The sequence below is a fragment of the Zonotrichia leucophrys genome, chromosome 1, assembly GCF_028769735.1.
Source record: "Zonotrichia leucophrys gambelii isolate GWCS_2022_RI chromosome 1, RI_Zleu_2.0, whole genome shotgun sequence".
NCBI lineage: Eukaryota > Metazoa > Chordata > Aves > Passeriformes > Passerellidae > Zonotrichia > Zonotrichia leucophrys.
The window spans coordinates 31,147,420-31,290,289 of NC_088169.1; the positions used below are offsets into that span (position 1 = coordinate 31,147,420).

A 142,870-nucleotide genomic window follows, 5' to 3' on the forward strand; every position below is an offset into this window, starting at 1 on the left:
GACCTCTAGTAGTATTCTCATAGAAGCCAAAGAATATAACTTAGGGAATTATTTAAAGCTGTATATGAAAATGCCCTGGAGTATTTTGGGTATAACAAGCTGTAGGCTGCAAGAATTTTTCCATATTTAGATTTGAAATGGAGGGATGTTGTAACTTGATAGTAGAAGTTATGATGCAGATTGCTCTTGAAAAAAGAGACAGGCCTCAAGTTAGCTTTGAGGTAACAGTTTAAAAAAATCTTGCTGAAGAAGACCCACCGTGCCTCAGTCCTAAATACACTCCAAGTAGCAGGGGAAAGCCTCTCTCCTTTTGAGCCCTTCATATCTAACTTTAATAACTCTTGTCAGGTTTTGCAATGAGATCCTTCTCCTAAAAGGCAGGCTGGAAAAGGGCAATAACTGTTAAAATTTTGCTGTTGATGAACTGTGGTGTGTGGTGAGCTCTTTCCTCAAGCAGAGAATGGGCTTTCCCCTAGATGTGGAAGAGCAGAGCTGACCTTGCTGTTTCCTCCTCTCGCTGTCCATTAGCTGTAGCACCCAAGTGCTTTGACGACCTCCAGCCGTCTGTGTGTCCTCGCTGCCAGAATGTCTGGACGTGGAAAGAAGCGAGCAGTGGCTGGCGGCCCTAGAAGCGCATCCAAGAAGAGCAGATCAGCCAGGGCAGGTCTGCAGTTCCCTGTGGGCCGTGTCTCCAGGTTCCTGCGGAGCGGGAATTATGCCCACAGGATTGGCTCTGGCGCTGCCGTCTACCTGGCTGCAGTGATGGAGTACCTGGCTGCAGAGGTCCTGGAGCTGGCAGGGAATGCTGCACATGAAAACAGGAAGACAAGGATCCTGCCCAGGCACATTCTGCTGGCTGTGAGAAATGATGATGAGCTGAACAAGCTCTTTGCCTGTGTGACCATTCCTCAAGGCGGGGTTATGCCAAATATCCTTGCTCAGCTCCTTCCGAAGAAAACTACTGGAAATGTTGCTTCTCAAAAATATGGTGGTAGCCAGTGAAACTTGCTTTTCCTGGTCTGGTCTGTGCACTTATGGATGCTGGGACTCAATAGCACTAATTTGTATGTGTTTACTTCTTTGTCAAGTACTTTGCCTGATAATTTTAAGGCATTTTTAAAATGTGTAATAAAGTTTCTAGAATGCATCACTGGTCTCCTTTTTTCTCATGGATGGAAAAACAGAAAATGAAATTTTAAAAAATAGCCTAGCATAGCACCTGAGTAACTTTGTAAAAAGTCCAGTACATGCTTACTTTTGAAAACATGTTGCAGGTAAGTGTTGTGAAGCAGGGAAAGGAGTCAAGACACATGCTGCTGTTCCTGTGAACTTTTCTTCCATCTAGCACAGATTCATTGTGCAATTAGTTCAGTGTCTCAGAGGATAAGTCTGCTTTAGAGGTTAGTAACCCTGTGTCTTTAAAGTCTTATTGCTGATAAAACTGTAGTGAGCATCTGCTCCATCATTACAGTAAGTCTCTATCAGGGCAAAGCATGCAGAATGTGGTGGAGCCATGTCTTCTCTCTTAGCACAGATGACAAATTCAGTGGTTTTTTCCATTGTACAAAGTTATCAAGAACTTGAGAAGGGGTCTACTCCCTCTTCTTCCCTCCAAGTCTGTCAGTTTTCCTCTATGGATTGATAATTTTTTTTTTTAAATAGTCATTTTTGGATCCTTAAAAAATAAAATCCTTCTATATTCAGGGGCATTTAATTTACTTTGGCTGTAATTAACAAGCAACAGTTCCTCTTAAAGGAGACTTACTGTGGTATCTGCTTTATAGCATATTCTTCCTCACAGCATACTCACTGCCTTTTTCCTCTGTATCAGGATGCTCTCTGCTGGGGCAGCAGACAGAGAAAAGGGTCAAGCAGAAGTTGTTGACAGAAATAGTTCTGAAGTGGTGAAAAACTGCGAGATTTGAGAATGGAGATGAAAATGCTGTAAAAATAGACTAAGAGATACATGAATGAAAGAGCAGCAGGAGTGTCAGCATTAAGTGAATGTAAATTTTGTGTGAGGTAGCATTTCACAATAGAATAAAGCAAAGAGTAATTCCCTTTTAGGCAGGAAGAGCTGGGTGATACTCTTTTGTTTATACTATAAAATTTGTCAAGCAATAAGAATGTCAGGATACTTTCTGGCTGTTCTGGCTCTGTGTTTACACCTGCTGTCCTGTTACTTACACAACAGCACTACTGATATTTTTTAGACATATTCTTTCTTCCACAACACCTCTTAAAAGTTAATGCAGCTCATTAAGCTTTGAACCAGCCCTGGCAGGGGCCACCAACAGATCAAATGTTCTGCTGCTGAAGAGGAAATAAACACAGTTATGGCTCTTCACAGCTGCCTTACAACCTATCAACAGTGAAATTATAGATCCTCAGAAACCTGGGGCTAGAACAATGAGAAAAGTTGGTTTGTTGAAAAGGGGTTTTTTTCTTACAGGTGTTGCCACTCTGAGAAGGAAAAATTGCAGAACTCAGTTTTGGCACCTGGTTTTGCAAAACATATGCCGAGGAGTACTTTGACATTTTCTGGAGTAGTACTAATTACACTGATAAATAATAATGCATTAATGTAATCAGAAAACTTGTTTTCTTTAATGATAAAGTATCTTATTTGATTATGAGGTAAACTCTCAACAAATATTACTTGTTTGTTATGGTCATCTATGTCTTTATTTGTTCTAAACATAGGTATTTGGAACAATAAACACAGTAAGCACCTTGGAAAGTTGGGGTTGTATCCAGATTGATTAATAGGCACTCTGGATGATTTTGAACAGAAATGCACAGAGTATCATAGCAAAATCTTGAGGCTAAGTAGCCATGCCCTTTTTTTCACAAAGAGGGAAGATAGAAAATTGTTATCTTAGTAGTGAAGATGCTTAGCTTCATATCCACAAGTAGGCCCCTGTTCAATAAAGTGCTTGGTAAGTATGGAAATCATACCCCTAGGCTCTTCTAATGAAATTGTGATAAAAACTTTCTTTAATACAGTATAGAAGAGCCTCTTCAAACCTCAAATACAATAGCAATAATTTTGCTTGTTCTCTTGATCACCAGAGTGCTCATTTACTTTGATGAAACAAGACATTAATTGTATTGTACTTTTGCACATGACTAGTTCTCATGTCTAATTCTATAGGTTAAACTTAGCTCAGTCACCTGTAGCTGAGGCTGGTCTGTGACATGGTTACAAATCAAAGCAAAAAAACCCATTCAAAACACAGCTCCTCTGGCATTTCTGTTGTTACTGATGCTGCAAAACACATTTATCTTGATGTGGTGTTACTTCCTAACTCAGTTATGCCATGGCTCCAGGGTGTCAAGGAAAATAGATGTCTTCAATAACACCTATTAGACAATGTGTGTACATGGTGCTCCACAATTCAATGAAGTGGTGAGCAGATGGAAGCATGGGGGTGAAATGATGCCCAGAAAAGCTCTTCTGCTTTTACCTGTCTAGAAGACTGAATGCTGTTGACAGATGTTTTGGCTGTGCAGGGTGCTTATAGTTCACTCTGCACTGATATTTGTGTGTTTATAAGCTTGATATCTTCTGTCACCTTCACTTTCTCTGTAAGGAGAGAAAATATCCCGAGTTATGGCCTCAGAGAGTCTTGTCTTGGTGAGCACAAGGGATGCACAAGGTCTGAACCCATTCACTACCCGAGCTGGTCAAGCCCAGTGCACCCTGGAGAGGGGTAGGGCCCAGAGTGCCTCTGCTTCGAACATCCCAGATTTGATGCTGGCCTTGTCCTCTGCTGACCAATCCCAATATTGCAATTCCTAAACTCCGTTGTCCCCTTGGAAGTCAAATGCTGCTCTTTTGAAAGAGTAATAATTTGTGTTATAGTCTGAGATTGTCCATAGTCTGTGGAACTATGCAGACTATACAGAGCTGTGCAAATGAAGGAAATTATGTCATATAAGACTACTGATAATCAGAGGCTGGTTTTGGTGGTTTTCATGTAGCAGAGTCTCTGGTGTTCCTCCTGGAGAGGCCCTGCTGCCCAGCAGGGTAGGTGGCTGTGGCACATCAGTTCACACCAGGGTCGTGAGAGGAAATATGACCTTGCTGCTATGCTGAATGAGGCTCCTGACATTTGCTTCCTTTTGGATGGATCACACATGATTGCCTCTGAGTGCTCTGAGGTCAGTTCATGCATGTTCTACATTTTAGCATTATCTGCTGGAAGTTCTAGTCCCTGTTTAGGTATTTTTCTGGTGGATGTTTAGACAGCTGTACTCCAGAAGTCTGTATTTATGTTAGGCATCTTTCAGTGCCATGATCCAGCAGGTACTATCTGAATGGCAGTGTAGTAATCCCTGGGTGAAAAAGCTTTGTAGTAAATATATCCAGAATTCTTTTCTCTCAAGTTTGCATTATGTTCTCATTCAGACTTCCTCCATTGATCTTTCAGCAGGTTGAAGGCTAATAGGGAGATGGTGTTTGGTGTACAAGCTTCTTTGCCCTGGAGAAATGTCAAAACTTTAGGTGGTGAATCATAACCTGCTATAAGATCAGTCACATTTTTGGTTTTGTACACTGGAAAAAGTCAATCCAGAAATGACTGAAGGAGACTTAGTAGCTCCTTCTAGTTGTTCAGAGCAGAAATCTATCAGAGCAATAAAGACAGTTTATGCAGTCCAGCTCAGTCAGAGATATGTTTCTACCCTGTTTAATAAGGTAGAGGAATGGCAATTGCAATGTGGGAGTTGTCTGGAGCAGGTAAGTAAGTTTTAAGACTGATTGCCCTATAAGCAACTAGTAGACATCCTGGGATCACTGATTGACTCTAAAATCCCAGCAAATAAGTAAACACAGGCATTGATGAATGCTGACAGGAATGGTGAGTTTAAAATTAGGCATTGTATCATTCCTCACGTCACACTTTCCTTCTTGCAAATCAACCCCACTTCATTCAGAGTTTGAACTTTCCTTGACCTCCGCCTTTCCTGTTTGCTGGTTGTTCCCCTCTTTCTTCTCATGTATTACTCTGTACATGAACCCTTACCTACATTCATCAATGCAACCCCTGCCATGTAACAATCTCTACAGTTTCTTATTAATTTCACATTGCATTTTGTGTTGTCTTCAATATTATATTTGACTGTCTACAGTTACCCATCCCCTTTGCTGCAAAGCTGCCACTGATTATTCTCCACTATGTGCAATCACTTCCTTTCATCCTCAGTGAGCTGTACATGTCTTTTTCCATATGTATCTTTGCTAGGGTCATTCTGAATGCTGACTCTGTCCTGCAGCACTGCCATCCCTCACAGCTTGCAGTCACCTCTAGATTTACTAAGTGAGCTCTTCCCTGTGGGAGCTGAGCAGGGAGTGAGGCTGTCCAAGGCACAGCATCACGAAGGGAGCAGAGAGAGGGAACTAAACCACCGAGAAGGTTTTCCTCTTGTGCTTCGTGCTCTGTCCCTGGTGAGCAGCACGTCGTGAGGCCAGGCACCACTTGCTCCCCCACAGCCGAGTGCATTTCCAGGTGCATTTCCTTGCTGTGTGCTCTGCTGAGTGCTGCCTGGCTGAGCCCAGCTCCTGCAGGCCAGGCTTTTAAGGTCCTAGGCCAGCCTGAAGTGATTTTTGAGTCAAGTTAGGTGGCACGAAGATATGCACTCCTGAATATTCCTGCCTTTCCAAGAGTCCACCGAGCTTTTCTTAGCCACGTGTTCTAAGCTGTGGCAAAAGGAGTTAAGCACTACAAAAAAATTTCCCCTTTGCAGCTGAAATGTTGCTTCTGAGTGTGTGTCCCTCCTTGCTGCCTTTTATGATAAGAGGATGGATGGATTTCCCAATTTACTCTTCTAAACACACTCAGTACTTTGAATATCTAGATTTGTCTCTTCTCTGCCTGACAGTGAGAACTGAGCTTTCACCTCTTGCAGAAATATGTCTGTGCTTCTAATTGTTGTCACCTGTGTCTGCACTCCTGAATTTCTGCTGTGAGTTTTGCAGTGGGATATTCAGAAAGAGTTCCAGGCCAGAGATGACCTTTGCATTTCTATATTATTAATTTCTCCTGTTTTGCAGGTGAAAATTTGAATTGCTCCAGGGAGCAAAGATTTCCACTGAGCAGTGAACAAGAGCTCTTCTGTGCTTCTTACAGAGGAGCCACAGTTACTACAGACTGAGGAACCTAAGATAGGTTCTCACCTGCAAATTACCACCTATTTATCAACCTAATTTAAGTTTCAAGGCTCAAACAGATGTTATTCTTGAAACCTATTGTGGGTGAAGGAGCCTATTGCTGACTGCAGGAGCACAGCATTGGTTGCCTATGGTACAGTACTGCTTCAGTTTCACCTCAGCCATCTTGTTTACTTTTCCCAGCAAGATGGGGAGAGAATTGAAAGGGTAAAAGTGAGCAAAGCAGTGAGCCGAGATAAAGACAGTTTAATAGGTAAAGCAAATCAGAACAAGGAATTCATTCAGTGCTTTACATCAGCAGGCAGGTGTCGAGCTATCTCCAGGAAAGCCAAGCTCCATCCATGACTGTGACTTGGGAAGACCAACACCATCACTCTGAAGATGTCTGTCCCTTTCTCCTCCCCAGCTTTTATGGCAGAGCATGACAGCATACAGTGGGAGAAATCCCTTTGGCACTTGTGTCAGCTCTCCCAGCTCTGTCACCCCCCAACTCCTTGTGCACCCCCAGCTGCCTCACTGGTGGGGTGGGAAACAGGAATGAGATTGTACAAGCCCTGCTGAGCAAAAGCTAAAATATCCCTGTGTTATCAACATTGTTTTGGTCACAGATCTAAAACAGAGCGCCATAAAAGCTGCTATGAAGACAATTAACTCTATCCCAGCCAGTACAAATACTTATATAGAACTGAGCAAAATCTGATACTTTTCAGCTTTGGCCTCAGATGAAACAAGCCAGAAGTGCCATTGCAGTGCTTTTGTAATCATTATCTCTTATTTATTTGCATTGCCAGAGTGCATCCCTACCACTTGTATTTGGCTTAGTTGTTCCTTCCAGAAGAACATCCTAACTGCTTCCAGACATCTGAGAAGCCAGAGGAGCCAGCATCCCTTTGGTAGTCTTCCCAAATGCTAATAATTTCCTAAGGATTTGACAATACACTGAACAACATCTGTCTCCTTGATGACCCTCCTGTGCACTGGAGGGTCTATTGGGTTCCCCTGAAGGCATCCCTCCTCCAGACTGAGCCAGCCCAGTTACCCTTGCATCTCCTCAGGGGCAAGTGATAGAGTTCTCATCCCCTTGAAGCCCCTCACTCCACTTTTTCCATGGCCTTCCTGTATTCTGAGCCTTCAAACTGAATACTCTGCCTCAGATGCAGTCAACAATTCCCAAAAAACCCATTCCTTCCCTCTAACTGCCGGCCAAACTTCTGTTAACACAGCCCAAACTGGGAACTTATCCAGATGAAACCCCACAAAATGACAAAACACAGGTATCTTGGGGTTTGTTTTCAAAGACAAAGGTGTCTCCAAATCTCGTTCACATGCAGCTGTGCCAGCAGTACTGGAACAGTACTATACCATAATAGCCAAAGAGAAGGAAGGGTAGCAAAGGGCTTGAGGAAATCAATGCTATGATCAGGAGTTGCAGCCTCATTTGTATCCCCAGCCCCTCAATTTTACTCTTTTCTTCCTAAGGAAGTAACTGCTTAATACTTAAAGTTTTGTGCCCATAAATGTCTCCACGTACCAAAACACTCCATACAGTGCAAGCACAATCAGCTGCACTACATTTTCAAATGCATGATTTCAGAAAAAAAGGGCAGATGTTCAGAATATTTCTCAAAAGCGCCTCATTTGGGCTTTATGATAGCCAGTAAGGCAAGGCTGAAAAAAATACATCATCTGATCAAATAACATCTGTATGTAGCTGCAGTACTTGTTCCTCTTCCTTCAAAGTGCATTGGATTCATCAATTATCACACTTGAGCACTTAGTTACTCAAAATAAATCATTAAAATGTCCATGAGGATTTTACTATAGTGTTGTTCAGGATGCCTATTCTGAAATAATGGAGAAATGTATTATCTAGTCAAAAGGACAAGCTTATCATTTATGACCCTATTAAAGAAGATGTTATAAAATTCACTGTTGCATTTGAAAATTGTCGATATTGAGATGATGGATTTTCTTTGATTACAGCTGGCAGCAAGCAGTGCTAGACTATAGCCAAGGAAGCCTAGTATGGGATTCAATAAAAAAAAGGACAACAAAAAGAATTACTGATTGCAAATTTATTACATGGAACAGCAAATTCCAGACAACTGAGTCACAAAATAGACAACCAGTGCAATGGGAAGTCTCTTTCCTTTATGTAAACCAAGTCATTGAGCTGGTAAATGAATCCATGAACTTCACATTCCACGATATTCTGAAAGAAATTAACACAGTATCAGATTTTATGTTGAGATGTTGATCTGAATATGACTTACTACTCAGTTCTGTACATCTGGTTCTTTTCAAAGTTAGGAATTAAATAGCTTCAGATTCTAAAACGAGAAGATTCTGATATTTAAAGGTCTAGAAAAGCACCGAGATCTGTTATTTGTACTCAAACATGAATCCTTTCTTCTCACACAGTTCTCTTTGTACCATGTTTTAACCATGCTGACCTTATTTTAGGGTATGGGAGCATGGCAAAGAAAACCATCCCTCTGTCAAGGGGGTGCCCTCTAAGTCTCTGAGCATGGAAAAACCCTATGTTTCTGTTAACACAGCTCTTAGTGGCCATGTGAAATGTTTGTTTCTAGGTTTGTAATGCTTCTCAGTACCTTCTTTTCTCATGAGGGTCACCATTGGTGAAATATCAGAAGAAATTCTTGACACTTTTGGTTGCCTACTTACCACTGCCTTCAATAGTTCTTCCATTTCGAGGCTGTAAAACATAATAATTAGATGATTGTAAAGAAGCAATGGATTACAGACTTAGAAGCACACCAAAATACCTCCCCATCATGCAGACAGGCTACTACATAAAACTGCAGTGAGATTTTTCTTTAAAACAACATGTCAAATACCAGAGGGATCCATGCAGGATGAGTTATGCTTTTGAATATGAGAAATTTTCATTCAGACTCTGCCCAAAAAGCTAAACATTCTGGCTTTAATTATTCTCATTCAGGATCTGGGTTTAAATTCATAGGTGTAGTAAAGGCACATGCCTAAGAAAGAGCATGTAAATACCAGCACTGAAAGAACCTAGATGAACATACTAGAAACAATAAATAACTTGAAATTAAGCATAAATGACAGCGGAATTGGTACTGTGGTTACCTGACATGACCTACTTTACAGTATTTTAAATTTTTTTAAAATGTGTTGAAGATATTCCTAAAAATTAGTTTGGTATTAATCAGAGTGTATCCAAACCAGCACACTGGCCATCAGACCATGTCATAGCTCAGGAAGCCAGTGGGTGAAAGGTGTCAGAGAAATTATGATAATTTTGCTTTGGTTTTTCCCCATTATGCAGTGTGACTTTGCTTCCTGGGCAGACCTTTCAGACCAGGTGAGCACTCAGCTCAGTTTGATCTAATTTATTTAGCATCAGTGCACCTTGACAGTCTCACAGATACAAGCCACATGGATGATTTGGCTCAAGATAAAACATTTGCAGAGGCATATCTTCAAACAAAAAGAAGTGTTTAATCTACCAGTACCCCAGATCTCATTATCTTGTCATCTTTTAGTCAAACCAGAGCTTTTTGAGTAAATGGCTCCCTAAGCTTTCAAGCATAGGGATATTTGGCCTCTATTCAAAACAACTGCAGCTAGAATTTGTGAAACAGCTGCTCATCTATGAACATATAACAATGTCTGAGATTTACAATCTTTAAAATAAAGAGATTCAGATACCCTGAAAAGGAAGAAAGGCCGTCCCAGAGTTCCATGACTATCCTATAAAATCAAAGACAAACGATAACAAAATACTTTAAACTCAATTCCATAGATCTATTGCCAAATTTTACTATTCTATCAGAATATTGGTAATTTGGAGCCTTTTCCAGCAGCATGCAAACAAGATGTTGATAGTCCCCAATGCCCATTCATCTGGAATGCTGATTAAAAGTTATTGCCTGAAGGACATGGTGTCTAATGTAAATAAACTAGATTAACATAATTAAAGATTCACAGGGTTTAGAAGAAATATAAAAGAAAGCTTTAAACATAGGGTATGAGCAGGGTCAGCACAGATCACTTCCCAACCACTGGAAAAACCCAGGCTGACTTTAAAAGAAACAAGGAAAAGGACATACTTCCCTATCCACTGCTACTGCCACTGCTTGTCTTCATATTTACATACCTTCTTTGCAAGGTTTGCAGAAGCAATCTGTGATTCCTGCAAGTGGACACTGTAGGTTAATCAAGGTGCTGGCACGTTTTGGTTTGTTACAGTGACCCTCTGTTACTGATGAGCTTGGAACACTCCGTGTGAGAAGAGAGAACCTTACACTTACCACAGAGAGATGTAAGAACAGCAGCAAATGGATCTTTTAAAAGACTGATGTGAAGTCTTGCCTGGAAGTTACTCAGTTCATTTCCATCATTCAACAGGCTTCCCCTGCTGTACAGCAAAGTGCAACTGTGCTCTGGGGGGTGAGGCAGAGCTCAGCCTGGAGCTCCACTCCTCAGGCTCGAATTGTACTGATAGCTCTTATCTTGTTAAAATGGGGCTGCCCTTCACCTTTCAGACTGCCCTTGGTTTTAACCCAGGAAAGATTGCTGGGTTAAAGCCCTCCCCTGCACTCTTTATTCTTCAGAAAATTGCTCATTTTTCTACTCAGTCTTACTTCAAGGAATAGAAGCTTTCCCCATGACTTTATGTGAGCAAAGTTCACCATTTGATGCAGTCCTAAACCTGCAGCCTGGTTTGGGACCCTCCTGCCCATGACACAGCAGCCAGGCTGCATGCTCCCAGCCAGCCAGGAATGGGATGGCTGTGTGCCATCAGTCACCCATCATGAGTGGGTTTGGTTACCTGGAGTGGGCTTGAGGAACAAACACGTGTCATGGGCAAGAATGTGACAGGGGAGAACGCAGGAAAGCATGTGGGTGGGAAACTGCGGAGAAGGAGTTTTAAAAGACAAAATACACAAGCAAGCAAAAGGGAATCATGGTTCAGGATATGAGAAGAGGATTTCTTTGGTTCAAGCTGCAAGACAACAATTTATAGAGCAACCAACATCAACTTACAGGGCTATGAAATACTAGGCAAATACAAAATGCTTGCTCAATCAAGGTGCTTTGAAGGATGCAAAGGAGGCTACTACAGAGTGACAATATGAGTGCTACCTTTGTTCTGATTTGATTATTACACACCAAGCAATGATAGAGACTGGCTCATGACTCAGCCTGCAGTTTCAACTACCCTAATTTATAACAGGTGAGAGATTACTATGTGGAAGAAATATGGTAAAAACTGAGCTTTTAAATATCTTTGGGCTGGAAATCTCAAATACACAGAAAAGTGATGGGACACTGATGTTAAATATTCTTAGTTCTCACAAAACATTTTAAGTTCCCCAGGCAGGGTTCGAGGCCCATTCATACCCAAATTGCCATGGACTTTGCCTTTCACAGTGCTGAGGCCTCATTCCTTCTCTTAAGACACCATCAACCTTCTCTATAGGATCTGTAACTCTGACTGAATAACTTTTTTTTATTCACAGAAATATAGAATAATGTAGAAAGTTAAATTCAGCTGACATTAGTAGAATTTCACGGCTGTTTCATTGGGTTCACTACATACAGACTCATGTTTGTAGTGTCTTCTGAAGATGCCTTGTGGGCTAAGAAAGTAGGATTTCATGTAATATGAGATTTGATCAGCTGGATAATACTTCACATAATTCTTTATCCATATTTCACATATTTACTTTATCTGCTGTTTTACTCAGACCACACCTAGAAATCATATTGCAGGTGTGTAACTCATATTTTTTGAAAGGATATTGTATGAGATTCAGCTTCCAATCTTGAGAACACATAATTTTTTGCAAAGTTAGTAATTAAAATAGTAACTAGGAATAAGACTCTGTTCAAAGTTAGCAGATGATTCTGGACGTTCCCTCATTGGCTAAGCTGTGGAAGTAAAAGGGTCAATAGTGAACTCAAACATTTATTAGACTTTATGACTAGAATGCTATCATTTTTTATACAATCAGCTTCAGTATTGTAGACCTTAGTGACTGCTTCAGGAAAGCATGCTTGGAATTGACACTAATGACACTGGCAAGAACAGATATTGAAATACATTTCGAAATACTTTCTATTGTTGTTTTAAAGGATCTACTCCTGTTTTGAAACAGCAGAGGACTCAGCCTCCGCAAGTAAATTGGCCTTTTTAGCATATACCCGAGGGTTGAGTGAATTTTAGAGAAAAGGTTCTTAATGAAATGGTGCTAATAAAAAAGTGATATAAATCAGAACTGATACTGAGTCCTTATACGACTGCACCAACAAAAAAGAGCTATATTCAATAACTCCTCAACTTAATCTCCTTACTCTGAAACAGAAACACTAAAAAACCCCAAACACAAACAGAGTATTAAAATCAGTAAAGCAACTCATACACCTCCATGTTCAGCATAATCTAAGGTTTGCTATTGATCCAATGTTATGTATATTTTTAGTGTATTTAACCCTGTGTTATTCAAAACTGAGGATAAGATACTGCCTCTGACTGTAAGTGAATGTTTTGGTTCTTCAGCTCTGAATTGGTGAAAAAAACAGCAGTTTCATATAAATAATTTAAAGTAACTAAGAATTACATGCAAACTACTAACAAAAAGAAAATCTTTTATGTACCCTCCTACATCTCTTAAACCATTGCAGTATTAGATTATACATTATTGTTTGGGGAGAAATGACAGAAAGTTGGTTGTGGAGTGGTTGCTTTCTAAGTTTAAGAAGGGGGTGCTTTGAAACAAAGCAAGCAATTACATCTCACCTCATTTTTATGCATGCTGTTGAATATGGAATAACAGAGATCCAAAACAGTGCTCGAGATCTGAAAAAAAAACCAACAATACTTTAATACATTTACTGGGAGAACACGGTGTACATGGTTTGATTAAAAACAGGCTTGATTCTGATCCCAGATCAATTTAGATTGAGCACAGTTCACCAAAAACACTCAGAGCAGGGCAAAACTTACTGATGCTATTATGAGATGAAAAATTGCTGTTTTATTTGAGGAGAATACGCACAATACAACTGCTGTCAATACAGTCTGGTGCTATAAAGAGATCAAAATCAGCCTCTTATATTTAAAATGCATTTTCTATGCTAACAGTTCTAGGGGTAGCTTTGGTTTTTGGCATGTTTAATCTATGCTGATTTTTAACTACAAGCCTTTTGGTCAATCAGTACTATAGTCTTTAATCATATACTGAAATACACTGTCCTATACTCATTGTCACTGGACAGGGATTTGCTTATGCATGCAATCACATTAGATGAGAACTACAGGTTCAAACAAAGTGAGGTGTAAGACACCTGAGAAACAGGCTCTGGAAACTATTTTCTACAAGTTTTGGTTCACAAAACTGTAACATTTCAGAAAGAAAAAAAATCAGAACAAAATATTCAGAATTTCCAAGTACTTCCCGATCCTGCAAATATTTTTCTCCCTGCTTTGAAAATGACCCTTGGGCTCATTAAATGCAATGCAGCTGATCTTCCACTTTGAAGTGCTTGTAAGCCTTGGGCAGCAGAAATTATCTGTGAAAACTTCCCCTTGCTCTGCTCTCCTCTGAGCACCTCAGAAAAACACCATCCTCTCACAAAGCACCAAGCCAGGACCAAACAGGACCTTTAAATCTTGCAGGAACTGTCTGGCACTTGCTTCAGTGTTAGCTACTATTGGCATAATAGTGGCATGGCAAGAATGGGGAAAAAAAAGTGCTTTTCTTGAGGTCTGCATTAGCTTCACAAGGAGGAGAGCACACATACCAACACACTTGCCCTGCTCTCCAGAGCTGCTGGCTCTGTGGCAGACATCGATGCTCCAGGTTATACAGGACAATTAGTATGTCTGGAAGAGAGAGTCTCAGCAGATCAAACACATCACAGGAGTCAAGTTACCTGGGGTTGATCGGACATTTCCATCCACTGACTGAAACACAGCGCCAGTTGCTTTAAAAAGAAAAGAACAGACATTAACAGTGTGTCCATCATGCCTTCGGACCTTTTCGCTCGGGAAGTCGGGGCTGGTTTGTTATTAGCCTGTCCGTCTTTGGCTGACCCAGGTGTCCTATTCTGCACCGTGCTGCACTCTACACCCCTGCCCACACCTGTTCCACCAGGGCGCCAGCCTCCCTCCTCTCTTTACCAAGCCCCAGGGTATTCAATAAGGTATTCAATAAGGTATTCAATAAGGTATTCAATAAGGTATTCAATAAGGTATTCAATAAGGTATTCAATAAGGTATTCAATAAGGTATTCAATAAGGTATTCAATAAGGTATTGCCAGTCCGTTGCCGATTCCCTACCACAGAGCCCCGTTTCCCACCTTCCCCGTCTCTTCCCTACCTCAGCCCGGCGCATCGCTGTCGGACGCCAGTGCCGGACGTACCTGGTTCGGGGGCAGCTCCACAGCGTCCCGGTGGCGAGAGAAAGGCTGCGGGAAGCCTGCGGGAGGGACACGGCCGCGTTGGGATGCGCGGAGCCCAGGCAGGACGTGGCTCCTCGAGAGGAGCCGATGCTGTCCAGGCTCTCCCGCGTTCCCGGGACGTACCTGAGCCCCGCGGCAGGGCGCAGAGGCAGCAGGCGGCCAGCAGCCAGGGCAGGGCGGGCGGCGGGGGCATGGCCGGGCGGGGATGGAGCGATGGAGGCGATGGGCGAGCGGACCGGCGCCTTTATGGGGCCTCGCCGAGCCCCATATGGAGCCGCCGAGCCAATGGGCGCCGGGGCGGTCCCAGGCACCGCTCCCACTGTCGCTGCCGGTGCCGCTCCCGGTGTCGCTCCCGGTGCCGGACCGGCACTGCCGCCCCCGCCGCTCGGAGAAACCCCCCCAGCATTAGGGACCCCGCTCTCCACCCCCTAAAACCCTCCGTCAAAACTGCTTCTCTAGAAGAAGTGACCGAGAGGAAAGAGTGAGGGATAAGAAGATGCTGTGCCCGGTCAAGTGACAGAGCAACAGAAAATACAGTTTTGTAGTAGGGCTTGCTGAGTGTTTGGAAATTATTTCTCTTCATGGCAGCTTGGGAAATAAAGTTTGCCTTCTCATTAGAAGGGTTGTGAACTTTCATATTGAACAAGTTCCATTTTACTACATTTACCTTCACACGAAATAAGGAAAGCCATCCACCTTTTAATTCATTTCATAGCGGGTATGGCTGTAAAAAAGATACAGATCTACTACCAACAGAAAGTTATTCTCCTTCCTTCCTGACTTAATCATTGGGTTTGATTATGGAAAACTCTTCCTGGTTTTGTCTGTGCAAGTTCTAAGAGCAATGCTTTCTAAATCAGATCACAGATTTAGAAAGGCAGAGCCCTCCCAAACTCTTTTATTTAATAGACTTTGGGCCAGCTGAAGCAAATATATATTCAGTTGTCTGACTTCTAACACAGCAGGGTTGGAACTACATGATCCCTTCCAACCTAACTATTCTATGATTCTATGGATTAGACCTGCTTGGGAGGCAATGGCTCCAGTGTGGGATATGAGACACAAAAAGCAGCAGAAGGCATTATTGTCACAGCACCCCACCTCATCTCATAATGTCCCTCAATGGCTGTGCTGCACACTAAAAGGATGATGGCAGGACTGGTCCTGGTGGGAGCATCTCAGAACAGCCAGGGAGGAGACACAGCTGCTTTCTCACAAAGGAAAGGGGAGCCAGACTGACAGATTTTGTCAGCTACACAGCTGTGTGTCCTGAACACCTAAAGAGGCGCAGGAGCAGCTGAGTGACCCCAGCACCATTAGTTCACCCTTTTTTCCTTCCCCTGGGAAGGATGGCTGTCTTTGCCTCATCACAGCCTTTTGGGGGCAATAATCTGAGTGGGGAGATGTGAGGAGAGGTCAGAATTTGCTGGAGCAGACACACTTGTCAGATTCTCACTGTCTTAAGTGGAATGGGAGATTCAAGACAGGATAGAATTCAAGGAGATTAGTCCCTCTGACTGTATTATTTTTATCCTCTGTGGGAGCTGAAGCAGACTTGCAGCAAGTTTTGTGATGATGGTTTCTCACAGCAAATCTGCCCAAGATTTCATTAACAAGAAGATGCAGCATTCCAGGAAGCCCATAGCTCCTTTTTGCAGAGACCCTGCGTTCTACACAAGTCCATGAAATCCTGGAGTGAAAGCATTCTCTGAATTTGTTAAATTTGCTCATAAAAGGAGGATGGTGTTTTATTTTTGTGGCAGGGAGAAGGAGGTTTATGTTTGGTGTAATTTATTTAAGCCAATATAATCACAGAAATGTGAGAGCAGAGCCCCACTAAGTGTGAGCTGGATTCATCAGAGGGAGACAGTAAAATGAGAGAAGGTAAAGATACTCTGAAAGATTGCACATTTTCATATTAAATATGTTCTTCCTGTCTTTCAACACTTTAACCAAACTGAAAATTATTGTGAACCAGCAGTGTTTCTCTTGCCCTGCTTATCACAGATCTTGCATCCAAATCACTCTGTGCCTTCTTTCAGCAAATTTTGCCTACAGTGAAGCCCATGGAGCTATTATTTTGCATCAAGTGAGGCTTAATACTTGAAGATGAGATAAAATTAACTCATTCAAACTCCACTAAAAAAAAAAATCACAACTTATCTCCTAACTGAAAATTGTATTTTATCACAGCTATGCAGTATGAGAGAAGAATGGGGAAAGTGTTGAAAACTAAAATTTCAAATATATGAGGATGTTATATTGTGAACACATTCAGCTTCCTTAAATCAGAACTCTCTTTGCTACTGGATGTTTCATTTCAAAAGTGTAAGCCCATTGCTATATCAATACCAAGCCATATTAATGAGCCATACTTTCACTGCATAAATAAAATTCCTCTTTTAATGTCTTGGGCTCTCTGCCCAAGAGAGAAAAATAGGGTGGCTTTCAGTGTCCTCAGTGATTCACAAGGGAGTTGAAATGAAGCTTTAGGAGGGGGTTGATGAGAAACAAGAACATTTTTTATTGTGAGTAAGGAGTCTTGGCCTATATTTAGCAACAGCAATATGATGACATAATTTTAGAATAAAACATGCTATGATTGATAAATGAAAAAGAAGAAAATTTGGCATCAATGAGCAAAAAAGGGTGAAGGGCTGGTTTCCTTTTTGTAAATGATTTCTGCAATGAAATCAGTAGCTATTGCAGACAGCAAGGACAGAGTGCACAATGTCACGATTGAGCAGCTCTTGAGTGCTTCCCAGCTCATCCAAGCTGCTTCTGCTGGCTCATGCCTTTCCCCCTCCACAGCTCAGCAGTACTTTGTACAAAGCCTTATCCCGCTCTCAGGGCTTTCAATACCTCACCCACGACCTGTTTGGAAAGATGAGGAAAGCTGCAGAAAAGGGAGGGTGTTTATTAGGCAAAGCTGCCGCAGAGCCAGCAGACATCTGCCATTACTCATCTTCTATTACATATGACAGTGCTGCCTACTTATGTTGAATACAAGGCTGTGTTTGATGTGGTTTTGGTTAATACTCATTTACCTTTCCAGCACAGACAAGTGGTCCAAACTGTGGGAGCTTGTCTCATTCTTGTTTTCACATGGGCAAGGCTCTATTGGCACTCAGACCTGTGTGCCCAAACTTTGCTTTACCAGCACATATCACACTTTTGTAAAACTGACATCTGCTAAGGGTGCTGATTTGGTTGTCAGAATGTCAACTAAGTACAGTACGATCAAGTAGGTACAATCTTATGCTTTTGTTTGTGGTTGGGTTGTTATACTTTACAGCTTTGAAGCCACATTCAAAAAGTTGAGTAGGCCAGCAAGTAAATATTTCAAGGGGATCAGTTAAAAGCATGTCCCACTGGGCAGGGGTTCAAAGAGTTCAGAACATCAAAATGGAGGACAGATGCCAATGGTGAAGCTAGGCAACTAGACCAGAAATGTGTATATTTGCATTCTTTTGTATAGTTTATTGGCTAATTTTTGGAGAAATGTGATTTTATGTCTGCTAAACTCTGCCAGAGAAGTGTAAATTCCTCTGAAATGGAGCAATTTGCATCTACCATGTTGTGCTCTATGGAAACAGTGCTGTAGCAATGGGCTGTATTTGGCAACAGTGGGATAAAGGATCAGTGTAATTTCTAGATTTTGAGACATTTGAAAAGATCTTTAACCTGGAGCTCTGACTTGGCTTAATTTTATTTGGTGTTGCCCCAGCTGGACAGGGAAGCAGTATGTTCTTCTGCTTAGGCAACTGGAGAGATAACTCAATCAATATCTGCAGTTTAGCTTTCACCAAGGATTTGTCCAGAATGAATCATTCCTGGCATCTTAGGCCTGCCATAAATTTCCAGGTGGTCTCTGAGTCAAATGCTGGAATGGCTGACACATACTTCACACCACCAGCTGAACAAATTTGATTTTAATAGCTGAATTATAAAGCTGACACTCATTCATCCATGCCTCCTAAATCTGAATTATTTAATCTGTAGTTCTAATTCTCTTTGGGTATAGCTGTATGTAAATCATAATTTTGTGTTTATAGAGGATCACCACAGTCTATTGATACCTTACACTGATTAATAGAATAAAAGATTTAGATTAACATGTATACCATACATCTCAAATTTCTGGCAAATACCCAAATCCTACACCTTCATTGCTATATAAGAAGAAAGTAGCTGAAAATAAGTGTTTTTCTCACCAAGAACTGACTACAGGGAGAGTCAATCCCAGACAATTTTTACTACCTGACCATGCTCCCTTGAAGATCATTCACTCTAAACCCACCAGCCAGAGAGAAGAAATCACCAAACTCTGTTAATCCATTTCAGTGTCATATGAGCCATCAACCCTGTGCTGGTGATATGATCCATCATCTGCCTGACTTTATCATGAAACACAAAAACCAGCTCATCTGGGAAGCTGAGTGCTTCAATAATTGGAGTTCAGGCCTTGGACACTCCAATTTATGTGTCCCTTATCGTTGAGTGAGGAGCAAAGAGTTTAACCCAAAACTGCTTCCCTTAGCCATACCTACCAGCACTTAATCCTGTCAGACATCTGAGTTGAGTGCTATTCAAAATGAGTCAGTACTCAAACACTGTAACATACAGTTATTGCTGAAGGTATCTGTATTTTTCTTCTTAAGTAATTTGACTTACTTAATATGACAGCATTCTGTTTTAAGCAAACTATATCTTTACAAAGTATTGCTGGTATTCAAAATCAAGTGATTGCTTCTTTGACAAATTAAATGTCATTTGTATGAACTGTTGCATGCCATCTGGCTCCTGACTTCAGCTGTAAGACTTAAGCTAACTTTTATGCTGTCCTTTGGCCAAAGCAGTTATGCCTTGACACTCAATGGCCCTTTTTTTTTAAATCTCATTAGATTGTATCACTCCACAAAAGCTTTACTGTAGCAAAATGCAAAACTTTTCAGCTGTTAGAGCATTTTTTGGCCTGAAAATATTGGAATTGTAAGTTTAATGGAAATGGCCACTCCTGGGTCTAGCAATCAGACCAGACTCTAAACTAACAATAAACTAAGAGCCATTAACACTAACTCTGCTACTTGGATTAGGGTCCAAACCAGTCTGTCAGTAGTGATGCCTTGTCCATAGCCTCTACTGAGAATTGCTCAGAAGCTGTTTCTCTCCGCACCTGAGTCCTAGAGCTCTTCGTGCACAGAACACATACATCTTTTCTCTATGGCAAAAGATCTGCCTTGTCTGCCTGTAAGCAGCTGTCCAGAAGAACCACAGGCAAAAAAAAGGCAGGTTTTCCTTTGAATGAACCATTTTACAGTTGAATCTCTTTTAAAAGCCTTTAATCTTCTTCTCAAATGAATTTGAGTGGATTTTTAAAAAATTATCTTTTCCCAAAGGTCTGTTTGCAGAAGCACTGTGGCATTTGTTATAGATGCAGAATTAATTTGTATCCATTAACAGCCTATTTACATATTATCTTCTTGAGTTTAGTTGCTCCATGTGGGTTTAACCTTGAATTAAGAAATTCCCCTCCTGCTTGGGGGAGGGCCCCATGAATGAGCCATTCTGCTTGCTTCATGTCTGCTCTGGGATCTGTGTGTTTCTCAGCCCTTTCCAGCCCAGCAGGGGCCAAAGTTCCAGTCCAAGATCTAGACACACCATTAAACATAATTGTGTAGAAAAAGACCTGCCATAATATGATGCATCAGCTAGACAAGACAAGACAAATGAGGGAAAATGATAGTGTGGTGGCAGGAATACAGACATTTGGAATTCTTATCCTCCATCTGTATTTACTTTATCTTTTTAATTAGTATTTCTTGACAGCAAAATATTGTGTGGGGGAATGCTTTTGTGGACCACCCTCAACAAAATAGTAAGACAGGAAGTTGAGTGTCAACAAAGCACATGAGTGGAACACCAGAAACTGGCTGAGAAGATGTTTGCCCAAACTGGTGCTGCTTATAGAGGAAGACCATCACCAGGATTTAACAGTAACCAGGAAATTGAAATCTTTAGAAACAAACTGAACTTGAAGAGAACTGCAAAAGATGGACCCAAATTTGCAACAGAGTGTAGTTCCCTGGTGATGGTAACAGAGCAGGGTTTGACAGTGACAGGACCCCTGCTCAGCAGCAGCGCTGCAGTGCCCATGTGCATTGGGGGACACAGGAGGGTGACCCAGTGGATGTAGTGCAGATTCTGCACCTGTGCTGCAACAGAGCTAACTTGGTGGCATGAGGGCTCAGGGAGTGTTGGGAGCAGTGGGAGATTACACATAGCCAGAGCACACACTTCCCTCAAAGGAGAATTGGGGAGGAGGGGAGCCCCTTACCCTAGAGAAAGAGGTAGGCACTTGTCCCTCCCTGTGCAGAATTTGAGCATTTGGGGATTAGTTATTGTCATGGTTTGAGCCTGGCACAGAGCCAGTGCCCCCCATGAAAATGCCTCACCCTGGTGTCTGCTGTGAGATGTGACCAGGAATAAGCAAAACAGGCTCCAACTTAAACATAAAGAACACTTTATTAACTAAACTACAGGAAAATAGGGAAAGACTATAAGGAAAAGAAAAAAAAAATTGAAAACCTTACAAAAAAAAAACTTTCCTCCTCCCCACTCCCTGACTTTCCCAATCCGATACATTCTCCCAAAACACCAACTGCCCAGCCTTGGCCCCACACTTTAGTATACTCAAACTTCAGTTCATGAAGAGGAAAGGAGTCCTTCTTGTTCCATAGGCTTCTCCTGGAAACACACTGAAACCTCGTGTGCTTCCTTGTCACTTCGGCACCGCCCGGAAAAAAAAGTCCTTTTGCCGCTTGTAACATCTTCCTTCCATGCCCAGTGCTCTCACCACTGAGACATGGCCAGAGCTGCTTTTAGGGTTGACTTTCAAGGATGCCTTGTCTCACTCCAAAAAGGCACAGTCTCTGCTTTTGGGACATCTGTCCCCCCCATATTTTTCCAACCCCCTGGGGCCGGGGGGTCCTCACGAAGAACCCTCCTGGTTTTGAGGCACTGCCTCCCCCTAAAATGCAGTCTGTGTCACAGGAACAACTGAGTCCATAGCCACAAGAAAAGTCCAGCCAAAAGGCCACTCCAAATCATCTCTCCCCATCCAATCATCTCCACATTCTTCGGGCCAGGTCCTTGCCTCATCTCATCTCTCATCTCCCTTCTTATTCAGCTTCGAGGAGGATTAGCATTTTTGCAAGGCCCCAATCATGCAAGAAAGGGTTAAAAGTTTTCAGTCTCTGTCTGTCCCGGAGCGACTCCCACACACGCTGCCCACACGCTGCCGCTCCGGCCGGGCACTCTCCCTCCCCCCTTCTCCTCCTCGGCGGCTGCTATCACATTCAGACGCCGGCTCTCTCTCTCTCTCCTGGGGGGGGGGGGGGGGGGGGGGGGGGGGAGCTGGCTGCCCGAGGGCTGACTCTCTGGGATCTTCCACCCTTCCATCCTCGAAGCCCCCCCCAACCCCATCTCTGTCCAGGCCCCGGGCCTACCGCATGGCTGCCCCTCCCCCCGCCCAGCAGTAGAGGCTGGACGGGGGAAGAGATCTGACCTCTTCGAAGCGACGTCCCAAGAGACCGTGCCCAAGGACCGTACCCCTGTGTATTCTCGGAGGTGTGTCCAAACCCCACTGGCTACACCGGGTGTCAGTCTCAAACCCAAAACCTTCATTGGTTTGACCACAGCTTCCCAGAATTCCCACTCCTTCCTGGTCAAACCACGACAGTTATACAAGGGTGTTCAAAAATTTCGGGTTCAGTAACAGTTTGTGAGTGTCTAACGTTGAGGTTTATCTGCTGGTATAGCTCTTGAATATATTTTTCAAAAATTGCTGATCAATTATGTGCTGTTAATAATTCAATAAACTACTTCAGTCTTGAGTTGGTTTAAACTCTGAGCAGTTTTTCCCTGTGATAATTATGCACCTGAACGTCCCTCAATGCTAGCAACATTGTGCATGAAATGCAGTACAGCCAGTTTGCTTTTCCCCTTTATAGCAATGCACCCTGAGAATGCATCTTGGCTGTCTTCAATGGCAATTGCTGCATCATCTTCTCACTCTGAAGGCTCCAAGATAAAGAAGGAATTACTCCAAAGCCAAAACAGAAAGGGAAAAAATTAAGAGAGAATTTGAGGGAAATAATGACAAAGAGCAGAGTGGAGAGCTTATAGAAAACTACTTTCTGACTCAGCAGAGGACCACTCTGTCCCTCATGTTTTGTCAAATGCAGTCCCTGCCTCTCTCAGCCCTGCTACACAAAAATGTGGAGGCTGGAGCCTCTCTAGCATATAAGTGAAGAAGACAGACATTTTTCTGCAGTATAATTTGCTGTAAGGCATCCCACTCAGAAGTGAGCAGAGAACTTAGGGCTTTTACCTGACTTAATTGTTAAAAAAGGAGGCAAAGCCAAAACAGGCAGCTGCATCAATGGTTATATCAGGTACCTTTCTCCTCAGTACATGTCACTGGGGAGAGGTTTAGCAGAGATGACACATTGGGACCACATCTCATAATTTGTTAATATAATGAGATGCAGTGCAATAACTGGCAAATCCTGTTTGGTTTATCACTGTAAACCTCAGAGATTTATGATGGCCAGAGGTATGTGACTATCATGAAATCACTTAAAATTGGAGATTATGTTATGTTTATTTCACTAGATGAATAGTCCTGAGACAGGGGAATTAATTGCATCCAATTCCAATTTTCTTTTTCTTTCTGTTGAAAGTGTTATCATATTCCTAGTTGGTAATAGACTGTCTAAAGAAGATGGTGTTTAATGGAATAGTAATGAATGATGTAAAGTTAAAATCAATTCATCCATGATGATTTACAGTAAGATAAGTGAGTACAACATTAAAGAAGCCAATAAAGACCATGATAAAGCTTCAGAAGGCATAATAAAGTTACAAAAAACAATTTCTAGAGAGTATATTAAATATATTTCCAAAATCCAGGCTGTCATTTGAAAAATATTTTAAATGTCCTTGGTTCTACACGAGAAACATATTTGTGTATCCAGTTTCTGCTGGTTTTACATTAAAAAAACCCCACATTCACTTGATAGTGTAGTCTGGCAGGTTCTAGCAATCTGCTGAGTTATTGCCATAAAGCAGAGATGCTGCTGCAGTTCCTGGTCTTCCTTGAAACTCTGAAAGGCAGTCTTGGAGTAAGTTTTGTATCAAACACTTTTTGAAAGCAGCCATGTTTTTGCCATGGAATCAGTAATGTACTTCACTTATCCTGTTGTAAAATCCTGTTGAAGAAAAGAGATTTTTCCTGTGTGAAGGAGTTGGATAAGATGAAATCTGTGTGCAATGGCTTGAGGATAATCTCATAATGACTACAGTGTGACAATAAAATAAAAAAATAAAGAAAAAAAAAAAGAAAAGAAAAAAGAAAGAAGAAAAAGAGGAAAGAAAAAAGAGAAAAGAAAAAAGAGAAAAGAAAAAAGAGAAAAGAGAAAAGAAAAAAGAAAAAAGAAAAAAGAAAAAAGAAAAAAGAAAGAAGAAAGAAGAAAAAAGAAAAAAGAAAAAAGAAAAAAAGAAAAAAGAAAAAAGAAAAAAGAAAAAAGAAAAAAGAAAAAAATCAATCAGAGCTCCCTGCCTTCTGTTTGGAGAAAACATAGCCAAAATGAATTCTAACTCCAGCAATATCAAGAGAACAGCAGAAGCTGATATGACCCAATAACTTCTGTAACAGGAGCACATTTAGACAACAGCAGTGCAAGGCACAATGTGGCACCATGAGTTATCCAAGAGAATGAGGCTCAGTGTGTTGCTGTTGTTTATCTTTCCTGAAGGACAAAATAATCTGCCCTCCTTGCAGTTGCTGGATCAATGGCTCACTGCTCAGTGACACGGTTTCCTTAATGAAGTGAGTGCTCAGTGAAGATGTGTAAATTAAGAAATAAGGATGTCACAGCAAAGTACATGCTAACTGCTCTAGTAGAGTTTTTTTCAAACCAGGAAAGCCCACTTAAATGATGTAAAATATAAAAAGACAGAATGTCTAGAGGGAATTGGTAAGTGGGTGGATGGATGGTGGCAGCCTCCTTCTTTTCTGGGGATACAACTTAAAACAAAGATAGTGTTGCTGTGGAAATATGCCTGCCTAAGTAGTGTGATGCTTCCAAATGCAGGGCTGGGGTGTTCCTTATACTAAAAAAAGAAATAGTTGTAATGCTCAAAGATTATTGTGAGCAGAGCCTGAAGGTGAACAGAGGATCTGCCCTTCAGCAAGAGCTGACAGCCTAAGAAAAGGAAGGGTTTGGCTCTGAATGGCCAAAAAAGATTGTATTTAATAAAAGTTTATGATGTTATATGGTAAGAGAGGAATGCTTAATACAGCTGATATGGGCTACTCACAATATTTTTAAAGGAACTGAGAAAAGAATCTGTAGGATCTGTGCTACAAGATGGTGTCTTGTACCACTGAACCAATGGACTTTCATGATAATACTTAGTTCACACTTGAAAACCACATCTTGGCTTGGCTTAGTAGTTTTTTAATTTAATTTCATCATTTTGAGCTCAGAGTAGATTTTGCAATTTAGAGCAACATGACTTGAAAAAATACATCATGATACTTTCTTAAACACTACAGTCATGGATAAAAGCATTAAAAATGATGTTTTTCTTTGGTTGAAGTATAAAGCTGTCAACTTCAATATTGCCTTTATCAAATACCAATTGCAATAGTAACATGTGACTTATTAATTTGTGTGATTTGTAAGTGAGTATCTTAAAATACTTGTCAGAGACTGTGAAGGTCAATTTAATCTGTTAACCTTCTTTCATTTAAGTTGAATACCTAGCAAGAAGATGTAAAATAATTTCCCTCTTTTTAGATGAAGAAATTCCAGAGATAAAACAATGCTTTTCATGGTTGATCTATCATGGCTGGTCCTGACAGAAGGTTTGATGACGACTGGTGGTCACACAATTCCAAAACACCAACTGTTCTTTGGGTTAGCTGAATAAATGGAGAGGCTAGCTGGTAACCATCAGTTATACTTTGGGAGATGTCAAAGCTTTATATTAAATGTTGAAATCATCTTATACTCTCAATCTTTTTCTTTGTAGTGAAGCTGAAAGTAATGTCACTAAAACTTTCCATATTTATCCTACCCCTCATATTTTCAGGGTTCTTTTTGGTCATGGTTGCCCTAAGTGGTTAAACTACACTTATTTTGGAAATGGGCATTTTCAAATAACAATCTCCCATGTGTTCTCACCTAGGTAAGAATAAGTTTTTATTGTTGCAGTGCAAGACTGACTGTGCCCTAATATCTTTAGAAACATTACATTGAAGGAAATAAAATTTGCTACAGCCAGAGAATCAAGGTAAGGCTAGGTCTTGTGAGCCTGATGTTTTTTATTTCAAGGGCAAGAACCTTTAACATAAGTTTCAGTGACTGAAGAATTCATCTCACCTCAGGCTTGCAAATCCAAAGGTCATATTCTCCAAAACAATCTAACTTCTCCCTCTTTCTCCCATCCCCATTTCTGTCTACATGGTGACTAGGGAAGTTCCTTGTCTCTTTTTATCTTTTTACTATTGTAGTACGTGAATATGCACGGTAAGTTCAAGGACATATGGTAACATAGTAAACAGCTCATATTCAAAAAGGCAGCAAAAAAAAATCCCCTAAAAACACAAAGAATTTTCAACCTGTGTTTCTCTCTTCTTTTTGGGGATGAGTGTTTTTAGGATTTTTTTTTTTTTTGCTTATTGTTTGTTCGTTTGTTTGTTTTAAAGAGTCAAGGAAGCTATGGAATAGGCTCCAGACTCTGTAAAATGATGGGCTCTTAGTTTCCACTGGAAACAGTCACACATAGATAGCTCCAAAATTATTCTTGGATAAGGAGCATGCCCCCAGAGGAGCACACTCTGAGGTATGGCACAGGGGCCACACTGTGCAGGAGGACATGGGCCCTCCCTGTGCCAGAGCACAGCCTGCCTCTGCAGTGCCTTGGGCAGGGGATGTGCCAAGAGCTGTGAATTCCCACCTCTCCCAGACTTGCCCTCCTGAGTTTGGGTTGTAGCACAGTGCCTGTCGTTTTAGGATAACCCTTTTAGACTTACATCTCCTTGAATTTCTGGCACAAACACTTTTTTCTTGCCTTCACAAGAGTAGTGAAATTCCTAGTTAATTATTAAGCTATAAGGATATGGGAAACAAATGTTCAAATTCCTCCTGATAGATACCACATCTGCCACCTCCCAAGAGCCAGCCCTAAACAGCAAGTTATAAATTATTTGAAGCACTCAATGTCCCTGTGAAGGCTGTTCCACTTAGTGTAAAACATTCTAATCCTACATACATTCACTAGGAAATGGGACCCAGGTTCTGTACCTGCCTCCACCTCTCTTTTATTTTTTAATCTCATACCCCCATGATCTAAGATACCCCTCAGGCTTCCTCAAGTGCTTCTGCTTACCCCAAAACTGGTCAGTTTTCTAACCTGGGGATAATCAAGCAGAAGATAACAGCTCTCCCAACCATTGCTACAGCAGCACTATTGGCATCATATACTGCAGGAATGGTGTCTTCTGCTTACCATGCTGTCCTTAGGTGTTTTTTCAATATTTCAGAGTGTAATCTCAAACACTGGTTGAGAGAAGTATTAGTTCAGAGTGGCACAGCTGCCTCCTTGATAATCTTTTTTTTAAGAAACAATGACAAAAAAAAAAACCAAAAAAACCAAAAAAACTAAAAATCTGCCTTATTTCTTTATGTGAGCCTAGAGCAGCTCTGGTGCTCTCTGTCTGCTGTGCAATGCCACTCTTGCAGCTCCTCTCGAGTCAAGACCAGCACTGGCAGGTGCATGGGTACCTGCAGCTTACCCACACTGGAGCCTAAGTCACAATGCAACCATGAGCATTGTACCTGCAGGGTCACAGCAGCTTTGTCACCTGCAAATAGCCTGGAAATAATAATTTGTCTCTTGGAGAATGCAGCAGGTAAATTTAATGCTCAGCTGCTTGCCATTTTGACTCTGCCAGCTGAATCCAGCTGTCTGATTTGGGCTGTGGGGAAAGGGGAGGGTTAAAAGAGGGCAGCAGTCACTTTGCAATACAGTAACTTGTTTTGAACACTAAGTGATTCAGTCAATTTTCTTAATTTCACTACTTTGGAAAACACCCACAACTGGGACTTCAAATTCAATTGTTATTTCTGATTTTTGTTTAAAGGATTGACTTATCTTGCTACATTGACATGATAATTTGCTGATTGGCGGCACTCATTTTATGACCCATATAATTAATTTTGAATAATTAGGTTCAATTTTAATTGACATTGATTTGATAATTAAGCAAAGAACTACTCTAGTCCAGTCCTAGCAGAACATTTGGTTCTTTGCTATTATTAAACTTCACAAATCTGTTCTCATTTTTCAGACTACCAACTCAGACTAAATATCTGAAGAGTTTAAGAAAAATTAGATGGTTCAGCTAATGACCTACTTACCTCAATCTAAACTGTTTGTCTCCTTCTTAAAGGGCAACCAAATGGTGTAATGATATGCAAAATTTAAGAATTCCAAGGCACACAACATGAGGTAAAACTTGCTTTTAACCCAAAATAAAAAGTTAACTTAATCTTTGAATGAACACATCTCATTTGCTGCTTACCCATCTGATTTTACCCCTGCTACAGCCAGTATGATTTCACTGATATTAGCCCTAAGTCCCCCCAGTCCATCCACACACCTCAATCTTTTCTATGCAAGGAAACACATGCTACTTTTGATATATTATATTTATGCTGTATTAGTAAATCCTGCATCTGTATGAGGCTGTACCTCCCTGAATTCATTGATTCATTGGCCTGCCTTTTTGTTTTGTTTTGTTGGGGTTTTTTTGTTGTTTCCACAGTGTCTCTTAATAATGTAGAGGCCAGAAAGTATTCTATATGTTCTATCTTGTGTCAACCCAAACCACATTTAAATAAGCTCCCTTAAGTTCCAGAAAGAGACAGAATCTGGTGATAAAGATCACACCCTAATAAATGTATTACATACCAAAGGTGCCATGTTTGACCTGTAAATCAAGGTACTTGTACACAAGAGATCTCCTCTGGTGATCAGCCATGCCTCAGAAATGCAGTCATGAAGCAGATAGATGTTTTCACTAGTAATGCACTAGGAAAAGCATGCCTTCCTGCTGATTTAAATAAGATTTATTTAAATCCTCGTGAGTGTTTGATGCTGAGCAGGTGACTTGTCTTAAGGTCAGCTCTTATGGAAACAAAAAGGACTACCAAGACTAATCCCAGTAACTGATTAAATCCTGAAATAACAGCAAATAAATAGTATAAGTTTAACAATATGGGCAAGCCTAGGCTTCTGCTGAATAGGATGAACTTGGAAGGTCAAGGAAAATGAAAGTTCTGTCAGTGTGATTAGGTTGGATGTGTTCAAATATAAACTCCAGTATGGATGATTACTTATCTTGTCCAAGACAGGGGCTCATTTAAAAATTTTGGTATGCTTAAATGCCATTTAGAATTAACTTATACTAAGGGCAGTCAAGACAGCCTGCCACTGACAGATAACAACTTCTTAAAATGCTTGATTGAGCTACACCTGGTCTTCCCTGACTGGCCAAGCTGCAAATGTGGATCTTCTGTAAGACCCTTCCTGGAGAAGTGTGAAACCTGGAATAAAGATACACAAGAGTTATTAGGGCATACACTCCCTTTTTTAGTGGAATAAACATTGAAGATTGAACATGTTATTAACATGATTTTTTTTTTAGGTTTAGGCCAATGTCGTTACAGAAAAAATGGGTACATCACTTCCATTGGCTTTGGCATCATCTATCTGAGAAAGACACTCTAGAATATTCCAGAGAGAGCAGGGTGACTTTTCACCAGCTTAATTATGCTTCACATTGCTCTGCTCTGGTGATGTAAAAATTCTCTAGTATTAAAAAGAACCCAGACTCACACAATGATTTTGCTGCCTATTTAAAGCACTAAACCCTACTGCAGCTTAGCATTATTAGTAGCAAGAATCCTGTTGGCCTGAACTAGCAACTGTATAATCCAACAGTACAGTTGCCTATGCAACACATTCTTCAACTTCATCAGACACTTTCAGGCCCGATTACTGACAAGAAAGCTTATTAACTGGGCTTAATTTGGAAAATTGGTCTCTTTTGTGCTGGATTAATTATTATACATGTCAGTAACAACGTACTTGAAAGGTTAAAATTCCTAGGTTGAGCCTGATAATCTGGCAGGAATTGGTTCCACAGCTGGAGACTGCTTATTAATAAATCCATGTGTAGCTGCAACTGTAGTCATCACTGAAACCTGGGGAAAGGAGCAGCTTTCTAGCTTGTGCAAGACTCAGACTGGTGACAGCCACAGAGTGCCAGTGTGCTTTGCTTAAAAAGTAACTGTCACAATCGTCATTTCTACTTCACAGGCAGAGAGGAAGGGATGCACAAGGATGTGGTGTCCCAAGATGCTGATACAAACACACAGAGTCAGGCAGAGAACTGGGTTTCTGATTACTAGGTTTTGTCCACTGGTTCCCAGTGACATCTCTGTTTCTGCTGCTTCACTGGAGACCAGCAGCCATCAGTGTAGCACTGAACACATGGCTGCCAACACATTTGCATTAGTCTGTTCTACTCCATAGGCTGGCCATGGTATCTGGACCAATGACAGAATCCTTGGATTTCCTTGGTCAGGCTTCAGCAAAGTGCACCACAGTAGTCAAGTCTGAAAATGCGTGGATCAGGTCATGGTCTAAATCATGGTCTAAACAGGGACAAGTGCACTGTAAGAATGCAATATGTCCTCAAGAGGACCTGTTTGAAATAGATATTCAAAAGAGACACATCACCAGCACCTGATTTTGATGGGGTTTGTGGCTATCAGAGTCCTGTGGGTGAGGGTTTTGCTTGTCCAGTGGGCAGAGCACTGAGTGCACAGCTGTGTGCACTACACAGCGCCTCTGAGGGAAAAGGAGCCTGGGCTGGGCTGCAGCAGCATTCAGATAACACCTGCCATCGCACCACAGCTGCTCTTCACAGGGCTTTAGGGCAGCTTTCTTCTCCTGGAGCCTGCCTCCGGCCTGTGTCTGCCACGTCAGGGTGAGGGCTTGGGGAATGCCCGGCTCTGCCAGCTGCTTTTAGATTAATTGTTTCATTCCTGCCTGACCAAGGACAGCGTTCCTGCCTGACGGTGGGCTTCAGAAAATGAAACAGTTAGAGGTGTTTGGAGAAACATGAGGGACGAGGAATCACATGGAAAGGGATTCTATCGATCTCTTCAACTCCCTAACAGGAGGCTGTAGCCAGGCAAGGACCGATTTCATGTCCCAAGTAGCAAGAGACCAGAGGAAACAGCCTCAAGTTGCACCAAACGAGATCTAGGTCAGGTTTTTGGGGAAATTTCTTCATGGAAAGGTTGTCAAACATTGGCACAGGCTGCCAAGGGCAACTGTGGAATCACCTTCCTGAAGCGTTCAAAAACCACACGGATGTGACCCCCGGGGACACGGCTTAGTGGTGCCCTTGGCAGCGCTGGGGGAGCGGTTGGACTCAAAGATCCTAGAGGTCTTTTCCAACATAAATGATTCTGTAATTTCCAGATGCATATATTTTTCTTAAACACGAGCGTTAGTGACCTACGAAGATACTTTAACAGTTAAAAAACCCAAACGTAACAACCCAAACACACGTACACAAGCGCATACTCGTGAGTCCGGCTGGAAAACCCCGCTCGAGGGGATGGAGGGAAAAGGCGGGGCGGGGAGGGGAGGGCAGAGCTGCCCAGCCCGCCCTCTGTTCCTCCCTCCCTCCCGCCTTCGGGCGGCCGGGTGCGGCGCTGCGTCTTCCCGCAGCCGAACCGGGCCGTCCTCGCGGCGGCCTTCACCTTCCTCCCCTTCCCGGCGGTGGGGCTGGGGCCTGCCCGCGGCCCCGGAGGAGATGGCGGCGGCGGCGGCCGGGCCGGGCGGCGGCGGCGGCAGGGGCTGAGCGGGGCCGGGGAGGCGCCGCCGCCGCCCGCAGCCGGCCGGGGGTGATGCGCCGGCAGCCGGGGCCGCCCGAGCGGGCCGGCCGTGCCGCCGAGTGAGGCGGGAGCCCGGGGCTGCGGGCAGCGGCGCTGGAGGGCCGGTAAGCGGGGAGGGGCCGGGCAGGGCCGCGGGGGGAGGCCTGGCGGCCGCCAGCCCAGGGCAGAGGCACCTCCGGCACCCCGGCTCGGGCGGGGATGCCAGCGGGCGCTGCGGGCATGTGTTGTCCGTCTCTGCCGGGTGAGGGGAAGCCCGCCCAGCTTCCCTCCAGAATGAGAAAAGTTTATGTCGGTTCATCCCAGGTCCCTGCGCCCGGAGCCGGGCTGGGACTGAGGCTTGGCACTGCCTCGGCTCGTCCCCTGCCGGTTAGAGCACGGCCCTGTTCTTGGCGGGGAGCGCTCTGTTCTTACGGAATGAATGGAGCACCTCTGAAGCCTGCACGCTGCCGTTCCCAGCAGTAACGGGCGTGGGCTGCCCGCTGGAGCGGAGCTGCTGTCTGTCAGGCCGGGCACGGAGGGCAGGCAGGGGCCGGCCCAGCCCGGGGCCGCGGGACGGGCGCACGCCGGGCCTGCCCCGGGCCCGGGCGGGTCACGCAGCGGTGCGGCGCTGCTGCTGCCCTGCTCCGGGTACACATCCCGCTGACAGGTGAACTGCGTGCGCACGGACCCCCGGGCCCCAGCGGGAGCTGGAGGAGCCGACACGCAGGCCTGCTAGTGCCCTCGGGAGGAGGCGAGCTCTAGGAAAGAACCAGCCTGTTACGATGTATGTTAGAACATTAAGTAGCACCACGCAACCTGCCAAAGGAGCGTCTGTGATATATGTTAGTCTGAATTTTTTTTTTAAGTAGAACAAATTGGCCAGATTTTCTTACCTGTAAAATAACACAAAGGAAGCATTGATGAAAATGAAGTAGGTTGTCCCAGTTAGCTGTTGCTTGGCCTTGCTTACCAGTTCCATTTGCAGTGATGTGAGTCATCATGTGCTGATGGGCAAGCACTTGGGAGTGTGAGTGACTCCTGGCGTGTCACTGCCATCGAGGATGCGGGCAGGGACTGTCCTGCCAAGGAGCCCCTGTGCAGGCAGCATAAACTCCAGAGCCAGAGGCTGTGTGCTGAGTTTTAATGCTGCTTACATCGTTCACCCTTTGTCCCATCGTTCTCTTGAAGACAGCAGTCTTCTGCAAAGAATGAGTGTTTATTCGAGGGAGCAGGTTACCCGTGGGCCTCGGGTCAAGCCTGCAACGCTGTGTCTTGATCTTTGGTTCATGTTTGTGTTGTGTGTTGGGCTCTGTGTGTTGGTGATCCCCTTTTTTCTCATGCAAAACCCTTCATCTGGCTAATCTGTGACAGTTTGCTTTTGTGGCAGCCCTGAGAGGGAAGGACAGAGGAATGGGTGGGGACAGGAGTTTTGAGATCTGGTGCTTCTAAAAAGTGTAAATTGCAGTAAGAGGGAAAAACTAACCAGAGAGCTGTGTATTTCATTGTGAGAAAATGGACTAAACCTTCAACATATTTCTTGCATTTGTCTGCTTGTAAAGTAAAACTGTGTTTTAGACAGCCAGAAATAGAAGACTGTTTTGGAAGCTGAAGGAGCCTTTTAAAGAGAAAAACGAAAAGCTAGTACATGTATTTACTAGAAAATAAGTGCAGGAGAGGCAACAGAAATGCAGCAAGGTTAGAGATAAAAAAGGAAATGCAATTGCCCTATGTGAAAACAATAAAAATATTAAGGTAGAGATAGAGAAACAACATAGACACATTATTTTTTTTAAAGTACTGATCATTGCATTCGAGCATAATGGTTGAGTTACTTCTATCTGTAATTATGAGTCGTTCTTCTTGAGATCGGTGATGAGCTGCTGATGCAGATGTACTTTAGGATGCTGGAAGTAACAGTGTAGTAATATCATAATTTCATTATGACAGATCCTCTGACAAGACTCTCGCATTCATAAGTATTGTTGCAGATTTCATGTGCACATTAAAAAAAGAAGAGTGTACAAAACTGCTTAATGTTTTCCTCTCAGCTTCCACGTCTTGAAGGGCAAAAGTGGTGCTTCTTATGGATGGGGCTGCAGATGTGACCCCTTCCTGCTCTAAGCCTGTTTTTAAGGTGGGAATTGTACTGCTTGTGGGTGACTGGCTGAAATGCTCTCCTGCCCCTACAGCACAGGACCTGGCAGCAGGGTCCTCTCGCCACTGACTGCATTCAGGTCAGAGCACACAGCACCTGCATTTCCCATGTGATTTAACACAATTTCTTAGAAATCCAATACATGAATTACATAAGAGAATATAGATCAATAGTCTTTACTGAATGGTGTGCATCCATCACTGTTATGGAAGTGGGCAGACTAGCAGGGAGGCTATGAATGTTGGAGGCCTTTCTACCCTGCTTTATGTAGGACAAATATACTGAGCTGGGCAGAGAGGTTTGGCCCAGACTTTTCATTATACCTCTGAAAAGCCCATAGCTGATTGTTAGAGATTTTCCTCCTGCAGAGTGTTCTCTGCAGGCTTCTGTCAGTCTGCTGCATTCAGCGTTTTGGATGTTGAACAGTTCTTATGGTTTTAGCAGAGCTACCTAAAAAGTAACAAATGTCATTGCTACAGTTCTGTGTCTTGATATCAGATCTGAATTTTTGTCTTCTGTGAGAGCTGGAAATGAATGCAGTGTTCGAGAGTAAAGGTAACAAATCTCGGTGCTTAAGTGGAAGACGGTGCATTTCATGGCAGACTGAAAAATGAGGGCCTTTGAGACCTGGTGGTTTTCAGCATGAATCTTAGGGCAGGCTTGCACTAGTGCAGTGGTAGGATGGGAATAACTTCTGAACTACTTAGCTGAAAAGAGGCCAGTCTGATGGAATTCCTACGATATTTGTATTTCCCGGTCAACAGCTTTCCAGATCATGAAGAATAAACATGTTTGGAATGTTGCATGATCAGTTGTCAGCCAGGGAATTGCAGCAAAAAACAGGAGATGACAAACATTGTCTTGATGGAGGTCACAGCACCTGTAGTTGTCCAAAATATAGTTGATATCTAGGTATGGTGTTTTTAAAAGTACTTAAAAATGGATTCATGAAAGAAGAGGGGGGAAAGAAAGAAACCTTCAGAAACCTAACTGAAAAATGAGGAGATAAAAATAGGCTTCAACACTGCCATCCTAGCTATTTTTTTTCCCTTTAACTGGAGATATTCAGTTCTTTTCATCCTCTTACTCATTTTTGCATACATCACTTGGGTCCCAAGTCTGTTTTGAGCTGCTTGACTGCCTGCACAGGTTTTCAGCATATCCTGAAGATGGTTCACTGCTGTCAGCTTTAGAGAGAATTCTTCCTGGAAACATTTGCATTGCTGGAAGGCAAAAGCTAGTTGGAAAAGCATTGGCACCTGTAGCAGTAGTAGTGATGTTGCAGGTGGACATGCTGAAACAACATCAAAACCAGGCTTACTTCTGGTATTGAAATTTTATGGGAATGAAGAAAGTGGAATACTGGTATATGACTGAGAAACTTAATAAACACTTCCTTAGAAATGTTAACTAACATTTTTTTGCATTATAACTGCGAATGAGGGTATTTCTTGTATTCCTTGGCAATTCACTTAAATGCCAGTATAGAAATTGTGATCACAAACCATGCAGATGTGACTCTCATTGAAGTTGCATGTGGCTACTTTAGGACTGAGTTTGGTCCTATTGCTAGTTACAGGATTGTTGTGAGGATGTCATTGTATGAGATTTTTGTATTAGATCCTCTTTGGTTAAATGCTTGGATGTTGTGTTCCATGTGTTCTCAAAAGGAAGCATTCACTCTTTTCAGCACCTGAGTTCAGCCCCTCAGGTGTCTTATCCCTCCAGCAACAGTAGAGATAATAGTGCTATACTTTTGTAGGTTTTGGATGTGGGTTATTTTTTTATTTGCAATGGAGCTTTCACAGATACCTGGTGTCCACCCCCATGTGTATTGCCCATCAGAAGTTGGAAATTCAGCTAAAGATACAGCCTAAAATTTTCCATTTCTCTTAGTGGCTGGGCACTTCAATCTCTTTTATCATTGGTTTCCTTATATTTAATCTTACAGTCATAGAAAAAAATTTATTAGGATAGCAGTTTCAAAAATCAGGATAGAACTGTGTATTCAGTCAGTTCCTGTGGGTGGTTTCTTTGCACATTAAAACTGCTGTCTCAGTTGTTTGGGTAACCCTTCCTGCCCTCCTGAGGAGGTTCTGTCTTTGAGGCTTACCTGCAGGGATACAGCTACATGCAGTAGGCAGTGCTGCAAGGAAACTGAAAAATATTTGGTCAGCTTAAGCTTAGTGTTCCAGCTTGGTAGCTTCCAGCCTGTAATTTCTGTGGGCTGGGCAGGGGAAGAGTCCATGTTATATGTCATAAGCTGGCTTGGGATAACCAAGTATAGTGTTAATGGTACATCTACCACTGAGAGCACAGCTTTCTTCAGTCTCCCTTCCTCTCCTACAATGGGCTGTCTTGCTAAGCTGAATCAAAAAATAAACCCTTCTTTTAAAAACTGGGGGTTTTGATCTATCTCCCCAAGCAGTCAGACACAGTGCAATTCCCAGCACAAGCAGAAGGGGGGAATGTGAGCAAGGGTGAAGGAGTGAAGCCTCCCTTTGATAGCAGCCAGTGGTTACATTGTCTCAGCCTTAATGTTGCTTAAAAATACAGCTGAATGGACAAAAAGTTAAACGTGGAATCTACTGCTATGTTTTATGACACACATACATATTAAAGTTTTATTTTTGGTTATGGAAAGTACTTTTTCTAAACTAACAAAAATAATTAATGTGTCAATCTTTTCTCTTTCCAACAGGAAGTGCCAACTTTATATGGCTCACATGCATGCTGACAACATGCACCACCAGTGGCTGCTGCTAGCTGCATGCTTTTGGGTGATATTCATGTTCATGGTTGCTAGCAAGTTTATCACATTGACTTTTAAAGACCCAGATGGTAAGTTTAGCTTTAATGTTTGATGTGAAACAGAAAATTGAATAGTGCTTTACAAAAATATTCTTTTCTATGTAAGTAGCTCTTGGCGTGTTATCACTTCTTCAGTAGGACTGAGAACAGAACAACTAAATGTCTGGAAGTGACAGTGCTGATATTCAGTTCCATTTGTTGCTAGAAGTCTTCAAATCTAACATCACAGGAAATTTTTTTGGTGGTTGAGAACAGAAGGGATCGTGTTTGGCAGTACTGTCTTGGCAGGTCTGCTTTTTCAATTACATTTAGTTTCAGTATCATGATCTACTAGGGGTGGAACTTATGTGCAAAAACAACAGTGCACTATTACCTGTTTAAAGTCAGAAGAGGCTCAGAGGGCACTGAAGAGGTCATTTCACATGGTACTAATTTCTGTCTTTTTGTCACTGCTTGTCTTGTGGCTGAGGCATTATGTAAAACTTGTGGAAAGTTTTATTTCATTTGAGTGCACTTTGCCTAGCCACCTCTGGCCTGCTTCTTGCATTCAGTTTTATCCCCTGCTATTTGACTTGTAAACAGCTTATAGGCTTTTGCTCAGCTTAAGTAGCGAGGTGTTATTAAGATGATTAATAGTTATTAAGATGATGAGGAATTTAAGCCATTTGATGACACCACACAAATGTGGTGGGGAGCTGCTGGGGAGCTGCTCTTACAAAGCCACCCTACAGAGAGCTTTGGGTGAAGGTGATGATATGACTTGAAGTCTTAAGGGATTTGTTTCTGCATCTTCCTAAGACATGCAAAAATATGTGATTTTGAAGCATTGACACTTGCGCTGTGTTTTTCAATAACTGGATAATGGAAAAATACATTGGGTGTACCTTTATAAATAATATGCATCTATGTGAAGATTTATTCAGCAAGCCTTACAAAGGAGAAATGTAGACTAACTTAGCTTTCCTTGGACCCAGCTGTTCTGTCCTGGTACATCTGCAAATCAGCTAGTCTTATGTTAGTAGTTATATCTTCCAGTATTTCACTCCATGCCAAATCTTGTTTCCCAGTTCAGGTATTCTTTGGGTGTTTCTTTCCATCAGAATTTGTCAGGAAAATTAAAATGTACTTTAAAAAACCTAACTGCTAGAGCATAGCCTTTGCATTTATTTGCTTTTTATTATCTTGGCTTGCCAAGGTTTTTCTTTTTTTTTTTTCTATGCTGAATCTTCCACTTCTTTTGAGTAGTTCTCTGAGCAGATGATATATAAATTCTTAAGCTTGTCCTGCAAAGGCATGACTATAGTTAAGTGTATATATCTGTTGGAGTGTTTGTAATAAAACTGATTAAGGGAAATACTTTGACTGTACCAACAGAATTTTGGAGGAAGTCCAGACAGTCCAAACAGGATGGCAAATCCTGGAGAAGCTCTTCTAGGCTTAATAAAATATAACTTGTCAGAAATTTTTCTTATTTGGATGTGTCTTCCCAGCAGATGGAATAAAACCAGCAGATGCTCAATGAATCAATGTTCTTTTGTTTAAGCCTTTTACTGATGTCTTGGGTGCATGAGCAATAGGTACTTCTTAAGGAGCAAATTTCTGTCCATCATTCCTAGTAGCATCTACAGGCATGCTTTTGCACAATGATAGTGAAAAAATAGTTTAGCTGCTCTTTCACTGTATCAGATTACTTGTATTTTACAGAACACCATGAAGCAAGTCTGTGCACAGCAACAGTTACAATTTCTGAATGCTTGAATGCTTCCATTGCTTTCAGTTTTAACTTGCTTTTCCATGCGTGCCCTTTGTTAAAATCCAGTGTAGGCAGAGTAGAGTACTCCCTGAAGAAAAGGGCATAGGCAGTGCTCACATTTTCTCAACCATGAAACAGTAAGCCCCTGTGGATGCAGATGAGGAAACATTATTCATAGAAGAATCTATATGAAGGGAAAAGTAATCCAGTATGGATGGAAATAAGTTTTCAGGGAGAAAACATGTTCTTTTTGCTTTGTAGTTAGGGAAAGTTGCTTCAAATTATTTTTGATTTTTCTGCACTGTATAGACTAAAGCTAAAACCCTGTGCTATTTTTTGGTTTTTTTGTACCATACTAAATGCAAAAGATGAAAAGGGTTCTTCCTTTTCTTGCTTTAATTTGGTCTCAAACTATAAGCTGTCCTAAAATCACTAAAAAAGAAAAAGAGTATCAGCTGAGTTTGCTGTTGGGGGAATCTCTAAAGAAGGCCATTGGTCCAGTAAAAAAGGAAGAGGGGATCTTTATTTTTGATTTTAGGTGCTTACTTAGAGTACCACAAAAATAAAAGGGTGTCCATAATGACACTTTCCTTCTTGTAAGTTTAATAGTCTACAAGAGAAGAAACATTTTTACTAGTATAAGGGGAGAGAGGAACCTGATAGATTTAAGTTTTTTATTTTTATGTGCTTTGTCCAGTTCATTGAAAAATAAAAATCTCCAATGCACAAGTCCATATAGTTATACCAAATTATCTATCAATTGAGGTATTCGGAGTCAAGACTTTGATATCTCTACACACTTTGTAGAAAAAAAGCAAAGACAACAACCAAAAAACCAAGTAAAATATAATGGGTATGTTTCTTTGATAAAACTCAAATGAAGTTGCGTCCAAAATTCCCAAAGTACATCCTTTAAAATATTCATCGTCTGTGTCTGTCTTGTCTAGTACCTTTCCATGTGGAAACAAATCCTAGTGTTTTGTAAGGTTAATACAGAAAGTAAAGTTGATGTGTTTTAGTTGTAAAGCAGAAATAGTTGCTTTCCCCTCACCTTCTGTAATGCTGTTATCTCTCTCCCTTCTTCAGGCTATGGTGCCAAGCAAGAGCCATTGATTCTGACAGCTGTGACAAAAGTGGAGGAGGTACATGTGCCAGAGGAAAAACATTGGCCTGAAGAATTCCAGGTGCATACTCTTGAGATAAAGGTTATGTGTATTAAAGAGTAGAAGAAAAGAAGAGATTAAGGAAGGGCTTCCTGTTGTTAAGATGAATTGCTAGACAGGAATTATTTATTCAGGCTGTTCTATTTAGATAGAGGCGACAGAATTCATTTTAACTTCACAAAGCTGGTTTGTTACGGTAATCTGCTGTCTTGTTTCATCTGAATGATTCAACTTAATGTGTTTCCATTTCTCGGAGAAAATTGTTACAGCACTCCTTTATCAAGTCAGGACAGTCATTTTTGTTAGCCTTTTTAATGTAATGGCCCAGTTTTGGATTACTTGTGTTCTGTCTTGCCATAGCAATCAGGTTTGTGCTTGTTGAGGGCAAGCCTGTGTCTGCTCTATTCTCTTAGATTTCTGCCCAATCTCTCTGCTTCTTTTTATCACTGTCAATTTCTTCTTTGTATTTTGTGCTCTTTGTGTTTCACATTTCAGCATTTTTCCAGAGTAGAACATGAACACAATAGTAGTCAATACCAGTTGATCTTTTAGATGCATAGTTCTGTGCTTTCAGCAAATTGACAATGAAACTCTGAAAATCCTTTATACAAATGTAAATTTTTAGACCAGTTGCAGAGTGCGATAAATATTTTTTTTCTTTTTTTTGCATTAGTACATAAGTCATCTTGTGTTTAAAGTATTTTTATGATGCATCATGGAAGGTAGGTTAGCTGTATAAGCGTGACTCTTTCTGGTTTCATTTTTCAAAAGCACAAAATTTAAGTTATCTTCAAAATACTTGGGAAAAACAGTTTGTTCAGTGGAAGGTAGTTATATATAGAGAGTTTTATTAGCTTTCTTTGCTAGTGTGGAAGAGGATAATAAGGTTTCTGGATATAAAACAATTCTCTCTTGACTTCCTGACAGCATGAAATGTAGAGTAACAACATTAATTTTGGTTACATGCAGAAAGAATTGTTTGGACAGATAAAATAATCTGACAGACTGTTCAGATTACATTTTGAGCAGAGTGTATTGGAGAAGAGTAATAAACAGAAAAAGCAGATTTTTTTCCCCCCCTTAAGAAAGGTTGGGACAAAAAGTAAAATAATTCCTTTTTCATCTCTGGCTTGGACACTGTACCTAAAATCATAGAATCACAGAATGGTTTGAATTGGAAGGGACTGTTGAAGATCATCTAGTTCCAAGCCCTCTGCCATGGACAGGGACACCTCTGATTAGCCCAGGTTGCTCAGAGCTCCATCCAGCCTGGCCTTGAGCAGTTCTGGGGTGCACCATCCACAGCTTCTCTGGGTAACATGTTCCAGTGCCTGACCACACTCATAGGAAAAAATTCCTTCCTAATGTCTAAACCTGTTTTTTTTCAGTTGAAAACCATTACCCCTGTCTTGTCACTGCAGGCCCTGGTAAAAAGTCTGACTTTTTTACAAACCCCTTATGAGCATTGAAAGGCTGCAGTGAGGTTTTCCTGGAGCCTTTTCTTCTCCAGGCGGAACAGCCACAGCTGTCTCAGCCTGTCTTCATAGGAGAGGTGCTCCATCTTGGACCATCTTCATGGCCTCCTCTGGACCTTCCCTTAACAGGTCTCTGTCTTTCCTGTGCTGGGGCCCCAGGGCTGTGTGCAGCACTCCAGGTGGCAGCAGAACACAGTACAGGGGGAGAATCACCTCCGTAGACCTGCTGGCCACTGTGCTTTGTTTTAATGCAGTCCAGGATGCAGTTGGCTTTCTGGGCTGCAAGTACACACTGCCAGCACATATCCAGTTTTTCACTCATAGTATCCCCAAGTCTGTAGCAGGGTTCGTCTCAATCAGTTCATCCCCTAGTCTGTATTGATATTAGGGACTGCCATTCAGTTGGTGGAAAGGTGAAAAATTGTCAGTAGAAATTTAAACTTTCCTATCACCCCTTAACTAGAGAAGATTCTTTTTCCTCACACTCCACTAGTGAGGGAAAAGGTGGTTGTGGTTCCTTTCTTAGTCTCAGAAAAATGAGCCATGTGAAACAGCTCATCCGTTTTTGGGGAGAGGTATCCTGATACTTCTTTTGTTTGTCACACTGATGCTCAATGATCACATTTTTATTTACCTGATTTTATTTCAACTTGGATAAATGGAAACACTGGACGCCTACAGGTGCTAGAGAACAACACAACACAGAATTTTTATCCTAATTTTTTTCCCAGCCAGATGGGTCACAAAATATTCTGAGTTGGAAAGGACCAATAAGGATGACAGGACATCCCCAGGAATCACACCATGGGTCAGCCCCATCTTCTCAGAGCTTAAAGCATAATTTATGTTGGAATTCCTGTCCTAACCTCTCAGAAGCTTTCATCACAGGTTGTTGAAATTCTGTGGGAGTTCCAGTATTTGATCAGGGCATGCTTAATCCACACAGATAAGGCTCTGTTGTGTGGAAAAGCTCTTACTACTGTACATACTACCATGTAATGTCTTAAGATCTGAACCAAAGTACAGTATTAGCACAGGAAGCAAACTGTTGGCTACTCCTTTAGTTAATACGTAGCAATGTTTTAATCTGGGAGTCATTAGGGTGCGTAGTTTGGGGATTTTTCTACTTCATAATTTGATCTGAAAACTAAAGTCTTTAACTTTTGTTTTTTCTTTCTCCTCTGCATTTCATAAAGCCAACTGGAAAAGCATTTTCAGGAAATCTGATCCGCCAACCCCTGGTTCATATGGAAAGACTTGAGCTTCTCAGGAATGTCTGCAGAGACACTGCATTGAGAGATCTCTCTCATACTGCAGTTTCCAAATTCGTCTTGGACCGAATATTTGTGTGTGACAAGCACAAGATCCTGTTTTGTCAGACGCCAAAAGTGGGCAACACTCAGTGGAAAAAAGTCTTGATCGTTTTAAATGGTATCTGCTTTTCTGTGGGTGTGTGGCTTTCTTTGAGGAGTAGGAGGAAATGGAATTGTTCTAACTGGGGCAACTGAAATGGATTCTTTATCAGTGTATCAGTGCATTTCTGTACACTGATACTTAATTTCAGCTTTTATTTATCACAGTTGTTTTTTGTCCTTTCAAAACATCCCCTTAAAATGAGATCTGTTCTTTCTGTAAAAATAAGTATTGTTATTACTTGGCTCTAAAGTTAAGTCATGACAGAGTACCCATATGCATGTGGTAGGTAGGTTTCTTATCTTTGAAGGGGTGCACTAAATTATAGAATTTGAAAGTGTGTGACAAGGTATTATAATTGCTTAGTAATAATTATATATCTGGCTCAAGGCCAGTGACTTTTAACTAGAGATTTTAGCCATGAAGAAAGCTGGTTAAAACTTGGCAGCTCCTCTTGGTCTGTCTTGCTGAAGTCTTGTGTGTGTTCTGTCAGTGAACCATCTTAAGAGTTACAAAGATTCTGAGGTGCTTAACACAATAGTTTGGTCACCAAAGATATGTTGTAAAAGATGGTGAAAGAAGGAATAAAGAGATGAGTGTGTTTGAAAAAACAGCAAATGAGCTGTGTCCCTCAGTAAAGCTTTTCTAGCAAGCAGTACTAACATTAAAAACTTTAATTTTAATTTCATCCTTGATCTGTGGATGTGAGCTAAAAGTCTAGCAGAGATACACGCATACTTATGTGTATGCATGTTTCTTAATGCCTATGAAAGCAACACTCAAAGTACTAAATACGGAATTGTATAAGGGCAATGGAAGTACCTGTTCTTAGTAACATTGAGAGATAATATGCAAAGAATGCCTTAGAATTGGCAGCCATGTATTGGCTATGCAGAGTGGAGGATAACTCACATCTTAACAGCAGAAACTTTTTACCTTGAGTTTCCTAGTTCTGTCATGTTGGATAATGATAGAAAATTGCTTCCACATAAACATGGTCTCTTTTGCCTTAAGCCACCAGTGCACTGGTGTCTGCTGGTGAAGGCTACTGCTGTGGTTGACCTAACTTTCTCCTCTTTGGGTGTTCTCAAAAGGCAGGGCTGATACTTGAGGAGGAAGAATTTATGCCCAAATACCTAAGTGGTATTTGGAGGTTCAGGAGGGGGAAATGCAGCTGTGGCACTGTAGGGGAGCTAACTCTGCTGCTCCTTGTACTGACTATGTTCTCTAAATGAATGCAAGGTATCGGTTTCTGTGAGGCTGTCTCATCTGACATCTGTTGTCCACATGGGATTCACCTATGGTACCAAAAAATACAATTGAAAACCTGAAACTGATACAATACAACTCTAGTCCCCACCCCTCACCCCTGCTCCCTCCAGGGGAAAAAAAAAAAAAAAAAAAATTGGAAAACTGAGCGGCTGAGTGGTGTGTATTATTCACTTGAGTTCTGGAAACGAGAAGGCTGTAGGGGCTTTCACTTAAAACAGGCTTGTCTTGTAGCACCCTGTGCTTGTTGCAGGTTGATATTCTGAAACGATGCTGTTGTGCGAAGGCTTATGCCTAAAGCTCAAGGGGCCACATGAGATGTTTGTCAAGGTCATAAAATCTTCCAGGATCAGGATACTAAAATGAATGCAGCAGAGTTAAGTGACGTTATTTTTCTTGTCAGCTCATGTGCTTTCAGAAATGAGTATCTGGAGACTTACGTTGTTAATTTTAGTGCCTTTTAATCTGTGGAGTATTCTCTGATTGGAATTTTTGTTTCCGCACAGCATACTTGTTAAAAAAAACTTTATGGATCCTGAAAGCAAAGTACTTTTGCATTGAAGCAGTTCCAACAGCAGCTCATAGCATTTATTTTTGTTGGTGGTTGAAGCTCAGCCAAAAAAACTGGTTCCTTCTGAGTTAATCCTGAAAGTCTTCCTCCATTTGTATGTGCTGGCAGAGGGAAAGAGAATGGGGACACTGACATGTGAGGAGTTACAGGCTTAGACATAATTGCTGATTAAATTTGCATAATATGCTTTTCTGAGAATTTTGTGGCCGTTTGGTCTTGGACCTTGATGTCACATACCCTGAAGAATTTTAACAGTTTTCAGCTTTGCAGTCAAAATCTCTCATAATTTAACAGTTTTAAACATACTAACTTTAAATGGTAAAAATAAAGAAAAGAGAAAGACATAAAACTGTCAGCCGTACATGCTTGCTCATACTCACTGGGTTTTTCCCCTGAATGAATCACTTGCTCTCTCATTTTGATTTGTCCAGGAGCATTTTCTTCCATAGAAGAGATCCCAGAAAACATTGTACATGATCATGAGAAGAATGGCCTTCCACGCTTGTCCTCTTTCAGTGACTCTGAAATTAAAAAACGGTAAGTGGCCCTGCCAGTGAGTATGGGAGGGGTTGGAGGTCAGTGGTGTTATGAGCAGTCAAGGGTACAGCTGAAGTCTGTGTCTGAAACTCAGGGCAGCAGGGTTTCTGTGCCACCACTTGTATTATGGCACTATTCTGTTATCCTCACAGATGTTGCTGTATCTGCTTTCCTGCTGGCTTTGAAGGAGAGCACCAGTGTAATTTATGATATAGTTAGATGAGCCAACCAACTCCCTGGCACATAAGGTTTCTGTAATTCAATGCCTACCTAGTGGTTAGATAGCTGACCTTCAGAACAGAAGGTTTAGTTGGACAGCCCATGCTGATGTCTCATATGGTAAACCTTACTGCCTACCGGTAAGATTGTCGTTGCAGCAGACTGACTGACTGTGACTGAGCTGGTTAGATTTAAATTGTTAGTGCTTCTTAGCCCCAGAATATTTTCCATTCAGCTGAACCACTTTGTTTTCCCGTTTAAGTGCTTCTGGTTGTTTTCAGGGCCAAAAAATACTTTGGCTAGATTTTTAACTGTGCCTGCTCTCATCTCTGCTAGAGCCTATGCCATATATAATCCCTGTAAGGGGTGGCAACATGGAGAGAACAGGACATAGGATGCCAGTGGACACTTGTAAGCCTGTTCTTGCATGGGTTTGTGTGCATTGCACCATTCTGATGAGTCAGTCCTTTATACATGTGTCACATGTTAGTAGAGCTCAGCCCAAGGGGTTTTGTTGCATGGAGTGGCCCAAGGACATTTATCACAGCTGCGCCTGGAGAATTGGGGTCACTTGATTGTGTTGATATTGTGCAAAGGAAAATATGGTGACTGCATTCTTGAGAACATGGATCTGTTTCCCTCCCTGTGAGCAGCCCTGCGGAAAGGAACTGTTCACCTGGGGGTAAGCCCTAATTAGGATATGTGAGGTTGAGTCCATTATTGTTTGGGTTGCTGTGTTCTGCTCAGCATGGAAGCTATGCTGGAGGTGTGTAACATGGTTTTGGTTTGGATCTGAAATTACCAGAGTTTTAGGTATGGAAAGCAGGATGGTGTGGATCTGTTTACCCAGTTTGCTGACCTTTATCTAACCCTGCCTGGCTTGGAGTAAGTCTGGAGTATCTGAAGTATGATGCAAGGGGTATATAGGCTGAAGAGTCTATCCATGTCCAGTCCATCCATCCTTATTTCGGTGAGGACTGGGCTCTCAATCTCTTTTTTAGCTATTTATTGAAATAAACTTTGTTTTCAATTTATTCCTCCTACTGATAATCTGACTACAAAATACTACATATTACAGTATCACAGTAATAGATTAAATTCTGTTGAAAACTGTGGTTCTCATGTTTCAGTGGTGCTCTCAGCCATTATTGAAAGCATGACAAAACACCAAAAGAAAATACCATTCTTAACTTCTTTGTACTTAAGCAGCAATTTATCTAACTGCCTGCCAGTGAAAAATTCAGCCTTCTACATGCATTTAGCTGCACCAATGTACTTTTCTCCATGTCCTTAAGTATTTTGGTTTTTTGAGCTTACAAATATCTTTAACTTGGAGCTCCCAATGTCTTCTGTCTCCTGTTTATTATGGATTGAGATAAGCTAAACTCCTTCAGTTTGAATAAAATGTGAAATCTAGGATTAACCATTTCTGCCTTGTCCTGTATGTAAAAACTGCTAGTAAGAAGACAGAAATTGTATTTAGTCCTATTGATTACAATATTGATACAATGCTCTAAGATTCATGTTGCTGTGTCTGTGGTCAGAGTTCATATACATTTTGTAAGTGCTATGCTAAACACTTTCCTTAATTATTTAATTTTTTTCTTCCTCTGTTTAGACTGAATTTATACTTCAAGTTTTTTATTGTTAGAGATCCATTTGAAAGACTTATTTCTGCGTTTAAGGACAAGTTTGTGCACAATCCTCGGTTTGAACCTTGGTACCGGCATGAAATAGCTCCCGGCATCATCCGTAAGTACAGGAAGAACCGCACAGAGACCAAAGGGCTGCAGTTTGAGGATTTTGTGCGCTACCTGGGGGACCCCAATCACCGATGGCTGGATCTTCAGTTTGGTGACCACATAATTCACTGGGTAACATACGTGGAACTTTGTGCTCCCTGTGAAATCACATACAGTGTGATCGGACACCACGAGACCCTGGAGGACGATGCTCCATATATCTTGAAAGCAGCAGGCATAGACCACTTGGTATCATACCCCACAATCCCCCCAGGCATAACAGTGTACAACAGAACAAAAGTAGAGAGGTATTTTTCAGGAATTAGCAAGAGAGACATAAGACGCCTCTATGCACGATTTGAAGGCGATTTTAAACTCTTTGGTTATCGTGAGCCTGATTTCTTGCTTAACTGACACCTGGGATAAGATCTGAAAAAGTGTCTCATGGATTAATCTAATCCTGTGTGAATAACAGCTGCAACACTGGCAGAGCTGAGAATGACCATTTGTTTTCTAGCTTTTTGATGTTGCTCCACTTTTCAGTGAAATATTTGTCATATGAACAACTAGGGGCTTACAGTTGTTGTTTCCTGACCATGTTTTCACATTATTGCAATCTGTTAGGAATTATGTCTCTGTAATCTAAAATACAGAATTTGTCTTCTCCCCTCTTCCCTCCAGGAAAAAGGAGGAAGAACAAATGGGCTATGATCTTCCTCTGCTCCCAGACAGAATGCCATGTTTGAAATGTTAAGTATTTGTAAAGGTGACAATTTCACTGTAGGTTAACCCTGACATGAGGGTAAACATAATGATTCCTGCTCATGAGAAAGTCATGTAGTCTCCCATGAGCTTTGTAAATGAGAGGCCAGTACAAGACTAGAAATTAATTAAATGCTTGACAAATATAACCATCTAGGTTCTGTCATGTGGCTGCTACAATAACGCTGATCTAATCCCATTCTTGTCTGTCAAAAAATGAACCTAATTAGACAGAAGCTTTTAGGGATGTACAAAAATGAGCTGGTTCCACATCCCAATTGTCTCTGTATTTTTGTCAAGTGTTTACTGTATTTACTACTGGTGTATTGAGCCTCATAATTCTACTTTTGATTTTCAAGAGATTATTTAACTCCTGGCTATGTAAGTTATGTGAGAACACCAGCTGCAAGTGGAGCATAGAAAAAATATGAAACTCTTAAGGAAACTGTTAAGGAAAATTAATTTAAGTATCAGTTGTATTTGTGGGAGCACACACAATAATCACAAGATGCTCTCACACAATTTAACTTGTCTTTTCTTCTAACAGTTAAGATTAATAAAGAAGTTACAAAAGCAAGATGTCATATTAAAGAGCTGCTTACTTGGATTAAAGTTCCACCTTCTTCTTATATCCAGCCTTGCTCAGTTCAGTACCTCAGAGAACAGAAAGTTTATCCCTTCTGAAAATTCGTCTCCCTTCTGCTAAAGGAGAGAAGGAGACAAGATGAATCCCTGATTTTTCCAGTGATTCACTGCCACGGTGTCCTAAGTCAAACTACTTACATTTATGTTACTGATGTGGTAAATTAGCTATTTGCCAAAAGTTTAAATGTTGCCTAAATTTGTGTACCCATTTTATGCATTAAAAAAAAAAACTGAATTGAGTGAATGCAGCCATCATATTTGCTCGTGCTTGTATTTTGTCTTATAAAAAGCAGTCTTTTGTCTGAGTTCACCAGCAATAAAAATCAGTGTGCTGCCAGAAGAGAGATAGACCAAATATCTGAAATACAGGAATTGCTCTGTCACAGTGAGCATGTGAACTGTATTTTTTAAATCATTGTCCCAAAAGATTTATTTTCAGATCAGCATAATGTTGCTGGCTAGGAATGCTAATGATGGCCAGTGCTATGGAATCTGCTTTTAAATCCAGCCACTGTATGTTTTTGATAGCTTTCTGTATTAACACAAGGAAGCATCTTGCACTTGTGTAAAAGCAAAGCTGTGCCAAGCTGACATGTGCTGCTACCCACAAACAGGAAGCCCTGTTGTAAGTGAAAATTATTTCAGAAAGATCTCAACAGATGACCTGAAATAAAGAAGAATAATCATTCACTGGGCATTGTTAGCAAGAGAATAATCCAGGGTGGCAAAGTTGGAAGGTAGGATATTTTTTCAGGTTGGTTTGTTGGTTTTTTTAACAATTACAGTGCCCTAACTTGTTAGTTCTTAACCAATGATAAAAAGATGTTAACAGCTCCAAGTTTTTCTGTAGTTTTCTTCGTATGGAAACTTAGCAAAATGCACTGATAAAGGCATTTTGGAGCTAATAACCTGATGGATTACCTTGCTGCCAATTTGAAATGTAACAGTGAATAATGTATAGTAAATTCAGGCCTTAAAGTTTAATAAAGTAGAATTGTTTTCCTCTGAAAGTATAAGCTGCTGATCCCACAGAAGGCACAATGTATGTTTTTCTTGGTAAATTACTTAATGTATTGCTTGCTTAAAAATTGCCAGATGAAAAGTGCTACGTAAATATTAAGTAATAGTATTTTCTTTCTGATAGCTTTCTCTGCATTGAGTTTTGAGCTCTGAACAGGACTATGGACTGACCTAGGCAGAGGTGTATAATCCTCTCCCATCTCTGCGTTCCCATCTTTTCAGGCTGGAACTGGAATGCAGGTTATCATTTCTTCAATTCAAATGTGAAGTTTCTCCATTCAGTTATATGTTCCTGAACTATATTTTCTTTCTAGAAGCATGGGTTTGTTTTTTTCCTTACATGGCTGAAGTAACAACGGTGCAATTTTGGCACATCATTTGAGGAAACTTGGTATACCATGATGGTCCTTGGCAGATGTAGTAGGACTCTCCTAAAATTGGTGCAGTGCAGGCAGGACAGAGTGTGCTGTGTTAGGGAGGAGGCTCTTGCCACACCAGTTATGATAAATTCAATGCTTGTGGTTTGTTTCAGCTTAATTGTACTCTGCACAAGGCTTTTACAAATGTAGTCTCAGTGGCACGCACAAACATCATTTGGCTGTTCAGATGTTATTTGCATACCACTTTCAAACTGCAGATGATATTTATGTCATATTTTTGGAACTGCTGGCCCAGATTATTCTTTCTCCTTTCTTATTACTGTTACAGCTTCAGAAAACAAATTCACATCCTTACTTTGTGCATCTGTGTCTCTTTGTTGTCTCTCCTCAGCAGCTTTTGAATCCTTTGGCCCATTTTAACCACATTTTGCAAAGGAAACTCAAGGGGTAGTGAGTTGAAGTAATTTTCTTGAAAATAGGAGGAAAAACACTCCTTGTAGATCAGAGAATCCATACTGTGTGTTGACTTTAGCAAAAGTGCAGACAGGAAACAGTTTTACTGTATCTGCTCATATGGAGCTCCTGGTTTCTAATGGACTCCCTTCCCTAGTGCTCCCTACAATCTGGCCTCTTATCTCTGCTAAGACAAAAATTAAATTCAATTGTGTTGCGTGGGTCTGTTATCTTCATGTTCCTAATAAAATTGAGCTGACTGGGTTTTTTGAGATCTTGGGAGTAAGAGGGTTTGTCTTGTGAAAATGGATTCAGAATTCACTTGCTTGTGAAACAACTTTTATAGGGTAATGCCTATCCCCTTTCCTTTTAACTTCAGCATGCAGTGCATTGTCACTGCTGTGCTGTCTGATTGCATGCCATGAAGATGTTTTTCTGTAGTTAAAAATACATGTGCTTTTTTTTTCTTATTTTGGGAACTGTTCTGTCAAAGAAAATGTCTTGAAAATATGTATTCTTCCCAAAAAAGCATGTTGTTTTCTGATTCATGCGCAAACGCTGCCCTGTTTGTACTGGGGGTAAGGCTCCCTGCTGCTCTGTTGTGTCTCCATCCTCAGATTAGGGAAGCCATCAGACAGCTCTGGCTTTTGTGCAACATCACTTTTTCCTTGAGGTGTTAATAACTTTGTTGGCTGGGAAAGCAGCCTTTGATCTTATCTGTGCTCCAGAAAGTTTGCTGAGAAAAAGAGTGATTATATAGGGATTGCTTAGGCTTATTCTCTCAGATGAAAAAGGATGTCTTGTCAGTGTATCTGATATCTCTTAATTGACAGAGAGAGTGGGAATGATCTTTCAGCTTAATGGCCTTGTAGTGATGTATGCTAAGCCCCCATCCTAGTTTTTGTTATAGCAACATGAAGGGACCTGGAAGGAGGTGTGAAGTCAACATGTGCTTATTTGAAATGTGAGAGTGCAGAGGAAACTTGACATGGGAGTTGGTTGCTGGAGATTTATTGTGTCCAATTACTTGTTACATGTCATCTGCAGATCTGGTGTGGATTCTTTGTGGCCTGTGCTTGAGAAGATTTATGCAAGGTAGAAAAAGGCTTGTGGGTGGTGGAAAATTCCCTTTCAGCCTGAGTTAGCTGTGCGTGTTCCAGGGCTGCTGCCGTGGGGAGGTCTTAGAAGGAAATGATCCTATTAGCAGCAAGGCCTGCAGTGGTTGGGCTGCCTCCCTCCTGGAGGAGGAGTGACTTTGCTCCCACTGATGCGTGCAGCCAGCTTTAGTGCTGCCTTGTATAAATCTCTGTTTTTGTGCGTTTAATGCAGTTGTGTGCAGCTGAGCTGTCAGCTTGGTTTCCTGCGTGTGGCAGCAGCCTGAGGTGACTCATCTCTTTGCCACCACAGCAGCTTTGAGAGGCCTGCAGCCTGTTTTGCTATGCAGCAGGAGATGTTTCCCTTATGAAGAGAGCAGCATTAAGCCTGCAGCCATGCAGCTGGTGGCAACTGGCTGGTGTAAGCATGAAAATGGTGCTGTTTGGGGCTTCCTGATGAAAAATCATAATTTTTCCCTTTTAATCCAGACAGGAGTGAAAGGGAACAAAGATGTGTGTTTGCTTTGAGTCAGGAAAAGAAGCCATGCTGTTAGAAATTCCCCACTGGTAAACCCAAGGAGGGCAAAGTCTGGGAGAACAATGCTGAAAAAAGTAATGTGCAGTTTTTTGAAGGCCTCCAGAGGTGCTGAGGATGTCGAAGAAGAGTTGCTGAAGCTTCCTAGGAGGTGTCAGAGGAGCAGATGCTGATGGTACAGCATGCACATGGCAGCCTGAAAGTGTGAAGCGTCTAATGTGGCTATTTGTTTAAAACCACAGAAAGGAGGAAAGAAAAAGAAAAGGTAGGAAGGCAGCAATAATCCTGGAGGTAGCACCCCTGGAAATAAAGTACTCAGGCTTACTGCCAGAGACATGCCCAACTGCTGTTGCAGGGGTCCCATACTGCTGTCTCCTTATTGCAAAGGTTTCATACCCTCTTGGTGTTTTCTCATGGGTAACTCCTCAGAGCACCGACTATCTTCTCCACAAAGGAGCCAACTGACTCCAGTTCTTCCTCAACCAACTCACCCACTCTTTTATAGCACTCTTCTTCTCATTGGTTACAGCTGTGGCCTGGTAAAGTCAGGCCTGTTCCTAATCTTTGGTAGTTGGCCCAGCTGCAACTCCTTAGGGGTACGATTACTTTATAACTATGTTCTTATATTCTATCCCCCTACAAACTGCCCTGGATGTGCACAAATAATTTCTGAGCAGTTTGCAGGACCAAAGCAAATCTGCAGTGTGAAGGTAAACCGCAATCATAGGGCATCTATAGGTGCTCTGGAAAGTGATTTAATACTGAGAAGTTAGCCAAGGCTCCCAATTGTGCCTAAGTAAGTGGATCTGATCTAGGAAAAATGCATAGCTATAGTGAAAGTTTACAAGTAGAAAAAGCTCTTGGGGGATAATTAGCTCTCTCAACAACCAAGTGTTAGGCACCTGCTGTGATTTAAGAAATAGAAATATTTTCTCTTGAACATCTTTTTTTCCTGTTCTCTGCAGCCTGTCTGTTTTCTTCAGTTTTCTTTCCTGTGTCCTGAGAGGTCTTTGGATGACACACCACAGTAGGACACATCATTCTTCTCTTGTCAGAAGGGTGGAAGAAGTTGTAGGAAATACAAAATGTTCTCCATAATTTTGAAAAACACAAGAAAAATGCAGGCAGTTTTTATCAATCATGAATGAACTTCAGTGGTGACTGAAACATTAAGATTGCATGAGTTGCTTCTGAGATGTTTCATGTGTTGGGCAGAAATCCACTTAGGGAAAAATTATCACTCTTCTGTTTTTGGCATCTTTGTTCTTGTGTTTTGAATAACTCCCAGTAAGGTTTTACAGCAAGTAAAATTTGAAATTTGCCATATCATAAAGCTTCAATTTGGATCTACTTATTTTGCTCTCATTCTCCTGTAAGGATTTTGTTAAGAGTACAGACTCTGCCCTTCCTCAGTTTCTTTGATTTCTGACTGTTCTTTGCAATGCTGTAGCACTTGTACCTGTGAAAAGGGAATGATCAAGAAGAGCAAATACTCTGGAGAGAACAGGACTCCAAAGCAGACCTTTATTTGTATGCTGCTTCCATCAACAGCATCTGCTTTCATTATCTTTTCAGTCTAGTTCTTTGCTGTAAAACTCATTGGGGTACATATTTGTGGTTAAAGCTACAGATTTCAAAATGTGTAAGCTGAAAGGGTTTAGGAACAGTGTTGCAGCAGGAAAGGAAGAAACAGCATGAGGAAAGGGCTTCTACACCCCCCTTCACAGTTCCAAACCTTTGGGTCCATCTTGTATACTGTTGTTTGACAGCTTTTAGGACATAGGCTCTTGGCCTTACAGGAAGGTGGTGCATAGTGCAGCTGCCTTTCTCAGTGTCTCAGTTGCATGCTTGCACACACTTGCTCTTCCCTGATGGAATCAGGGAACATTCTCATAGGTGAGACCTTTGTTCCATCAAGTGTTACAGTACTGCATAGCAAAGATGGAGCAAAAGTGTTATTTCCCCTTTCTGAGCAGTAACAGTGTGTTCCTTAATTCTGTTGACTACCAGAGAGTATAAACATGTTTTCACTTTTCTGGAAGATGACCAGTGATAACAGCAGTGTTTTTAATCTTAGAATGCTGTTTAAATGCATCTCTGTGTGCCAGCAAGGTACTGCAGTAAATTTTAATTGTTTTTTGTGGGTTTAGAGTTGACTTAATAGATCATTGGAAATGCCATTCTGATGGAAAACAACTTGGGTGCATTGCTTCTGTCTCCATCTAAGGATCTGTCACATGATTGCTTACCAGTCAGAGGAAAATAACTTCATTAGATAGCAATGCTTTTTTATTGTAATCCTCTTACTTGTGGATTTGGATCTTAAAATACAGCATGGTAGATTTGTCTTTTGTATTTCCCTCCTGTTATAAAGTAGTAACGGCAGAAATTTCATACCTCTGTTATTTTGGGCACTCCTTTCTGCAGCTTCTAGTTAAAACTGTTTCAGGTTTAAGCACTTAGCGTTGGAAAGTGTGTAATTGGACTGTGGGTATCCCAGAAGATCTGTGTGAAGGCTTTCATGAAGAACTACCAGGCAGCAGTGCAACATGGCTGTGAGAAGGCTACCACCTGATTCTGCATGCATCCAGGGAAGTACTTCTGGTAAGTGTTTTTGGCCACACTACTGAGTGGCCAATAAATGTGAGTATTGTGACTAAGGCTGTGGCGAGGCCTTGCCTTGACCCCATTTCCAGTTCTTGTCAGCTATGGCTCTGAGGAGCTGGCAGAGTTGCAGAGCTGCTGGTTTTTGAACATCCAGAACTTGTTCAGCCTAGGAAAGGAGAAGGGGCTATAATAGGTGTCTAAACCCATACTGGGACAAATGAAATAGCAAGAGACTCTCACATCCAGAGAAGGAGGGGAGCCAGAAGACAATGGAATCACAAAGACAAACCAGTCTGAGTTGGCCAGGAGCCAGCTGAGGCTGGAAAATAGGAGGAGGTTTCCTACCCTGACGCTCTGTATTGTCATTTTGGCATATACAAAAGGAGCAAAATAGTAACAGGCTGCTGTGCCACTGTCTGTTCAAGCAGCAGAGGCCTTGACTTTGACTTGTTTAGGTTGAAAAAGACCTCTAAGGTCACGGAGTCCAACCATTAGCCTAACACTGCCAGGTCACCACTAAACCATGTTTATGAGCGCCACAGCTACACAGTTTTTAAATACTTCCAGGGATGGTGACTCTAATGTTTTCTTGAGCAGCCTGTTCCAGTGGTTGACAACCATTTCAGTGAAGATTTTTTTTCCTAAAATTCACTCTAAACCTCCTCTGTCACAACTTGAGGCCATTTTCTCTTGTTCTGTCACTGGTTACATGGGAGAAGGGAACAACACCCAGCTGGCTACAACCTCCTTTCAGGCAGGTGTAGAGAGCAAGGTGGTCTCCTCTGACAACCCCAGCTCCCAGCTACCCTCCAGGTCCCATCTCTTCCTCAGCCCAGTGAGCTGTGGCTGTGAAAACTGCAGGGCAGGGCTGGTGCCTGAGTGCTGGGTGGTCTCACTGGGAGAAGGATCCACAAAGGCAAGTGGGGCCAATCTTGCACAGCCACATAGATTCAGCTCAGTTTTGTATGCCATGGCATAGGTTATATATATCTGGGGAAATGTTGCCATGTCCTCCCCCTTTTCTTCTTTAGCACTTCTTAATCACATTTGGAGATGGTAAAAGAAATGTCAAATTTTGAAAGAAGCCAAGAGCACAGTGTCAATTCCCTGACATTTTCTTTGGTGGAAAATTTATCGTTCCCGTGGAAAGCTTATGATGCTTCCCCGTCCATGTTTGAGTTGATGTTTGATACAAAGAGAAGCAACTTGGTAGAAAACAAGACAGTCGGTAAAGAGTCTCATAGAGTAAATTCTTCATTTAAAGCTTTTGGGATCCCTGGCCTCTCTCCCTTCCTAATCCAAGAGAGAGGTTGGACAGCAAGCTGCAACCAGACTCCAAATGCAGATATCTCATCTCTAGTTGGCCAGACTGGCTTGACTGTCAGCGTGGCAGAGTGCACATAGGTGTCATTGCTCAGAAGGACCTCTGCAAGGCACCACTGCTGCAGGCTCTGCTGATCCCACTCCAACAGCTATCTCCTCTAGAAAATGAACCATGAATCTTCAATCCACCTCCTCTTTCCTGTCCCTGAAGAGGAGATTAAAGAGCACTTTTCTGCAGTGGGGATCTGCCATTGTTATACATGAAGTTGTTGCTGGAGGGGCAGCAAACCAAATAAGCTTTATTGATGACTGAGTCCTATAAACAAAGCTTTTGGTATGAGGCAAAGTCCTGAAGGTATTAGTAACACATTTAGAAAAGTTCCTGTAGGAGACAGAGCAGACCTAAAATATTTATGGCTTTATTATCAGCAAACACCTGTAAAAAAAATTGTAACCTCTGAGTTCAATCATGCAGAGTGAACTTAGCATGTAGGCTGTCAGTGCTTACAGCTCAGATAGGGTACACAGAATACTGTCAAGGGCTTATTTTGATGCATTATTTTAATTTTTCCATGACACACAAATCATCAGGGGTGTACTTGCATCTGGAGCAACCTAATGCTCCAGACTGGGAGCAGTACTTTGATTTGCCATCTGAAACTTTAACATGTATTTGAGGGCTTTCTTTGTAACATATTATTCTGAAACACACTAGGCCTGCTAGGCATTTCACTTGAGCTAAAGGCACAGAAAGATCTAGTGTAGTCTCTGCTCCACCTGAGAGGGCAGAGTGTTAAGGAACTTGGACTTCCATACAGTTACCTGAGTTTTGCTTTGTTTAACACCTGTTACTTGAGGTGAGTTCTGCAAGGGGAGATCACCCTATCTTTTACTTGGAGGAGTTTACAAGCAGTTTAGGCCATTTGTCAGAGGCAGTTAGTTTTACAGGCTGTAGAGCTGATACTGCCAGGTGCAGTTAGGTTTCTGAAATGCTTTCTTTATAAACTTCTGGCTTTGATTACTTCTAATTTCCTGATGGTATCTAAGAGCTAAAGTGGTTATGTGATTTCTGAGAATATCCTTAACTAAAGTTACTTAGGTTGTGTTGTGCCCTTGACAGAAAAAAATCTTGTGCTACACTGGTCTCTTGCAAGGGATGAAGGATTTAAAATTCAGAGAGAAGGTGAAGTCATTCTGGTGTTTGAAATGTCCCCTTGCTGTCTGTGGGATAGACCCCCTGGGAAAATGGCAAACTTTTGAAGAATACAGGCCATGCAACCCAGTAAAGTCCTAGAGCTTGGTGGGTAAATCCTTTATAGAAGGTATGTCCTGTCCTAGCCTGCCCATGGTGAAGAGGGCTCTTCCATCAATCACTGCTCCTCACTTCAGCAGCCTGCTGCAGCCTCAGCTGCTACACCCACTGAGCCACTGGAGGGGCCAGGATAATTCAGGGGAATTCAGCATATAGGCTTGAATAAGGAGAATGAACACTTAAGGAAGCTTTTGGGAGAGAAGGATAATAGTAGTGAATTCCAACAAGGTGGGAGGTGCAGTAAAAGCAAAGGACTGACTGTGTAAAAAGATCTTGCAATATAAGAACTTGGAAAGGATGCTGAGGGTGATGGGACTTTCTTTGCTTTTTCCCTTTTTTTTTTTTTTTTTTTTTGGGGCCAGTGTCTAGAAATTTACATTCAGTAATTGCTGAGTTTGCAACTGTTGCAGAAGGCTGGAAAATACCAATATTAGGGACTTCCCCCATGCTCTTCCCACCTACACTTCTTAGCATAGAAGTTATTCTCATGACATTGTCACATGCTATTTTTTCCACAGAATTCATGTCTAATTCATTGTACTGGAGAAATGAGGCTCCTGCTTGAGCAGGTCTTGAAGATGAGAGAAACATCTATGGTTCTGCTTTCTTACCTCTTGCAGAAAACAGGAGGTGGGTACTGAGAGAGGGGAGAAAAGAAGAAGAAATAAAAAGAATAATCTTGTAATCTGCATGCAGTTGCCACAAAAGTTTTGCATATTGTCAGTTATGTGACCAAACCATGAGTCTCACAAATCCTGTCACTGGTTCCAGGTTCCTCATTCCTTAACTGCAGACCTTCAGCTATGACTTGTGCAAGTCCTGTTTGCTCACAGCTGCAAATGAAGTCTGAAAAGGCTGGAGCCTCAATTGGATGCTTGGGTTTAGGCACCTCAGCTGACAGTCCAAAATGGGTTTGTATTTTTTCTTTAGGTGCTGTACAGTAGCTCTCCATTTATAATACCAGATTGTTCCATCTCACAGGCTTATGTTTTGAGAAAGTAATTACTGGTTAGAAAAAGAAAACATGGGGAGTTTCTTAGTCTCTCTGGGTAGTGTCATATAAACATACTCTGAAGGAAAAAACTAAGCAGAGAAAAAAGCTGCTCAGCCATGAAGGAGGAGAGCCAGGCACACCACAGAGGTATGAGGGGACAAGTTAGGGAGCCAGGATTAGCAAGCACATTTCCCTAGAGACCAGGGTTTCTGGTATTAATGTTGGCTATGAAATCACAGACTGTCCAGAACAAGTTATGTGTGGGGGTCGGGAGCATTTCTATGAAATAAAGCTCTTACTGGCCCTTCCTTTGATGCTGTTGTTCAAATGTCTTGTTCATGCAGCATGAAAACTGGGCTCCTCACAGGAGTGTGAACACCTAATGAGTCCTGGTGAATAGAAACCCCTCAAGTGTGAGTGCAGCATCCCCATTTAGTGATCCTGTCTTCTGCTAGACTTTTTTGTCCATCTGATTAACATTACTTTCTTCAACCCCTTGGCATACAAGCAAGACACCTTGTAGAATTCCGTGCATTCCAAATCCCCTCTTTGGTACACAGAGTTAGCTTGGTTGTACTCTTGACCTCCTTACCTTGTTTTCCAGCAGCACCTTCGTACCCAGGCCATGTGATCTCCTGCTCACACGCTGTTTTCCAACGCAGACTGGGTGTGACATGCTGGGCAGAACACAAACAGCAATTTCACTTGTCAGGGAGTTCCTCTGGCTTGGCAGCTCATGCTGTTGACTCACCAGGAGGCTTTTAACCTGGAGCACTATGGCTGTGGGACCCAGTCTTACTGGAGGGCAGTCTCTCTGGCACACCTGAATGGCTCTGTGCGTGTACTGTGCCTTTCCAAGATCCACACTAAGTGTTTGATGGCTGCTACGCATTGCCTTGATTGAAGCCTGACACCCACATAGCAACTGGGATGTTCAGTGTATGCTGGGAAGGGAAACCACTGTTAGTAATCCTTCTACAGCTGCAGAAGCCATAAGGTATTTGTGTGAAGGTAATGAAATGTGCATGGAGAAAATCCTTATAAATGAGTAATGATTAGTTGACATCATTATTGCTTTTTTGGCCTATCATGAGGGGTTTTGGTCATTTTATGGTTTGGGAGGAGGCCAGGGTCAGACTTTAGAAACAAAGAGAGTATTTTCTGTTAATTAAGAAAAATTATGCCTGAGTTCTAAATTAAATCAGAATACTCTTAAGCTGCTCTGCGGCAAATGCTTCTACGCAGATCTTCTGGCACCAAGTCAAGCATTGTCACCACTCCTGTGCCTACTATTTGTTATTTAGGCATGTGTGTGGGGATTTCTGGTGAAGACAGGACAATATTAATGCTGCTGTGCAAGCCCTGGGTGAAACTTCATCCAAACATGGGCAAACAACTCCAAGAGAGACTTCTGAACCAGAATGAGTGCAGAGAAGCTTGGAAAAAGATGTATTAAGGATCTGTGGCCTAGACTGATTCATAGGTTGTACAGAGACTTCGTAGTCATCTTTTCTGACTTTCTGTATTGCACAGCCATTAAACTGTACTCTGGTGCGTGTTTAGGAGATGGGAGGAGGGAGGAATCTGACCTGAATTTACAAAAGTTCATTGACAGAGTAGTCATCACAGCTCTTGGTAAAAGATCTTAGTCTATATTACCTTCACAGGTAATTACCTTCCATTATCATCACCACAGTTAAATGCTTATTATTCATTTCTACTCTAAACTTTCTTCAGGCTTCATATGTTCAGACTTGGGATGCTTTAGTTCACTACAGCCAGGAGATTGGATGTGATGTCTGTTCTGGCACAGATGCCAGTGGAGGATCCAGCACCCTACCAGAAGAATCAGTAGAGGTGGGAAGAAGTGGGACTTGACTTGTAGCAGAGGGTTTATAGGCTAGTGTTCTCACCACTCCAGTAACCCTCATGGAACAAGGCTCTGTTCCTGGCATGCACTGCAGAAGCACAGGTCAGCTTTCCAACTTCTCTGACCTTGTATGTCAGCCCCATGACATGTGGGATCAAGAGAAATTTGCCTCAAGAATCAAATCAAGCTGATGGAGCCAGGAATAACAAGAGAGGCATTAAGAACTTGTTTATTTCCTCATGGTGTAAATCTAAACCCCTGGCATGGTATCCAGAAGACATTTAATTTTGTAGGTGAGTAGCAGTAATCTGTATCCTTTTGCAAATCACCTTCATCTATTCACACTTAACAGCACAGTTGTTTGTTCTCTTTGACCTGACAAACCAGAGATGAGAGGATTAGGTTTCCAGACACTCTGAGTCTTAGTGACCAATTTGAATTTCAGGCTCAAGTAAGCCAATTGACTGCCTGGTGAGACATGGCACACCTTGGAACTAATGAGCCTTGACTGTAGTTGTAATTCATCAGTGACACCTGCCTGTGCTACATCACCTGGTTAGCTGGCATTGACTCTGTGGCATGTGAAATCTGCTGGCTTTGTTGAAGGATTGGGCAGGCTGCCCCACTTAAGAAACTAAAGACACTGAAAGGCACCATCTAAATAAGGTCTATAGAGGATTTAAGCCAAGCAGTCTGGAAAGAAGAGACTGCTGGAAGAGATCACTGCTGTGTAGTCTGCTGATTACTAGTTTAATAAAACCAGAGAATAGGTGTGTGTGTATGCAGGGAGAATTAAGGTAGACTGTGTAGACTATGTAATGTGCACAGCTTGCTTGAGAGTAAGCTGGAAAAAGATCCATTCATGTAATAATTAGTGAATTAATGGCTGGCTTTAGAGGTCAGCTGTGGCTATCCCACAACAGTACTGTATAGGGATGACCATTTAAAATAAACCTCCCTATAGGTCTTAAAAGTAAGAGCCGTGTATTTCTGTGACTGGAAACTACATGGTTTTGTTTATGTCATATGGATAGAAAAATGTGCTTTATGTATAAGCTTCACAAGCACTTGAAAGCCATATCTGGTTCTGCATGATTCTGCTAGCTGTTCCACGTACATTTCACTGGAAACTTTAACAATTTTCAGAGACCTCATTCTAAATATCTTGATGGAAGACATTCTTAATATGTTCTTACTCATTTTAATCACGGCTGCTTTTATTTAAAAATATTTGGAATGAAAATGGCTACAAACTCCCTACATCTATTTTTGTACTCTTTACTTGAACAAAATATTTTCTTGCATGCTAGCTAACACACTGCAATTGCAATTAATCACAGAAGTATTTTTCATTTCTTGTCTTCTTTCTTTCCAAATAATTAGTTTTAACTGGAGAGATGGTGATTATTACGCAAGCACTCACTTTTCAGTGTTCTATAGCTCCTGGACAGTGATTCACAAAATATCCATTTGTTTGTGATGGAACCAATACCTACATGTTGCTTCTGCAGTTCTTTTGATAGACAGGGATGTGTTCAGCTATTTCATTAGAAGGGTTGATCCTTTAAGTTTCACTATTGGCTTCCTTAGATCTGTATCAGTCTTAAAACTAATCAGTTCTTAGCTGGATAACACCCAATGAATCTGGATGGTGAATAAAGCAGCATAAAGGGTATCATTTTTGCAACTGGGACAACCTACATGCACATATCCTTATTTTTGGCTGCCAGCTCCCTTAAGTGATTTTGTTTTCTTCAGTTATTAATGATGAATTCCATTGACAGAGGTTAAAAAATAATCTAAGCAAGCATTTTATCTTTTCCTCCTCTACCGGAGGAAAAGAGAAACTTTTCCATCCTCCTGGTCCTGTGTCTGAATCCAGTCTTTTTTGCTCAAAATGCTCTCCACTTGGAATCTTACTTATTTCTTCAAGGCTAAAAAACATTTGAGAAGACATCCCAGATTTTTGAAAGAGCCTTTTCTCTTTCATCCCTCCCACCACAGTACTGCTGCTGTAGAACCTTAAAACTTCTTGCCTTCCTCAGCCTCTCCTTCCCCGGAGACTGGAGCCTCTAATCTTCTGCCTTCTTTTACCCTTTCTTTGTGCTTCCCCTCAGTTTCTTACCAGCCTCTGTGGAAAACATCATTTCTTGCAGCTGTCACACAACATACTGCTGCCCTTACTGCCTGCCACTCCTCACCTCCAGACGCCATCAATGTGCCACTCTAATTCCACTTTAGGTCACTCCAGTATTTTTTTGTGTCCTTCCCAATGTGTTTTTCAGCAACATCCTGTCCTGACTGGAGACCTTGCTACCATTGCCTTCTGATTCCCTTTCTTTCAGATCTTAAGGTGGAAGAGTGCTGCCCTAAGAGCTTTTCTCTCCAGCACTCCTCTGAGTGATGTGAGCCCCAAACACAGGTTCAGCTGTTAGCTTTGTTCTGCCCACAGCTCACTCCCACAAACAGGACTCATGCTCCTTGGTGGGTACCTAGCCCTTGGCTAGCCCACGTGGTCACAATCATCAGTTTCATTGTCCTTCTTAAACATCAGACCTGTAATCTTGGTTTCCTATGGTTAGATCCTAATGTTCTGGTTTTGTCTCAATATTTTTATTCTGGCCTGCCTTGTGTTTCCCAAACAAGCTCTCATGTCTCTTCACACTCCTATAATATTTTCCTGGTCTCAGACATGCTGTTCCCATATGACTGCATAGCCTGCTCTCTGTCTCTGGCTTCTTTTCAGATGATGCTCATTTATTAGTCAACTGTTCAAATCTCCTCCCCTTCCTGTTTGTTATTCTCTTATTTCTCCTTCAGGTTATCTTACTGCCTCACCTGTTCTAGAGAAGGAAGCCCCTCAGACTTCTCCATAGCTTTGTTCAGCCCCACTTGCCTGGCTTTTTGGCTTCTGAAGCAGTCTGCTCTGCTATGGTGATCCAAAAATCAGCTTTTAATTAAAATATGAGAAACCACTATGAGAGGTTTTTAGTGCTTGACCTGATGAGAGTAATGTGGCTCAAGGTGACAGGTCCTCTGTGAGGGATCCACACTGAAATCTTTACCAGGAATCACTGGTAGCTGCAGCAGGGACTTCCAGAGCATTCCTTGAGTGGGAATGTGAAGACAGTGATTAGCTGTCCCCCAGTTTCCAGGGGAAACAAGGCATGGTACTGCTCCCCACCTGTAAGAACATGATCTCTCCTCTGCCTTAACAGTGTCAGCTCTTCACAATGTTTTTCCCATCTGACCCACATTTAATTTTGCTAGCATAATGTCTGGGAGTTTTCATGAAAATGTGTCATAGGCTGACTCACAGTAAAGAAGCAATCAAAACAGGACAAGAAAATCTCTTTCAGGCAAAATAGTATCTCAAGTATGCATCTAACTGATGTTCTTTGCTTTTTTCACACTAGATTGACACTGAACAAGAATTTCAAAGTCAGGAAAGAAATGTGTGCTTGAGGCTCAGCTTTCCCTTCAGTGAATCCCAGGCAGCACTCCCTAAATGAAAGCCCTCACACTTCTGTTAATAAGGGTAGGACCTGGGCCTCAGCACACAGAGCATGGGAAACTGTGAGCTCAGGTAGGATGCTCAAACATAACATCAGCATATCCTCCAGTCTCCTAGAAAATTCATTCCAAAGTACAGTCTCAGAGAAGACTTGCTGGCATGTGGTGTCATGCCAACACTGGAGAGCTATAGGGAATTGCTTATTAAATGGATTAAAAGTGCTTCATTTCAATGGATACTTTTCCAACTAACAATAGTAGCCGAAGAACATGATGAAAAACATGCCATTTGAAAAGAGAGATGTAAGATTATATGTACTCCAAAGTCAAGTGTGACATGGATGAGAGAAAACATCTGAGAACATAATGGTGTCCTAGCAGCACTGGGGAGAGAAGCTTGAGAAAAATGTGGTTGGGGAGAAACTTTCTCCCTTGAGAAAAGCTTCTCCCCAGCCACATTTCCAAGGGACACCATCTCCCTGAAAAATGTTAGGGCAGGGCTGCAGGAATAGAAGAGGCCCCAGATGCCAATAGATGTCTCTTGTCCCCACAGAGATGACACCTGTGGTGCCTACCATCACTGTATGACTCCCCTTGTGGATGGCTGGCACCAGAGGGGATTGGGGATGCCATGACCTGCAACATGCTATCCTGCTTTTCAAAATGAGCTCAGTGCCAGATGCCAGAAGAGTCCCTTGCCAGGGTATGTGTCATCTCACTGAACTCTGGGATGCCCTGGTGCAACATGAGGCAGGGTGACAGTGCTTTCCACCCATGCAGGGTAAGTGCACCTAGCTGTGGCCTTTCAGCCTTGGCCAGATGCTGCTGCACTTCAGCATCTGCAGCAGCTCAGAGGAGTGTGGGATGTGCTTTCCTAAGCCACAACTCAAACAGGGATTGCAAACAAGTGTAACTTCACCCAATTTCACCATGGATTTGTTTGCAGAACCCCCTCCCCTCAGTGGGCAAACTGACCCCGGGTACCAAAAGCTGGACAGAGATCAGTCATCAAGGGGATATCCTGCTTCAACCCTGTGCCTGACAAAGGCCCTGATGGTGCCAGCAACAGAGAGAAACACAGGTCTTGATGTTTCTTCAGGTATGTGAACCAGCACAGTGGAAAATATCTGTGTATTATTCTGAAAATCCAAACTGATGTTTACTGAACAGGACCAAAAAAATCCCTGATTCTGTGCTGGGAGAAAGCAAAGCAGCTGGGACTGGGCTGTCCTTCAGGTTTTTTTCTTAAGCATGAACAATACCACCTCATTAGAATACAGTGTATAATGTGAACTAATACATAAATTGAAAAAGTTAATCCATTTTCATTCTATAAAGACTGATTCTTATCATAGCTAGGGTAGGGGGTTTTCTTAGAAGTGCTTATCTCAGAAGCTATTGGAAGGGAATCCGGTAGTACACTTTAATTGGCTGCTTTTGCATCATAAGATGTGTTAATGATTTGTTGGACAATTATTAAGCTGTTTAATCTTCCCATCAGCCCATGCAGGATGTAGTTACGAATAACATCTCTTGTACAGAACACACGTGTGACTCTGGAAAGATGAGATCCATCTCCCTCTTTAGGATCTTGCAAAGAAAAATGAGAATCTCTAGAAACAGTCCTAGCTCCTGCACTTCACAGTAGCTGGATTAATGAATTACGTGTCTTCTGGGGGGAAGAAAAAGACCTTTACTATGTTTAACATCAGTAGATTTTAGCTAACACCTTTTTCATCACACTACCCTGAAACTTTCTTACAGAAATACTTCTGAAAGAAGACTTTCTTGAAAGAAAAAAAAAATACACTATTGCTATTTCAGTTGGGGCAAATTCATTAAACTGGCAAAGACTTTAGTAGTAATAATTACACAGTGACCTTTTCTTTTGAAAGCTGGAAAGCTTGTAATAAATGAGTCAGTGATTAGGGAAGGAGAAAAGCAGTTGAGTGCTGCCTGAAAGGACTGCATTTGACACTGCTGTGGCTTTTCTCTGTGCCAAAGTGTAAAGCATTTGCATCATGCCTTGGGAGGTGGTGGTGGAGCTAATTGTGTAGCTCTTGTTTGCAGACTGTTCTAGCGGAGGCCCAAACATAGACTGAAGTCTCAGCACCTCTGTCCAAGTTGCAGCCCAACCAAGGAAGATGTGCTTCTAAAATAATCTGCATATGTGAAAATTCATATTCTCAAATTTCATCCACTAACTCCAACGCCTCAGGTTAGTGGCCACTCTAGACCTACCTCAATGTCCCAGTTCTCAGAGGGTGAACTGTTATTCCTTTTGACTCATACTCTTGTTGAAAATATAAATGTGTGCATATTTGTGAATATTCCAGTGCTGTACCCTGAATTTTACAGAAAAACACACAAGGAAATTTATAATTCTGATACTGCAGCAAAGTAGGACTAATACAAATTAAAAGGTGCAAGGGGACTGCACAGTGACCAGGGAGAACATTACACTTTGGATGCTCATTAATTATCTTCTTTCCTATGACTAAACAAAGACAGGCATGCATCCTGTAGAGAAAATAGTATGTAATTAATTAAAATCATATCAGGTTAATGCATGAAGAAGATATTAAATAAGCCTACACAGATTTAATTATACTGTACCCTAATTTTCATGTCTTTGACTTTACAACTTCTGTAATGCTTTAGCATGGCAACTGTATGTGTGTCTGTGCATTGATAATATCCTAATTAACTTATTCTGAAACAATAAAAGACAGATTTCCTCCAAAAAAACTCATCAAAACAAACTGGAGTTTAATACTTCAAACTACCTTGGAACAGAAAAGTGTTAGAGGAATTAAAAATGCCCTCCAAATATGTAAATGCTGTCACTTCAAAGTTACTTCATCTTCTCATTTCCCCTTCAAGCTCCAAGTAAATTCTACCCCGGGGAAAACCCTGAAGAAGCTGGGCCTCAGGAAGAAGTTGAAAATTAGGCTACAAACTTAAAGGAAACCTCATGACAACTTTGAAGTGTGTAACCGTGACTCATTGGAGTAAGTACCTGTAATTCCCTCCATGGGAAGTGGATGGATTTCTACATGTTGCTTGAGAGTGCATGATGAGGCCAGTCCTAAGGGGAAGCACATTATTGACAGGAAAATAATATTGCTAAAGGAGAGAGCCTCTAACAGCCTTCCATGGACTAGCCAAGTTTGTGTGATGGGGCTTTTTAAAAAATGATGAAGCCAGGAGCAGTTTTGCCTGCTAGTGAGTTAGTGAGTAGAAGAAATGGTCCTTTATTTCCTGTGGTAGGCAACATTTCAATCCTATGAGTAGCTACAGCTTTTCTTCAAATAAAAATTATGAATCAAGTTGGTGTCTCTGTCAGCTTTCAGTTCCTTTAGGAAAATCCATTCTGTTTTGTGGCTGTTGCAATCAGTTGCTTGTAGTTTATCCAGCAAGAAGCCATGAACCTCATGACCATGTCATGGGGCACCTGTTCCACTGGTCTTTCTTGGCTGGAGTCCCCATGTCACGTTTGCTGTGGTAGGCATACTACTGATAATTTCAGTAAGAAGCACGAGCTTCTTAAGTGTACATTTTTAGTAATTTTATTTTTATTTATTTCCCCCTGGTTCTTGCTGTTTCTCCATCTATCATTCTTTCCTGATAATTATCAATACTTTCAGGTGGCTTAAGTAGTGAGTCCACATTTTCATCATCCCTCCAAGATCTGCAGTTCAGTGAATTCTTATCAATTTTGCAAAAGGCAGCTGCATTAAAGTGGCTTTGTTGCTCAGATAAGAAGAAAGCAAATACAACTGCAGCCAGATGTACAAATTAACCATGATCTGGAGCAAGAAGGCCTGTGAAAGAACACAGCCCCCAAAATAGACATCCGGGAGAAGAGTGACGCAGGTGTGCTCAGACACAAGGTGGCAAGCAGTTCTGCTCCTGGGAAGCAGGGAAAAGCTGTGCCAGTTTGAACAGCAGTGAGGTAATTTTGTTCCCTTGCAAATAAATGTCTTGGAAAAAAGCAGAGGCTGCATGCCAAGAGGTGATTGATCACACTGCTAAATAAAGTAGTAGCCTCACTTCATGGGAGGTTCTTCTAGAAGCACGTGCTAAGCATTGATGAGGAAAAGGCTGGAGCCATCTCAGCATGCCAGCCTGGCATGACACCTGCACAGCAGCAAATGGGGACCATGTCCAGCACCAGCCCCTGAGCCTCCCAAATCGCTGCCCATCAGAAGGGACAGATGGAGCTGAGGGGCCATCACACAGCAGTCCAATGACACGTGGGGAAAAGTGGTGTGACAGGACGGACTTGCCTGCTGTCTCCTTCTTCAGGAAAGCAAGGAGGGGGGCTGGGGAGTTCCCAGCCAAAGAGCCTGATCACCAGATGAGTGGGATGGGGGCAGCCAGTGGGATCTTGGCAGTCCCTGGGTATCCTTTATCTGTCATGGAATGGCTCTGAGGCTGTGAGGAACAAAGGTCCTGTTCCTTACTGTTAGCTGGGATCCTTTGGTCATGCTTACTCCACTGTGAATACTGATGCTTACTTAAGCCAGACTGTGCAGTATGACATCAACCACATACATCTAAAGAAGGTTAATACCTTCCTATTGTTAGGAATGAAGTTCTATATGTCTAATTTAATAAACAACAAAATTGAATTTAGCAGCAATTTTAACTGAACAGCAATTTTATATAAATTAATACAATCAAGTGTATTAAATATAATGAAGCAAATACAAAAAAAATTGGCAGTGTGTAATTAACTATGATTACGGTTCATATAAAGCATAAGCAAAACTGACTGGGGCACGAGAAGGGCTTCTCACCCTGCCTCATGTACGAAACAAAGTAATCCAAACTAATCTTATATTCTGTATGCTAATACATATTCATCAATATTTTTCTGTAAATCCCCTCCTATTTTTGATTCTTGAAATCTACGTCACTGTACTGCATACTGCATGCTCCACTTGTTGTTAGGGGGTCTCTTGGCTTTTTAGTGGTCTTTTCAGAGGAAGGCTCACCATCTTCCTCTCTGTCCTCTGAATAATCTTACAGGTTGCACATGTGCACTAAGCTTTGTGTTATGTAAGTAAGCATTATGTTCTAAATAAGCCTTATTATTTCATAGATTAAACTGCTGTGGTGTGTTCTTAAGTTTGTTAGTTTGCTACTTAGATTCCATACTTGGAAACGTCCCAACTTTGCTCATCCCAGGGCTGATTCTGTTTTCTGGAATCCTCCCAGCTCTGTTCATCCCAAGGCTGATTCTGCTTTGGGATATTGCTTATCTCAATACTACATCCTGTATCCTGTTTTTCACGCGTAACATCTGCAAAGTGGTCCATCTGCTTTGTAACACTAATTACATATACTTTTCCTTAATTGTTTTCTAACAATTATTTTCTAAAATATTGATATAGTTACAATTTAATTAGCACAAATCATATCCATTTATCACACAGCAGTCCAATGACACATGGGGAAAAGTGGTGTGACAGGACGGACTTGCCTGCTGTCTCCTTCTTCAGGAAAGCAAGGAGGGCTGCTGGGGAGTTCCCAGCTAAAGAGCCTGATCACCAGATGAGTGGGATGGGGGCAGTCAGCAAAAATGCTGCTCTTCCTTATTGGAGTCCTAGGAGTGAGAAAATAATGCTGTGGGGTGGCTCAAGCAGTGAGTCCACATTTTCATCATCTGTCCAAGATTCCATGGCTTGTCCTTGATACCACAGAATAGAACGAGCCACTGTGTCTCTGTCCTCTCTATGCTGTGAATTATGTCCCTGAGTGACTTACATAAAATGGCAACGGGATTCCATCCCATCTTAACTCCAAGTGAACATTTCAAGAAAGGGAATGATAAAATACTAACAGGATGCCAAGGTCACCTTCTGGGTAGAAGCCTTGAGCCTAGGAAGATGGTACAATTGTTGGAGAAGTGAGCATTGCCCAAAGAATCAACTGCAATGAACAGTGCAAAATGGATAAGTCATGGAGCAACTTAGTGCAAACATATTACTGTTCTGAAAACCAACAATACTTCTAGAGCCATCATCCACCTGCTTCTTTATTGATCTAGACATCCCAGAGCCAGTCTTGCTACAGTTTCTCATCTATGATGAAAGTAAGAGGAGGGTTTTACAGAGGTGCTGGAGGGGCTAGGATGGCTGGTGCTGTCTTGGCAGTCCCTGGGTATCCTTTATCTGTCATGGAATGGCTCTGAGGATGTGAGGAACAAAGGTCCTGTTCCTTACTGTTAGCTGGGATCCTTTGGTCATGCTTACTCCACTGTGAATACTGATGCTTAAGCCAGACTGTGGAGTATGACATCAACCACATACATCTAAAGAAGGTTAATACCTTACTGTTTAGAAAATCCGTACTCTTTCATAGTATAAAGACTATTTGGTACAACAGTTAATGAATGAGATTTTCCTGATTAGCTGGGGGCCGGAGGCCTAACAAGAGAGGCAAAGCTAAAAATACCCTCTGCTGTCCAGCTGCTGCCCAAAAAGCAGCTGGAATGTGGGTCTCTCCCTATTGGATTGACTGACTTTCCGCTTCTCAGAGCAGTTTGTTTACAGCTGTGTCTAAAATAAACGTTGCCGAACTTATTTTTTTTCCCCTGCTCCTGTAATTCCTGCGGAGCAAGTTGGATTTCTCTCTGACTCACGCATGATTAACTAACTTCCAGCTGCATTATCTTTATTGTTGCTGCCGATGCACAAGCCAGCGCTCAGCACGACTCGTGGATCCCAAGCTGTGCTGGCGAGGCTGCCACTTACAGAAAAGGATTTTTTTCCTAACAGTTGTGGTGTTTGGGAAATGTTATTACTTTTTTATTTGTGTATTTATTTATTTAAGAGACAGCAAGTACCTGCTTTCTCGGGGACCAGAGAAATTAAAATAAACAACCGATAACGCTCCCCGACCCACACGGTGCGGTGCTGCCGGCGGAGAGGCCGCGTCCGGCGGCGGGGGGCACCGAGGGGTCCCGGGGCACGGCGGGACGGGAGGCGATGGGACAGGAGGGCCCGGCAGCCCGGCGAGGAAGCGGTTAACGCCGGGCACCAGGAAACGGGAAGGAAGCGGCTGAGCTCGGCAGGAGCCGCTCGGCGGAAGCCCCCCCGGCCCCGCTCCCGCTGCTGGAGCCGCCGCCGCCGGACCGGGCGCACGTGCGGGCGCGGCGGCGCAGGGGCACGTGCGGGGCGGGCACGTGCGGCACCGGCACCTGGCAGCGGCCGGCCGGGCAACGAGGGAGGGGCCGAGGGAGGGAAGGGAGCTCCCGCCGCGCCACCGCTGCCCCGGGGAGGGCGGGCGGGCGGTCTGCCGGCCTCGGGTGCTTTTACCCAACCACTCGGCCCTTACATAAGCCGGGAGCCGGTCCGCCCCCCCCCCCCCCCCGCTCCATCCCCGCCGCCGTTCCCCCTTCCCCCTCCCGGGAGCCGCCCCCCTGCTGCAGCGATGTGACACGCCCCCTCTCCATCCCTCCCTCCCTCCCTTCCGTCGCCGTCCCCTCCCAGGAAGAAGCCGGAGTCGGCAGCGCCGCGGGCCCAGCATGGAGTAGGGCGGCCCGGGGCCGGCGGCGCCGCGCGGGCATGGAGCTGGGCCCGGGGCCCTGCGCGCTGCCGCCCGCCGCCGGGGCCGGGGCGAGGGCGGCGGCGGCGGGGGGACCCTGCGCCGAGATGCTGCAGGTGGCGGAGGAGGCCTTCCGCGGCGGCAACTTCGAGCTGGCGGCCGAGATCTACGGCTCCGAGCTGGCGGGGCTGCCGCAGCCCGAGCGGGGCCTGTGCCTCCGCCGCGCCGACGCGCTGGCCAGGGCCGGCCGCATGGCCGAGGCGCTGGACGCCTACGGCGCGGCGGCGCGGCTAGCGCGGCTGCGGCCCGAGGAGCTGCGGGAGCTGGCGGAGAGCGTCGCCCTCAGCATCCGCGACAAGGAGCTGCGCCTCCCGCCCTGGGGGAGCGGCGCGGCCGGCGGCGGCGGAGCGGAGGGCGAGAGTCTCGGCGACCCGGCGTGCTGCCGCCCGCCCGAGCTGTTCGCCTGCCCGCTGTGCCGGCGGCTGCTGTGCGAGCCGGTGACCCTGCACTGCGGGCACACCCACTGCCGCCGCTGCGCCGAGCCCGGCGACTGCGGCCGCTGCCACCGCCAGCGCCGCCCCGCCGAGCCGACCCCTGCCGCCGCCGCGCTGCCGCCGGCCGCCGGCCGCCCGCGGGTCAACGTGGTGCTGGGCAACCTGCTGCACAAGTGGTTCGGCGCCGAGAGCCGAGCGCGGCGGCTCCGCGCCGAGGGCGACGCGCTGCGGGAGCGCCAGGAGCTACCGGCCGCCCTGGAGAAGTACAACCAGGCCCTGGAAATGGGTGAGTGGCGCCGGCGGGAGGAGGAGGGGGCGCGGCGGGGGCAGCGCTGGCCGCCGGCACCGGGCTGGCCCCCGCAGCCGGGCGGGGAGGGGGCTTGCGGTGAACGGTGGGAGAGGGAGCCTGCCGGAGGCTACGAGCGGGAACCCTGCCAGCGGGTCTCCTCACGCCCGCCCCCCGCTCCAGTGAATGGCTATTTTTGTTCCACTGGTATTTTTGTCCTTGCTCTGAAGGTGCTTGGCGTTTAGCTGTTCGCTGCCGATGACTCATTATGCAGTATTTCTAGAAAACCCGCTTTCCTATTTATGGGGAAGCCATCATTCAGCGTAGGATACGCAGTAGTGGTCGTGTTGAGCCGCGCCGCGGCTTCCTGGAAGAAATGAGTGTGTGGATCAGATTCATTCAGCTACGTGCAGCTGCACCTTCAGCAAGAGAAAAGCTTTGAAAACACCTGATGGGATATCAGTAGGTGTAAAGGCTCATAAAATTTCCTTTATCTTGCACTGTGCAAAATACTCAAGGTTATCTACGTTTAGCCTTGGAGAGATGGCCCACTCGTGTTTTGAGCGTAGCTCTTTGTTGACACGCAGGATTTCTGTGTGCATGGTGCTCTCTGAAAAGCTTGGCTTTAAATAATAATGCCTGCGTTCCTCCTCTGCCAAACCGATGGCAGCCGTAGTTTATCAAGACTAGCTTGTTTTCAGGTTCTGCGCCGAGTAGTAGGTGGATGCTGCTCGCTCGGTTGTAGCCCTGTAGTAGTGGATGTGTGCGTGCGCCCGGCTGTTTGCCCTGCGAGCGGCGGGGGTGGCACAGCGCCGGGGATGGCGGGGAGAGATCCCCCGGGATCTGCCGCTCCTCCGCTCTCGGCGAGATGGATGTCCGGTTTAATCGAGGAGGAACGGGGGAGAATGCCTCCGTCGTTTTGACACCGACGAAATCCTGCGGGTAAATGTCTTTGAAAGACAAGCGTAGGGAAAATTGTGCCGCTCCTCTGTCAATGAGCTCCTTCCCTGCATTGACTAAAATCGTGTTCCTTGATCGTGGCTCTTACATGCAGGGATAAATGGCTCTGATTTTTTTTTTTTTTTTAATTTCTTTTGCTGTGGAGAGGAGCAGTTTCACCGTTATTCCAGTCCTTGGCTCACTTTCAGGTTTTTGCCACGGCTTAATGATAGGTATTGGAGATAGAAGAGTTTGGGATGGGATAGCATAACATACAGCTGGTACTGGCCATGGAAACCATTACTTCTGCTGTTTCTTCCACTTTCCCAGCTAGATGTGACAAGTTTTCAGTCCTATCTGAAAACTATCCTATAAAACTATTTGTCTATCCCTACAAAACTATTATGTGGTTTAGCTGAAGTAATCTCTATTAAAGTAGGGCAGGATGGAGCCCAAGAAGGAAGGTGAAGCAGAGGGAGAGGAGAGGCTTAATGTAGGTCACTGGTGGATACGGTGAGTTTTCAGTAAGGAAGCATCCTCATATTTTAGTTTCAGGGTCCTACTGCTGGGGAAAATAGCATCTCATCAATGGAATTAATGTTTGAAGAGTTTTTTAGAGAACTATTTCTCACTATTCTCTCTGCTTCTTGCTGTGTCTGCATGGGGGTGAAAGGAGAGAGGAGACTGTAATGTGCTGTGGTGTTCTCACACAGCGTGTCTTTCTCCTTCCTCTCCCTGGAGTACAATCTCCAGCCATGGCTGTTGTGCATCAGGATCTCAAGATAACTCCTTTGCAGTGCCGTTATTTCTGTCTTCAGTGATTTCCCAAGCAGCTGAAGAATCCATTCAGAAAGTTCTCACTCTGTCAGTGAACTTGAATTTTTTTTTAAATAAAATTGTAATTGAAATTAATAACAGGTATCTTGCTAGCTTTTGAAATCCAAATGCCACAGGGTTACATGTTGCAACTTCCCTGTAGTGGATCCAAATTCCTGCTGATGAAGAGCAGCCCATGCCCCCAGCCCATCAACTTTTTTGGTGTTTTGTGTGTGCTGGTGTTGTTCCTCACAAATTGAACTGCTGTGTATGGACCTTGTGTTCTTAAATTCTTGCCACATGTTCACTGCTTTTCCGTATGCTGGAGTTCCCTTCTCGTTTTCCAGCCAAGTATCATGGTCAATAAGGAAAAACCCCACAGCTCTTTTCCAACTGTTCAGTGTTGAAATGTTAGCATATGAGTGACTTAAAAGCACAGGACAGCCGTAGGAGTCACACCAGGTGCCTGAGAGCGTTGTCCAAAAGCTTCCTGAACTGTCAAGCCTGTGGCTATGACCATTTCCTTGAGAAGCCTGTTCCAGTGCCCAGCCACCCTCTGGGTGAAAAATCTTTTACTAAAATCCAACCTAAACCTCCCCAGACTCAGCTTCATGCTGTTTCCTCAGGTCCTGTCCCTGGTCACCAGAGAAAAGAGATAAGTGCATGGGCCTCCACTTCCCCTTGTGAGGAAGCTGTAAATAGTGATGAGGTGTCCTCTCGGTTTCCTCTACTCCCAGCTGAACACACTTCTGGTGTGCTTTTTACAACCTCCAAATGCTTGTGTATTGCACAAACATGTCAAGGGCCTGGCTATTTGAATTTTTTTTTTAGTGACTGAAGGCTCATGAGCACATTGATTATACAATTGTGATATGAAGTTAGGTAAAATTCCAGGTTTCTTGGCCGTACACATACTTCAGTGGGATTTTTTTACTGGTGTTTTTTGTGGAATACTTTCCTACTCCGTTTGTTACAACTAGCTTTGCGTGATGATGCAATATTAAAGCAAGTTTTCCTGTCATTTTGCTCGTTCTGATTGTGACCTTCTCCTGATTGACACTTTAGTTCTTGAGGTTCTTCAATTCTTGAATTACATTTCTGGTGCAATCTGGGATGTCTGGGAAGAGGTCTACATGCCTTCAAGTTGTCAGCTTTTTCCAGTTGAACTAGTTAGTCTTACAAACTCATACTGTTAGTGAGTTTGTTCATCTTTTATCCTTAACTATCACATTTACAACAGCAGTGCTGCTCCCATGTTCACTCCTGTAGTCTGCTATGGATTCAGGTGTGGTTAAGTGGGGTTTTTTGTTCTTAAGAAAATCAGCTTTGCTATTTGATCCTTCCAGTCCTCTTGAGATGTGATCTCTGCTGTATTATACAAAGTCACTGCCTTTTTTTCCCCTCTGCTATAGACATTGTAATAGATCCTCCATTATTGTAAGGTATCTAATTACCACAGCTTCAAAGCAAGCACATGTCAAGCTGCTTGAAAGAAAGTATTTGTTTCCAGATGGATCATTTTTTATGCCAAGCTTTATGCTGTTCAGCCATCATAATATCAACTATTGTCCAAATGTTGCTCTCATGTCTGTTACCCCAGCTTTCTGAATTTCATTTGTGTGGGGTGGGCTTCCTCTCTGCCATCCCTTCTCTTCTAACTAGCCTTTTGATTGGACTCCTAGGTTAGTTAAAGTGAAATATATTATAAATGTGTGCAGAATTGCTTTGTTTGTGGGGTTGTTTTCTTTTGTTTATTTGGGTTTGGGACCTCTTTGTGCAGTATGTGCTTTCTGCACCCTTTTTTTCTTTGACCTGCTGCTCTCTCGCTGATGGAGGTACTCTCTGGAGGGACTGTGCTGGGGAGGAGTACAATCATTTCCTTATATCCAGGCATACAGATTCTTTAACCTGTGTGCCTGAAGTTAAAGTAAGCTAGATTTCAGTGACAAATAAATGTATTTTGAGGATGTGCTTTTGGCAGTGTGTTCTGGTTTTGGGTTTTTTTTTTTTTTTTTATTTCTCCAAAGCAGTTCTTAGTTACAGAGGCAACAGGTAGCGTTGGGAAGATTGTGAATAGAGCTTTTCCCAAGTAGAACTCTAAAAGAGATGAAGCTCTCGTTGGGATGAGGGTACATTCATTAGACAACGTGCATGTTACAGATCCTGGGTGGTCTCTCAGGCCTGCCCACAGGGATGTGGCTCTGCTGGGAAGGGCTGTGACCTTGTGCCCACCTGACCCTAATCTCAAATGAGCTGCTTGGGGTGTGGAGGCCTGACCCTGCCCTGACTCCTGTGGTGTGAGGTGTGGGGTTTTTTTGCTTGCTGTGTGCTGTGCAATTGGGTCCCAGCCCTGAGGGTGGCACACATCCTATCTGGATGCTGCTGTTCCAGGACACCTTGTTTCTTCATGAGACATGTTGGCTTCAGTGTGTAGTTACCCACTGCTGCAAAGTTCATCAGGCCTGAGAAGATGATTGTTTCTGGAGAGCTGTAAGAGCTCAGCAAACACTCTGATTGTGTTTACTTCTAGTGTGATGGACTCTTTCTGAGCAGGAGTACGTTTGTCCTGGGGCAGGGGGGGATAGCTAGTGCATGCAGCCACTCACATTGCCCAGGATTTTAGTTCCACCCCTGCCAAGGTTTCCAGAATGAGCATATAGGAGATAAAGCTCAGCTGTATCATAGAGTTTTCAAAACACAGTGACAGATTGAGGCCTTAGGAAGAGAGGGCTCCTTTGCACATACATCTGTGTGGGTCTTTGTTTCAAGTGGATAAAGGATGGTGTAGGAAAGGCCAAAGAGAGGAGGTGAGTTTGTACCAAGCCCAGAGTAGTGTTAGAGGTAGCAGTGCTGCAGGGCAGGCACGGGAGATGCTGCTGTGTGCCTGCTGGGGATGCTCTGGTCTCTGGGAGGGCAGAGCTGCTCACTGGCCGCTGGCCCACGGGGTGGTGGTTGTGCTGTTGCTAGAAACAAAATGCAGATGCTTTCGTGAGCTTTGGTAGAAAGAGGAGAATCTGCCTCTCTTGGCCAGGCCTTGGACAGCCCTCCCCTGTCATCCCAGTGGATGATCATCATAAATTGGTCTGATCCAAAAGAAAGCTTATTGTGGCCACTCAACACTAATTGCTTCTGTGGTCAAGCAATTAATGGAAATTTATCTGATGCCTACCAAATTCTCTCTTTGTAAGAATTGAATTAAGGGGGTGGGGCAAGCCAGGAGGCAGTAGCAAAAAGACACAAAAAAAGCTACAGACCTTCAATGTGAGTTGTTTCAAGAGCAATTGCTGTAGATTTTCCTGCCAGGTAAATGCTAGATCGTGGGGTTGCACTCCTTCCTGGAGAGCATGGCATAGGTAAACTTCAAGCCAAGCGTTCTTTGAGTTAGGCTGTGTTTGCAGCCATAAGATGGGTGTTGGCAAGTGTTCTGCCATGCCCCAGGAATAATTTGCTTGGACATTTGCCTTCTATGTCTGTATCTAAGTTGTTTCAGGTAAGGGTGGGAAAGGATGATCAGAATTTCTTGGTGGACTGGGGGAACACTCTTCAGGTGCTTTCCTACTGCAGCCCTGACTAGTGACGGATGTTAGTCCTGGGTCAAGGTCAGAAGAAGCAAAGAGCCCCAGTCTGTAAAGGGACTGAATGGTCTTTAGAATGAGCTATGCATAAGCTTTTGTAGAGATGGTTGATGCCATTTGATGCATTTTATTAATTCTGCCATTTTCTAAGGTTGTACCCTTGTTAATGGTACACTTGCACCAAAGTCTTATTCAAAGAAAACTGCTGGATAGCATCCATATGCATCTGTATGTGCATTATATATATTAGAATACTTTAATAGTCTCTTCTTTTGTATGCCTTTTCTAGAAGGCTGCTATTAAAGATAAGATAATTTGACTTTTTGTGATATGATAAAACAGATGTTGGCCAAATCTTCCTTCCTCACAGGGTCTTGGGCACGCTTTCCTGTTGGCAGTAGTAAAGAAGTAAGTCTTTGATGTTGTACCAGCTGTTTAGCAAAAACAAGAAAAAAACTGTAGTAGACAGCTGTCATGACTCCTACAACAGTAACTGGTTCAGTCATTTTAATAATTTATCAGAAGAATATTTAATTTTTTACCTCCTAATGTAAGCTGACTTTAATAGAAGAATGAGAGTTAGTGTTTCTGAAATTACCTGCTACAAAAAATAGTAGCTGCTTGCTGCTTAGAGAAGTTGTGCTAAAAAAGGAACTTTCCCATCCCTCTGTAAAATCTTGGAATCCCTCTGTAAAGTCTTGGAATCCACTTAAAGTGTGTGTCCAAAACCTCTTTGCTCTGTTCTACATGGACAGAAAAACATGTAAAAGTAGGAATCAAGGTTACTGAGAGACTGTTGCAGTAATCCCAGAGTTATTTTTAAACTTGAAGTATTTTGCAGAGTTCTGCCCCTCAGTGCCTCCCCCCTTCTATTTTACTGTGAATTAGTGCTTGAAAAATAATAGTAAATACTTCATGTATGTCACCACTGGAAACATGTCAAGTCATTTGGAGGAGAAGCTCATGTTACTCTTGGTTTGTACAGAGCTTGTGGTTGAGTGCTCAGGTCCTGGATCTCTGGAAATTTTTTTGCCTGCTTGCAGAGGGTCTGCTGAAGGCAGAGGCATTGCTGAGCTGCAAGACCAGAGCCAAAGTGGTCAGGAGGCTTATTCATCACTGGCAAAGGGGGAGAAGGCATCATGCTGTACAGTACACAGTCTTGCTTTGGGTTTTTGGGGTTTTTTTCTGTGTTTTTTAAAAAAGTAATTAACATTGCTCATGTAACTTACCCCATCTTAAATGGTACAGAACTGTATTTTCCCCTCCCCCTTCATGTATGTAACCCAGATGTAATTTCCTGTTAATAATTGAACTGCTTCAGCAATCATGGAGAATGAACTTATACCGACTTAAAGTCTGAAGAATTTTTGAAGTCTCTTCAAACAGCATACTCTTTTTTTTTTCTTTGATTAAGTATAACAGAATGTCTCTTGCTTTTGAAAGAAGACGTTTATAGAACTGACTTGTGCTTCCTTATCTTAAAAATTAGTAGGGTATTGCAGTACTCTTCATTTTTGCAATTGTATCGAGGGACCTGCTTTGTTTTGAGGACAGAAGAAGTGAGGTAGTAACAGAGAAACAAGAGGGTCCTTTTTTGAAAAAGTCAGAAATTCTGAAACAAGCTTTAACTGGAAAAAGAGGTTACAGAGACCAGAAGGGTAACTTCTAGAAATGTAGCTTATGTACTAGTCATGTCAAAGAAGGCAACTACGTTGTCACTGGTAAGGTAGTTTTATGATAGAATATCTGGCTGTAAACTGATCTTGTTAAATAAACTGTGATTGTGGGAGATCTACTTGGCTGGTCCTGCCTTGTCTGCAAAGCACAATGGTGTCTTTGGAGCCTCCTTCCAATCACAGGTGGTTTTGCACCTAGCATAGGTCCCTGTTTCTTTGCAAAGATCAGAGCTTTTCCTTGGGTGCTTTGAACATCTGGGTTGACCCCTTGATGGTTTTTGTTTTGGTTTTGAATCTTGCTTGTTATACCATACTTCATTCAGTAGATTTCTTGATTTGGGGCAGTCTCTGTACCTGCTGTTTGAGAGGATAATTCCATTCTGACTGAGGCTTTGGTAGGAAACCTTTCCCAGCCTTGAACTAAATGCTGGTTGAATTAGTAAGCACTGAAAAATGAGTCATATTTGTGTACTTAACTGCTTTTGTTATACTGGTGGCAAGAGGCCATAGATGACCTTGGGGTACATCATGTGAAGCAGCCCAAATGCCCAAAGGGTAGAGTGGGAACTGAAAATACAGGGAGAGTGTGTTGTTTTGTGTTGCATTATCTGGAAACAGTAGCAGGCATCTATCAGAGTGTTGAAAGATTAGGATTTGCATAGGCGGGAGCAATGATCTCATATATTGTGCTTAGCTCTATGTTGGGACTTTCTTGAATTTGGGACTTTTGCTGCTGCTGCAGTTCATGACATGGATTTGGGAAGAAGGTTATCATTGGCTTTGGAGTTGTGGTCATGGAACCTAAACTGTAGGTTAATGTAGTTGGTAATACATGAATTTTTAATAATGTAATGTAATGGACATGCTTCTTCCTCATGAGGCCAGAGCTAGAGCACAAAAGTGAGGATGCAAAATGAGCTGTATCATCTGTAGCAGCTCTTCTGGGTAGCACACAACTTCCCTTGCAGTGTATCTCCTGAGTAATAATGGGAACAGTGATTAGCTGTGCTTAGCAGTGATGACAGTCCAGCTTTAAATAACATATGGAGCTTCCTAGCTGAGGACTTACTGAGCCTGAAATAAGACTGCTGAGAATCTAAAGCATTTTGTTCAGCACACTACAAGAGCTGGGTTTTTAAGCCTGGACTTTTGAGCAGCAAAATACAGGGGCCTGAGAGAAATTAGTATCATTCTTAAAATAAAATTTTCCTTAAAAATTGGTGGCATAGGCTCCAAGTGGAGGATGGAGGTGCCCTGTGCTCCTCACCCTCACCACAGCCTATTTCAAGGGTACCTAAGGCCATACACTACTGCCTGCCAGTGTTGGTCCCTTGGTCCCCCAGGGGGAACGCCTGTTCACAAGTGCCTGTCTCTAAGTGCTGTGGAAGGGTGCTGGTTTGCACAAGTAGACTTCTGGAGGAAGTGCCACCTTTTATTGCATTCTCTGTGCACTAAAAGCTCTTGCACATTTCCTCTGGAGTCTTTCATTACTCCACTTCAGGAAGATGCCAGTGATGTAAATGCAAGGAGGAAAAGCCATGATATCTATACCTTTTTAAAGTCCAGTTGTTAATCCAATTAAGGTGGACTGATGATTCAGAAGACATGGGTTTGCTGATTGCAAATAGGTGGTCATGTTCATTGTCCCCCTTAATCAGGTTTGGGAAGCTGACCCTGGTTTTCATCTTTGCTGTGAAATGAAGTTTTATTTTAAAGTCCTAAATGTCTTTACTACTTCTGCTAATTATTTTATCTAAACTGCACCTTTCTCTTTGCCACCCCCTCTCTCCCTACCAAACAACCCTGTGCATCCATTTTTTGTGTGTGTACTTGTCATGCTTACGTGAAGTTGGAAGTGAAAAGTTAATTTGCTATTCAGTTAATTACTAAAACTTGCTAATTTCTCACTGAAATAAAAGTATATGTTTCATATTATTTGTCAGGCTTATTAAAAGATTTTCGATACTGAATTGTTCAGAAGTAAATGCATAATGTAGCAAAACAAGCCAAGTTTATTTCACTCTCCAGAGCAGAAATTTCTTTAAAATGTGAGAGAAGTTTCTACTGAAATACTGTGCAGGTTGACTCTGAAGAGCAATACTGAAATGTTTTTGTAATGACACTTTCAGTTCTGCTCATGCCTTCAGGAAATATGCTTAGTATTGAAATAAGTGTGAAGAAGATGCAATTTTCTAGGAAGAGTTATCAGATAAGGAGAGTTAGAGAGTTCTTTAAACTTGTTCTTTCTGTTCTGAGTTCCTGGAAAAAGTCACTGTGTAGTTTATTACAGTAAAACTTCTATCGTCATCTATGGTCAGTTGGGCAAATTCTCATAATTCCTTTAACTGCCTTCCAGGCACAAGGGGATTTTGGGGAGCCCTGTTCTCCTACCAGCCTCCCGAACTCAGCTGAATAGTTTTTTAAAAAACTTGAATTCTTGGGCATATCTAGAAAAGTAATTTTGGGTGATAGCTTCTGCATAAGTTAAAGCATATTATAACAAATGTGCAGATGAGCACAAACATGGTGTGAGAGGAAAATTAATGATTTTGAAGAAATCCAAGCTGACAACCACACTCAGGGTCGGCAATATTTGGTGGTCCATAGGAGAGTCCAGGAGGCAAAGACCCAAACATTCCTCTGCTCTGGGCCCTGTATGGGCTAGGGTTTTGTCTGGTACAGTGGAATTATGGCTGGGGGGAAGGGAGATGCTTGGGAATACTTCCAGGACTTGTGTCTTGGAGGAAGTCCCTGTGTTCCAGCTGCCTGGAGCCGCAGATCATGGGAGCCTCAGCACTGCATCCCTGATGCTGACAAGGACATAAATTTTGCTGTGCAGCTGTAGATTCCCAGGAGGAGATGGATTCACAAAATGCCATCTGCTGGTATTGTGGAAACAGTAAAATTTTCTACGCTTTTCTTTTTTAATATGGCCTGAAATAATGGGTAATTTCATAAAATAAATTTTCTTTTTCCTCTGCTCTTTATCTCCAAAAGAGAGAAAGGGTGCATTATTTTAAAACAAATTTTTAACTATTGTGATTGTGCAGCTTTTTCTTTTAGGGTTGTTTCTTTGGGTTTGTTTTGTTTGTTTGTGGGTTTTGCTTATTTTTGTTTTGTCTTTTGTTTGATTCTTTGCTTGTTTGTTTTTTAATTGAAAAAAAACCCAACTTGACAGTTATTATAGTGTAGAATCAAAATGTTAGGAGTTGGAAGGGACCTTAAAGATCATCTAGTCCCATGGGCTGGGACACTTTTCACTAGACAACTGAACTGAGTTGCTCAAGGCGTTGCTGAGCCTGATCTTGAACACTGGCATACTGGCAACTTTCACAAACTCTGTACATCCTCAGGCCCTCTCCTTCCACCTTCTGTGACTAATTATTTCCATCACACCATTTGCTGTAGCATGGAACAATATCATGGTGCTCTCAAGAAGCCCTGTAGCTACTTAGCCTGTGGTGGGTATACACTTCCACCTGAGCCTTGAGTTGGAGTCAGCCAGCTGGTACCTCAGTTCCACTGACAAAGAATGAGGTTTCAGTCCATCTGGCTTTGCCCTGATGGGATGCAGACCCTCTTGGGACAGTCCTGCTGGTAGCAGGAGGCTGGGAACTAGGGATGCATGGGTTGGGTGTGGAGCCAGCAAGATTTCAGGCTGCACTGCTTGCTCTGTGAGCGAGGTGAGCCTGAATGGAGGTGGCTAGGCACCACTCTAGCTATGGCATCTAGTCTAGATGCTTCCTCTCCCTGCAGAAGACCTGTTACACTATAGCCTCATAAATACTGTTTTCTTTAGCAAAGTTGTTTGGTTTGTTGGGTTTTTTTATCCTTTCTCTCAGTTAACTAGACATTCCCTCCCAGTTACTCATTAAGATGGGCCACACCTTTTGCTTGCTGACTGAGTCTCAGGGAACGAGAGGTACTAGCCCTGAATACACGTAGGCTTTCTGGCTTGCCTCCAGGTTGGCTTATTTTCCCTTTATATTGTGAGACCCTTTGGACTGTGCTTCAGGAGGATCTGCTGCTATTCCCACACTGCTGTGCTCTGCAATAGCTTTTTTTTGCTTAAAACTCTTGCAGTGAAGATAAGTTCCTGAAAAAGAGCTGATGAACCTGTTCTCTCTCTGGGTCTATTGGGTGTGTGAAGTGTTCTGAAGAGTGCTGGAAAGCATCAGTGTGGTTAAAATGTGCAGTAGTGAACAGAAGCAGCAAGCTGACTTGCTTTGTCCCCTAATCTCACACTGCTTCCTTTCCCTGGGATGCCAGAAATACCCCACCCTGCACCCTGCTTTCCTGTGGAGGTGCCTAACTCTGCTTGCTGCTTCTACCCACCTCAGCTTACCCTGCAGCTGGGTACCTAGAGCAGTTACAAAGATGGAAATATAGTGTAAATTCCTTACTGTTCAAATGCAGCTAAATAATTTTGTATTTGAGCATTTGCTAAAAGGAACAAAAAGCTTACTTGAAGATCTTAGGTTAATTGCTTTTCAATTTCATTTAACTTGCAGTCTTTTTAAGAACTGTCAGGTAGAAATGTGGATCACTGCATGTGGCAGTCTGCGTGTGTAATAGTTCAAAAAAACCCACAACAAACCACCATAAAACCACACAAGCAGAAACCAGCACAGAACCCCACCTTGTGAGCTTTTGCAGAGCTCTTTAAGTGTAGTCTCTAGCTGTCAGTGTCTGAGAGCAGTTGGAGAAGCATCAGCCCTGCTATGCCATGCTGCAGTTAGTGTATCTGGCATCAGTCCATGCTACAGCCAAAAAAGGCAGCGCTCCTTGCTGCTTCTTTCCTTCTCATCCAGTGTCCTGGCACTCAAGTTTGTATGGCTGGACAGTGAACTAGTTAAGGGGAAACTGATCCTCTTAAAACTTTCTATTTATTTGTTGCCGTTGAATTAAATTCCAGTCAATTGATTCTTTGCTCTGGTTCTGGGTGCAGGGTGCGAACCTGGTTTGCTGCACAAGCAGCAGCATCAGCGCGAGAGAGGGGAGGAGGAGGGAGGGGATGTGATCTTGGGCCATTCCTCCTTGTAGGTGCTTGAACTTAGAGTGATGGCACCTGCAGCAGTTGTGCTTGCTCTGTGTCCATGCAGATGGGCTTGTACCTGGGCTGTGATGGGCAATGTGTTCTTACTGAGGCTGTGTTTAGGATGCTGGTGCTGAAGTGAGATCCAAACAGTGAAGCCAAAGCAGGCTGAAGGGAGTATGGAGACAGGAGCTCTGTGTGTGAGCACGCATAAGGGAGTATTTGTTGGAAAAGTTTAGATGTGAGCTAATTTGGATGTGAAGTTTAAAAGTTACAGAAATGTGGTACTGTCTTTCAGCACACCTTGGAGCCTTTTTAAAGATTGTTACCTGTTCTGACAGTTTTAACCAGCTCATGTTTGGGAAAGGATTACTGCACTTAGCTGCCAGCAGCCCCCTTCCAGAGGCCTCTCCCAGTACATGAAGGTCACCAGTCACCAAGAGCAAATCTCTCACAAATCTCATCACCTATGATGACATCTCTGTTCTAGTGAACAAAAGCAGAGCATTATTTGGGATTGAGTGTGTATTTTGCAAGGATGCTGCCACAGCCTGCTACAGTGTCCTTGCCAAGCTGGGGACGTTTTGGCAGGGAGGTGGAGAATTGACTGGACCATGGGCATGAGGTGGTCCCTAGTGGCTTGGGAGCTGCTGGGCAGGTGGCTGCCAGTGTCGTTGTCCAGGTATCAGTAATGGGGTTGACACAGTTCAGCACCTTACTAACAGCTTCCATCACAGGCAAGAGCACACTGTCAGTGACACCAGACTGGGAGAGGAAGAAGTGATTTATGTGTTGAAGGGCAGGGCTGCCATTCAGACCAGCAACCTGGGGTATGAGCTGACCAGCATTGTGTACTTCTGCAAAGGAAGTACATCTGGGACACAATAACTCTGTGCAATAGGATGGGCTGGACTAGACAGCAGATCTGCAGAAAAGAGCTGGAGGTCCTGGTGGGTAGGCTGAACATGGATCAGCCAGTGTTTCTGTGAAATTAACATGTGTTTTAGAGACCTTAAGAAAGAACAGATTAATAATGCTTGGGAACTTCATAATCCATGTGAACTGAATGATTCATGAATTTGTGGAGGCAAGGTGTGTGATCATGAGAGGTTTGCTTGCCCTGGGGAAGGCAAGCGGATATGAAGCATAAATGCTGCATGCATTTTTGTTATTAATGGCTTCTGGTAACGTTTTAGCTGAAGTTCTGCACTGCTGATTTCTTTTTCCATACTGAGAGTAGAAACACTTGCAGCTTTTTTCTTTTTGCTTTCTGAAGTGCCCTGTAAGCAAGATGGGTAAATAAGCAGTGGCATCCCATTTGTGGATATGAAATATGTCCTGTTGAATGAAACACAGCAATTGCTTCAGAGTGAGAAGAATATATTTTAAGCAGAAAAAAATGAAGGAATTGCCTTTTTTTCCATTACAGGAGAGTATAAATGCAGTGGGTGGGAAGCAGTGACTTTTTTTGTTACTGTGGCTGGATATGAGGTGATAGTATTTAACATGTCCTGGTACTTCTTTTAATGAAGTTCCTTGCAACTGTTTTTGTTTCCCAGCTCCTTGCAAGTGTTCACTGATAGCACAGCGGGCGGAGCTCTGTACACTGATGAAGAACTACCAGCAAGCTCTTCACGACGCCGACATCCTGTGCCGGAGCAAACCCCACTGGCCTGCGGTACGGTGCTTGCCCTTTGTAAAGAGCAAAATGAAAACTGCTTCTTCTCTGTGCTGGGGGTGGTGTTGAAAGAGCATTGTGGCATTAACAGGGCCAAAAACGTCTTAAGTTCTTCAAAGAATAAGTCTGGAAGATCCTCAGAATCTCTCCGACTGGTCGGATTTTGGTGGTGGGCAGCTGGTGGTGTGGTTTTGGTCATGGTGCCTATTATCTGTTACAGCTTGTGCTGCAGCTTGGCAGGAGAATCAGTCTATAAGGCTCTAGCAGCCCAGGCTGGCCCTGCAGGTCCCTCTGGGATGATGTGTCCCCAGGAAACTGGTGACTTTGACAACCTGCTGGCCAGTGTGTTTTTCTGAGAAGCCACCCAGACTGTATTTCAGGATTATTTTCTTTCCCTCTTTAATCCTAAGATTTCATATCTGTGCTGTCTACCTGTGTCATGGTGTTTCATAGAGGGGTTGGGATTTTCTTCATAACCAAAGCATGTGCTACAAGGAGCAGTGGGCAGTTTGAAGCAAGTATCAGAAATGATGTTAGGAGGGAGAAATGGAAGAAGCTCGTGGTGCCCCTCACTATTACTGGTTGCTTGAGGCTGGACTGAGTGTCCAGCAGTTCACCTCAAATAGGATTACACCTGCAGTCAATCTCTCCTGTCAGCAGCAAAACTGCAGCACAGGTTTGAGCAGATAAAGCCTCTGGCTGCTTACTGGGGAGAGCATAGTGTGGGGAATTGGGGAAGGATTTTAGGCAGACATTGTCTTCCTGTGGAGACTAAGGAAGTGTTGCATAAATGCCTTGGCCTCCCGCCTGAGCAAGCAGGGCTATGCATCTAGTGCTCCATTCCCAGTCAGGGGTGATGCAGGGCAGGCAGAGAGGTGCTGTCTGGCACACCGAGTCTCTGTCAAGTTAGGTAATTTTCTCTGAAGGCTATCTGTGCTGTCACCCATTAAAACCTTTCATGTTGCAAGGCAGTTCATAATCTTCCCCTGCATCCAGTTTGCTTCTTTGTCTTGGATAATTTCTCAAGTCAGGAATCCCATCTTGGGTGATGCTGGCTGGATTTCTGTGCAGAGGGAGAAAAATTATTAATGCACGTTCAGATATTTTCTTGAAGTGCCTTCTCTTTGCCTGAATCCATGTAAATGTGATGTGTGTCAGTCGTAGGCGGATAAAGGTTTCATTAATCACATCTCTGAGGAATGTTAATTGAAAATGAATTTTGTCATCATGGCGTAACCAGCAGTGTCTCAGACGTACTTCACTTGTGCTTTCATGTTTGTGAGGACATCAACATAAGCTGTGCTGACCCAGAATCCGTGTTCTCCAGGAGTTCTAGGCATCTCCTTTGTTTTGTGTATTGCAGCATCTCATCCAGTGGCAGAGATTTGCTCAAACATGTGCTGTGTAGTTTAAAAAAAAAAAACAAACCCAGCATAAAATTAAACTTTATTCTGGGAGTAGCTCCTAGAGTGCAAGTGTTCACCTACCAGTATCTTTTAGCTTATTGATAACAGATGTAGTGGCTTGCTGAGTTACTGGTGAAATTCCTTGGCATGCAATAGTCATTGGAGCTATAGATAAGTTGGTTTCTGTCCTGGGTTGACAATTGCTGTGAAAAACAGGCTCTGTAGGGCAGGGAGAGTTTTCCAGTTGTGTTTTTATTTAGAGGCAGACAGAACTGCCCTCCTGCCTGCTACTCATGGTCCTGCTTGGATCTCCCTTTCAGTCTGATGCTTGTCAGGGGTATATGAAAATAGGAAAGGGAAGGTGGCAGTGGTAGTCTCTGAAGTACAGGGGGCCTCTAGTCCCTGGGCCTAACTTCTGGTGTTGGATCTTTAGGTGCTTTGTGGACAGCCCACCTCAGTTCTCCCTTGCAGGTCAGATAAGGACATTGCTCTTAGGGCCTCGAAGGACGAGTCTGAGCAAGCCTGTAGGCTCCCCAGTGAGTGATGCTGGCAGTGATGACAGGCATGTAAAAGCTTATATGGAGGCTGTGCAAGCATCCAGGTAAGAAGGTCAGGGTCAGGCCTCACAGTATCTCTCATCTTGCTGCATTGAGGAAAAGAAAAATGTATCTCACCTGGAGAGAATTGATGTATACTGAGACTTCTTGTACAGGTCACCAAATGATAATTATGTTAATTAGCCTGGCCTGTGCAGCACTTGCTGCTTGCTTTTGGCATAAGCTTCCTTCTTCCAATTCCAGTGCAGTGGTAAAGATCTTAACAGGTCTCAGCTTGGACAGCAGTATTGAAAGAACGAGGGAGTTACCTGCTGAGGAAGATTGTGTGATACTGGATCTTTCAACATTATTATGAGGCGAGAAAAGTGGATCTGCTTATCTAGCCAGTCTCTCAGATGTGTGAAGCTGTACTTTCAGTACAGCCCAGAGATGTTCACATGGGTCAGGGGTGGACTTGTAGAGCATGCTTCTAATAACCAACGGGGAAATGTTTAAATGCACACTTAGTTTCTTTTCATTGTGAAGGAAGTAATTTCTGTAGTCAAATTAGAACTGTAGTTTGATATTTGCAGGTAAGTTCAGAGGCAAAGCATTCCACTCTTGCTACTAGTAACAAGTAAAGTAGGATTTATTCCCAAGCTGGGTACCATAGCTGTTGGCCATGGACGTGTTAGTCCAGAACACACGGGAGAGATAGGGTGGGCTAAAATGCTTCAGTTGCCCTAAATTCATGATGGTTTTGGGCCAAATTAGACAGGTGAAAAATTATCTCTGTCCTAATAAGACATCCAGGAGAAGTGACTCTCATGAAGTATCTCAGTTGACACTTCCAGGCTGCCCTCTGCCACAGCCTTTTCTGTGCAGATGTCTTACTTTTTAAGTTTGTCCTGGTATGTGAAACTGTTCCCTGGTGTATCCAAGCACAGTGGGATGTGTAGCAGACTTTGCCCCTGGGGGGAAAAACCCCTCCTTATTCCCAGCTCTTCTCTAAGGAAATGAGCAGTGCCTTTGGCAAGGGATGATGCAGCAGAGAGTTCCTGGGGAATCTTTTTTCACCAGAAGGGACTGAATTTCTTTCAATCACGCCTTTCAAAGAGGTTGTTTCCTGAAAAGCATCTTGTTCTTCACATGTAGAACGACTTGGACTTTCAGGTTTGTTTTCAGGTGTATTGCTGCCACTTCAGAAATGATCTCTAGAATTGTACATTTCCTTTGTGTGAACAGGGCCATTATGTGAAAGCAAAAGCTCTGTCTGGATTGGAAAGGACTGAGGAAGCATTGAAGGAATTTCTTTATTGTGTTGCCTTAAATCCTGAATGGAGCTCAATGAAGAAAGAAGCCCAAAAGGTATAAAATGTATTTACTGACTGTTTGGCCATTGTGTTGCTTTTAATCCCACAACCAAGTAAAATTCATGGTATTTCAGGTGATAGTAAACACCCAAAGAATAGTTTGATTCAGGAGATTATCCAGTAAACCTTTTTATTGTGAGGCACTTCTTGGTTTTGGTTGATGCCTCATCCAGAGGGATTATATATTTGTGAATTCCACTGCGTAGGCTTGAGGCTGCTAATTTTAGTACCCATCAAAAAATGACTTTTATGTGGGAAGTGGCAGAGGTTTGAGGAGAGGAAGCTGTGTGCTGCCCTGTGCTGGAAAAATCCTGCAGTCTTTGTAGCATTTTGTTCCTTATGGGGAGTCAGACACATTAAGTGCTAACAGCCCATCATCAGGTTCTCTGTGACCATCCACACAGGCAGCTTTTTATAAAAATGAGATGAGGATTTGGCAAGATGCTTGGTGTGAACTGGTGAGAAGAGGAGCAGGCTTTAAGTTAGGGGTTAAATCTGCTTGAGGATGGAGGAGACGGATGAAGAACACAAGAAATGTTTAAACACATCTTTGTTAACTGGTTTTGATGGGAAAGCATGGTCTGAAGAGTTCTGGAGGCAGGATCAAAATGGAGATGGGTAGGATCCAGGAGAAGGATGCAACAAACTGCTGCCCTTGTTGCTATTGGGGAGCAGGATCCTTTGGTAAGGGAGATGGGCACCAGAAGAGCACCTTGGAATGTGACTGTGGTTGTGGTGGGTGCTGCCATCCAGGTTTCCCCTGGGCATTGGGGAGTGCAGGATGTCTTGGATGTTGCAAGCTAGAAACTGTGAAGTTTGTGCGTCTGTGTTCACATAAACATAAATATCTATGTTGTAATTATTACCTTTTCTTTTTTTTTCTCTCTAATTGACTAGATAATGTGTGAGATGTTTTTCCCAGCCTTTGAAAATGTGCATGATAGTCTAACAGCACCTTTCTCTAGTCGAACATCCCATACAAGATTGAAACCTGCATTTCTGAGTAGCATAAACACACAGTCAGCTGTGGAAGATAACTCTGTTGCTGGGTCCTCAAAGGTAAAGCAAAAAGTGTTAAACATAAAAATACCAAAAATAATATATGGGTCTTTCTGATCTGTGTGCCATTGTCTTTGTCTGCACCTGAGTAGGCACTTACTTTCATGGTAAGCCTGTTCTCTCCATTGCTGTTGGATCTCTTATTGGGATGTACTTCCTCAGAAAATTAAGAGAGTGAACCTTTTTCTTCAGAAAACCATGTGATGCCTTCATGTGGGGGTCAGTTGTGTTAGTGGTTTTTTCTACTGAAGATACTAGTATGACAGGAACATAATTTCTAGAGACAGGAGCTGTAGGGAGAGACATGGCCCTACTTCATGCAATTGGGAAGTACCTTTGATACAGACCTTTCTCCATTGCTAGGCTCCTTGTGGGAAAAATGATCTATTGCTGATAAAACTAATAGATAAAAACCAAAATTGTCTCATGCTGTATATAACTTCTTATTTTTCTAGGACACTATGTTCAGGTTAACAAAAACCCCGTCCCAAGAATCTGATGTATTCAGAAGCACTGATTCTTCTGTTACCCATCATGTTCTGGATCTCTACTTTGATGACAACCAGAAGTCTTTGGGAGCTATTCTCTCCAGTTTACCTGGAGTTGGCTTAAAAAGAAAGCTGTCCAATGATATGAGGGATTTGCAGAGTTTGGATGTCCCCAGTAAGATTCTTAAAAAAGGTTTGTGTTATGGCTTAGAAAAGTGATTTCTCTTGCATATACTGAAAAACTGTAAACTTTTTTACTCTTCCCTTTTTCATAGGGGTCAATAAAACATTCCCTACAGGAATTGGGGTAATATTTTGTTCTCTGGTGGGTCTGTTTCTGCTCTAACCTATTTACCCTATTCCAGAGCAGTTTAAGTTCACTGACTGAAAACTGTATTTTTCATTCTCAGATGGGCCATTTCCAATGTAATGTGTGGGTAATCCATTTGCACTAAATCTTCTTGTTGGTAGTGCCATTTCCATTTTCTAGGTCTCAGCTATAGCTGAACTTCATTGTCTTTCTATATGATTGAAAGATTAAGTAAGCCCAGAAACTAATCTTTAACTGGCAGTAGAAACGGTCACATGCAACTTTAAATTAAATTTTCCAAGCAAACAAAGAAGCCTTTTCAAGAGTAATAAGCCCCCACCGCCCAGTTTTCTGTTACTTGATAGCTGTGCTTACAATTTGTATGCTTCTCAAGCTTCTAACAAAGACCTCCAGAGTGGCTTTAATACTCAGGGCTAAAAATGCTGAAGGCAATACTTTACTGAGTAGTGTAATAATTGGTTAACATAGACTTTGAAAATGTTGCTGTGCTGGCGTGAATTTTTTCCCTTTATGAAAAAACCCAAAATCCACACTTCCAGGAGTTTGATTTGTGCCTGAAAATGTTACAATGTTTTCAAGTACAGCTGTCTGTCTTTGACCTCTACAAAAGATAAATATATATATATATATATATATTTGGCCAGTTTCTGATCATGTTATTATGGAGGAAAAAACCTGTACTTGCCTGTGAACTGCAGACTTAGTAAACAGATTGTGAAATCTGACCCACCTGTATCTTCACAGGGAAGGCCAGAGATCATGTTTTACCCATAAGCACTAATTTCTGGTGTGTTCTAGGTCCCAGTGCCATGTTACTATTTGCAGAATTAACTCAGCCAGGTTCTTGCAATTACTAAATGCTAACATGTGAGATGTAGGTTAAAGATAGCACTGTTTTTCTTTGTAGGCCACACGCCACCTATCCTGTCTGTGCTGGAGATAAACCAGATGCTGAGCATAAGTTACTCTTTAACAAAGCATCCTAGTATTTTAACTTCACATAAAAAGCAGAGCTTTTAAATGATTAAGAATTGGGTTAATAAAAAACATGTGGAGGCAGCAGTCATGGCTCTCTTGCAACTCATCACAAAGATGCAGATTGTAAAAGAAGTTCCAGGATTTGCTTGTTTAAATGTCAACAGAATCTGGAGCTGATAACTTTTGAACCTAAATAATGCTGCTGTGAAGTTTGAAGTGCATACCCGTAAAGTTAGTTTAACCCAGAGGTATAAACCACCCCCAAAAATCAGTCTGTGTAGAATTTTAAGTGAAGTGTTTTGCCTCTCTGTTTGCAGATTGTTGAGCTAGTAAAAGCTGTGTTAGCTAATGCAGCTCTAGTAGTCCTTTTAACTTTTAAGCTGTCTGAAATTTGGGATTTCTAGAACAGCCTAGTCTAGAAAAATCTAAGCCTTTTTATATTTGTAAGAAAAATTACCCCTGCTGAGAAATCTATAATAAACAGTGATGAAATATTTTGACTGTGTGTAAACAAATTAAATTCTGGACTTAATGTACTTAAAAACATCTGGCCTGGCTGATGTGGGGGTGGTGATGGGAAAGCAATAGCAGAATATTTTAAAAACTAGCTTAGAAAAACCCACAAAACAATCATTTTTGGAGGAGCAAATAATGGATATTCAGCTCTAAAGTGTATTCTCTGGCCACAGACGTCATCCTCTGCTCTCCAAAAGATCTCCTGCCAAAAAATCTAAAACTTAGATGAGGAGGTATGTTTGTTAGAAACAAAACTTCAGAAAAGAAAAGGCAAAAATCAGGTTTTTTATATAAAATTTAACAGTGCAAAGAACATTGGAAAATGCATTAATGCTTACATCTTTACTATAATAATCTTCTTGACTACTTAGATGGAGATGTTTTACCCGAAAACACCACTGACACTTCAGGTGAAATACCGACAACTCTGGTGGATGCGTCAGACTTTGAGTGTTCCCTCTGCATGAGGTATGACTGTGTTGACCTGGCATTAACATAACAAAGCCTCTCTAGCTTCTGAAAAAAGTTACCATGGTGTAAGAAGAGAAACCTGCCAGAGAATGTCTAAGTCATTATTCTGTTCCTTTTTGCTGAACCTTACATCTGGTGAATCTTCACAGATGTGGTTTTCTCCATTATGTGTGCAGTTCTCCATTGTTTACCACTTGTGAAAAGGAAAACCTCTTTTTTTATCCTTGGGTAATGCCTGTCACCTGTGCTTTATACAATAGCAGAAAAGAAAGAAAGAGTTAGGACTCTTTCCTCTCCACACATTGGGAGTTGTTTTTGTTTCCAGCTTAGCTTTTCTGCTCTATGTTTTCATGTTAAGGTTGTTCTACGAACCTGTTACCACACCCTGTGGACACACCTTTTGCCTCAAATGCCTTGAGCGTTGCCTTGACCATAATCCACTCTGCCCACTCTGCAAGGAAAAGCTGTCAGAAGTAAGTATGTCCTCGCCCCAACTAACAAAACTGCACAAACTTGTGTTCTTCTGAAAACTTCTATGTGGAGATTTTCTCTGCTCTGCTTGTGAGCTGCATCCAAAGCAGTGTGGCCAGCAGGGTGGGGGGCAGGATTCTGTCCCTCTACTCCTCTCTGGTGAGACCCACCTGGAATGTTGCACCCAGCTCTGGGTCCCCAGCACAGGGGTACAGCAAGTCCAGAGAAGGGCCATGAATGTAGTCTGGGGCTGGAGCACCTCTCCTGTGAAGAAAGGCTGAGAGTTGTGGTTGTTCAGCCTGGTGAGGAGAAGGCTCTGGGAAGACCTGCTCTTGGCCTTACAGTACTTCAAGGGGGTTTGTAAAAAGATAGGGACAGGCATTTTAGTAAAGGGGCAATGCTTTTAAAGTGAAAGAGAGTTGATTTAAAGATATTAGATGTAAGTAAGAAATTTTTTACCATGAGGGTGATGAAAAGCTGGAAGAGGTTGCCCACGGAGTTGGCAGATTCTCCATCACTGGAAACATTACAGGTCATGTTGGATGGGGGGCTCTGAGCAATCTGATCCATTTGAAAATGTCCCTGCTCACTGAAGGGGTTGGACTAGATGACATTTAAAGAACCTTTCCAACCCAAACTTCTATGATTCCTTGAAAGCAGAACAAGACAGTACTGACAACATCAAGCTGTGTACAGACCTCATTTACTCAAGGATGTATTTGGCATTCATTGGAATACAGGTGGTTTAGCTGGCTCTTAGGGAAGTGGAGGCTTCCAGTATCACATCAGGCTCATGCCTGGGGAACCCCTCCATAGCTGTGTTCATACCAAATTTCCTGTTTGAGTGGCAACTGTGGTATATGAGGAATGGTTGGTCCTTGATCAACACTTGCCAGCAGCAGACATAAGGTATCCCATACATAGTGCTTCTTGCCAGTAAGCTGACAGCTGTAGATGAAAAAGATGCATGTATCTTTGCAAAAGTGAGGATGGACTGCCTTTTCTTCCTGCTAGTACAGCTTTGCCAAAAAAGGGGATGGGGTTAAAAGGACAGTGGGGTGAACCATATAGGCTGAAGTGGAAGCTTTGGTGCCTGGAAGCTTAAAAGGGTAAGGAGTCTGTACAGTCCTAACTAATGTGCACTTGGGCCTCAGGGAAAAATGGGCTGGGAGGAAGAGATGTTACTTGTTTTCTTGTTACCAGACTTAAGAGATGACTGTTCCTTGTAGTTTCTGGCAAGCAGAACTTACAAGAAGACCGTCCTTACAGAAGAACTGATAGTCCGTTACTTGCCAGAGGAATTATCTGAAAGGAAGAAAGTTTATGATGAAGAAATGAAGGAATTGTCAAAGTAGGCTCTCTTTATATTACTGACAGCTGTTACAAAAAATTCTAAATTCTTCTTAAGTCTAAATTACCGGAGAAGATTAATTTGCTTATGAAAATGCACCAAAGGAAGGAATTTGTAAATGAACCTGCCAGATGTTTTGTATTTTTAACGTGTATGTTGCAGATAAACAAGTAACAATGTTCTTGGATGGTGGAGAGGCAAAACAAAATTCTTAAAATAAAGATAATTGCTTTTTCCTATGAAACAACATAATAGCTTTAGAAGTTACAGTGGGGGTTTTCTGGGAGTAGAATTTAAATTATCAATGGGTTATCCTTCAGGTCAGGAAAAGTTCAAGGATGCAGTTTTGTCAGTGACTTGCGAATGTTGTGCTATAACTCAGCTAAAAAGTAAAACAAAACATGCAATTAATCCTGAAAAAAATTAAGTAGATTAATTGCTTTTAAATCAAAGGGGTTTACTGATTCTGGGGATTCTCTGCCATCTTGCTTTGAACATGGCTGGGTCTTAAGTACTTTATTACTCTGAAAAGTTGTCACCAAAATCTTGCCATGTATATAAGATGTATCACTGTGCATGTTTGTGGGAAATTGGCTATTTCTTGACTTTTTTCCTTTATGGAAGTAGGTTAGAGGGATTGTTTACTTAATGTACTAAGGAAAAGAGTCCTGAAATATTGTTTGTCTTGTGAAAATGGCAAACCTCAAAGAGATAGGCATTTAGAAAGATTGAGTCTGAGGAAGCCATTTGTCTTCTATTAAGGATATATTCTGAATATAGCAGCACCCAGAAAAAAAGGTGATTTTTTTTTTAAAAATTTTCTTACAGTTTGAATAAAGATGTTCCCATCTTCGTATGCACCATGGCCTTTCCTACCATCCCTTGTCCACTCCATGTCTTTGAACCTCGCTATCGCCTAATGATAAGAAGATGCATGGAAACTGGTACCAAGCAGTTTGGCATGTGCTTAGCTGATGAATTAAAAGGGTAAGGAGATGAGCTGAGAATGTCCTGTTGTTGCAGAGGCAGCTGTGAGCTAATGGAATACTGCAGCACAGTATACTTGTCTCCCCAAACCACTGTGGTTCCTTCCAGTCCTGTATGAACCAATACTAAAGTTGCTTACTTCTTAGTTTTGAACTTTCAACATTCCTTTTTACACAAAGAAGTAATTTTATTACTCCCCTGTTGGTTAATAGCAAGAATGCAACTCATCCTGTTACTACAGGCTCCAAAAATAGCATTTAATTGGCTGCGTGTTTGGAAAGTTTGCTGGCCTGTTTGTTCCAGTGAAAACTGACTGTCTGGGTAAGGTTCCCCCTCTGTCTACTCAGTTTAAAAAGAAACAAAACAAAAATAACACAAAACATTCAGACCTCCCATAGCTTTCCTGAAAGAGTGGTATCATTTTAATGAGACAAAGTATACGCTTGGCTGAGAAGTCTGTTTTGCAGCTGGATGTTGAATTTGAATGTTTGTCTTTACTGCTGTGTTGCAATGTCTAAACTATCTGCCATGAGTGGGTTACATTGTCTTTCTATATGATCATACCTTTCATTCATTTCTGTGAATTCTGACACTGATGTGTTTCCAGCTCCCTATGCAGAGGCTGACTAGATTAAAGGTCCCTTACAACACAAAGCTATCCTCTGATTCTACTAAAGCCTTCAAGTTTAAGTGTTTATTGATAATGGGGTTTTGAGACCATGCTCATGGGAGAAGCATGAGGTGATCTTGAGAGGTTTGCCTTATGAGATGCAATAGTTGCTGACTTCAGAAGCTGCATTAGCAGGCTGTAGAATGGATGATGAACATGGGAATTTTTAAGAACACATCAGACAGGCAGGCATCCTCAGGAACAGCATTTTTGTATGTGATCATCACCGGAGCTGAGAAGGGGTCAGTCATTACTGAGGCTTGGCAGCCTTTCCTTGTCCACTCCATGCTTCTTGGGGGGAGAGAAATTTTATTTTTCTCCCAGACTGGACAGTAAGGTAGCTGTAAGAGTACAGGAGATGCTGCAGCTTCCAGTCAGCTGTGGCTGTGCTGCAATGCCATTTGGCATGCTGTCAGTACTGCACTCAGTGGAGTTCAGACTCCAACAGCAGTTGATGTTCCACAGGCCCTTTCAGGTCTATTACCAATTTTCTGAAAGCGAATACTTGAGAGAGTGAAGACAGAATTACCCTAGGACTTTGGTGATAACTCTCCTTAACATCCCTGCAGGCTTGTGGAAGAACCAAATTTATTTGGAATCAGGTACAGTAATACAGAGAGCCATGGCATTACAATCCCCAAAACACAATAATTGGTTTCTTAAATAGCATCATGAAGGGTATTTTAAAATTAGCAGTATGGTTAGATTTCTAAGTCATGTCTGGTTTGAGTTACTGAAATAATGAAACTTTTTGAACATGATGACTTAAATAAACAGCTGAAGTGCAGGAAACCTTAATCTGCAGACACCTGCCAAGGCTGTTCCAGCTTCTTACACAAGTAAAGAAGTTCTTCTGTTTATTCAAAATTGCGAAATCAACTTGGGAATACAAGAAGCAGGGAAACTTGTTTTGCCTCTGCTGAGACATGGATACATACCTCCCTTTAAAAACACAGTGACAGTGCATGTTTAGTTCATTACCTTCCTCTGGTTTACGTCTCCATTTTAACTTATAATTGGTAAAAGAATATAAGCTCTTAATGTTGTCAGCACATTTTATGCCTGTCTCCAGGTGCTTTCTTGTCTCTCTGATTCAGGTCCTTGTCTACCCAAAAGTAAACCCTCTAAGGACAAAAAAGACAAAATCATCACTTCTGTATTAATTTCAAAATCCAGTATGAATGTTACTAAAATCGTTAATTGAAAACAATAGTTATGTAGCTGTTTAAATAGTGTATAGTGTAATATTGCTATAACAAACTAACAGACTTGCTTTTATTAATCAGTCCTGTTGGTAGAGTACCAGGACTTAGCTGTGTGCAGCTCTGCTCCTCCTGCTCTTCCTGATTTTTTCCTGTACACTGGCTGGGAGAGAACAGTTGTTCCCCACCCCTCCCAAACCCATAATTTCTGGTAGAGCAGAAACAGGAGTCATTTCTTCATCACTCCATTGTAAGAAATGACCAAGCCCTAGTAAAACAAGCCATTTCCATGATAAAGAATTTATCAGACCCTGTGGAGTTTGGTGTCTTGAGATTGAGATTAGATACAGTGCTTTCTCCTGCTTAACAGTAGGCTGAGTTGTAGACCTGCAAATGTATGGTGAAGAGTCATTGTGCAATCAGCCTCTCTAGTGAAATCACTGCACCACAAAGGTAGAGTTAGGTAAGCTTGGTAAAGTAAAAGTTAATTTCGTGCCTGTTTCCAGGGTGTGATTAAAACGCACTACGACTTTCAATATAGTGGGTATAAAAGTGTTTTTTGAAGAGGATATTTTGAGTTTGATTTGACTTTTTTTTTTAAAGGAAACAGATGCAAGAAAAGACTTGTTATATGGAAAACTTTTTTCTTCTAAAGCCTGCAGTCTTCTGCTTTCACCTTGGAGTAGGGGGTTAGCCCTCACAGCCATGCATTTGTTCCTCACTTTCTGTACTTTCCTTACGGTATCTTTACCCATCTTGTTTTCTTTGCAAACCAGATGAATTTGCCACCAGCAGCTGGCAACTCCCAGCATGAAACATGCTTCATTTAGTTTCCTGTCCTTTTCCAACCCTCCCACCCCATAAACCTGCCCTGCAAATGCTGCTGCCCAGGTCCTCTGAGGGAAGGCAGAAGGGGTGGGGGTTGTGTGGCTTATGTGAATAAGCAGAAATGTATTGTCACCAAAGCAGAATCCTCTTTCAACTAAGAAATGGTGAATTAGGCCCAGTATTTGTCCTGATGTCTGTAAACACTTGTTGATGACTTCCACTTTTATGCCCTTCTGTCATTTCAGATTTGCAGATCATGGCTGTATATTAGAGATCAGGGACGTAAAGTTTTTTCCTGATGGACGCTCAGTTGTTGATACAGTTGGTGTCCGTCGTTTTAGGGTCTTAAGCCATGGCCAGCGAGATGGATATAACACAGCAAACATCGAGTATCTTGAAGATAAAAAGGTGATCTATGGTGCAAAGTTATTCATACCCATGTATTGCTGGATTCACTTAAATAGCCTTTCCTTGTTGCATTTCAAGCTAGCTGTGCATTATTTTTAAGCCAATATCATTACAAATTCACTAAAGCTCTGTTTTAAAAACCATGGAACAAACTTTGTATCTTCTTTCCCTTTCTTCCTTTCTTCCCTTATAATTATCTCTGCTTAAAGTGTTACACTCTTTTCATGGATCTCAAAGTAGCTTCTAGGATGCTGAGGTCATGGTGTGTAGGTGAGGTCAAAGTAACATTTTAAAACTGGTACAGAATTTAAAGCCTTCTAAAAGCACATGCTCCTGTTGGTAGAGAACTGAGTGTTCTTTTGCACTGAACAGACAGTTGGCACACTTCATATGTCCTCCAAGTTCTCATTTACAGAACAGGTCCTCAGGTAAATGTGGGAGTCTACTCTTAAAATGAGTTCTTAGGGACACGTAGTTAACCATGCCCTGTATGAGCATCCATTAGAGCTGACTGAGAACAGAGAAATGCAGAGAGGGAAGTAGATTTTAAAAGCAAGTCCTCTTAGCAAAGCTGCATCAAGGCAGGTGTTTGTAATAGGTGTTGACCAAAAGTTGAATTTTTGGCCATGCTTTCTGGATCATCTTTAGGCTGTGTCTATAATACCTTGGTAGTTGTTAACATGGAGCTTAGCAGTAATCTCCTGCTGATTGATGAAGTCAGTTCTGTCATACAGCTCTAGAGTATTCTCACAGTTGAAGTGAAAGTCTGTAAAGCCTTAGCAGTGCTGTTTAACCTGTGTAGGGTGATACTGTTGTTTGCCAGGGCATGAAAGGTTGAGCTCATGGAGGTGCCTCTGCCTGTGAAAGGCTGGAATAGGCAATCTGTTCAGAGTGAGGGTTGTGCTCTGTTTAAGTCCCTAGTGAAGAGTAGTGGAACTCAGGTATGCAGGCATTGTTCATAGAAGGTGCCAGAGATCCACCTCTTCATAATTAGAGTGAGATTCACCTTGTCTCACAGTGGAGACTGGTGTCTGTTCAGTGCCCTACATCCATATGTCTGATGGTCAAAAATCTCAGTTCAAAGCTACCTGTTTGATATGCTCTGAGATACTTATCTTAAGATGAGATTAATTGTTCTCTAGAACTGCTTCTCCTTGATTGTGAAGAGCACCTAGAGCAGGTGGATCAGATGTGTACCTGAGTGGGTAGCATAAATGAAATCACCTATGTGATGTGCACATGTTAAAGGGGGAAAAAAACCCCCAAAAAATCCAGAATCAAAACCCCCAAAAAACCCCACAAATCACCAATTTGTAGTGGTTTTTGCTTATGCTTTTTTTTTTTCCCTAATAGCTAATAGTAGGCCTGTGCAACTAAAACACTCTGCTTCAATGAGGGTGTTTCTTCATGACTGTTTCTGGTATTGGGAAAGCATCACTTTCCCTGCTTCCTGCCTGCTCGGGTGTCTACTCTCCTCCTTCTCCTTGGCTGTCCTACCATGGCCTTACCACTTCTATAAAATAGTGCTGGTCTCTGAAGTGCTGTAGCCCCCCGTCTCTGTGCTCGGTGGCAGTAGTGTTTGTTTTGTTTTGCCAGATGACATACCACTGTCCAGAGGTCATTCTGTGACAGGGACTCGAGGCTGTGGGTTTGAGATTATAAATATGTCCCAGGGCTAGAGAGCATATTCTTCTATTATGCCAGCATTTAGGAATGGATACTAGTGAGGCAGTTACTGTTCCAAGAAATATCAATTCAGAACACCTAGGGGAGGGTAAAAAGCCTCCATCATCACAGGTTTGAAATCTGAGACTTAGGCACAGTTGGTTTACATAAGGACATTTAAACAGCTGTAGTCACTGCATTATTTTGCTTCGTTTGCTTCTGGGGAAGCATATGGACTCCATGGTATCAAACCTGTTTTGTTCCATCTCCCTTCTTTTAACAACAAGGTTGAAGGACCAGAATATGAAGAACTCGTCCGCCTTCATGATTCAGTCTATGATCAAGCTGTTGCCTGGTTCACTTCACTTAAAGACAATATGAAAGTGCAAATTCTCAATCATTTTGGATCTATGCCAGGAAAAGAACCAGAGCCACAGGTAATAAAACCTGCCTACTTATGCAGCCTTATTCTACACAGAATTTTAACACTAGGCTGTTTTCTGACAGATTGTTGCTGTGGTTTATAGACTCTTTATTCTAGACTCTTATTTACCCAATTTTGGTCTGTTGGCATGAAGCATGGTAAACAATATACCTGTGTAATTTGGTAGCTGAAGAGATAAATCTTAATGGTGTATAAGGTAGAGAAATGGGGTATAAGAAAGAGAACACCTGCAAATAAGTTTTCACTTCTTCCTTGTTTTGTGGTGACTTTCTTTTCAAATAGAAGGTGAGAAGGAGGGTGATGTTCTTCATGGGGCTGGGCTGGTGAATATGTAACTGCATGTTTTTCCATCCTTTTGCAGAGCAACCCCAGTGGTCCTGCCTGGTACTGGTGGCTCTTGGCAGTGTTGCCTCTGGAAAACAGAGCTCAGCTGGCTATACTGGCTATGACCTCCCTGAAGGATCGTCTCATCGCCATCCGGCGTGTACTGATATTTGTGACTCGCAAAAGACCCAGATAACATGGACTTGTGTTGTGAGTGGGCACCAAAAACATCTCATGACAGGTTGTTCTGGGGGAGGGCAAAAGGGGAGGGGTTGTTTTTTGTATTTTTTAAAGATTCTTTCAAGAAGGAACAGCCCTTTCTGACTGCGTCCTGCATCCATCGATTGCATCGGTTTTTTTACCTGGGTAGTCACCAAACCTTGCACACTCTCCTGTTGTCCTGGTGAAAATGGAGCCTCTGCAGAGCTGTGCTACATTTAGAATGTAGCTGATGGATGTGGATATTTGCTTCAAAGTACTTTGATAGAATTGATGTTTCTAGCCAAGAGAGTTAAGTACTAGAGTAGTGCCATTGGCCTGCATGTGATCTGAATTTTCACTCAGTAGGAAGAGGAAACTGGACAGTGGATTGAAGAGGTGTTTCCTAGACTTTCTTGAAGGTAGGGAACAGAAGAGGAGTTACGCTGCCCAGCAGAAGTATGCACGAGGACTATAACCAACAGTACTCTCTGTTAGTGAATTGGAAAGCAGTCTGTCATACACCCACATCTCCCACTCTCCCTCTCTCTCTCTTCAGCAAATAACAGTTTGAGGGGAAAAAACAGGTGAAGCCATTTGTAGTCAAGGCATCTGAGGATGTTTATCTGAAAGAATAATAGCTACTGAATAAGCACACTATTTGGTAGCCTTAGGTAATCCCTCCTTTGTGATTTACATGTTGTAGCAGAATAAGTATATACAAAATGTTTGGAAATACATACTTAGGTTTCTTTAAAGAGAAAACCCAAAGTAATGCTAGCCAGTCTTACTGCTAAATTCAAACCTAGCCACTCACTAAAGTATAATAAACACTGCTGTGAAATAATGATTTCACCCCAAGTACGAGGGAGGCATGCTGCAGTTTACTCTGAACACCTGCTCTGCCAGTGGAACCAGCGAGGATGAAAAGTGGGGAGGTTTCCATCTCCCTCCTTCCTGCATGTCATGCTGATCTCCGGTTACCTTGGGGTGGTCTCTACTGAACGTGTTTCAAACCGAAAGTATTGTAGTTTAGTACCAGTTGCTGTATGTGATGGAAATCAGCCCACAGTAACACCATGAAAGGAGTCACAAACCGAACCTATAAAGGCACGTCTCAATGCAAGCTTCAGTCAGGTGTTAAATTTCATTTGTCTCTTTGATTATTTTTTATGTATTGTTTTGTTAATATCTAACTTTGATAGCTGTTAAATTGATCGCTTGTCAGTCAAATGATCAACATATGCTCAACTGCCAATGAAATAACTCAGTGTTACCAATTCAATTGGCATCGTTTCGTATAACTAGAACTGATACTACCAACAGGGAAAAAAAGTTGACTTGAATCTCCATGTGCTGCAAGCATAGCAAGACCAATGTAAAGACTTGTTCATGTGCAGAAGTCTGGTAAGAAGAAATGGCTGCTTACCTAAATGGTCAAAGTGCCTGGTTTCTTTTTTAGTTCTTTTCTCCTTATTTGTCAATGAAGAGGTATTTAAACTTTTTTTTTCCACTTTGTACATGAATTCTGGAAGAAAACTGCATTAAAATGCAGTGATTGGGATATATTACCTGCTCTCTTTGGGTATTGTAGTTATAACCTCTGTGGTCTGGGAAACAAAAATTCCGTTTTTTTTCCTTTCAGCAAATGGCTACCACAAATGGTTTCTGTAACATACCCTGAATGTACTGTAACTGCCTCTACCTTGAACACGCCTTTTCTATTTAAGTGGTTTGTAAGTGTATTCTCTGAATTGTGAAGTGCATAATGTACAACCAATGATGTCATAACCTCTACAGTAGCCTTCTGCAAGTTCTGCTACCACCACCAAAATACTCAAAATTCAAGTTGAATGCATTTCCTCCAGGATTTGAAGATGATGAAGAGGAATTCACTGAAGTATAAGGAATTGTTGTGTTTGTGGGGAGGAAATGTCAGAAGTCAGTAGGTCTTCAGCCGACTGTCAGCTGAGCTACTGAAGGGTGATTTCACCAACTAATTCTTGGACCAGAAGATGGACTGTATTTGATCTTGCAATCCTTTCTGTTTAGCTTCCTGTTCTTCCCATTCCTTTCCATGCTGTGGATTTCTCCAAGACTCATTAATCTTGCTTGTTTGTGTGTCTGGCCTAGTTTTGAGTGTTACTAGTTTAGCTGGAAGAGGATGCTGATGGTATTTGTATATTGCTGGTCCCTGATCTTATATGTGCTTAATTTTACAGATAGGAGTGCATTTAAGAAAAAAAAATTATCAAGGTGCTAGTTAGTGTCTTCTTGGCTTTGCCTCAGTAAATGTTAATGTTAATATTCTTCTCTGCAAAAGTGATTTTTTCAAGATATCTACTTTTGAGGTACTTCTGACAGAAAACCCTATGAAATGAGAGGTTGTTTACTGCTGTTCTGTAATGTGTAAAGACATTCTACATGGGAAATGACATTACTGTGTTCATGAAGGCCTGCATAGTTAATAGAGTGATTGTTACTGAAAAGAAAGCTGAACTGTAGAGGGATTTTTTTTTAGTCAAGGTTTAAAGCAGTTTGTGAATATTTCAGTGGCTGATGTTTTGGATGAAGGATAACAACAAAGGAATTGTCTGTGTATGGATGCAAATAATAATATTAGCAGCCCAAAGCTGACATTTCTTCCAAAACATTGAATGCTGATCAAATAGCAAAGCTTTAATAAATAGACAAAATCACCACTGCCCTGTGGTACTTGCTTGTTAAGGGGAAGTACCAGTTTCATTTTTACCAAATCACCTCTGCCATATAATATCTGCAGCATCCAGTAGTACCTCATGGGAAAAGCTGTCTCGTTGCTCTCTAGAGGAAATGTCCACGTTACAGCCAGTCTGTGCTTAGGTGTAACTTGTTGCCAAGGTACATGTGGAAGCATTGGAGCTGAGCTCCTGGAAGAGATAGACAGGATTTGTTGCCTTTCTAGCTCATTACACTTTTCTTGCTTGCTGTCCAAGCAAGGATGCTGGGATATATGATGAGTCTTTTCACTGTGGTGAATGTGGCCCTTCTTTATACATCGTAAAGAGGCCAAAAAGAAAAAAAAAAATCCCTCTACCTCTACACCTGTTGTTCACCTGTAAAATTTCAAGCTACAAAATGATATATATATATATTTTAACCTTTTTTTGTCTTTCAGAAGCATACTAATTGTTTGCCACTGAGGCCTTTTATCTACTGTATTTTAATATGTTCATTTGATAGTCATCGAGATCTCTTTGTACTTCTAACCTTTAGAACTTGTCATGTTTCTTACTGCTCCTTTTTCCTTCTTCTCCAGTCCACTTTTAAATTGATAAATAGAAAGCTGTACACTCTATTCCTGTTACATTTTACACTAGTGGAACTGGTATTTTGGTAGCGCCTTAATTTTGCAGTTGTGAAATGATTGTATCAACTCTTATCTGGGGCTTCTGACCAGATGTAAATGAGTATGTTTAATGTAGATAAACTTGAAACCATTTTTTACTGTTTTAAAGCTAGAAATTAAATGGAGTGTGTACATATGTATAAATATAAATTATTAATCTGCACCTTTTTGTATCTAGTAAATACAGGAGAAGTTCATGTTCTAACCACATTTGGCACTTCTTGTTGCATAAACAAAGCCAAAACTTTTTTTAAAAATTGCAGTGTTCATTTCATGTGTATTTGCAATATTCATGGGAAATGTGTTTAATTTATGTGATATTTGGAATAAACCAGGTTGAATTTATGTGAGTGTGAGTTCATGGGGAAAGCTTTATCACTGTGACGACTGAGACCTAGAGCCGAGATGAACACGGTCTGAATGAAACAAGCCACTGATGTGCTGCTGTCAGAAGAGGGGTGATAGTTTGATTTTCCTGAGAGGAGCCCAAGGGCTGACAGTTGGTCTGATGAGGCTTTAGGAAGCAGGTGGATCCCAGAAGCAGTGGTTAGATGTTGGGGTTCATGAGTCTGTGGCAATTGTTTCCGCCCCTGTGCAAGGAACTGGGGAGGCTGCAGGGGTTGTGGCACAGTAGGGTTTGCTGGGCACCCAGGGCAGACTGTGGCATTGGGGTGGGAATATGAGGGGTGGATTTGAAGGAGCATTGGAGGACTTGAGCCCTCAGCAAGGGCTGGGATGGAGGAAGTGAACCTTCAGCTTCCTCAGGAGTGGGTTGTGACAAAGATGGGGTGTGATCATGAATTGGGCTCTTCCTTTTGTAGCTTATTGGATTATTTTGTAGCCCTAAGCATGACCTGACTGTCCCAAAATACATGGTAACAGTAAAGAACAACAAATGCTTTATTGTCTTAAGCCCAGTGAAATAAAATACCTTCAGGGGGCTGTGAAGTGAGGCAGTGTTCCAGAACAAGGCAACTGGACATGGCTAGCAGCAGTGTATCAGGGGCTGGGACACTGGCAGCAGCAAAACTTTGATGATCCTTGTGGGTTCCTTCCAACTCAGGATATTCTCTTCTAAAACAGTTATGTGAAGGCAAACGCCAAGCCAGATTGTGGAAAGCACATCACGTTCCTGAGTTACATCTTCCTGCCAGCTAAGCTGTGGAGTAAAACTGCTGTGAGGCATTTTTGTAAATACTATAGCGTGATTTTTTTTCCTTTTGGCGTTGGATTGACTGTATGCACTGAATGTCTGAGCATACAAACATCAGTTACAGGACTGCTCTTCTAGGTTGCAAGTGTATGTGGGAGTGTCTGTAAATGCTGCTTGAGTTGCTTCAATACCCTGGACAACAGCTTTTTGAAACAACATTCCTTTCACTGAAGAAAGGAGGTTATCAAGGTTTCCTTTTTATTAGCCAGATCCTCATGCTCCTTGAGACTTGAGAAGAATAGAGGTAAAGTAACTGCATGAAGTTAGTAAATAGCTTTTTTTCCTCTTATTCTGCATGTCCTTTGCTAGTAGATAGATACCAAGCCCTGCAAAGGCAGCATCTCATACTATGCCCGATTCCCTGAGCAATGCCATTCTTAGAGTGTGGAAACCTTAGTGGTTTGTTGTCTTGCATCAGTAATGAAACCAGGAACCAAAAATAATGCTGCTTAATTCTGTCCAAAAGCACTTGCTTGAAGCTGTTACCTATTGAATAATAGAATAAGAAGGATCAGGAGAAAATCTGATACTATCAGGTGCAAAAAAGAATAAAAAGAAAGTGAATCCATGCCAGCACTTCGCTCAGTTCCTTTAACGACTGTGCCTACTACACTTGCAGCTGAAAGACAAACATGTTTTCCATTGCATTTACATTACATGGTAGGAACAAGTTGTTTCTAAATTGAGATGAATATCACTTGCTGACAACTTTTATAGCTCTGTTCTGCCATATGTGGGGTTCTGCCTTGTCTGCTAAATTTGGGACTTCATGCATCCATGGAAGAAATGTCTTCACTTGTAAATGTTGCTTACGTTTTTTTCTCATAAACATCTGCTGCTCTTTTTGTGCAACAGCCATATTGGAGCCTTGCTCCTGGGAGGACCTGGATTTTGAACACAGAAGCTTTTGTTGGGGTCAGGCTAGTTAACCTTACCACAGACAAAGTTACAGAAACAGCTCTGGTTCCCTTTTCTCTACCCAGTGTGCTCCAAAGGTAGAGCTGCACTTTTAAAGTTATAGGCCTGTGTCCTTGCAAATCTGAGGATGGCATGCTGAGAATGGTATACAGCAAGTGACCAAGAGCATAATCTGTCTTTACTATAGCAAAAGCCAAAGGGAGGCACCTCTCTGTAGCCCCCTCAGCCCATCAACCTGTTCACAACATCATAAAATCCTCCTACTCTCAGTTCAGCTCACAAAGCCCTCAGGGGACCCACTACCCATCATCCTGAATCTTGCCTGTGATTCTCTGCCCCTTCTCATCACAACATCTTGTTCTTCCCTTGCTGACCCACTGGCTTTCTTTTCAAGGGAAAAAAGAGAAAAAGTAAATAAACTAAAATCCCAGGAAGGTTTTGCTGATTGGTGGCTTCAGTTGTCAGTTCTTTGGCCAAAGTTATAGTAAGAGAGCAGGTTCAGACTGCAGGACTTCTTAAATCAGTGTAGATCTAGCAGAAGGGGGGAGGAAATACAGTGTCCATCATAAGTGGAGAGCTATCCAACTTCAATCTCGGCCGTGCCCTGGAGCGAGTACCTCGTGTGTTCTGCTAGAGGCTGGGGTACCCCACAGTGCTGGCTGGTTGCCCTTGTTGGCCAAGAGAACACAGACTTGCTGTGGCTAAGTAGTCATGGTATCAGAAAATACCTAACTGCTCTGTGCCAGCTTTATTTTCTTTTATCTGAAATTATTTGGCTTGGGCAGAAGGAGGAAGATCATCAGTTGCCTGAATGGAAGTTCACCTAGCAAGAACCCAGCACCAATGTGATTTCCTTCTGTGTTCAGGGAAGATCTATCACCATGAGGCTGCATGGAGATCTGAACCTGCCACGAAGGTCTTTCATAGTTCCAGTTAAAGCATCAGTGATGGTGTGTGTTACAGAGAACAGCTCTTCTATTAAGAGGTGTACCAAAACTGTCAAGGTAAATTTGCTTTCTGCCACTTAGAGCCTAAGCTGCACCTGGGGCATTGCTGAAGGATGACTTCATTCCTGATACCTTCATGTATCTGCCTGGAGCCCTGCCCATACTTAGAGAAACACTGTAGAAAGGACATTGTTGTCTACAGGCACATCAAGAGGTGCTTCTTCATGTGGAGCACTCTCAGATCAACTTTTAAAGTAAATCTGTAAAGCCTTATGTTGTAGACCCAAAGTTCATTTGCCAATGGAAACCAAGATTCAAATAGAGATATTCAAAGAAAACAGAAGTTACTTACCCAGAACCAGAAATCACCTGGTTCTTTCTTTCCCTGGTCTCTACTGCAAGTGGAGGGCAGGAGGGCACGTGAGGGGACATCCAAACCTCAGGCACTGAGCCTGCAGTGGGACCAGAGTCAATTCCAGAGGAAAAGTGAATGCTGAAATATCCAGTCTGGTTTGCTTAAGGTGCAGTGTTCCCAAACCTTGTGTGTACTAGTGGAAAAACTGTTTGGAAGATAGGAAGTTACTCGAGTGTAAGTTTTTATTCTCCCTTGCTCACTATTCTTATGAATCGACTCTGTCCCCATACCAGGTTTACTTACAAAGCTGAAGATTAAGCTCATTTGCACCCAGGCAGAGTAAAACCTCCATAAGAATTGGACCAGTTTCCAAGTAGTCTAATGTTCTTTCTAAATATTGAATACTAGCAGACACTTGGAAAGTACAAGAAATTCTTGAATGGGAAAAATTAAAAGAATCTGGCAAGATGTTTCTCCCAAGTCCCTCAATTTGATTTTTCTACACATCATGGAAAAATTTCATTTTCCAAATTTATATATAGAATTTGAGGGATGCTCTGACTTTGAGCAAGTAATGTGGCATAATCATGGTATTCATAAAAAACAATAGATTCCTTCTATAATTCTGCAATATTGTGACCTTGGTAACACAGTGTATCTATTCCTCAGATTAATTGTGCATAAAGATCTTCCATTTTCCCTCATTTTGGATTGTTTTGTCTAGGCTCAGAGCTTCTGTTATTTCTGGTATGTTTTGTTTTGCTTAGAGAGGCCCAAATCGATCACACTTTTCTAAGTAAAGGAACTGTACAAAAAATGTGCCTCCCACTCTTCACACGCTGAAGTGTTTTGTTGCTGTGTAGACAGTTACAAGGTTGTGTTCAGAACTCTTTATCTGAATCACGAGCTTCTCATTTCACAGAGGTGCCTCCTTACCAGATGGTGCTTTCAAGAAAGTAATTTTCTTGTTTACTTTGCAGCAATTGACTCTGCCTAAGTGCTGGCTTTAGCCAGTTATTTTCAAATATTTTCAGTACGTGCTAATTCTGCAGTGCAGAGGCTTTTTCATTTTATTGTTGAGAGCAGTAAAAGGTAATTCCTCTTGGAGAACTTGTCCTAAAGCATCGGTAAGGGTTGATGTTCTTCCAGTTGTAAGACAGCCTGGGTTTACATCCTTTTTTTAGCAGCAATATGTGTTCCCCTTTAGACAGACAGCTGCTGATTGTAGTTTGCCTTTTGCTGAGCACTCTGTTCCTTCTGCGTCTGGTGCTGGAAAATCTCTTGGCACAGAGGAGTTGAATATTTCTGAGCTCTTGCTTGAGTCATCTGTCCCCGGGTGGGGAGTGGGTTTGCTGCAAGCACGTCCTGCTCTGGAGCTGCTCCTGGAGCAGGAGCAGGGCTCACGTCCCTCATGCACCGCCCGGCAGAGCCAAGGCAGGTCCCAACCAGCTGGGCAGGAGCACCAATGGCACTGTCACTTTGCCTCCGTGCATTCCAGGTGGAAAAGGGAATACAGGGAAAGCAGGGATGGTTTTGGCTCTGCTCTGTTCATAAGCTGCGTGTGAGATTGTTCTCTGGCACAGGCACTGCTTGGCACGGAAGAGATGTGTGTGGCCGCAGTGTGAAATTCTCTTTCCCACCCAAAATGTGCAGCTTCACACAAACTACCTGCTGGGAAAGGCTCCTGAACTGGACAAATTTGAGGAGCTGGGAAGGAAGAGAGTGTAACACTATCTGGAGCCCAGAGAAATGCTAGTACTTCATCTCACAGCCTCTAGCACTGAAGAGACTTCCTAAGCCAGATGTGACGTCTGTGTGTTCCAGAGCCCTCAGTACATCTCACACCTTTATTTTTTATGGCACTGTTTTGAACCCATAGACTTTTTTGGCAACGATCTTCACAGGCTGACTGGAGGGTGTGTAAAGGACTGCTTTTCAGTTGGGACCAGGCTATTACTAGCTGCCCTTTGCACTCCCTAGCTCTTGCATTGGCAGATTGGAGGTAAACAATAGGGACTTGGTCTTTGGGGGGGCTCAGGTGGATGAGGATGGGCAGTGAAGGCAGATTTTTGGAAAAAGCCATGGGCAGGTGGCCTTAACATCTAATTATTTCTTCCACTAGAGGAAATTAGGGGGCACCAGGAGCTGAACAAGGAAAGGGATTGTTCCTCCAAGCCGGTGATCTTTTTTTCCCCTACTTCTGCTGTGCTGCTAGAGCTTTGCCTGACCAGGGAGTCCAGGCTTAGTCTCCCACTTAGATCCCTTCTGTTATGTCCCAAGGTCAGCCTTCACTGGTATAAGCCTGAATGACACAGCAATATCAAGGGAATAGTCCTGAGGGAGCTGGTGTTGTTTAGCCTGGAGAAAGGGAGGCTCAGAGGAGCCTCTTCAGCTCTACTCTTCCTCTACTCTCTCTCTACAGCTACTCAAAAAGAACTTGTGGTGAGGTGGGGTTGGCATCTTCTCACAAGTAACAAGCAAGAGAAAACAGCCTCAGTTTTACATCAAGGGAGGTTTATATTAGGAAGAAGTTCTTCACCAAAAGGTTGTCAGGCATTGCAACAGGCTGCTCAGGGAAGTGGTAGAGCTGCCATCCCTGGAGGTATTTGAAAGACCCCAATGTTCCACAAGATGTGGAACTTGGGGACATGGTTTAGTGGTGAACTTGGCAGTGCTGGGGTAAGAGTTAGATGTGTTGACCTTAAGGGTAATCTCCAACCTAAAATATTCTATTATTCTATGGTTCATCCAAATGCTTTCTTTCTGAAATCTTTTAAGTCTAGCAGTTCTTTGCCGAGTTTTCCTGTTCTTCTTTGCCTAGACCTTTTCTGTCTACTGTTCTCTTTCCTGTACTGGAATACAAGGGAGCTCGAGGGTACAGAGGGGAGCAGAGGGAGTCTGAAAAGAAGCCAGGACTTGGGTATTTTTGCTAAAACACCTCATTGACTTCCCAGCCTGACTCACTGCACTCCTTCACTCCAGCCCCTCCAGGATGATGCAGGAGGTCATGGAGTTGTGTGTAGCTGTTCTTATGGTGTGCTGGTTTTGGCTGGGATTGAGTTGGTTTTCTCTGCAGTAGCTCCTTTGGGGCTGAGTTTTGGATTTGGGCTGAAAACAGTGTTGACAACACAGATGTTTCAACAGTTGCTGAGCTGTGCCTACACAGAGTCAAGGCCTTTTCTGCTCCCCACCCCACCAATGAACAGGCTGGGGGTGCACAAGGGGCTGGAAGGTGACACAGCCAGGAGAGCTGACCCCAACACACCAAAGGGATGCCCTACACCCTATGGACTCAGGATATAAAGCTGGGGGGAGAAGGAGAACAGGGGGAAGCTCAGAGTGATGGTATTTGTCTTACCAAGTCACCATTATGTGTGATGGGGCCCTGCTTTTCTAGAGCTGACTGAACACCTTGTCTGTGGCAAGGGGTGAAAGAATTCCTTCCTTCACTTTGCTCATGTGTGTGGCTTTTGCTTTACCTGTTGAACTGTCTTTATCTGAACCCAGCATTTTTTCCCCTCATACCCTCCCAATTCTCTCCCTTATCACACCAGGGAGAAGGCAGTGAGTGGTTGTGTGGTGCTTCACTGCTGTCTGGGGTTGAGCCATGTTATACAACATGCACACAAATCCTTTATTTTGGTTACCACTGGTTACCCAACTCCCCTCATTGCATAACGTCTGACAGGAGCACCAGGTGACTTGTCACTCTATCTCCTCTCACCTCCACTCACCTCTTGGCTCCTGCTCAGGCTAAAATGCAGCTGCCTGTGCTGCTCTGAGCCAGCCCAGGGGCTGCACCCTCACCCTAACCTTGTCTTGTCAAGAGAGTTCTTGACAATAGCTTGATGCCTTCAGGGCTGTACAGATGTAAGTATTTTTCCTAGGCACATTTACATGTCCTGCATCCCTCTGGGAGTTTTTAGTATAATATTTGTACTTTGGAAAATGAGTATCTTTACTCCTGGGAGCCAGGAGTTCCCCGCATGTTCTCAGAAGAAGCTTAGGAAGAACCCTATGAACCTGTTTGCATTCACACATCCTGCTCAGAGAAACTTGGTTCCTGATTGCTTCTGGGAAGAGGCACTGAGACTCCTCCTTAATGCCTCATTTCTCTTGCTAAATTTTTAGACAGAAAACCCTTCCTGGGTGCAAGGTTGTGCCTCTGTTGTCAGCCACACCAATGCAAGATGACTGAAACCAGCTACCTCTCCCAGGAGCTACTGGGAGGTAATTACATTATCCTGCCCCTGCAGACTGCTGGGACTGAGCCATGACAACCACTGACAGAGACAGTGTTATGTTGCAACCACTACTCATTATTGTGGTTAAAATATACCCAGAGCGCATAAAACATGAAGTAATCCTTCCCATCTTTCTGGAGGGCTCCAAGTGCTGCTGCCAGCTGGGACAACAACAGTGGGACTCTGTAAGGTCTTATGGCTGGAGCAGCAGTCCTTCCCTCCACAAAATGTTAAGCTGCTTGGTGATTTCAGCAAGATTTTCCAGTGAGAGAGAAGCCTCAGTTCTTGTAGCTTTAGTGAAAAGTGGTGGCCACACAGAGGACAGAGACACTAATTTTAATTCCTGTTCCTGCTAAGGAAAAATCTGCATTTTAAAACATTATTGATCAAGCAGAAGAAACAAATATTGAGAAAATGAGATGGATGGTTCTGAGAGCCCTGGGAATGACTTGTTTTAGTATTAATCTGCTGTGTTGTCTTGTTCCCTCAGAGCATGACTAATCCTGCAGTACACTGCAGGGGCCTGGCTCTTGCTCTGCCCAAGTGTGACCAGAGCATGTTTGGCCTCTGGACTTGTGACTAATTCAGGATTGCTTTTATTTTTGTAGGCTTCCAGGCAGGAACCTGGTGATCCTGCCTTTGTACCCCTCCTGCCCCCTTTCCCACTCTGCTGTGGGTTTCTCTTTATCCTTTTGCTGTGCTGTGGGACATGGTGGTGCTTCTCTCACGAACGTGTCTTGCCTGGGCTGCAGCACCCTGCTGCTGGCCTGGGCTGGTGGAGCACTTTAGCCCAGGAATCACAGGGATGCTGTGCCCAGCTTCAAGGAGAGCCCCATGTCTCAGACACTGGCCAGGAGGGCAATTGCATTGCTGTGAATGAGCATGCACCACTTCAAAGGAAGGTAATTAAACATCTGAAGGCCAGAGACCTGCATTAATGGCAAGAGATATCAATCAAGAGCTGTGGGGGCAGTGTTGCTGCCCAGGTGAAATGCTGATCCCTGGCTGTGTTGCTGCCAGTCTGCTGTTTCTGAAACTCGAGAAAGACATTGGAGACATATGGAAATTTGGAAATCATATTAAGTGATGAATCTTAGAAAGTAATTACAGAGAAAGAAAAACAAGCAAAATGAAGAGTGTTATTTTTTCCCCTTCCTCCCCCATGTGAAATGGTAATGGAATATGGTTTCCTGGTGTGGTGCTTTAAGTACAGTGTGTCCCAGTTTCACAGTGCTCAGTACAATGTGTACAAAAAATAATATGAGTGTGTTGTGGTTAGGCTGTTTATCAGCTATCTACTTTACTAAGTACATATTTCTATAAAGGTGGTGTTTTCACTATGAATTAACTATATAAGTAAAGAAAATGAAAAATCTGTTACCAGAAAATTAAATCTCACAGGATCCTGAAAAGAAGCTGCAGGGGACAGTCAATGTCAGGAACCCTTCTGGGGGTTTTTTTTCTTCCCCTTTTTAAAGTATGACATAGTTTGGGTTGGTTTTTTTTTTTTTTCTTTTTTTTTTTTTGTGGGGAAGAGGGGGTTGATGTTATTTGTTTTAATAAATGGTTCCTGGATAAAGAAAGCAACTACACTGTCACTTTGCAAAATTTGCAGTGTCTCCTGTCCTTTGCTGTAAGTCCTCTGAATATGAGATTATTGTATAAGGTTGGCATCATTCAACCATCATTCTGTGCCAATACCTGCAACTGACAGCATGTTCCAAAAGTCCATTAACAAACTCTGATTGACATTTCTAATGACTGGTCATTTCAGCCAATTGTGTGCTCCTTTTTACTTGCTCTTCATGGAAAGGCTTGTTTTCTTACCTAAAGGTAAGTTGTTGCTTTTGTCTCTTCCATGATATACATGGAAGGGGTGTTTAAACTTCCTTTTTCTCCCCATCCTTCTCTTTGTGGTCCCTTCTGGCTCCTCACATGGTGGTGGGACTTTGGTCCTTCACCTACTGCAGACACCAACTGGTCAAAGCAAAGACTGCAAAATCTGCTAGGCTCAGTTGTTGCTGTGTGCTCTGCAGATTTCCCCCTTCATGTCCTCCAGACCAGCTGGAACTGTGCAGAATAATCATAACTTTCTTCTCCTTTTGCTGGCAGGAGCAGGATAACTTTGTCCTCTCCTCTGACAGTCAAAGTAGACTGACTTGATTGACTTTCAAGTTCCTGTGTCCTTAATATACACGCCTAGAAATGCACACTGTATTATATTCCAATATTTCCCCTTGGATGAGACACACCCCTCTCAAGACTGAATCTTCCCCTTAATGGATCCCAGTGCCATTGACGGGTCATCACAAACTCACTCCTTCTTTCTCTCTTTTCAGCATTTCCAGGTTTCTCTTCCTGTCTTCCAGATAATTTTTGTTGCTGCTTCCAAAAATGTATTTTGCATTATTGAATTTCATTTCCATTCATTCAGACCTGTGGGTGTTCAGACACATTACCCTTTTCCTCCTCTGTGCCAATGTCTTTCAGCTTTGTAAAACACTTCCATGGGTATGTGAACCTCAGGAGTTACTCAACAGGAAGGATTTCTCCCAAGACTAGTCCTGGGCAAAAACCACTAGGTATTTTTTCCCCATCTTCAGCACATAATTCCTTTTCAGCTTGAAGCATGGATCACCTCTCCTATGAAGAAAGACTGAGACAGTTGGGTTTGTTTAACCTGGAAAAAAAAAAGGCTTTGGGGTGACCAAACTGCATCTTTCCAGTACATGAAGGAGCCTACAAGAGAGCTGGAATGGGACCATTTACAAGGGCATGATAGGACAAGGGGAATGGCTTCAAACTGACAGAGAGTGCATTTAGACGAGATGTTAGGAAGAAATTCTTTCCTGTGAGGGTGGTGGGGCACTGAAATAGGTTGCCCAGAGAAGCGTTCTCTGAAGTGTTCAAGGCCAGGTTGGATGGGGCTCTGAGCAACCTGGTCTAGTGGAGTGTCCCTGCCCAAAGCAGGGAGCTGGAAACAAATGATCTTTAATGTCCCTCCCAACCCAAACCACTCTGTGCTTCAATGAAAGAGATATTCATGTCCTGTGTTTATCCATCCAGCCTTTCTGCAAAAACCCACCAGCCCTTGACCAGAGTGTAGATGAGACTCATCTGCTTTGGGATAAAGCATGCAGCTGGAAACAAAAAAGAAGGTATGGTGCAGAACACCCTGTGACACTAGTCCAAACCTACATTTTGTGTCTGAAGTCAAAAGAAAAATTTGTTAGCCCAGGTGAAGTTACTACTGACTGCTTTTGCTTAGACAGATGTAACATCTTTAATTGGAAGTACCAAAGTCTGTCCATGACTTCTGGTTACAGTAGCACACTTAATTAGTAAACTTCAAGCCCATCCATTTATTTTTGAACCAGCTCTCTTCCTGTTCAATATATGTGCTATTTTCCTTTCTACCTTAAAGATCTGGTACAGTGAAATCAGGGATCTAGTAAGAAAACTTGATTAAGGGAGAAATTGTTTCTTCTTTTATTATGTTACAAATGTATTATAAATGCCAACAAACAGATCCAAAACTACCACCAGGTTAAAATAACTTGAATTAGAAAAGATTTTAGAAATTTCCACAAGAGGTCACTGTTGTCATTAGCAATAGCTAAACAGAGCTTCACACTTGAGAGCCGAGCATCCTTTCTCCCTTAGAGGAAACATAAGGTCGTTCAGAATAAATGTTCCCCCAATAATATCTCTCTCATCTATCTTACAGAACAAAATGATTGAGATAATAGTTTCTTATTCTTAAATTAGTCCTAAGAATCCTAGATTTTAAAGAAACTAAAACTATTCAACAATTTCCTTGTCAAAGAATGACCTTTGCAAATTAAGATATTTTAATTGGAAGAATTTACAGGGATGTGCACAGGGTACTAAAGCAGAAAATATAAATAAATAAGCTTCAAATTTTGTTTTTCTTAGGTTGGTGGAGGATGGCAATCTCCCTTGGGGGAGAAAGGGGAGAAAGGCTGGGGGCTTTTCTTATCTTAAAAGACATGCAGACTGAGGAAAATGTGTGAAAATGCCAGCAGAAATAAAAGCATACATATTTTAACCTTACAATACAAGATCCATAAATTTCTTTAGGTTATATGAAATAGTAACCTGATACCCTGATAGTTAAATTTGGTGGTAAAAAAAGCAGTAATTTTGAACTGGGACCTCCAGAATGCCAAATTTTCAGTTCCACAGAAATACAGGGGCTGCCTGTAATTTCCACCATGCCAAACAGAAGGGGAGAGTAGGATCCCTGTTATTTGAGCATTCTCCTTTTCCACGAAATTGCTTTCTCTTACCTTAAAAGAATCGCAGAAAAGCATCATATTTGAATGATTACAATGCAGACAAAGGTGCCTTTCCTTTCTAGGTCCTCATATGAAATGGAAAAAGAAAGTAGGGAGGTCACCATAATGTGCTGTAGACAATAATTCATAGCAGCAGCATTGCCTACTTAGCGTGATTGCTCCAAAGTATTCTGCTGTCCAATGGAGGCAGCCATTCCTCACAAAAACAGCAGTCTGCTTCCTCAGAGGGAAACAAACAGGATGGAAAGGGCAGAGGGATATTACTTTAGGACAGATGCAGATCAAATGAAGCAGTGCTTGACTCGGGCCTTGTGCCCAAATGACAGTGTAACTGCTGTGTTAATGGAAACCCTGGAGGTGGAATGAATATGGGCCTTTCTCTGGGCAGGCAGTCGCTGGACCAGAGTAATTCTATACTGTGATTGAGGTGCAGATGACAAGAGACAAAAATAGGCTTTGCTTTTTTTTCAGCATCAGTTTTTTGAGCCTGCTGAGTAAAATCTTCCATTCTGCTCATTATTGTTCCTTAACCTCTGGGCAAGTTGGTCTAAGAGCATTTCTAGTCAACGCCTCTGCTGACCTTCTCTACCTAAGCAAATTTGCTATAATAACTGTTACAGAATACATCATCTCCCAATAGTTGCTTGGGAGTGGTTCTCACTAGGTTGTGCTAGTTGAAGGAAAGCCAATGTATTTCCAGAGGGCAGTGATTATTCATGGGAAATAATCTTTTTCAGGGAAGCAAAGCCACCTGATGAGCCATTCCAGAGCAGCTATTGCATTTGTTTTGGAACATCTATTCTAGTCTAAAAAGGCCAGGGGATTACCAGATAACCTGGTGTTCACACACACCCACACCCTGCAGCTGGCTGGGAGTGTGCAGTTGTGCTCCTGTCTACACAATAATGGGGACATGTTACATGGCCAGGCACTGAGAAGTCTTAGTGGCATGTGGCCCTTCTTGATCACAAAAGAAGCATTCTGTATGCAAGGGGAAGTATTGAACAAATGTTGTAGTTTTTCATATCACAGAATCATAGAATTGGCAAGATTGGAAAAGATATTTAAGTTCATCAAGCCAAACGTTGCTCTTGCACCATGTTCACTACAAAGCCACGTCCCTGAGTCCTCTATCCACATGTTTTTTGAATGCTTCCAGAGATGGTGATTCCACCACTTCCCTAGGCAGCCCATTCCAATGCCTGGCAAACCTTTTGGTGAAGAAATTTTTCTAAATATCCAATGATGATTTGGCCCTTGGCCATAAAATATAAGGCTATCTTTGTGGTTGAGGTGGACAACTTCAATTTCTCCTCAAGTATCTTAAAAATTTTAAACCTCCCTTTTGACAAAGATCATTGATATATCTGGCTTTTTCCTTTCCATACAGCACTATTACACTATAATTACTTGACAGTGGCATGAAGTAAGGCTTGTTTGTGAGCTTGCTTGTGAACTATTTTTGCAGTTGATATAAAGCACAGCAGCATCTGAGCCCAGGCACTGAAGAGGTAAATCCTGTGAGTTAGAGGGAAGCAGGGATGGCAGCACAGCATAGAGCTGGAAATCCTTTTGTGGTGGTTTTCCTGTGGGAAGGTAAAAAATTGAAACTCTTGAAACACAATTAAGTGAAAGGCAAATGCTAAAACTGGTGCTTTGAAAAATGAACATAGACTTTTCTAGGCCATCTGTTTCCTAAATCTGGGAGGCAATCCAGTCTAGAAGTATGTTCCCAAACACCTTTTATGTGCAGCAAGGGGTTTCTCCCACCCAAAGCTGGAATTTTTTCCAGGGGTAGGTGCCCTGTAGTGCTCCCAAGCTAATCATATTGCTAGCTTAGATGATAACTAAAGAACAGGAACTAGAGTGATTTTTTTTCTGATTCAGCTATAGTTACTATGAGGAAGGGTAATCTGTGGGGTGCACTGAGATATACCTTGTGATTGAAGTCCACATCTGTGACACAGTTTGAATCACACTTGCTGAATATTAGAAAGGCAACATTCATGATAGTGATCAATATATGTGCTGCATATAACAATGGCAGTTCAGGTAATTAGGAAGGATGCCTAGAATGAAGCTGGCATCTGAAACCTGCAGGTTTCCCTTCAGAGAAAGGCATAAAAGAGTAAAGCAGGAGGAATTAGCACATTTGGTTTTCAAGCCCTGTGGAAAAATTCTCTTTGCCAGTGGCAGAGGTTCTATCAATCAGAGGAGGAAAAGAATGCTGCCTTTGAACCTCTTTGCTTTCTTAACTCTTAGAGCTTTGGCTCATATCAAAATGAGGGGCATTGGCAAGAATGTGTGTGCACACACAACAACAGCAGGTAAGAGTATTGTAGCCACCAGAAAGAAAGGTTTCTTCATTCAGCCCTTGTAATCCTTGGGCAGGGCTTTATTTAGATGTTTCTAATTACCACAGTATGTTTAAATAGATACCCAGAGTAATCAGCAGGGAGCAACAGCTCTCCTCACTGCCTGGCAGGGCTGATGATGACAAGGGTCATGTAATGGCTTAATATGATGCCACTTAATATCCTACTTAAGCAGTGTAATTATGGGGTTTATTTGATAGAGCAAGAAGGTTTATCTCCTGCAGAAGGCGTGAATGAGATTGCCAGATGCAGATGCTGCTGCATTATAAGATTCATTTTTTATATCATATAGTTTTTACAGCCTTGTCCACTTGGGTGATTTTGATTTTCTAAACCCAACACAGTCTGTCTCTTCAGTCTGTCTCAGTGGTGCCCCTGTATAAATAAGCCACTTTCCTCTAGTAGTTGGCAGGTCTCATTACAAATATTTTCTGCCAGCTGCTCTTGGAAGATTTCTTTATTTTAGCTTTTCACCACAAAATGGAGATCTCAGACACTCATCCCATGTTTTAACATAGTATGCCTCAAAGGAAGTGATTCAGTCTTTGTATACAGTCTTGGTCGACAGCAAAGTTTTCATGCAGAAACATAAAAAAGAGATTTATGTAACTAATATAACACTGAAAACAAACAAGCCCTCCAACCAAGTTCAAAGCACCAGGTTAACGTGTACTTTCTAAATAAATATGGTGCTTTCAAGTTCGTCTAGACCTCATGATCTAAATCTTAAGATGCTCAAAAGAACTGAGGGGGAGGGAGGGGGGGACTGTGCTAAAATTTCAGAGGCATTGGGGAGTTTTCTGTAAGAATTCACAAGTGCTGAGCTCTTGCCACATCTTCTGAAGACTGTAACAGGAGAGGAGGGTGCCTGGCACTGAGGGCAAGGGCAAGGCCCTCTGGGGAAGTGTACCCCCATCAGAGCAACGCTGCTTCCTGCAAAAACCACTGAAACAAATAATCTGACACCTGGAAGGGAGCAGGGAAGGAGTAGCTGCCAATGTAGGCTTGTCAAGCCAGTCTTATTTCTCTGTGTGACAGGGTGACAGATCTGGCTGACAGAAGCAAATGCATGTCTGGTCACGGCGGCTCCCACAGAGCGCTCCCAGGCAAGTGCAGCAAGTGTGTGGTCTAGACAGAGCTACTGCGTGGTGGGCACAAAGCAGCCTGGAAAACATTGCTCAGAGAGGAGCAGCGATTAACTCATTACCAAAATGGAAGTTTTGATCAAGAAGGGCTCAGTGGGAGGCTGCTGTGGCCCTGTGATTGCTCAGAGTCCTGGGCAGTGCAGCCAGCAGTGCCAGTGATGGAGAATGAGAATGGTGCATTTACAGACAGCAGCAAGGAATGAGCACCTCAGGGGTGCTGGGGCAGGCTCCAAAAGATTTCAGGTATTTAAGATATGTCCTTGTAAAAAAAAAAAAGAAAAAACAAAGCAATTTAACGCAATTTAAAAGGAAAGTGTCCAAAGTCCAAATTCCAGAGAGGGATCAGCTCTGCAAATAAACAAATCTATGAGAAAAATTAAAAACTCTAGTGGACTGGTTGTTTAAAGTGGGTCTACTGTGTCATGCTGTAGTAAAAAAGATGAATCTCATGTTCCTACATGTACATAAGAATATGTAAAGTAATGCTTTAACTCTGTTCAGCTCAGATATTGTCTTAGCTGGAGGGCTCTGTCAGGTCTGTGGTACTGCACTTGACAGTGGGTGAGACCCATGAGGAAACATCACAGAAGAGACCCCTGGAAAAGGCAGAGTCAAGAAAGCAGGATCAGTTTCCCAGGCCTGCAAGTCATGGGTTTGGTTTAGCCTGAGGAGAGGCAGCTAGTCTGCCCTTCATGCCTCTCCTGGAGGAGACAGCTGAACCAATGGTGAGGTTAGACATGATACAGGCCTCCCTTGCTGAGGCAGGAGACATTGTCGGGCCTCATTACCAGTGGCTGAAGGAGAGCTGGGACAGGCAGACAGGCCTTGCTGTGGAGCAGCCCCCAAGTGCCTGAGGGCGCTGGTGGGTGACCCTGCAAGGAGGGCAGCAGCTCTGCTGCAGTGGCACAGGGACCTCCAGCACCCACACATGGGCTCAGACATCCATGATTTTGCTGGGACTGCTGGCCAAGGTGGTCTCCCTTCTTCCAGCTCTTAAACTCTGCTTGCTCCCTCTGCATTGCTGGAAAGCATTGCTGAAAGACATAAAGTTGTTCTTGGAAGCTAAGAAATATATGCAAGTGACCTTTGTGTGCTGCCTGCCTGGCATGTGCCTGTGCATGCATGCATGCCTTTACGCGGAGGTCAGTGAGACAATAACCTGTGTTTGGGTCAGCACCTCTCTTCAAATTTCTGCAGGATTTATCTCTGTGTTACTCAAATGGCACAGTTACAACAAGGTGTAATTTTACAAATGCTATTTAAAGTACTGAGTCTCCTGGAGAAGCCAGTGAGTCGTGGGCTGTATGGAGTCCCGTGGTTTGAAGATCTCAAAGACAAGTAGGGATCTGGTGCTGAGCTGAAGTGCAGGGCACCAACATCTAACCTTTCCTTGAATAGGTAGTCTCTTGCTTTGCTGCCTGTCCTCCATCTAGTACAAGGGCATGGCACAGTCACCAGACATCTTAGGCTTTAAAAGAAAATGAAATTAAATGGAAATGAAAATGAAAATCAATGAAAAGAGCCTGCCACCATTCTTACCTCAAGAAGAAACAGCTTTTTGTCCCTGGAGAGAACACAGGTTTGTGACAAACTAAGGGGAAGGACATCCTGCTCTGCCTGCCAGCTTTTGAAAGCCGTATCATGCCCTCTCAGCTGGCACAACCAAGGAACTGGCTCTCTTCATGTCCACGGGGAATTAGGGCTGGCTGAAGGAACGTAGAAAATCTGAAGTGATTCAGACAAGCATGACTCAGCCACCCTGTCACAGTAAGTTTATAATGCTGAGGAAGAAATTTACTCTTGAACATATTTTAATTGACACACCAGATAATATACACTGAAAGAATATCTTTCAAAATAGAAGATGACAGACTTTCAACATCTGGTCTAATTCCCTGCAACTATACTAGCAGATGTAAACTGTTATGTATTCCATTAGCAAATATCCTTCCTTTATTTCCTTTTTCTAAGTATATGAAAGCAGATGCATATATTTTTATTACAGCCATAATAATCTATCTTAATTTTATATATTCATGCTTGAATTCTGGATTTAAGCAAAAACTGCTCATGGTGCACAAAATTCTGCATGCTGAAATGGCAAGGAATTTTGCTAATTGCTTATGTGAGTCTAGGATTTTGCTCAATGAGATTATTCATGTGTCGGGAGTTTCCAGAAGCAGTAAGAACTAACAGCATAAACTGTGAGTCTGAAGCTGAAGTTGTGTTTATAGGAACCATAATTGCACCAGAAAAATTCTGGGGGTTTTGTTGTTGTTGTTGAGCTTATTTGCATTTTTTCTTCTGGAGCTGATTGAATGAGAACTGCTTATGAGTCCTTATTTTGGCTGTCTCAGGGTGATCAGAGAATGACAGAGTGGAAGAGCTGTGCCAGCTTTGCTCACTGCACTCTGTCCCATGAGCCCTCAGGGAGGTTTTGCAGAGATCCAAGAGGGGCTCCCAAGTGGGCTGCACAGGCCAGGGGAGAAAACCTGCCAAACTGCCAGTTCAGATGATTTTTAATTTCATTTTAATTTTTATTTATATTTTTCCTGCCTGCAGGAGTTCCTTGCAAAGAAGATTCCCAGCTTTGGCTGCCCTTAGACCTGCCAGCTCTCTGCTCTGGTGCACACCACCTAACCTCTGTCAGTCCCAAAAGCTGACTTAGCACAGACCCACCATCTCTCCCTCATTTTCACACGGGCAGCTCAGATGCTAAATTCAGGGGGCAGTAACTTCTAGCAAAGCTGTAGTGGTAATTATTGGGGGCAGGTGACCCCAGCCACTGGAGCAGAAGCAGGTGGGACAGGATGTGCCACATCCTGTGCCCCACTGCCCACTACAGCCAGTGTTAAAATCCCTGCTTTTGTTGACCACACAGAATTGTTTTGGTAGGGCATTGCTCAAAGCATCTAGCAGAGCATCTTCCCAGACAAAGTGTGCTAATGGAATGGGAGGGGGAAGCCAGCCTCTGAAACAGCAGTAGGCTGTCAACACACACAACATAGTGCTCATTCATCCAACATCAGCCTCTCCAAATATCTGAGTTAAAAAGTAAGCTTTGAAGCCAGCCTGGGAGGTAAAAATTGAAGGAGATGAGAAATTTGCATCTTTTTGTGCATTCAGTCAAAACTGCTCCTGCAAAAACGCATAAAAGCCCCTAACCATTATGGATTTGTATATGTAGATTTAGTTTTTCAGCTGCTTTACAGTAAGACAGAGAAACCTGTCAACAGAAGCACTGTCACTATGTTCCATTACCATGTATTCATTTACATGACTATCAGAGACCAGCCACTTAAATACATCATTGTTAGGGAAGTGGTCTACTTAAAGAATGTGTGGCCCATTCACCCATAAAACACTAATTATCACAGCAGCACCTCTCCAATGAATCACTGGTAATGAGACACCATTATGGAAAGTATCAATTTTCAGTGCAACTCAGCCACACTGTATACAGTCCAGTAATTGTGCTGAAGTGCCTAACAAATATAACTTTTCCATGAGAATACATCGCTCTCTGAACAAAATCATTTTCCAAGAGGGCTTAGCAGGTTTTTTTTGTTATTTTTATTGGGAGCAAATAGCACCTTCGTCTGTGTGTTGCCTGTTGCTCTTAGGAAACCTGGATTGGTCATTACTAACAATAAGAGGAAATCTGTCACAACCTGTCATCCTCAGGCATAAGGTTACTTTTGTGCTTCCTATCAGGAAGGAAGAAGATTCACAGGGCCTTTAATCAGAATCACAGAATCACAGAATGGGAAATGAGGGAAGGGACCACAGTGGGACATCTGGTCCAACCTCCCTGCCCAGGCACGGTCATCCCAGAGCATGTGGCACAGGATTGCCTCAAACAGTTCTTGAATATATTCAGTGACTGGAAACTCCACAGCCTCTCTGGGCAATCTGGGGCAGTGCTTGGTCACCCACACAGCAAAGAAGTTCTTCCTCATGTAATGTGATTTCATGATGCAGACATGCAATTGAAAATATTCTCTGTTTGGTATTTCTGTCCACTTCTTGGTGGCATCTAGAGGCAGTGTATCTTTGTCATGGAGCAGACAAAACAGGTTTTTCAGATTTCCTGATTGACTTCGTAAGATTCCCTCAGGAGCAAATTTCCATATACTGAGGGGTAGAAGAGGCAGTTTCATACAGGTGTAAAATAGGGCAGAGCTTTGGTTCGTGGAAAAAAAACAACAACAACAAACCTGCTTTCTCTGAAAAGTAGATACCTGTCACAGACATCTTCTGTGAAAAATCCTTTCTTTAGGATTTTTCCCCTTTCTGAGAAGCTGTGGCCTCAGCAACAAAATGTAAACAATGGTTATCTGCTGCTGTGGAATGCAACAGGTGCACCTGTGATTGGTCTTCTGTGAATGTTTGGATTTACTGACCACTCACGGCAGAGCTGTTCTTGCTTTCTGCCTGGACACAGAACTTTGTTTATTCATTCCTTTTCTATTCTTAGCTTAGCAAGCTTCTGAGAATTTTTCTCTCTATTCCTATTAGCATAGTAATAATGTAATATACAGCATAAAATAATAAATCAAGCCTTCTGAAGGCTGAAGATGAGGTCAACATTCTCGTCTCTCTCTTCACCCTGAAAAACCCTTGCAAGCCCTGTAACAGATACCTATCTCAGATGTTCTGTGAGTCAAGAGTCCCTTATCTGAGGCAGGGGCTCTACATCTCTGCCCTGACAGCCCACATCACAGAGAATCAGGTCACTGCCAGAGCTCATTGAGATCCTCAGGTTCATTTTATTGGAAGGAGATGGTGCCTCTTGCTGCAAAGTGTCTGGAGCAGCTGGAAGAAAATGTGCACAGCAATGTGCCTGCCCATCCTCTTTGGAAGGAAAGCAAGTGAGAGGATGAGTCCTGTCTGCACAGGGCTCAGGAGTGGCAGCCTCAGGCAGAGACAGGTTCTCCAAACAGGTGCCTTGGCAGTGTGCTAGGTGACCTCCCCTGTTGCTGGCAGAGCTTCCCAGGCCATGGAAGCAGGCAGCCAGGGGAAAGGCAGTGCTTGTGTTAAGCCGGGGAGCTTTTTACACCATGAGAGACCCCTGGTGTCAGGGTGCCCAAAGCTGGACAAAGATACTGCTTCCAACAAGCTCCAGAGGCTGGCTTCCTCCTGAGTGCATCAATGACACCAAGCAGGTCCAGGCTGATAATCACGGCTAGCATTTACCATGGTGGTCCAAATAAGAGAGCACAGCATGGTTTTTCTCATTCTTGATCTCTGTGCACACTGAAGGCCTATTGCAAAAGCTGTTCAAGGATGGGCACATGGCATCAGTCAATAGAAGGGATCAATTACTTCCTCCTGTCTGCTCCAGCTGCAGGACCTGGTTTAATTTTGAATGCATTCTTGCAGATGTATGGATATGGGCCTCTCCTGCATCCTCTGAGGACCACAGCTGCACACTCACAAGCATCACAGTCCTGCATGTCTCACATATATAGATATATTTCCCTAAAAAAGTCAATTTTCTGGGTTGATCCCTATGGGCTGTCTCTAGCTAGACAATTTTGCTCACTTTTTGCATTTCCAAGAGCATTTCCTAGTGTCTGTGGGATGCATTCACATAGCCATGCACTACTTTTATCTTACAACACCTTCATGAAGTAGGTTATTGTGGAGGTTTGCTCTTGTGAGGGATCTGCTGCTGCCTGGGATGTGGTTGGGAACAAGACAGCAGGGCATTTACATTTTCTCTTTGCTTAAGCAGCTGTCTCTTCCAGATTCTCTTGTGTGAACTCAAATCTCCCAGCTCAGTTGTTCACTGCTAAATATCTTTTTGCTTTCTCTGACATGTGACTGTGCCAAGGATATAAGTGGATCATAACAGGATAGGTATTTAATATTTTTCATTTGGAATGGGCACTCGGTGGGCATGCTGCCTACCTCATTCCAGAACAGTGTAGGCTTGTGAGTAGGATTTTATGGGGCCTGATTTATTACAGATTCGTTTATCATGGATTCAAGCAGCTGGCAGGAGGCTGGAGTGGCTGGTGCCTGTTCTCCAGTGCACAGGGCTCTGTGGCTGCAGGAAAAGCAGACCCACAACTCTCACACAGGTCCTGTTCTCGGGTGCTGCCCTTATTGGATGCTTAATTGCCCCTGCCAGTGTGTAATTCAAAAGCACTGGTAGGCAGCTCTGGTTTTGGCAGGACAGAGCTTCCTCGGATCCGTGAAATACTTCTGGCTGCTGACTCCATGCATCAGGTTTCTCCCTGCAGAAAGCTCGAGGCAGCAGTGGATGTGCACTTTGTGGGTTGGGTTTTTTTGAACCTTCATTTCTCAAATAACTGCCCCTTGTCAAGCCTGGATCTGGTCCAGGGAACCAGACTTACCCTTACATTCTTAAAAACATTGTATTTCTTTTTTTTGAATTAAACACCCAAGTGAGCTATAAACAGAGACTAACTGCCATCCCCAAGAACAAAGGGTTTGCTAAGCAGTGATAAATAATAAATTGCCCAGGAAAAATGCATCCTGTACTTTGGGTTTTATTTTGCTTTGGCTTAGCACAATTTCCACAAAATTTTTGCAATCATGCTGCCATTATCTTTTCATGACAGAGGCCCTAGGAACTTGTCCAGCCCACAGTGAGAGCCCTTTATGTACCTACTAATGTGCTGGTTCACAGACAGAGAGAGGAGGATGCTGATCTGAATAGCAATCAGATGCCAGCATACACCGCCTCTCTACAAGAACTGTGGACATTAATAATGTCTCTGGGGAGTGGCTGCAGCTGTAATAAAGAAAAGATATCTGCAGTGTTTGCACAGCTCTCTTCATTCATCCTGATATGTAGTGAAGTGTGATAATGAGGACTTTACAAAATCTGACTGTCAGTTTTGGGGGGAGATTCATCATGGGGGGAAAAAGATGGAAGAAACATTTGTTTTTGCTAAGCATAGTTGAAACACAGAGATATTCTTAAAAGTAACGCCCTTCTATTTTGTGCTTTTTGGGTTTTTTTTTTGGAGGGGGTTGGTTATTTTTTGTACATGAAACAAGGGTCACTACAGGGTCACTTCTGAGTACAGCCGAAGAGGTTTCTATTTGGAGCTCTGACTCTGGAAAAATGTCACATCACAGGCCTGCATGCACACTTTTATTTTTCCATCCACAATAACAGTTGTGATTAAACCAAGTTCAGAAAAAATAATTGCTTTTCCTCCTTTTTCCTTAACAACAGATCAGTTACATGGTGGAAAACCAAAACTGGCTACCTGGTAGTTTTGAAAATATTATAGAGCAGTTCCTGTGGATGCAGCACATCATGAATCAGGTCCTTTGTGCTTCCTCCCAGACATCAGGAGCTAAGCATGAGTCAGTATACACAGGATAAGCAGGGTGGACTTGCCCTGCTGATAACCTCCTGGGGCTGCTGGAGCTGCTCACCTCCGCAGAGCAAAGCCATGCCTCAGGTGCCTCCCTGGGAATCACAGGCCCTGAACTTGGATGCAGTCCGCAGTGTTTCCCTCCCTGGGAAGTGCCAGCAGATGCCCATGAGTCAGTCACAGCCGGGCTCCATGTCTCAGGGTTAAATCACACCTCATCAGAGCAAAGCAAACACAAGGGGAGACTCCAGGCACAGCAAGGCTGACTTTGCGTTGTGTTTCCAATCTAACATTTTTCTTTTGGTGGCTTTTAGGCACTTAACTTTTCATTTGTAATGTTGCAGCAGCATACAATCACCTCCTTACTCCAAAAATGAGGGAGAATTCAGAAACACTGAGACAAAAGTGTTGTTCCAACTTAGTGACTCACATGTCTGGCTTGCACAGCAGGCCAGTCTGAGCCTCTGCAGAGGAGCAGATACATCCCTGCAGTCCCTGCCCAATGAGACAGAGATGACAAGGTACCTCAGAGTGCTTGGAGCACAGTCCAAGGTGCTTCAACCTTGGTTTCAGTGCAAAATCACATTTCCACCAGCAGTATCACTGGGAACCATTAAGAGCCTGGGGCAACTCTATGTTCTCTGTCACAGGAGTGGTTCTGGTGACAGTAAAATGCAGGATGGGAAAGTACCTGTAGATGACAGAAACACCACTTAAATGAAATGCAAGAAAACTTCTATAAACACAAATGTAAACAGGCACAGTGTCAAAAAATGGAAAACTTAATATCTTATAGCAATGTTGCCAGGTCTTTTTACAAGCTTCTGGCTAATTGAGCTTTAAAAAAGTCTCAGTTGCTGGAGTCCTTTGATTGTGGAAGGATCTCATCTTCCACTTCAAGTACCAGTTGGACTGCTAGCCCTTTTGGCTGAGTATAAATATTCTGAAATTATGGCTTAGGGATTCAGAGACTAAAAGGCAAATAAAAAGAGCTCCACATTTATTAATTTTAAAACACTTCTGACTCTTAATTGGCCCACATTGCATTTTGTGAAGGCTTCAGTTTTAGCTCATCTGAGCATCTTACACATGCTCAGTGTAAGATATTTCTCCACATAGCAAGTATATGACAGGCATAAGGGTAGAAGTAATCCCATATGCACATATTAATGCCTCCCTACATTCTCTGAAGATAGCAGGAATGTGGATGTCAAAAAAAAAAGTCCCTAAGAAGAAAGATGTCAGTGGTTTCTTATAGGGGTTGTAGGGGTTGGTTGTTCTGGGTTTCTTTTTCAGTTTATGACAAGCTAAGATGTAGTGCTGGGCACGTCCTGACCGTGAGTCCCCAGTCTGCCTTTGTGCAGCCTCAGGGGCAGTCTGGGGCAAGAAGAGCCTCATAAAACCAGTTTGAGACAAAAACTTAGGCTCTCTCAAAACTGTGAGTGGCTCCACTGGCCACTGCTCCAGTCTGGATGTCAGCAGTGCTCCACCACAAATGCTTTTCTTCACTGTCAATGGGCAGTTCAGAGACAAACATCATCCCTCGTCTGCTGGCTCATGTTTGGGTTGGTTCCAGCTCCCAATTATCCAGGCTTGGCTTAGCTCAGAAAGTGAGTCTGAAGGGCTTCAGCAGCAGCAGCAGCAGGAGCAGCAGCTGGGCAGCCTTGCTGGAGGAGTGCTGTCGGCCCATGGCATGGCAGTGTGCTGGGGGCCTTCCCGTGTCCCTGGCAGGAGCATCACCTCCCTCTCCAGCACACAGAGGGATCTCAGGAGATGCCCAGCAAGAGCTGGGACAGCACAGGGTGAGGGTATCTAAGCCGTGGCACAGAGAGCTCTCAGTGGGGCACCATTGGCAGCGAGAATTAATGAAAAGGGAGACACAAACCCATCCATCTTTGTGTCACATTTCCCTGCTTTGGAGACAGTAGCTGCTCCAGAGGAAAGAAAGGATGTTTGCAGGATATATGGCAGAATGGTTGGTGTTTGCTTACACTATTTTTTTAGCGGATGAGAGGGCAAAGTTTCATGTTCATTCACAGAACATATATAGATGTTATTAAGAGCAATATAGATTTGATTAAGATAAAATCTGTCTCTCCATATTGTAGTATTATAAAACTCAGAATCACAGGCAGATCAGAGTGTCTCTCACTCCAACTAAATATACCTGTGCCTGTGCCGGTCAGACAGTCACCTTTCTGCTTTCACAGCAGAGCAGGCATCTGTCAATCCTCCAATATGCGCTTCAGGCCTGGCTTCTATATGTCTAAGTGATTAATTAATCTCTGTGCAGCAACTGGAAAATGTAAAGTGCTACATAAAAGATAAGTATTACTATTACTAAATCTGTATTCGACGAGTGTGCCTTGACATAAAGTGGCAGGTTTTATCTTACTCATTGCCACTATCTGAGAGAGGCCATTGACAGCAAATTTCTGGAGCACAATTTATTATACAGGCAGAGTGGGGTAAGTGGTGCAGGCGGGGAGTGCAGTGCAGGATCCACCCGGGATGGTCTTTTCCCACCTCGCTCCTCTACCTGTGAGTCGGGGGCATCAGAGGGTGCTCCGGGCTCCCTCGGGACATCGGGACTGATAAATCAATGGTGGCATATGGCAGCAGAGCCCCCAGCGAGGGAGGAGGGTGGGGGCTGGCCCAGCGTGGCAGGCTGATGGCAGAGGGGGGACTGGGGAGAGGTGACACCGGGGATGCAGAAGAGATGCAGGAGGGGATGGAGGAGATGGACAGCAGCTGATGGGCAGTGGGGGTGCAGGGTGGGGGTGCCTCACCCTCTGCTTTCGCCCCTCAGCCTTCAGGGCAGGCTTTGCCCCCGAGCAAGGCAGCACGGACCGGATAGCTCAGTCCCTCCTGAGTGCCTGAATACCCAAGCCGCTCGAAGCCATGGCCGCCTTAGCAGGCCCAAAGGATATCAGCTCTTTAGTTAGTGATTATCAGCTCTCTTAGAATTCCAGCTCTTTGCTTGCTAAGGTGCCTGGCAGGCTATTGGGGAAGCAGGCACGAGAGAGAAGAAAAATCATCCTGGGGTTCCACAGCAGTGATTTTATTGAGGGATCTGTGAAGAGGTCCAGTGATGGCTCTTCTTCTGCCGAACAGGCTAAACCAGCTCCTTTTTATAGGGTATAAAGGGATCCAAACTTGTCCAATAGCAGGGGTTACAGAGATAAACTGGGGTCCAAGAGGCGAAAGACTAGAGCTTATTTTGCTGTCTCATCATAACTCAGCAATTCCTGCCTTTAAGCCTCAGCCCTCCATGGAGCCCTAGCCAATTCCGTGGACTCTGCTACACTCTCCAGCTGGGCATTTCTTGCTGGGATCACTGGCTGGGTAGAAGCAGCAAAGGGGGGTCATGAAGGCAAGCTGGGAAGTAACACATCTGGTAAATACATATATGAACTTGTGTCTGGTGCACTTGCGGAGAGCCTGGTGCCCTAGGGAGTTGATCTGACTATTCCCTCTGGGCCCTATGGTGGCATAAATATTTAATATTAACGATAATATAATAGTAAAGAGCTTTGAAAATGGAGAACCCTGTAGGCAGTTATTTTTATTAATAGTATGGGCTATTTGTTACTTAATGGCTGCCAAATACTTTCAATTGATTTGAATCTATGAAGCCAACCTGAGCGCATGATGGAGGCTAGCAGCTTAGTGGCTCACTTAATTTCTTCGAATTTGATCTTCATTCAAGAAAAATATGTGCTGGTGTTGCTGGCTTCTCCTTTGATTTCTTTCAACCTTTCATGGCTCTTGACATCTTTTTGCAAAATAATGAAGGAACCAATCCTGACGCTCATGCACGGACAAGCTGCTCACATGAGCATGACCCTGCCTTTGGCCCTTGACCTGCCTTTCTCAGTGTCTGCGGCCACAGCCCAACAGCATGCACCATGTTTGACTGATGTAATGTATGCTGGAGGGTGCAAATCCACCTGGTTAGTGGTTCAAACCTCACTTTATTAGTGAGTCAGGTGATAAAAGCTCTGCTTGGGATCAAGATCCCTCTCATAACAGATGCAGTCTTTTGTTTCATCCCTCAGCCTAGCATTCCCTCTGGCCATTTCTGGTTTCCCAAAGTTGCATAGGAAGTGTTCCACATTTAAAGGGCTTTAAGTTAATAAATGACAAACACAGCCACTGTCAGGTAATGTGTCATAGCTTAAGGAAAAGAGAAAGGTCATGAGCAAACCTCAGACACAAAATATGTGGTTTCCTTGAAAAACCTCAAATGCACCAGGAGAAATTTTTCTTCTTGTGCCAAGCAAGGTTTCTGGATAAGTTCCCAAGCATCACTTTCTTATGGATCTCTTGCAAAGTCCCCAACTGTGCACTTAAAAAATTTTGCTGGCCTCTAAATTTGCAGAAGAAACAAAATTAAAGTAGCTGTAAGGGGAAGGGTAAAGAAAAAAACTCTGAGTTTGGTTGTGTTTTGTTGTTTATTTTATTTTTTTTTTAAATTCTGGTTGAAAGCTACCAAGGGTGTGAGGAAGTCCTTGCAAAAATGCAATGAGGACAGGAGGACAGAGAGAGTGCCAAATGGAGGCAAATGCAGGGGAAGCATGAGGAAGAAACAAATCTGGGCTGCCAGCATCAAACTGGCTTGCTACTTCTCACCATATTCCAATTTTTTCCCCCTCATATTAGCTTATTTGGCTATCATCCTAGTTTTCAGCAGCAATCCCACACAAGTAGACAAAGCTGTCTCTACCAGAGAAAACTGTAAAGAAATTTTGTGAGATCCAAAGTTAGCTGATGCACCAAAAAGCATGTGGTGAATATGGTGACCTGGAATCACTCTAGGGCCTTCAGTGAAAAGCACAGAAAAGGTGCTGCTTTAACCTGGTGAAGGTCAAAAGAAAAAGGGGACTTAAGCAGAACATAAATCAATTCTGCAAGATTTTGGACATGATCTTGATGTTCTTGACAGGATTTAATACAGAACTCACTGACTGCATTTAGTTTTGGTGAAAGTCTCATTCTCTAGGGAGAGGTGGCTTCAAGCTTCTCAGCCACTGAAATGGACTCTTGTCCCCAGGTGGATCTTGGACACTTCCTTAGCAGAAGATGGAGTAATGCAAGATGGAAATCAAGAACAGCAACCTGAACGAGGAGGGGATGGAAAAATTGGGCAACTTCTTTTGTTATGCATCTGTTTGTAACTCTGGTGGCACAACTCCAGTTTTGGCCCTTTTTCCCTCCTATCTACAACGTGTCCACTTGTGCAGTGCTTGGATCAGGAGAGGTCGTGGGCTGAGGGAGATCACAGTGGGTTTGCTGTCCTTGGCAGCCTCTTGCCTGCAGCTCATTGCTGCCAGCATTGCCTCCTGTGATGGGGCAGGGGGAAATGCTAAACTCTGCCTGCAAGCAGCTTACTTGTTCCACAGCCCTGCAACTTTGCACCTCTTCAGATTTTTAGCTCTCTCAGCATACCAGAAGATGTTTGGGTTGTGAGGCTTTTTTTTTTTTTTCACTTCTTATTTCATTATTTTATAGCCAGTCTCTGCAAATCTATCACTAGCTCTCCATTTGCAATGGACTGTGGGTGCTGTGGAGTTATTTGATTGAGTATCAAACTGGGCAATACAAAATTATTGAGTAGTTTTGTTATTGAAGTAACCCTTTGGTGTCTCTTGCATTCCAATACTGGACCTCTTCCATTTACTTCTATACAGTCCTGCATTTGGAAGTAATTTGGATCTTGGAACAGCAGCCTGAAATTATTGGCTAGGCTTGTGTATAATGTAGTGAGTGCTAGACATTTATAAGCTTAGCAAGTCTGTCAAGAGAATATCAGCTTCCGCTCCTCACCCTATTACCAAAGGTGTTCTGGCTGACCCTACAGTTGCCCCAGAGTTTTAGTCATTTAGAAATTTTGGCTTGAAAATCAATACAAGTTTCAATGATGTTCATATATTTTCAGCCATAGTAGAAATCAGTGGTCTCTGCATCCATCTGACCCTGGAAGAGTGTTATCTAATAACTGAGAGAGCAGACAGCAGCTGGGCTGTCTTGGGCATGCTCTGCTGAAATGGATTTTGAGACCTTGAATAAAGCATTTCGTTTTTGTGCTTCTTTTGTGGTCCCTAAAGTGTGGGTGTGTGGGTGGGGGGTGTATGTGAAGAGGATGGATAAAGGAAGCAGGGAGAAAAATTTCATCTTCTTGTAAAATTTCATTATTTTGCACAAAATTCTATATGGGGTGTAGTTGCACACACAGCAAATAGAGTGTCTATAATAGACATTTGAAAGAAGGTCAGTTTAGAGGTGGAACTTTACACCACTCTTGGAGACCTTTCTGAGGGCAAATGAGAGAGGCCAGAATCTGTTGTAATCCATGGTGTATGGACATACACAAATTCCTAATAAAAGTTAAGAGAAGCTACACCATGTGCTCAAATGCCCCCTAGAACCATGTAGCTGAAGGATTCAAGCAGGACATCTTACTTTAGCTGAGCTGCTTCCAGTGATTTAGTGTGCATATGTCACTTGGACGCCACCTATTTAAAAAAAAAAGAAAAGTAAACAAATGCATGAAAAATATGATAAAAGGTTCACTTGTCAGGTGTGATCTGTTCAAACTAAACAGATGCGCCTCAGTTTCCAGAGAAATCATTGTTCTTCATTCTCTCAGTTTGAAAGGTACTTTGAACATACAACCAAGCCACTTGATGTAGAAATGTTATCAGTGAAACAGATTGGACAGTGTTTTGTTACAATTCTCTAGATATGTAGTAGTCATTGACCTACAAGTACAACAGCTATAGCCTCAATAAGGTTTTTCAGTAGTGTAGATCAACATTGCAAGTGAGGACTTGGCTTCCAGGCTGGTTCTGTTTCGTTTCCTGGACAGATGATGGCATTGCAGCCCTGCTGTATTCTGCAAACCCAGCCAAGGTACTCCCAGAGAGAGAGCTTGATTTGACTGTGCTATGCTCGCTTTAGCAGCTTAAGATTTTGCCTTTTGCTTTTCATGTCTTCAGTGAAACAGATGAATGCTATAATAGCAGTACTTTCTAAAAGGAAGACATGAAATTTCTACATTTATAATAAAAAAGTGTTACCAACCTCATTGTAATTCAGACTTGAACTGTTCACCCTGTGCACGTCCAGAAACTCATTCTCTAATACTAGATGCAATGATCTCTGGAGGGAAGTTTTCCATCTGTTTCCTTATGATGTTAAGCTGTTAGTGCTGTTCATTATTTATTACATCTACTGGAGTATGTTGAGCTATGATTTTCTTCTTGTCTGGTATTAAGAATGTGACTTGGTTAGTGCTAAAAAAAACCCCTAGGATTTGCATATTACACATTGATATTTAGTGTATTTGGGGGGTGGGGGGGAAGATAGGGGTCTGTAATTGCTCCCAAGCTGCTTTTGTGCTAGAAGATAATTTATATTTAATTCAGCAATACAGAGCTAAATTAACCACTTTAAATGGAGATAAATATAGGTGTGCTATATATAGGTGGAATCTGCCACCCATACTCTTATCAAGGAGTGTTATCTCTGCTTGACTTCAGTAGGACTTCTGCAGGGTAAGATGCTTCTCATTATGGGCTAGGTAGGCAGAATTGGGCCCATCATAAATGCGTATGAGTATATATTTCAGCTATATGAATGAACGTGAGAGAGTGGGATTTATAAAACATGAGCATGCAGTTACCAGTGTGCACATTAAGCAAAAGCTCACAGGTCTCTTCTCTGTATTTTCACATCTTCTATTACGAGAAGGTGTGGTAGACTTGGGTTATTATGTTGTTCTATGCAGAATAAATGCTACATAATAAATAATTATCTCATTGGGGTGAGGGATGGTTCAACCTGATTCTCCATTTCTTCACAAAAATTATTACATATTTCTGCAGGTAGATTTCTCATTGAGTTTATGCTATTTTGTCACTGGTTCCATTAAATCCTAACAACAGTTTGGGTGTCCAAACATAGCCAGAAGGGACAGCGTTTGTGTTATTATTTGTATCTTTACATCCAGCATCTTGCTCAGAGAAATATCTTTGAAGATGTAGAGAAATTAGATCAGTATCTTATTATACTGTAATTAAAGTATCAGTTCAGGCTGTGAAACACTATCTAGATGAACCTTTGAGGTTACTCCAAACGATACTGGTTCTTTTGGAATAAATATATGTGTTTCCAAACTGCATAATGGCAAGGTTTTGCGTATCATTCTCACATGTAGTGTCTTTTGATGTGATGGAGAATTGTAGATGAACTGAAATGTTCACTTTCCTGTCATGTAGCTGGTTCTTTATCATAATATAGATGTTATTAAGATAAAATCTGTCTCTCCATATTGTAGTATTATAAAACTCAGAATTAGAAATGCTTTATCTTTTCTGAAGAACAAAGACTATGACTACTTTAAGCAATATCAAAGTCACACTACCTTTATCAGGGGGGAGCATGAACGAAAGCACCATAAGTTAATTCTTGTCAGACTTAACACAGGATATTTGCAATTACCAGACAGAATAATCACCAAATGATAAAACAAACAAGTTTTTCCTAGTGCTTTTTTAAAGTGGTAGCAAAAAAACACCTACCTGGGAGCAAGACTGGTTGATTATGCATCTGCTCTTTGGACTGCCAAGCCAGAAGCTTATGTGGAGTTAATCCACTCTGCTTTGGCATGCCAGTGGAGCTATGTTGACCAGCACCTTCCAGGGTATATTTATAAGCAAGTTGGTAAATTTAAAGGTCCTATCAAGGTGTTCTGAGCCCTGAAAAAATTCTTGGATCTGCACCCACTGAAGATCACTTGTGTAATACTAAACTCATTGGAGAAACTTTAGTGAGAAAGTTTGCGTGCAGTAATTGATAGATTGCAATCTAGCTTCTCACAGTGACATCACCCAGTGTTTTTTTTTGAAAAGGACCTGGAAAAGTGTGGCTAATCACAATACAGCCATAAGGGTCTCCCGTAGCCCTCAAAACCTATCCTGTGTGCTGAAGCTCTGGTGATCATCTTTGTAACGTCTCTTACAAAGAGCAGCTCACCTCCCCACTTCCCAGACAGTTGTAAATGGAAGTTGTGGTACTAAATGAATACTGTTGGCATCCCTCCTCATACATGCCATTCTGCAGGAAGCATGTTTTGTCCACCAAGCCAGTTAATAGTGCAGTTGTCTTCTTCAGGCATCCTTCCACCTATTTTCTAAGGTGGACACATTCTTTAGTCCTGTCTGGGTATTACCCCACCCTTTCAAGGGCTGCCAGGCCACCAATGGAAGCTCTGAGGCTGTGTTTCTCCATGCTGACAGGTGACTGTATCAATGGACAGTCACATGTGAGTATCTGGGTAGTGCTCAGAGGTGGTTCAGACATCTCTGGGTCAGATATTCCCACTGTCCAGGCACTCAGGCAACATCAATGTTCCTATAATTTCAATCATGGAGCTGGTGAAGGGTCTGGAGCACAATTCCTGTGAGGAGTGGCTGAGGGAGCTGGGGCTGTTTAGCCTGGAGAAAAGGATGCTCAGGTGGGACCTTGCTGTTCTCTACAACCACATGAAAGGAGCTTGTGGCCAGGTGGGTGTTGGTGTCTTCTCCCAGGCATTTCTATTTCTTCAAAAAGACATCTGGGAAGACACAGAGTTGAAAAGCCTGAAAATTGAATCCCCCAGCCCACCCTTGTCTCCTGCTGTATTCTAGGCATGCTCTCATGGCAGAGCACAAACACCAGCTCTGTTCAGGCAAAAAGGTCTGATAACTCCCAAAATTATGTGAGAAACCTGAATGACCTCTGTGAGTACTCCAGAGCCTCCCAGAAAAGTACACTCTAAGAACTAATAGTAATGGATTTGTCAAATATATTTTTGTGCATATATAAAAAGGTATATTTATTTATCTTGTTAAATATGCTTTCAGTAGGTGGATTGCACAATCATAACAGTAACACTCTGAAACCACAACTAACATGGCACTTACATCCTAAACCCTTATTTTCAGTCACTCACAACTTTCTGAGAAAAGTAGCTTTCACATTGATTTATCATGCTCCACCTGGGACCAGACACAATCATTTTGTCGACAAAAGGGAAGTTTTATTAACATCCATCCAGCCACTTAGCCAATTTGGAGTTGTCTGACTGAGAAAAAGCCTTTTTCACTTTTAAATCCAGCACATAAATTCTGAGGGCTGAGATAACTCCAAACTTCCTTGTTTTAAAAAACCCACCAGCAAACTCAAACCAATTTCACCTGGCTGGAGTAGAGTCTTCATCTGTCTCTTCCCTGAAGAAGAAACAAACTTAAAATAACATAATAGTGTTGTGTGTGAGTCCATGCTCACACATCTGTGCATGTGTATATGTGAGTGAATGTATGGACCAGTTTCAAAACCAAACTACCGCAGGCAAAACCTTCAACATGGGTCCCATGTATTGAAAAGGTCTAAAACATGTGCCAGTTCTTTAATCTTATCCTCTAAACTGCCCACACACAGAAAGTGCTTAAGTCTGTGCTAAACTGGAGTCCTGATAACTTAAAAGAAAGGAGATATTAATTATGGGAGTTGACAAATCTCCTTAGCTTTTTGACTGTTACCTGCACAGTGGTTGATAAAATGTTCAGGCTAATGGTATAAAGAAGTCAAATAATGATATTGCAGACTTAGAGGTTTATCCTGGGATTAATAAATTGCAGGAGTCCACAGTGAGTTGTGTTTGAAGGGATAGCAGCTGGATCCTCGAAAACAGATGGCCTTCCTTGTCAAAGTAGTCTTGATCTTGTCTAATCTTAAAAGCTAAGCAGGTTTGGGTTGGAAAGATTCACCAGAGAATATCTGATGCTCTAAGTTGTTACTTCTATAGCAGGAATTGCTGCTCACAATTTGATAAGAAAATTAGCGATAATTTTGTGAATATAAATAAATAAATACAAAACTTATGGCTTGATTTTATGGGTTTTGTATTATTCTCAGCATATTGCTAGAAATTTTCTGTGTTCTCAGGATGATAGGAATTTAATACAAGCTTCTTTTGCCTTAAAATATGATGCTTTGTTCAAATGGGAAAACATTACCAGCCTGTTGCTGTGACCTGCACCAGGAGTTTGAGAGCGACAGTTCATCAACTAGAGAAAATTGAAAATTCCTGAAAACCCTAGATCCCCTGCATTTACAGCATTTTTTGTTTCATGACCATTTTTGGCTGCAGGTTGGTTGGTTAGTTGGTGGTTGGTTGGTTCAGTCTTAACTGTATTGAATGTGATTTTCTTGCAGATTTTCTTAAAAATTGGTGCAGTTAACAAACTGCATGATCTCAGAACACTGCAGCATGACAATTCAATCCTGGCAGGTACTGAGCTGGTGCTACTTGGTTTTCTGAAAGCTGGGATCAGCAAAGATTTTGCCTTTGGGTTTGGTGAGAGCAGCATGAAGCCCTGCGGTAGCCGGGGAGTGTTTATAGGTGACCACTGAAGCTGGCAAACACTGGTATTCAAGACTGATCAGATTAATTAGTCTGTCAGCATGGAAGGATCTGGTTTATAGCCACTTGACTATTTGTTATGGGGCTTTCTCTCTGAGCACTGTTAACCAAATATAAATGCTTGGAAATTGCACTATTCATGAATCAAGTGAACATGGAGAGAGTAATTGTCACCTTCTTAAAATGCAACAATTCAAAATGCTTTATATAAGCATCTAGGATTAGAAAAATGCTGTTCTTTTCTGGTAATTTATTTTATATTGTACTGTATGATAGTCAGTGTGGTAAAGACCTATATCAATTATAGCATTTCATTACACAGTAGCACAAAACATAATGTTGTATAATAGTTTGCTTGCTTGAGAATAGGCAACTCTATCTCAGACAGTAAAACCCCCTCAGAAATCCACAGTTAAATTACATCAAACATCTCATACTGTTGCAATCAAAAGGAGCATTTTTATAAAATCCAATTGAGCAAAATTAATTATTTCTACATAAGCAAGGTTTGAACAACAGAAAATTTTACAGCTGAGCTAAAATTTTGTGAATGATTATTTTATGCTTGTCATAGAATTTCTGATGACAAAAGGAAACCATTATCTTATGGTAGTTTCATACTGAACTCTTAAAAAAGACAGGCTTACAAGCAAGGATATTATACAAGTATTTATATAAATGCAATTCCAGAGCTCCCAAGTACATAACTGCAGAAAGATGCTCATGCACAACACACAACTGTGTGTGATTGCTTTCCCATTGACTGCAGTGTCCCTCGTAACACATCTGCCCCACAACATCAGTTCAAAATTTTTCTAGGAATTGTGAGTCTTCTCTGCAGATACTGATGGCAGTATTCTAACTATTAGTCAACAATTAGTCACTTGCAAGACCTCATACTTGACTTACATGTACTTTTATTCCTGTATTTTTCTTGCTATAACAGAAGCAATTTTTGCTAAGCATCAATGTTCTTAAAATCATTGAATTCTGCTGCCTGAGGTAATGTGGATTAATTTTGTAATTTTGATATTATGACATGAATGGGCAAACAATAAACCAGTAAAAACATGAAATACTCTCTAAGACAAAGGGTCTTAAAACTATAGCTCATCTAGGCTTCTGTTATAGAAATACTTTCACAAGTTTTAGACAAACTTCTAGATAAGGAAAGTGAGTTAGGAAAACTGCACATTTAATGGCATGGTATTCATTTAATGTCATTACTGTAACATCAAAAATGTTGCTCAAAACCAAAATATTTAGTGATTTTCTGGATTTTCATCTTTATGGCAATACTCAGTGACATGGGCTAGCTACAGTCATGACTAGGTGCTAAATTTGCATCTGATTACATGGCAAATTTATAAAGAAAATGTTTAATAGCAATATGCTCATGTCTGCTCTGTGTGTAAAATATGTCAACAGTCTTTGCAGGAGCCACAAGAAGAAACAAATCATAGCTGTGTGTTTTCCCTCAAAGCAGAAAGGCAGGTGACCCTGCTGCTTCTGAGAAGAGCCCTGACTGCAGGACTCTGCATTTCTACAGTGCTCTTCACATCACAGTTTCAAGGGGGAAATAAAAAGCACTGCTTAATGCATCCTCCCCTTGGGTGCTAAGTCTTGTTGTCCTTATTTATGTTGGAGGAAATTTTTGAGTGCTCTTTGGAAAGATTAAACTCCTTTGTTTTTTGGGGTCCCGCTTAAGCTGGACCAGCCCCTCTGTTTGAGGCATCAAAGGGACTGCACCCCCTTCCACCCATGGGAAATGGCAAGGTAAGCACTTCTAAAACTCAGTTTTCATGAATGAAGTTTAAACTAAGGAAAATCCCATCTCTAGTCCATTAATAGAAACAACAAGCAGTGAAAAGAAATACACTGAACTTTTTAAAATTAATTTTTGAGAATTTCTAAGCAGTTCATTTTTAGTTCACTTTGGAAACGGGTGGAGAAGGATTTCAGAAAGGATTCCAGACATTTATTGATCCATAAACTTTTCTATGAGACCAGAATGAGTCCCAGCTCACTGAGGCAGCAGTGTCAAGTCTTGTCAGAAGGACAAGGAGGAGGAGGAGGAGGGTGAAGGAGAGAGAGGAAAGAGTAGACTGAGGGAGCAGGTAAGTTTATTAACCTGAGCTGAGCTACCCAGAGGCTGCTGCAAGCAATGTGTGGTACAGCATCAACAACTGCATTTGCTGCTTCCCCAAAGGCAGACCTTGATATACTTGTTTGTGTATTGGTGAAGAAGTCAAATATTAAAATTGACACACTGCGAGAGGGTTTTCTCAACTGTACTGAATAAAAGGGAAAAAAACCCCAAAGGTTTGTCAGGTTGAATAAACCACTAGGATAAAAGGAGCAAAGTGATAAAGACTTAGATTCAAGCTACAGAAACAAGCATGAAAACACTTTTTTTTTTTTTTAAAGTACATGGGGTGTTGGGTCAGCCAGCTAGTGTGTCTGAACTATGCTTTTGAATGAATGTGAGATCTTACAAAAACAGCTCCTCTCATGGGAAAACAGGGAAAAGCTGTTGCACTTTCTAATGCAAAACAACTTTGAATGGTAACACCAGTATTGGCATTTTCATTTGATCATAGTTCACTGCAGGGGCTTTTCCTTTTTTAAAAATAATTGATGTAAAAGAACATAATAAATATTTTGCAAATCAGATCTGTACCTAAATAGGACCACTCCAAAATGCACGCAGCATTGGAAAAACATGCCTGAATTTGAATAATCATCCTATCAAAGAGAATCTTGCTATTGTTTACTTACTTTAGAAGGGGAAACATATCTATATAGATATATATAGATATAGATATTTCAATCTGTCAACTATGTAAAAATTAATCTCATACACACACACATATATATACACATACACACACCATTTAAAAATGAGAATACGTATTACCTTCCTTAGTTAATGAATTAATTTTAAAATTTCAGCTGGAAACACTGAAACATTTCCTGTGTCTGGAAGTTATTTACCAAACAGTAGTAAAGAGTAGCATAGAACAGTTGCATTTTCATAGTCTCTTCCTCTGACCTGCTCCCTCATAGATTGTTTTCCAACACTTTCACAAGAATTGTAACTGTCAAGATGAACTTCCAGGAAAGTCAGTGAAAAAGTTGATTTTAATGGGAGAAAGTCAGTGCAATTTCAAGAAAGACCCAAAAATCCAAACCAAACGACAAACCCAAACTGCCAAATCCCGAGTATTTCAGAAGCTTGCAAAATTTATAAGGTTACTTTTCTTTAATGTTCATGGAATTATAATGTAACATTTTGAGATGTAAATTTGGCCTGATGACCCCTTCTCTAGCTAATTATCACTGGTTTCACCCTTCTGTTTTAAGATTATAATTGGCTCAATTTGTACAATGAACTCTTAAAAATTATTTGGCTTCATAAAAAACCCTCTGTTTGTAGCATTGTTTTTCTTTGCTAAAGAGATAAATAAATTTAGGAATGTGTTCCAATGAACCATTTAAGTGGGTTCACACCCTAAAATACTTGTAGAGTCCAATGGGTTTCTCCTGTCGAGGTTATATTCATCGCTGTGATATTTAAATGTTAAAAAATTTATTTCATAATTTTACTTTCCCTTTCCATCTTTCCAACCCACCTTCTCCTTCTCCTCACACATACAATGATAGAATCATCTAGTTTGGAAAGACACCCAATATCAGTGCTCATAGTACTGTGTTGGTTCACAGACTGCAGTCTATTAGCCAGCACAAAATCCAACACATTCCTAGACGATATTTCGGAGCCATGGATTGGTTTGCTAGAGCTTCATGTGGTTTAACAGAGGCAATCTCAACCCAATAGTGCATTTTTGTTTGAAAAGCAGCTGAATTCATGTGGTATCTTAGTGGAGACACTGCAGGTGTAGGACTTATGGTGTCCCACACAAGGAAATGTTGTAGGGAGAGTTGCTGCTTTTTACTGCACATCCCAAACACGGCTGGGAAAAGTGGCCAAGCTTCCAGTCTCTCTCAAGATCCCTGAGACCTCGATCCACCTTTTCCAGTGATAGGTCCCTGTTCAACAGAGGGAATCCATTTTCTCTGTGAGCCCTGCATCAGTTAGATTGGAGGTTGTCCT

At 42.5% G+C, this 142,870-nt stretch overlaps 4 protein-coding genes across 9 annotated transcripts in view; 3 read left to right on the forward strand and 1 right to left on the reverse strand.

Moving 5' to 3' along the window:
• The window catches only part of LOC135446628 (histone H2A-beta, sperm-like), a 1,779-nt gene extending 632 nt beyond the window's left edge, over positions 1-1,147 (forward strand). The window contains exon 2 of the mRNA XM_064710710.1: positions 529-1,147. Within this exon, the coding sequence (XP_064566780.1) occupies positions 586-1,002 (417 nt within the window). The 5' untranslated portion in view covers positions 529-585 and the 3' untranslated portion in view covers positions 1,003-1,147. The remainder of the gene's footprint in view (positions 1-528) is intronic.
• A 7,085-nt stretch (positions 1,148-8,232) lies between these two features.
• On the reverse strand, positions 8,233-14,902 carry NMS (neuromedin S). 4 transcript variants are annotated; one of them, XR_010440456.1, is made up of 8 exons: positions 14,751-14,901; positions 14,589-14,644; positions 14,099-14,149; positions 12,963-13,022; positions 10,270-10,352; positions 9,869-9,910; positions 8,858-8,888; positions 8,233-8,384 (listed from the first exon to the last, which is right to left on the reverse strand). XR_010440456.1 is itself a non-coding variant. In XM_064714351.1 (8 exons), the coding sequence occupies exons 1-8, from the start codon at positions 14,818-14,820 to the stop codon at positions 8,368-8,370; spliced, it is 363 nt and encodes a 120-aa protein (XP_064570421.1). In that variant the 5' UTR covers positions 14,821-14,902; the 3' UTR covers positions 8,233-8,367. The 4 variants fall into 4 exon arrangements, 3 of the variants coding, with proteins under 3 accessions (XP_064570421.1, XP_064570508.1, XP_064570610.1); XM_064714351.1 differs by having other exon boundaries at positions 10,317-10,352; positions 14,751-14,902; XM_064714438.1 differs by lacking the exon at positions 9,869-9,910 and having other exon boundaries at positions 10,317-10,352; positions 14,751-14,902.
• A 16,560-nt stretch (positions 14,903-31,462) lies between these two features.
• Positions 31,463-49,920, forward strand: CHST10 (carbohydrate sulfotransferase 10). Its single transcript, XM_064710724.1, has 6 exons — positions 31,463-31,776; positions 36,508-36,647; positions 39,457-39,554; positions 42,205-42,439; positions 44,693-44,798; positions 46,636-49,920. The coding sequence occupies exons 2-6, from the start codon at positions 36,524-36,526 to the stop codon at positions 47,171-47,173; spliced, it is 1,101 nt and encodes a 366-aa protein (XP_064566794.1). The 5' UTR covers positions 31,463-31,776; positions 36,508-36,523; the 3' UTR covers positions 47,174-49,920.
• A 20,921-nt stretch (positions 49,921-70,841) lies between these two features.
• On the forward strand, positions 70,842-104,744 carry LONRF2 (LON peptidase N-terminal domain and ring finger 2). 3 transcript variants are annotated; one of them, XM_064710740.1, is made up of 12 exons: positions 70,842-71,601; positions 85,202-85,320; positions 88,508-88,630; positions 89,533-89,694; positions 90,150-90,375; positions 92,379-92,475; positions 92,837-92,951; positions 94,179-94,300; positions 95,129-95,287; positions 98,233-98,395; positions 100,348-100,497; positions 100,867-104,744. In XM_064710740.1, exons 1-12 carry the CDS (start codon positions 70,842-70,844, stop codon positions 101,023-101,025), a joined length of 2,355 nt encoding a protein of 784 aa, XP_064566810.1. In that variant the 3' UTR covers positions 101,026-104,744. The 3 variants fall into 3 exon arrangements, 2 of the variants coding, with proteins under 2 accessions (XP_064566810.1, XP_064566822.1); XM_064710752.1 differs by lacking the exon at positions 70,842-71,601 and adding an exon at positions 71,915-72,063; XR_010439854.1 differs by lacking the exon at positions 98,233-98,395 and having other exon boundaries at positions 70,867-71,601; positions 100,867-100,994.
• The last annotated feature ends 38,126 nt before the right edge of the window (positions 104,745-142,870 follow it).

Excerpts from the sequence above, each read along its gene's own strand:
- LONRF2 (XM_064710740.1), top strand. The coding sequence starts at position 70,842 with ATGGAGCTGGGCCCGGGGCCCTGCGCGCTGCCGCCCGCCGCCGGGGCC. Across the intron at positions 88,631-89,532 it reads TGAAGAAAGAAGCCCAAAAG|ATAATGTGTGAGATGTTTTT; the intron begins GTATAAAATGTA and ends CTAATTGACTAG. Across the intron at positions 98,396-100,347 it reads AGTATCTTGAAGATAAAAAG|GTTGAAGGACCAGAATATGA; the intron begins GTGATCTATGGT and ends TTTAACAACAAG.
- NMS (XM_064714351.1), bottom strand. The coding sequence starts at position 14,820 with ATGCCCCCGCCGCCCGCCCTGCCCTGGCTGCTGGCCGCCTGCTGCCTC. Across the intron at positions 14,645-14,750 it reads CGCCCTGCCGCGGGGCTCAG|GCTTCCCGCAGCCTTTCTCT; the intron begins GTACGTCCCGGG and ends TCCCTCCCGCAG. Across the intron at positions 10,353-12,962 it reads ACAGCATGCATAAAAATGAG|GAATCACAGATTGCTTCTGC; the intron begins GTGAGATGTAAT and ends GTCCACTTGCAG.
- CHST10 (XM_064710724.1), top strand. The coding sequence starts at position 36,524 with ATGGCTCACATGCATGCTGACAACATGCACCACCAGTGGCTGCTGCTA. Across the intron at positions 39,555-42,204 it reads ATTGGCCTGAAGAATTCCAG|CCAACTGGAAAAGCATTTTC; the intron begins GTGCATACTCTT and ends CATTTCATAAAG. Across the intron at positions 44,799-46,635 it reads GACTCTGAAATTAAAAAACG|ACTGAATTTATACTTCAAGT; the intron begins GTAAGTGGCCCT and ends TCCTCTGTTTAG.